The following is a 123686-nucleotide window of genomic DNA, read 5'->3' as shown; positions in this document are numbered from 1 at the left end:
ACCCCAAATAAAAGAACCAAAGGGGGGAAAACCCCAAGGGGGACCCCTCCTGGGGTTCCATAACACCCACCCAATAAAAACCAAAACCTGGGGAGGAGAACCCAGGGGGCCCAGTCGCTCCTTTTGGGTTCCATAACACCCACAGATCAACCGAACCTGAGGGGGAGAACCCGGGAGGCCCCATCGTCCTTTTTGGGGTCCAAAACCCCAGAGATAACCAGAACCTGAGGAAAAAACCCCAGGGGGCCCCAGTCCCCCCTGTTGGGCCCATAACACCCAGCAGATCAACCAGAATAGGAGGAGAACCCCAGGGGGTCCCCAGTCGCCCTGTTGGGTCCAAAAACCCCCCAGCAGATCAAAGAACCGAGGAGGAGAACCCGAGGTCCCGTCGCCCTTTTGGGGGCCATAACACCCAGCAGATCAACCAAAACCTGGGGAGGAGAACCCAGGAGGCCCCCAGTCGCTCCTTTGGTCCATAACACCCAGCAGATCAACCAAACCGAGGAGGAGAACCCGGGAGGTCCCAGTCCCCCTTTTGGGGTCCATAACACCCAGCAGAAACCAGAACCTGAGGAGGAAACCCCGGGAGGCCCCATCCTCCTGTTGGGTCCATAACACCCAGCGATCAACCAAACCCTGAGGGGGAAAACCGGGAAATCCCATCCCCTCCTTTTGGGGCCCATAACCCCCAGAAAATCAACCAAACCTGAGGGGGAAAACCCAGGAGGCCCCCATCGCTCCTTTTGGTTTTCCATAACACCCACAGTCAAAAAACCCTGGGGAGAGAACCCCGGGTCCCATCGCTCCTGTTGGTCCATAAACCCAGCGATAAACCCAAACCTGAGGGGGAAAACCCCAGGAGCCCAGTCGCTCCTGTTGTTCATAACACCCAGCAGATCAAAAACCCTGAGGAGGAGAACCAAGGGGCCCTTCCTTTTGGGGCCCATAAACCCAGCAGATCAACAGACCTGAGAGGAGAACTCAGGGAGGTCCAGCGTTGTTGGGTTCATAACACCAAAACCAACCAGAACCTGAGGAGGAAACCCAGGAGGTCCCAGTCGCCCCTTGTTGGGTCCATAAACACCCAGCAGATCAACCAGAACCTGGGGAGGAGAACCCAGGAGGTCCCAGTCCTCCTGTTGGGTCCATAACACCCAGCAGATAAACCAGAACCTGAGGAGGAGAACCCAAGGGTCCCAGTCGCCCCTTTGTTGGGGTCCATAACACCCAGCAGATCAACCAGAACCTGAGGAGGAAACCCCGGGAGGTCCCAGTCTGCTCCTGTGGGTCCATAACACCCAGCAGATAAACCAGAACCTGAGGAGGAGAACCCAGGAGGTCCCAGTCGCTCCTTTTGGGTCATAACCCAGCAGATCAACCAGAACCGGGAGGGGGAGAACCCAGGAGGTCCCAGTCGCTCCTGTTGGGTCCATAACACCCGCAGATCAACCAGAACCTGAGAGGAGAACCCAGAGGTCCCAGTCGCTTCCTTTTGGGGTTCCAATAACACCCAGCAGATCAAAGAACCTGAGGAGGAGAACCCAGGAGGTCCCAGTCGCCCCTGTTGGTTCCATAACACCCAGCAGATCAACCAGAACCTGAGGGGGAGAACCCAGGAGGTCCCAGTCGCTCCTGTTGGGTCCATAACACCCAGCAGATCAACCAGAACCTGAGGAGGAGAACCCAGGAGGTCCCAGTCGCTCCTTTTGGGGTCCATAACACCCAGCAGATCAACCAGAACCTGAGGAGGAGAACCCAGGAGGTCCCAGTCGCTCCTTTGGGGTCCATAACACCCAAAGCAGATCAACGAACCTGAGGAGGAGAACCCAGGAGGTCCCAGTCGCTCCGTTGGGTCCATAACACCCAGCAGATCAACCAGAACCTGAGGAGGAGAACCCAGGAGGTCCCAGCCCGCTCCTTTTGGGGTTACCATAACACCACAGATTCAACAGAACCTAGGAGGAGAACCCAGAGGTCCCAGTCGCTCCTGTTGGGTTCCATAACACCCGCAGATCAACCAGAACCTGAGGAGGAGAACCAGGAGGTCCCAGTCGCTCCTTTTGGGTCCATAACACCCAGCAGATCAACCAAAACCTGAGGGGGAAAGAACCCAGGAGGTCCCATCGCTCCTGTTGGGTCCATAACACCCAGCAGATCAACCAGAACCTGAGGAGGAGAACCCAGGAGGTCCCAGTCGCTCCTGTTGGTTCCATAACACCCAGCAGATCAACCAGAACCTGAGGAGGAGAACCCAGGAGGTCCCAGTCGCTCCTGTTGGGTCCATAACACCCAGCAGATCAACCAGAACCTGAGGAGGAGAACCCAGGAGGTCCCAGTCGCTCCTGTTGGGTCCATAACACCCAGCAGATCAACCAGAACCTGAGGAGGAGAACCCAGGAGGTCCCAGTCGCTCCTGTTGGGTCCATAACACCCAGCAGATCAACCAGAACCTGAGGAGGAGAACCCAGGAGGTCCCAGTCGCTCCTGTTGGGTCCATAACACCCAGCAGATCAACCAGAACCTGAGGAGGAGAACCCAGGAGGTCCCAGTCGCTCCTGTTGGGTCCATAACACCCAGCAGATCAACCAGAACCTGAGGAGGAGAACCCAGGAGGTCCCAGTCGCTCCTGTTGGGTCCATAACACCCAGCAGATCAACCAGAACCTGAGGAGGAGAACCCAGGAGGTCCCAGTCGCTCCTGTTGGTTCCATAACACCCAGCAGATCAACCAGAACCTGAGGAGGAGAACCCAGGAGGTCCCAGTCGCTCCTGTTGATTCCATAACACCCAGCAGATCAACCAGAACCTGAGGAGGAGAACTCAGGAGGTCCCAGTCGCTCCTGTTGATTCCATAACACCCAGCAGATCAACCAGAACCTGAGGAGGAGAACCCAGGAGGTCCCAGTCGCTCCTGTTGGGTCCATAACACCCAGCAGATCAACCAGAACCTGAGGAGGAGAACCCAGGAGGTCCCAGTCGCTCCTGTTGGGTCCATAACACCCAGCAGATCAACCAGAACCTGAGGAGGAGAACCCAGGAGGTCCCAGTCGCTCCTGTTGGGTCCATAACACCCAGCAGATCAACCAGAACCTGAGGAGGAGAACCCAGGAGGTCCCAGTCGCTCCTGTTGGGTCCATAACACCCAGCAGATCAACCAGAACCTGAGGAGGAGAACCCAGGAGGTCCCAGTCGCTCCTGTTGGGTCCATAACACCCAGCAGATCAACCAGAACCTGAGGAGGAGAACCCAGGAGGTCCCAGTCGCTCCTGTTGGGTCCATAACACCCAGCAGATCAACCAGAACCTGAGGAGGAGAACCCAGGAGGTCCCAGTCGCTCCTGTTGGGTCCATAACACCCAGCAGATCAACCAGAACCTGAGGAGGAGAACCCAGGAGGTCCCAGTCGCTCCTGTTGGGTCCATAACACCCAGCAGATCAACCAGAACCTGAGGAGGAGAACCCAGGAGGTCCCAGTCGCTCCTGTTGGGTCCATAACACCCAGCAGATCAACCAGAACCTGAGGAGGAGAACCCAGGAGGTCCCAGTCGCTCCTGTTGGTTCCATAACACCCAGCAGATCAACCAGAACCTGAGGAGGAGAACCCAGGAGGTCCCAGTCGCTCCTGTTGGTTCCATAACACCCAGCAGATCAACCAGAACCTGAGGAGGAGAACCCAGGAGGTCCCAGTCGCTCCTGTTGGGTCCATAACACCCAGCAGATCAACCAGAACCTGAGGAGGAGAACCCAGGAGGTCCCAGTCGCTCCTGTTGGGTCCATAACACCCAGCAGATCAACCAGAACCTGAGGAGGAGAACCCAGGAGGTCCCAGTCGCTCCTGTTGGGTCCATAACACCCAGCAGATCAACCAGAACCTGAGGAGGAGAACCCAGGAGGTCCCAGTCGCTCCTGTTGGGTCCATAACACCCAGCAGATCAACCAGAACCTGAGGAGGAGAACCCAGGAGGTCCCAGTCGCTCCTGTTGGGTCCATAACACCCAGCAGATCAACCAGAACCTGAGGAGGAGAACCCAGGAGGTCCCAGTCGCTCCTGTTGGGTCCATAACACCCAGCAGATCAACCAGAACCTGAGGAGGAGAACCCAGGAGGTCCCAGTCGCTCCTGTTGGGTCCATAACACCCAGCAGATCAACCAGAACCTGAGGAGGAGAACCCAGGAGGTCCCAGTCGCTCCTGTTGGGTCCATAACACCCAGCAGATCAACCAGAACCTGAGGAGGAGAACCCAGGAGGTCCCAGTCGCTCCTGTTGGTTCCATAACACCCAGCAGATCAACCAGAACCTGAGGAGGAGAACCCAGGAGGTCCCAGTCGCTCCTGTTGGGTCCATAACACCCAGCAGATCAACCAGAACCTGAGGAGGAGAACCCAGGAGGTCCCAGTCGCTCCTGTTGGGTCCATAACACCCAGCAGATCAACCAGAACCTGAGGAGGAGAACCCAGGAGGTCCCAGTCGCTCCTGTTGGGTCCATAACACCCAGCAGATCAACCAGAACCTGAGGAGGAGAACCCAGGAGGTCCCAGTCGCTCCTGTTGGTTCCATAACACCCAGCAGATCAACCAGAACCTGAGGAGGAGAACCCAGGAGGTCCCAGTCGCTCCTGTTGGGTCCATAACACCCAGCAGATCAAGCAGAACCTGAGGAGGAGAACCCAGGAGGTCCCAGTCGCTCCTGTTGGTTCCATAACACCCAGCAGATCAACCAGAACCTGAGGAGGAGAACCCAGGAGGTCCCAGTCGCTCCTGTTGGGTCCATAACACCCAGCAGATCAACCAGAACCTGAGGAGGAGAACCCAGGAGGTCCCAGTCGCTCCTGTTGGGTCCATAACACCAGCAGATCAACCAGAACCTGAGGAGGAGAACCCAGGAGGTCCCAGTCGCTCCTGTTGGTCCATAACACTCAGCAGATCAACCAGAACCTGAGGAGGAGAACCCAGGAGGTCCCAGTCGCTCCTGTTGGGTCCATAACACCCAGCAGATCAACCAGAACCTGAGGAGGAGAACCCAGGAGGTCCCAGTCGCTCCTGTTGGGTCCATAACACCCAGCAGATCAACCAGAACCTGAGGAGGAGAACCCAGGAGGTCCCAGTCGCTCCTGTTGGGTCCATAACACCCAGCAGATCAACCAGAACCTGAGGAGGAGAACCCAGGAGGTCCAGTCCGCTCCTGTTGGGTCCATAACACCCAGCAGATCAAGGAGAACCTGAGGAGGAGAACCCAGGAGGGTCCCAGTCGATCCCTGTTGGGTCCATAACACTCAGCAGATCAACCAGAACCTGAGGAGGAGAACCCAGGAGGTCCCAGTCGCTCCTGTTGGTTCCATAACACCCAGCAGATCAACCAGAACCTGAGGAGGAGAACCCAGGAGGGTCCCAGTCGCTCCTGTTGGGTCCATAACACCCAGCAGATCAAGCAGAACCTGAGGAGGAGAACCCCAGGAGGTCCCAGTCGGCTCCTGTTGGGTCCATAACACCCAGCAGATCAACCAGAACCTGAGGAGGAGAACCCAGGAGGTCCCAGTCGCTCCTGTTGGTTCCAGCAGATCAACCAGAACCTGAGGAGGAGAACCCAGGAGGTCCCAGTTGCTCCTGTTTGGTTCCATAACACCCAGCAGATCAACCAGAACCTGAGGAGGAGAACCCAGGAGGGTCCCAGTCGCTCCTGTTGGGTCCATAACACCCAGCAGATCAAGCCAGAACCTGAGGAGGAGAACCCAGGAGGTCCCAGTCGCTCCTGTTGGGTCCATAACACCCAGCAGATCAACCAGAACCTGAGGAGGAGAACCCAGGAGGTCCCAGTCGCTCCTGTTGGGTCCATAACACCCAGCAGATCAACCAGAACCTGAGGAGGAGAACCCAGGAGGTCCCAGTCGCTCCTGTTGGGTCCATAACACCCAGCAGATCAACCAGAACCTGAGGAGGAGAACCCAGGAGGTCCCAGTCGCTCCTGTTGGGTCCATAACACCCAGCAGATCAACCAGAACCTGAGGAGGAGAACCCAGGAGGTCCCAGTCGCTCCTGTTGGTTCCATAACACCCAGCAGATCAACCAGAACCTGAGGAGGAGAACCCAGGAGGTCCCAGTCGCTCCTGTTGGGTCCATAACACCCAGCAGATCAACCAGAACCTGAGGAGGAGAACCCAGGAGGTCCCAGTCGCTCCTGTTGGGTCCATAACACCCAGCAGATCAACCAGAACCTGAGGAGGAGAACCCAGGAGGTCCCAGTCGCTCCTGTTGGGTCCATAACACCCAGCAGATCAACCAGAACTGAGGAGGAGAACCCAGGAGGTCCCAGTCGCTCCTGTTGGGTCCATAACACCCAGCAGATCAACCAGAACCTGAGGAGGAGAACCCAGGAGGGTCCCAGTCGCTCCTGTTGGGTCCATAACACCCAGCAGATCAACCAGAACCTGAGGAGGAGAACCAGGAGGTCCAGTCGCTCCTGTTGGGTCCATAACACCCAGCAGATCAACCAGAACCTGAGGAGGAGAACCCAGGAGGTCCCAGTCGCTCCTGTTGGTTCCATAACACCCAGCAGATCAACCAGAACCTGAGGAGGAGAACCCAGGAGGTCCCAGTCGCTCCTGTTGGGTCCATAACACCCAGCAGATCAACCAGAACCTGAGGAGGAGAACCCAGGAGGTCCAGTCGCTCCTGTTGGGTCCATAACACCCAGCAGATCAACCAGAACCTGAGGAGGAGAACCCAGGAGGTCCCAGTCGCTCCTGTTGGTCCATAACACCCAGCAGATCAACCAGACCTGAGGAGGAGAACCCAGGAGGTCCCAGTCGCTCCTGTTGATTCCATAACACCCAGCAGATCAACTAGAACCTGAGGAGGAGAACCCAGGAGGTCCCAGTCGCTCCTGTTGATTCCATAACACCCAGCAGATCAACCAGAACCTGAGGAGGAGAACCCAGGAGGTCCCAGTCGCTCCTGTTGGGTCCATAACACCCAGCAGATCAACCAGAACCTGAGGAGGAGAACCCAGGAGGTCCCAGTCGCTCCTGTTGGGTCCATAACACCCAGCAGATCAACCAGAACCTGAGGAGGAGAACCCAGGAGGTCCCAGTCGCTCCTGTTGGGTCCATAACACCCAGCAGATCAACCAGAACCTGAGGAGGAGAACCCAGGAGGTCCCAGTCGCTCCTGTTGGGTCCATAACACCCAGCAGATCAACCAGAACCTGAGGAGAGAACCCAGGAGGTCCCAGTCGCTCCTGTGGTTCCAAACACCCGGGCAGATCAAAGAACCTGAGGAGAGAACCCGGGAGGCCCCATCGCTCCTGTTGGTCATAACACCCACAGATCACAGAACCTGAGGGAGGAAACCCAGGAGGTCCCAAAGTCGTCCTTTTGGGGTTTCCATAACACCCAGCAGATCAACCAGAACCTGAGGAGGAGAACCAGGAGGTCCCAGTCGCTCCTTTGGGTCCATAACCCCCAGCAGATCAACCAGACCTGAGGAGAGAACCCAGGAGGCCCCAGTCGCCCCCTGTGGCCCCATAACACTCAGCAGATCAACCAGAACCTGAGGAAGAAAACCCCAGGAGGTCCGGGTCGCTCCTGTTGTTCCATAACACCCAAGATCAACCAAAAACCGAGGAGGAGAACCCAGGAGGTCCAGGTCCCCTGTGGGTCCATAACCCCCCAGCAGTCAACCAGACCTGGGGAGGAAAGAACCCAGGAGGTCCCAGTCGCTCCTGTTGGGTCCATAACACCCAGCAGATCAACCATTACCTGAGGAGGAGAACCCAGGAGGTCCCAGTCGCTCCTGTTGATTCCATAACACCCAGCAGATCAACCAGAACCTGAGGAGGAGAACCCAGGAGGTCCCAGTCGCTCCTGTTGGGTCCATAACACCCAGCAGATCAACCAGAACCTGAGGAGGAGAACCCAGGAGGTCCCAGTCGCTCCTGTTGGGTCCATAACACCCAGCAGATCAACCAGAACCTGAGGAGGAGAACCCTGGAGGTCCCAGTCGCTCCTGTTGGGTCCATAACACCCAGCAGATCAACCAGAACCTGAGGAGGAGAACCCAGGAGGTCCCAGTCGCTCCTGTTGGGTCTATAACACCCAGCAGATCAAGCAGAACCTGAGGAGGAGAACCCAGGAGGTCCCAGTCGCTCCTGTTGGTTCCATAACACCCAGCAGATCAACCAGAACCTGAGGAGGAGAACCCAGGAGGTCCCAGTCGCTCCTGTTGGGTCCATAACACCCAGCAGATCAACCAGAACCTGAGGAGGAGAACCCAGGAGGTCCCAGTCGCTCCTGTTGGGTCCATAACACCCAGCAGATCAACCAGAACCTGAGGAGGAGAACCCAGGAGGTCCCAGTCGCTCCTGTTGGGTCCATAACACCCAGCAGATCAACCAGAACCTGAGGAGGAGAACCCAGGAGGTCCCAGTCGCTCCTGTTGGGTCCAGCATATCATCCAGTTCTACTTCTAAATGGTTCCTTTTATTCCAGATGTTTCTCTACAGAACCAGGTCAGTTTACTGATCGGCTTCATCTGCACTGAGGGTACAGAGATCAGAACCCGGGAACAGAACCATTGACCCAAAGAACCTCTGACCCACAGAACCTCTGACCCACAAAACCTCCGACCCACAGAACAACAGCACCAAGCCCCAACATGGGGTCCTCTGAAGGAAATGATGGCTGAACTGGAAGGTGATTTGATCAGGGAGCATTTCGTCTCTGTGCTGCTAGATGGCCACACCCAGAGCCCACAGCATCATACCACCACCACCCACAGGAGGCGCCACCATGGAGAGCAGCTGGCTGGGAGCTTGGAGACAGCTAAGCTAGCAGCGTGAAGCTAGGGTAGCAGCAGGAAGCAATGGTAACAGCAGGAAGCAAGGCTAACAGCAGGGAGTTAGGCTAGCAGCAGAGGGCTAGGCTAGTAGTGAGAAGCTAGGCTAGCAGCGGGTAGCTAGGGTAGCAGTGAGAAGCTAGGCTAGCAGCAGGAAGCTAGGCTAGCAGTGAGCAGCTAGGCTAGCAGCGGGAAGCTAGGGTAGCAGCAGGAAGCAATGCTAACAGCAGGAAGCAAGGCTAACAGCAGGGAGTTAGGCTAGCAGCAGAGGGCTAGGCTAGTAGTGAGAAGCTAGGCTAGCAGCGGGAAGCTATGGTAGCAGTGAGAAGCTAGGCTAGCAGCAGGGAGCTAGGCTAGCAGCAGAGGGCTAGGCTAACAGCAGGAAGCTCAAAAGACTAGATTTATGTTTAAATCCAAAGCTGAAAAACTCCCCAAAGTAGCGTAGCGAACAGACTAGTGATAAAACAGAAAGGATTTTAATTTATTTACTTTCTTAGCAAATACATTATTAACCTTTAACATCTTATATTTTAGTACGTTTACTATTTTTAGGAGGGAAAAACATCATTTAGGTCTTTTTTATTAAGTAAAATTGAGGTCGACCGGATGTATATCAGGTTTATGATGAGCTAATGGTGCGGATTGGGTAGTGACATGCAGGATGCTAGGCTAGCAGCATGAAGCCAGGTTAGCATTAGCTAGGCTAACAGCATGATATCTGTTAACGCTTAAAACATAAGCTAGCCTAGCTGCATATAACTAGGCTAACTGCATGTAGCTAGTTTAGCAGCATGCAGCTAGGCTAGCTGCATGTAACTAGGCTAACTGCATGTAGCTAGTTTAGAAGCATGTAGTTGTGCTATCTGCATGTTACAAGGCTAACTGCATGTGGCTAGTTCAGGAGCATATAGCTAGTTTAGCAGCATGTAGCTGGGCTAGCTGCATGTAGCTAGTATAGAAGCATGTAGCTAGATTAGCATTATGTAGTTAGGCTAACTGCATGTAACTAGGCTAACTGCATGTAGCTAGTTTAGCAGCATGTAGCTAGTTTAGCTACATTCATCTAGGCTAGGTGGATGCAGCTAGATTAACAGCATGTAGTCAGGCTAGCTGCGTGTAACTAGGCTAACTGCATGCAGCTAGTTAGGGAACATGTAGATCAGACAGAACCCTTCGTCCTATAGGTTTCCAGGCTGGTTTCAAGGCAGCGCTCCTGACAGTGATCCCACCACAGTGACTGATGATGATGCTCAGACTGACAGGGAACTGATTAATAACCGTGATTAGCATCAGTCTCTCAGGTGTGTCTCAGTCCTACCTGTTCCACTCTCTGTGATTCACATAAACCGACTCAGAGGAAAAAAACAGCCTCCTGCACATAAATGTGCACAAAATGCTACATGCACATGTCTGCGTGTTAAATGCTACATGCACATGTCTGCGTGTTAAATGCTACATGCACATGTCTGCATGTTAAATGCTGCATGCACAAGGCTGCATGTTAAGTGCTGCGTGCACAAGGCTGTGTTAAATGCTGCGTGCACATGGCTGTGTGGTAAATGCGGCGTGCACATGGCTGTGTGGTAAATGCGGCGTGCACATGGCTGTGTGTTAAATGCTGCTTGCACAAGGCTGCATGTTAAATGCTGCTTGCACATGGCTGCGTGTTAAATGCTGCGTGCACAAGGCTGTGTGTTAAATGCTGCTTGCACATGGCTGCGTGTTAAATGCTGCTTGTTAAATGCTGCTTGCACATGGCTGCGTGTTAAATGCTGCTTGCACATGGCTGCGTGTTAAATGCTGCATGCACAAGGCTGCGTGTTAAATGCTGCGTGCACATGGCTGTGTGTTAAATGCTGCTTGCACAAGGCTGCATGTTAAATGCTGCTTGCACATGGCTGTGTGTTAAATGCTGCGTGCACAAGGCTGCGTGTTAAATGCTGCTTGCACATGGCTGTGTGTTAAATGCTGCGTGCACAAGGCTGCGTGTTAAATGCTGCGTGCACATGGCTGTGTGTTAAATGCTGCATGCACAAGGCTGCATTTTAAGTGCTGCGTGCACAAGGCTGTGTGTTAAATGCTGCTTGCACATGGCTGTGTGTTAAATGCTGCGTGCACAAGGCTGCGTGTTAAATGCTGCTTGCACATGGCTGTGTGTTAAATGCTGCGTGCACAAGGCTGCGTGTTAAATGCTGCGTGCACATGGCTGTGTGTTAAATGCTGCATGCACAAGGCTGCATTTTAAGTGCTGCGTGCACAAGGCTGTGTGTTAAATGCTGCTTGCACATGGCTGCGTGTTAAATGCTGCGTGCACAAGGCTGTGTGTCAAATGCTGCTTGCACATGGCTGTGTGTTAAATGCTGCTTGCACATGGCTGCGTGTTAAATGCTGCTTGCACAAGGCTGTGTGTTAAATGATGCTTGCACATGGCTGCGTGTTAAATGCTGCGTGCACAAGGCTGTGTGTTAAATGCTGCTTGCACAAGGCTGCGTGTTAAATGCTGCGTGCACATGGCTGTGTGTTAAATGCTGCATGCACAAGGCTGCATTTTAAGTGCTGCGTGCACAAGGCTGTGTGTCAAATGCTGCTTGCACATGGCTGCGTGTTAAATGCTGCTTGCACATGGCTGCGTGTTAAATGCTGCTTGCACAAGGCTGCGTGTTAAATGCTGCTTGCACATGGCTGCGTGTTAAATGCTGCTTGCACATGGCTGCGTGTTAAATGCTGCTTGCACAAGGCTGCGTGTTAAATGCTGCTTGCACAAGGCTGCGTGTTAAATGCTGCTTGCACAAGGCTGCATGTTAAATGCTGCTTGCACATGGCTGCATGTTAAATGCTGCATGCACAAGGCTGCATTTTAAGTGCTGCATGCACAAGGCTGCATTTTAAGTGCTGCGTGCACATGGCTGCATGTTAAGATCTGCGTGTACAAGGCTGCATGTTAAATGCGACGTGTACAAGGCTGCGTGTTAAAATGCTACGCATTAAATGCTGTGTGTAAAATAAAATGCGGTAGTAGGTACTAGACTAACGTTAGCAGGTTCTAGATTAATGTTAGAATGTTTTAGATTAACGGTAGCAGGTTCTGGATTGACGGTAGCAGGTTCTAGATTAACCTTGGCAGGTTCTATATTAATGTCAGCAGGTTCTACATTAACATTAACAGGTTCTAAATTAACCTTAGCAGGTTCTAGATTAACCTAAGCAGGTTCTAGATTAACCTTGGCAGGTTCTAGATTAACGTTAGCAGGTTCTAGATTAACCTTAGCAGGTTCTAGATTAACCTAAACAGGTTCTAGATTAACATAAGCAGGTTCCAGATTAACCTTGGCAGGTTCTAGATTAACGTTAGCAGGTTCTAGATTAACCTTAGCAGGTTCTATATGAATGTCAGCAGGTTCTAGATTAACATAAGCAGGTTCCAGATTAACCTTGGCAGGTTCTAGATTAACGTTAGCAGGTTCTAGATTAACCTTGGCAGGTTCTGCATTAACATCAGCAGGTTCTAGATTAACGTTAGCAGGTTCCAGATTAACCTTGGCAGGTTCTGCATTAACATCAGCAGGTTCTAGATTAACGTTAGCAGGTTCTAGATTCTAGTCTGGTTCAGACAGGAACCATCATTAGGGAGGAACCATCAACAGTATAGAATATATAACATAGATAGAATGAGATAGAACAGAATAGAGCTGAATAAAACAGAATGGTCTTTTATTTCCTGATGGTTGATCAATCTTCTGGTTTAACAGAAATAAACTATAAATATTTTAACTGTTAATAATCATTAACTACACAGTTATTAACTTTGATTATTGTTCTCATCACTAAAGTTTTATTAATAATCACTAAAAGTTCCCAAACATTAAATATGTTAATAATAATAATGTAATCAGCAGATAACAGAGAATAAATCAGAGATCATGGATCAGAGACTCACCTTCCTCAGCTCTGCAGCCCAGAACCAGAACCAGAACCAGAACCAGCAGCCCGCAGGAGGAGCTGCGGACCCGGCTACCCTCCACCCTATGCCCGCTCCAGCCCCACATCACTCCCCGCTGGAAGCGGCTCTACCCCCGGGCCGGTTCCAGCCGAAGATCCCTGATCAGAGGGCGTCAGCTGGGCTCGCTGTGGACCATCCGGGGGGGCCGCATGGGAGCCAGATAGCAGCGGGGGGAAGGCTGCCTGGAGGCGGGCAGGGAGCGGCCAGGGAGCGGGCAGAGAGCGGCCTCAGCGCGGGCAGAGAGCGGCGAAGTTCAGGAGGAGAAACTTTCCAAGATGGAGGCCTGGTCCTGCTCTGCGGGTCAGAGGCAGGCTGAGCTCCCGCTCCTCATCGCTGCTCCTCCGGGCTGCAGCAGCGGATCGCTCCCAGCCTTTAGATCCAAGGTTCGGATGGACCGGAACCGAGCCGCCGGTGGTTCCGCCGTTAGGAGGAAGATGGAGGGAATAAAGTTCTCCAGGCTGGATTATCTGCCAGATTATCCCAGATTTCCAAAGTTTTTCCAGTTGAAGAATCCAGTGAAAACTTCAGACAAAGCTGGAAGTTTTCAAACCCCACCCCCAAAGGAAACCACGCCCCCATGGTGCCCGATAACAGCCTCTGATTGGCTGAGCTTGCTGGCAGTCTCTGAGGGGGCGGGGCTTATAGGTGGCCATGGGGACCAGAAGGAATGTGGAGCAGTTTCGGTCTGCGCATGACCGTTAGCGGAAGGAAAATAAAACCAGTAATTATAATTTAATTCAATAAAGATCAAGATTATAAATACAGGAGTGAAAAGTTTATAAATCCAGGAGTGAAAAGTTTATAAATCCATGAATGAAAAGTTTATAAATCTATAAGTGAAAAGTTTATAAATCCATAAGTGAAAAGTTTATAAATCCAGGAGTGAAAAGTTTATAAATCCAGGAGTGAAAAGTTTATAAATCCAGGAGTGAAAAGTTTATAAATCCAGGAGTGAAAAGTTTATAAATCCAGGTGTGAAAAGTTTATAAATCCAGGTGTGAAAAGTTTATAAATCCAGGAGTGAAAAGTTTATAAATCCAGGAGTGAAAAGTTTATAAATCCAGGAGTGAAAAGTTTATAAATCCTCCATCTGAACCTGGAGGTGAAGAGCTGCCAATCAGCTTCCAGCTCAGACTGGTTCAGCCAATCAGATGAAGTTCCTCTTAGAACTGAATGAAGATGACTGATTCTGGTAGAACCTCACTGATCATCTGAAGGACTCTGTCCTCATTGGACGTCCTGCTGTTTCACAGAAGGTCCAGAACTGGGATGGAAAACCGAACCTTTCAGAACCAGCCCGACCCAAATAGAACAGAACCAAACAGAATAGGTACTACGGATCTTTGGCGCCTTCTTCTTCTTCTTTGACTAAATGAGTTGATGGAACAAGTACATCTCTCCACTGTGACATCAATGAAGTCAATCAGTCATTCAATAATGTGAGAAAGTAAACTTTCCTGGTTCTGGTGGGTTTAGTTTCTTGGTTCTGACAGGTTTGGTTCTGACAGGTCTGGGTCTGGTGGCTTTAGTTTCTTAGGTCTGACAGGTCTGGTTCTGGCAGGTCTGGTTCTAGTGGGTTTAGTTCTGGTGGGTTTGGTTCTGGTGGGTTTAGTTCTGGCAGGTCTTGTTCTGGTGGCTTTAGTTTCTTAGGTCTGGCAGGTCTGGTTCTGGCAGGTCTGGTTCTGGTGGGTTTAGTTCTGGCAGGTCTTGTTCTGGTGGCTTTAGTTTCTTAGGTCTGGCAGGTCTGGTTCTGGCAGGTCTGGTTCTGGCAGGTCTGGTTCTAGTGGGTTTAGTTCTGGTGGGTTTGGTTCTGGTGGGTTTAGTTCTGGCAGGTCTTGTTCTGGTGGCTTTAGTTTCTTAGGTCTGGCAGGTCTGGTTCTGGCAGGTCTGGTTCTGGTGGGTTTAGTTCTGGCAGGTCTTGTTCTGGTGGCTTTAGTTTCTTAGGTCTGGCAGCTCTGGTTCTGGCAGGTCTGGTTCTGGCAGGTCTGGTTCTAGTGGGTTTAGTTCTGGTGGGTTTGGTTCTGGTGGGTTTAGTTCTGGCAGGTCTTGTTCTGGTGGCTTTAGTTTCTTAGGTCTGGCAGGTCTGGTTCTGGCAGGTCTGGTTCTGGTGGGTTTAGTTCTGGCAGGTCTTGTTCTGGTGGCTTTAGTTTCTTAGGTCTGGCAGGTCTGGTTCTGGCAGGTCTGGTTCTAGTGGGTTTAGTTCTGGTGGGTTTGGTTCTGGTGGGTTTAGTTCTGGCAGGTCTTGTTCTGGTGGCTTTAGTTTCTTAGGTCTGGCAGGTCTGGTTCTGGCAGGTCTGGTTCTGGTGGGTCTGGTTCTGGTGGGTTTAGTTCTGGCAGGTCTTGTTCTGGTGGCTTTAGTTTCTTAGGTCTGGCAGCTCTGGTTCTGGCAGGTCTGGTTCTAGTGGGTGGGTCCAGTGTGGGGGTGAGTCTCTGATGGTCTTCCTCAGAGCCGCTAACAGCTGGAACAAAGGCGTCTCCTCCTCTGAGGACAATAGAGAGGATCAGGTGTCCTCTGCTCCTCAGTCTCCTTTGTTGATGGAGGTGTGAACAAAGAGGAAGAGGAGGAAGGGGGAGCCACAGGCAGGTGAGAGCTCCCTCCTCTTCCTCACAGCAGTCTGAGGATCAGAACAAAGAACCAGACCCACCCATCAGAGGTCCAATCAGCAGGATCCTGTCTGATGGTCCAACATGTCTCCCCCCGGACCTCACCCAGAGACGGGAAGGGGGGGGGGAGTAGTTCCCTCTGCACCAGCTGGAGAATCAGAGCATAGATCCAGATAAACCAGAGAAGATCTTCAGACACAGACTAGATCCTAATGGAGCTACACCAATGATCTCTATTCATTCACTGGACTAGTGACAGCCTGAATAAAGTGAAGCCATCGGCCGCCATCTTGGTACTCCCCACTCCCACATAGACTCTCCATATAACCAGCAGTTTTCTGTCTGCAGGAAGACGTTCCACTGGTCATTTCCCAGTCAGAATAAATCCATCTATAGCCGATGGATCCTATAGTTAGTCTGCAGACTAACATTAGTCTGGCTCTCTCAGACTGACTGGAAGACATTGACTGAGTTAGACACTGACATTGGGTCTAACGTTAGGAAATAGAAAGTAGAGGAAATAGAAAGTCATTCACTGTGAAATGTTAATGTAGGAATTCTTTATTCAGTGGATGATGCTGTCATTCCTGTAGAGTTTGGTTTATTTCTCATTTTAAAAAGTGATGAAATATATTGAGGTTAAAAAGCAACTCAAACATTTGTAAAGGCTGCAGTATAAAGTATAGAATGACATCATTCAGGAAAATACTGCAGCATTAACAGACATGCTGGTAACTCAGTCTGGATGTGAAATCTTATAACTCTATGTAATTACCGTAATAATGTCATCAATCCATGTTTATCACATGTTCTTCATTAATTTATCACTTCTGGCTCATCTCTATTATTCTGCTTCATTAATATATTCATTTAATTGTGATGGATTCTATAATATAATACATGATTTATAGACTTCATAATGACTCTGCAATGGGATGGGCCGATTGTTTTATCATAAGTTAAAGTTAATCTACTGATGCTATGAAGCAGCCAGTCTGTGTCAAAGTGATGATTTTATCTTTATTTTAAAGTATTTTAAAGTCCCTGGAAATGAGAACATCCTGGTTGTTCCATGCTGCAGCGCACTGATTGTTTACACTGAAACCGGTCTGACTAGGGAGTACCAATATGGCGGCCGGTGGCTACCAACGGCCAATCAGCAATCCAGGAAACAAAGACATCAGTGAGCTACACACAAACATCTATGTGTTCTAGATCTGTGGTTGTGTATCAAACTCTCCCTGAAAGGAGGACCAGTGGTTCTGGGTTCCTGGATCACTGCAGAACCAGAACTTTCTGTGTCCACCATCAAACACAGAACCTGGTTCTGGAAGAACCTCAGCTCTGTTTCTATCTGATTTAAGGATAGTATATTGATTTAATTAATGGATGAAGCTAATGTTGTCATTCTATGGTTAATAATGACTGATAAAGATCCTCCCTCTGTGTATCACTGCTGCCCCCTCTGGTTCAGAGTAGAACTGCAGTTCCTGAGGCGCTGCTCAGCTCTATGCTGCCACCTTCAGGCTGCTGTCCTCCATTACAGCAGAGGGTGAATGAAGGTGGTCTGGGTTCTGCCTGTAACAGGAACCACTGATTGGACCTGAACACTGGTTCTGGTTCTGCTGGAGGTTTCAGGCCTCAAACCAGATCTAAACTAAAATAAACCATCTGTGTAATAACTGATAAACTGGACTCTAACTGGGATTAAACTGGTTTCTGGGTTTAAATGCAGAACAAGCAGGTCTAAATGGAACCAGAACCAGTCAGAGTGGAACCTCTGCCCCCTGCAGGTTCCACCTGGGAGGGGATAGGGCAGAGACCGTGGATCCCAGAGTTTCTGAGTTCAAGCCCCACAGACTGCCTGGACCCAAGGCTGGAACTTCGGGGAGGAGAGCTGGTGGGGACTCTCTAAGGGTCCCCTTTCATTCAGCAAATGTGAGACAATTTCAAATATGAGTAACATAATTTAATAAAATAAATTTTTAAAGCTCTCCAAACATGTCTGTCAGCGTGCTGACTGCTTCCCTGTGAACATTCAGAACATTGGAAAAGGCTCCATGTGGATCTGGCAGTCTTTGTAATTCCCCTCCAGTCGAAGGACCCGGATCCTGAACCTCTGGTTCTCCTTCAGGGTGCTGACCATGTGGACTTTCCCAGTCAGTGCTGTAGTCCATGTCAGCCTAAAGGAGATTCATCCAATCCGTTTAAGAACTTTGGAGCCCAAACACAATTAATGCTCAAACCTTATCCAGACCTTTGTCCTTCACTGTCAGGATCCAGGTCCAAACTCCTCTGGTACCGGTTCTGTCTGGGTCAGAGGTCAACCTCCTGAAGGTGATCAGGAAGGTTCTGGATCTCTGCACTAGGAGGAATTAAAGGAACAGCACTAGACTGGTTTAAATCTTATCTATCTGATGGATTTCAGTTTGTTCATGTTAATGACAAATCTTCCACACGCTCAAAGGTTACCTGTGGAGTACCACAGGGATCAGTGCTAGGACCAATTCTCTTTACTTTATACATGCTCCCAATCGGTAGAGTTATTAGACAGCATGGGATTAATTTCCACTGTTATGCTGATGATACCCAGCTATATCTGTCTATAATCCAGATGAAGCTAACCCATTACATAGATTACAGGCATGTCTGAAGACATAAAAACCTGGATGACTCTTAACTTTCTGCTTCTGAATGCAGACAAAACAGAAGTTATAGTCTTTGGACCAGAGTCTCTGAAAAAGAAGCTGATTAGTCAGTCACTTCATTTGGATGGGATTAAACTGATTTCAGATAATAAAGTAAAAAATCTTGGTGTTGTTTTTGATCAGGACCTGTCATTTAAATCCCAGATCAAAGAGGTTTCTAGAATTCCCTTCTTTCATCTGAGGAACAGCTGTTCTTCCTCCTCCAAACCCTCAGGTTATCCTGATCTATCTCTATAGTTCTGCTGCTATAGGCTCAGACTGCTGGAGGACATAGGGACCCCTTTTTCATCATTCTGCTTCATTCTATCTCTATAGTTCTGCTGCTATAGGCTCAGACTGCTGGAGGACATAGGGACCCCTTTTTCATCATTCTATCTCAGAGATCTGGTCTGCGTTCCCTGTCTGAGCTATCAGCATCAGACCAGGTCTACGACCGACGGACCATGGTCCAGGCCATTGGACGGGGTGAGACAGAGAGGCGGAGACAGCAGAGTCATGAACAGAACCTTTATTATCAGCTGTAACGTAAACAGAGCGCGCTCAGTGGGTGGAGAAGCGGGGCAGCTGGTCTCCCAGCAGAACCCGTCTCTCCACGCCGTCCTCGGAGATGCTGGCCAGTCGGATGACGCCGCCGCTGGACCCGTCCCTCTCCATGGCCAGGGCCAGAGCTGGAAGAGAGGCAGAGGTGAGAGGGGGACTCCAGCTCCCAGCATGCCTTGCTGCAGCACCAGCCTACCTGAGGCCGTCAGCTCCAGGCACTGGTTCTTGTCCAGACCCGGTTTGTAGTTGGAGTCCATGTAGCCGTAGATGTAGCTGCTGCCGCTGCCGCCCACCGCCACGGGCTGACGGACCAGCATCCCTCCGATAGGAACGCAGTACACCTGGGAGACAGACGCAGAGTCAGAGCGACCCGCGACCCGTAGAACCGCTAGAACCTCAGGAACCCACCTGGCCCCCCTTCCTGCGGTCCCAGCCAGCTACCAGGATCCCCGCCATCAGCTCCTCCCTGTAGCGGTAGCAGCTCGCTCTGAACAGGTTGGCCGCCGTCTCCACCAGAGGGCGCTCATCCAGCTCTATGCTGCGGGACAGAACCAGAACCAGTCAGAACCTCCCCCCAGACCCAGCAGGACCAGAGGAACACGCAGACCGGTACCTGTGGAAGCCCAGCTGGTAGGAGACCACCTCAGCGATGGCCTGGGTGTCTGCAGCAGAACCGGACCTGGAACAGAACCACAGAACCAGTAAACAGAGTAGACCTGGACCTTCTGGACCGGTTCTGATGGATCCCACTGGGTGCTGTGACCCAAACAGGCTGAGGAATAACCACCGAGCAGCCTGGTTCTGGTCTACACGGACCGACACCAGGGTTCTGATCCAGCTGGAGAGACAGCAGCTGGTTCTGCTGGAAAGATCAGAACTCTGGACCAGAACCGGTACCTTGGTTGTCCTCTGACAGGAGCACCAGGCTTACTCTCTATCAGAATCTTCACCTTCAGCAAGAACCACCGGCACTGACCCACCAGATCCCATTAGAACCCACCAGAACCTACAGATCCACCAAAATCCACCAACCCACCAGAACACACAGATCCAGCAGAGCTAGCGTTAGATAGCCACTGCTGAGCTAAAGCAAGGTAGCGTTAACCAATGCTAACCCTAACCCACTTTTTAAACAGACAAAGAAGAAAAAGAGCGCTCCGCTTTATAAACAAATAAAAAACAAACCCAGTCTGATCTGGATTTCTCAGGAAAGCCTCCTTGCCTGTAATCTAGAGAGCAGCTAACCATCCACCCTAATCAGGCTAATAGGTGGATGTGAGCCTCAGAGGTCTGATGGTTGATCCTTTCTAAGGATAAAGGATGTTCGTCAGGTGAAGTGTTGGCAGCAGGTTCTCCACGTCCAACCCAGTGTCTAAACATGTCAGTACGGGGTTCTACCACTAGGTGGCTCAGGCTATGTTCACTCTGCAGCCTGAAGTGACCCAGATCTGGTTTTTCTGGCCCATATGCGACTAGGGCTGGGTACCGAACATCGGTTCTTTTATGGTACCGACCGAAATGCTTCGGTTCTACAGAGTATCAAACATGCCTCGTCTTTCGGTACCAAGTTTCGGTGATTGGCTGTAACACTGATTGCGTCATCCAGGAAAAATCCACAGGTGGTCCCGCCTACAGCCAGGGTTCATGTGTATCTGTTGTGAACTGGTTGCAGCGCCGTGGAACCCCTTTAAAATGCCCCCCAGGTCAAAAGTGCGGCTTCACTTTATTAACACTGATGCCAATAGTGCGCAATGCAATACATCGAGCACGGAAACAATTTAAGAGCAGAAAGTTGCTCGGTGTTTGACTGCAAGAAGAGCGGACCGCAGCCGGCGCCACCATCCTCCTCTCAGCAGCCCGTGGGCGGAGCAAAGCCAGAGCGGAGTGAATCATGCTGCTTTCAAACCGGACGCAGCAGGAGCAGCAAAATCACGTCTGCTGCTTCATTTTTGCTGCTTGTACCAGTTAGTTCTGACGCACGGCTGAAGCAGCTTTGCTGCTCTGGCTGCGCGGTAGAAAAGTGGCTCTGACGCGCGTTGGGCGGAGCTTCACTATCCTTTCTCTGCCTTGCAGCTATATTTGCTGTGATCAGTGGGAATAAAGTAGTTTTATTATGTTTTTAATTGGGAAAATCCACCTGAAAACTTAATCAGTGCAGTCAGTTCATCCTGCCTTCCAATATTGCTTTCGGAGCTGCTCAGACCCCCCCATACCAGCGGTGCGCTGTCAGTTGGATCCCATTCAACGGGCTGGTTTGTCAGACATGGTCATTTTTCTGAAGGAAAACTGCTGAGTAAAAAGGTCCTCACAATGTAACAGTGAATATTAGACACTGACTTGTTTGCAACTTTTCTTCTTCACTGAAAAATTTATTTTATGTAAGAGGAAAAATGTTAAAGCTTAAAAAAGCTTAAAATAAAACTCAAGATTTGTACTTTTTTATGTTGTGTAATTTTCTTTTTCTTCGAATTGATATTATAAAACTGGTATCGAAAAAAGTATGGTTCAGGAACCGGTATCGAAGTGAAGGTATCAGTATTGGAACCGAACATGTCTGAACAATACCCAGCCCTATATGCGACCTGGATCTGATGTTTTCCTGACAGTGTGAACCACACAGATCTGATTTGTTTCAAAGCGACCCAGGCTACGTGGCTCCGTGGTTCTGAATCTGATCTGAATGCAACCTGTGTCTGAACGGCCAGGTGGCATTCATCCCACCTGAACGCCATTAATACCCAACAAAGGCAACTATTCTGGGTCTGCTGTGAAGAAGCTGCAAGAAAACAACAACCATGGTGGACGATGACGCAGAGAGCAGTATATATGATTAATTGTTGTTTATTCATCAGTGTGTATTTTTAAATGTCAGCCCTGCCTGTCGTATTGTTCTTTCTAGGTGTGACTGTTCTTTAATGGCAGCTTTCATCTGAGCTGTGGTGGACGATATGACACCTCTAATAAAAGCTTCAGCGTCTCCCAGGATGACATCTGGGGTCTAATTAGTGTCCAGAAAGAAGCTGTGATGTGGTCAATAAAAGATGGATCCATCAGTAAAGAGGGGTTCATCCTCCAGGGTAGAGAAGCAGGAGAGGGAACAGACATTTCACACCTGCTAATTCAACTATTTCTAACTGGATCCAACACCATCGATGAAGATAAGAAGAAATTAATCCCACAGATGGTTTGAGAAAAGATAAATGGAATCTCTCTCTGTCTCTAGGGTTAGTAACTCTCAGGGTGTCATCCAGCTCCAACCAGAGCCCACCCATCCATCAGAACCAACCAGAACCCACCTATCCATCAGAACCAACCAGAACCCACCCATCCATCAGAACCAACCAGAACCCACCTATCCATCAGAACCAACCAGAACCCACCCATCCATCAGAACCAACCAGAACCCACCTATCCATCAGAACCAACCAGAACCCACCCATCCATCAGAACCAACCAGAACCCACCCATCCATCAGAACCAACCAGAACCCACCCATCCATCAGAACCAACCAGAACCCACCCATCCATCAGAACCAACCAGAACCCACCTGCAGCAGTAGATCCGGTCGTGGATCCGGGTCAGTTTGTCCGTCACTCTGTTGGCGATGTAAGCCCTGTGGGACAGACAGACAGACAGGTGAGGTCACCTGGAACCAGCTAGCAGCTTGCAGCAGTAGGGCTAACCTCCTCACCCTGTGGTGGTCCGTGAGTCCGCTCCGATCACTACTCCTCCATCATACTCCACCGCCATGATGGTGGTCTGAGACACAGAGACACTGGTGTTAGTCTGTCCGATGATGGAAACACTCTGCTCTGGTCACCGTTAGCTGGATCTGATTGTTAGAGATCAGGAGCATCATGCTTCTATTATCGGACAGCCTCCAGCTAACGGCACCTTCTGATCCTACCAGCATACATGGAGTTAAATTAAATAAAATGGTAACCAACAGGAGCGGAACACCTATCAGTGGGAAAGAAAACACCACAATGATCCAGCAGAGCAGCGGGAGCTAGCATTAGCCACAGCTAGCTGCAGCGGATGTGCTGTCTCATTCTGACACACTTTCTGACTTAAAACCGTTCTAACTAAGAACCGAACCGAGCCCAGCTGGACCCAAACCGGTCCATCTGACTGGTACCTACCCCGGTGCTGACTTCTTCACTGGTCCAGTTCGGAACCAGGTCGTTTTTAGAGGAAATCTGCTGCTGAAAGATCGGCATCATAGATGCTGTGGCCGCCATTTTTCTTTCTATCTGCTCAACACTGAGAGGCGAATCAGGTGTTCGTAAATATCACCGGAAGATAATTTATGAGAAGCAGGTCCTGAATCGGAGAGCTCTAAAAAAACTCAAATAAAACATAAATAAAGCGATAAATGTTACATTAGATAATATTTCACAGTATCTGTTATAAATACCACTATAACTTTAATGATATGTCAATATAAAGGTTTTGGGTCCGGCATATAAGCGAACAGCTGTGCAATGGGGTCCTGACGAAGACAGGAAGAGAAGGTAAACACGGTTCCTGATTTAAATCAGCCTGATTCACATCGTTTCTAAGGTTTATTGTTGAGTTTTATTTTTGGGATTTATTTTTATGACCTTCCTGAATGTATGCGGTGTTAAATCGGTCCTAAATTCTGCTGTTTATTTCATTTTTGATCAGCTGATCGCCGTAACGGACCAGACTCTATTTAAAAACTGTCATATTTTAATACTTGTTATTCTAACTTTAAATAAAACACGGCAATAATAAGGTAAATCATGTATTTTATATTTACTGTATATCTATAGAAGCTGCTCGTTAATTCGGCTCACAGTCAGCATCTCTGTGTCAGAATGTTTCTGATTTATGGATTAACTCTGAGAATTATGCTCCAGATGACGGTTCATAATCTCTACATATTTGACCGGAATGGAAGCTGCTTGTTTTACAATGAGTGGAACCGGAAGAAGCAGGCGGGGATCTCTAAGGAGCAGGTGACGTCACCACCAGAAACACCCAATCAGAGCAGTAAACAAAGAGGCAGTAAACATCATCCTGTGTTTGTTTCTGCAGGAGTTTAAGCTGATGTACGGCATGCTGTTCTCCATCAGATCATTCGCCAGTAAGATGTCTCCTCAGGACATGTATCCTTTGACCTTTGACATGGGGGGGGTTACCTGATGTGTCCCCACCTGTCAGCCGGTTGTCCTTAGCAACGCTCTTCCTCCCAGGAAGGACGGCTTCCTCTCCTTCCAGACCAGCAAGTATCGCCTCCATTACTACGAGACGGCGAGCGGCCTGATGTTTGTGATGAACACGGATCTGTCCGTGAGCAACGCCAGAGACACGCTGCAGCACATCTACAGCAACGTAAGGCCCAGATTATTCCACCAGAACCAGAACCTGTCCCTGTACCCGGTCAGAACCGCTCAGCTGGGTTAGCTGCACCTGATCCAGGATGGTATCATCCATCAGTGATGGAGTCAGGATCTGCTTCTCTACTGAGGAGGATGATGATGATGATGATGATGATGATGATGATGATGATGATGATGATGGAGGCAGAAGATCTGCTGATTAGTTCAGAATCCAGTTTATTGCCAAGGAGGTTTAAAAAGAATTTGACTTGAAGATGCAGACAGATTAGATGTATAAAGTCACTGGTTGTTAGTTCTCCTACCTAGAATAATGAAATAGGTCATTTCCTTCATGGAAACACTTTAACTATGGGAGACAAAATTAGAAAAAAAATCCAGAAAATCACATTTTTAAAGAATTTATTTGCAAATGATGGTGGAAAATAAGTATTTGGTCAATAACTAAAGTTTAACTCAATACTTTGTAACATAACCTTTTCTGGCAAGAGGTCCAACATTTCCTGGAAGTCTTCAGCAGGTTTGAACACACTGTAGCTGGTATTTTGGCCCATTCCTCCATGCAGATCTCCTCTAGTGATGTTTCGGGGCTGTCGCTGGGTAACAGTCCCTCTACAGACCTTCAGATGCTTTCTACGGATCCACTGCTCCGTTGCCGGGGCGATGTGTTTGGCATCATCGTCATGCTGGAAGATCCAGCCATGTTTCACCGATGGAAGGAAGTTTTGGCTTAAAATCTCCAGCTCCACAGCCCCGTTCATTCTTCCCTCAACACGGATCAGTTTTCCTGTCCTTAGAAAAACAGCCCCAAAGCATGATGTTTCCTCCCCCATGCTTCACAGTAGGTATGGCGTTCTTGGGATGCAGCCTGCATTCTTCTCCCTGCAAACACGGCAAGTTTTTACCAAAAAGTTCTATTTTAGTTTCATCTGACCACATCATATTCTCCCCGTCCTCTTCTGGATCATCCAAAGGCTCTCTGGAAAACTTCAGGTGGGGGTGGACATGTACTGTCTCCACCAGGGGGACACGTCTGGCACTGCAGGATCCGAGTCCCTCTCGGTGTAGTGTGTTACCTGTGTGTCTCGGCCATGGTTGGGTTTGGAGTGGGACTGTTTGAGGCTGTGGACAGATAATGGGTTAAAATGGGTGCCACAGGTTGAATTCTTTTCAGCTTCCTGTTTAGGTCCTATAAGGTGATTGTTCCCCAGAGCATTTGTTTTTGGTAGAACATCTAGAGAAGAACCGCTTCTGACCCAAATAACTAAAGCAGAACCAGAACCAGTCAGAGCAGCCACTCAGCAGAAAAGAGTTCTAAGCAGAAAATAAATGGATCAACAGACTGAGCGGTTCTGATTTGTAAATCTGGGCGGTTCCAGAACCTGGGGACCGCCTGAGGAAAGGTTCTGAACCTTCAGTCCATCAGAACTCAGGGGTTGATTAGAGCCTCTATCATAGCCGTGAGGCAGGAGTTCTGGTTCTGACGGTACCGTCTGTGTTCCAGCTGTACGTGGAGCTGATCGTGAAGAACCCGCTGTGTCCGTCCTCCCAGACGCTGGACAGCGAGCTGTTCAGCAGCAGGCTGGACTCCTTCATCAGGTCTCTGCCGTACTACAGCCCCAGAGCCGCCTGAACGCACCACGCCACGCTCTACCGCTCCAGAATCCTGATCCAGCTCCGCCCACATCCTGGATCCCTCAGAGACCAGAGAACGGAACGAGGGCCAGGCGTTCGGACCGGACCTCCTTTATTTATTGTCTGGTTTTGTTTTTTATTAGAATCTGTCTGTTCAATAAAAGTTCTGATTGGGTCCAGTGGTTCTGTGGTCATTAGTCCATGAAGTGTTGCTGCTGCAGGGAAATGTTCTCATTCCAGAACCAAGAAAGAACTGAACCCAACCAGGCACCAGAACCAACCTCAGCAGGAGGCTGGGGACCCGCTGCTTCTGCTGACTGGTCCTAATGGTTCCTGTGGAGGACTGAGCTCAACGTCCATCAGGTTCTGAGTAGCTGGTGTCAGGAGGAACCGACTGGACCAGCCCAGGTGTTCATCAGGACCAGAACCGGGTCAGTGGAGTTCAGGTTCCCTCAACCAACCAGGTTCTCGTTGGGTCTATTGGTTAGAAAGTCTGTTCATGGCTCTCAATGTGTTAGCAGTCAGAACGGTTCTAGGTACCGGCCCGGTCCGGCTGCAGACAGGAGGGTGGTGGTGATGTAACGGGTCAGAGGTCCGTCTCTCATCAGGGCAGATTAACAGCTGGATTAATCCCTAATCCTGAGTCCAGAGGCAGATTCTGCAGAACCTCTGACCCAGATGCTCCTGCTGTGGGTCAAAGCAGAACCAACCTGGAACCACAGGCATGGACAGAGTTCTGCTGCTCATCTCAGATGAACATTCGCTGTTTGGGTCGGCAGAATAATCCAGGCACCGATATAATCTGGTCTAATCTGAGAGGAACAGCTGCTGCTCACAGCTGGCTGAAGAGCACACGCTCAGAGAGGACATGTGGACGTAAACTGGACGCCGGGTCAGGACTGTAGACAGAGAGGACATGTGGACATCAACTAGGAGACACAGGCGATGTGGACACCGGGTCAGGACTGTAGACACTCCTAGAGGACATATTGACACGGGGTCAGGACTGTAGACACTCCTAGGGGACATGTGGACATCAACTAGGAGACACAGGGGATGTGGCCACTGGGTCAGGACTGTAGACACTTATAGAGGACATGTGGACATCAACTAGGAGACACAGGTGATGCGGACACTGGGTCAGGACTGTAGACACTCATAGAGGACATTTGGACACAGGGTCAGGACTGTAGACACTCATAGAGGACATTTGGACACGGGGTCAGGACTGTAGACACTCATAGAGGACATGTGGACACCGGGTCAGGACTGTAGACACTCATAGGACATGTGGACACCGGGTCAGGACTGTAGACACTCATAGGACATGTGGACACCAAGTCAGGACTGTAGACACTCCTAGAGGACATGTGGACATTGGTTCAAGACTTTAGACATTCATGGAGGACATTTGGACACAGGGTCAGGACTGTAGACACTCATAGAGGACATTTGGACACTGGTACAGGACTGTAGACACTCAGAGAAGATACTCAAAGATCGCTGTAGCTGGTCCAGCTAACCTTGAACTAGCTCCCACTGGTCCTGGATCTTCTCCAAACGAATCTTCCTTTCAAGTCAGGTCCAGATGGTCGGGTCAGGTCCAGACCATCAGATCAGGTCCAGTCACTCAGGTCCAGGTCCAGACGTGACCCTTCAGGTGTCAGAACCTGGTCCAGAGTTCTATATGGTTAGGAAAGTATTTCCTGGATGACGTCACATTTAATGTGGTGAATAATCTGATCTCATCAGAACCTAAAGAGTCCAGAACCACCAATGTCCCTAAGCCCAGCTTAATTAGAACCACAAACCCTGGTTTCCAAGAGAGACCAGTTAGACCTGGGTGGACCTGGGTAGACAAATGGGTGGGTCCAGTAGAACTTAGAAGACAAAGCTGTAGATCCTCACAGATCCAGAGATGTTCTCTCAGGGCCTCTGTTTGGATTGACATGTTCAGGTTCTTATCTTAATAAAGCAGAATAAAATGATCCATTTAATGGTTTGTTTGGTTCCGGATGAACAGTTTGGGTCCAAACGGACCAGCTGCTGTCAGACAGCACCTCCCTGATGGGTCACAAATCCTACCATGATATTAAGAACCAATCAGAGGGCAGCTTTAATCTGCTGCTGCTCATCATCCAGGGTCGGTCCGTGGTCCTCAGAGCGGGCAGGAGGCCAGGTCCATACTGTGCTCTCAGAGTTTGGGTTTAAATCGGAGACATCTGGGCCCTGATTGGTGGGATTAGAGCAACAGGATTAACGTTGGATCTGCAGCAAAGACGGCCAGAGGCAGAGGAAGGTGGATGGAAACGAAGAGAACGGCAAGGACGCTGCCAAAGGGACTGGGACCAGGTTATTCTGGACTTCTTCTACAGAGACCACAGCAGGGACACCAGCAGGTACCACCAAGGGAACTGGGACAGGTTCAGAGAGGACAGGGGCTAATGTCCTTCTTTACACCCAGGTTAGACCATGTTTGCTGGTCGAGCATCAGCAGCTGGAGCTGCAGGACCATCGGCTGCCATGACTGGAGGGAAAGCTGGGAAGTTCACCGTGGAGGAGCTGTACGGGTTCACCAAGAAGCCAAAGGTGAACAGAGGAACCTCTGCCAAGCAGGAGAACAGCAACAGGAGGAAGGAGGCAAAGGAGAAGGATCTGAGGGACAAGGAGGCAAAGGAGAAGGAGGAGATGGAGCTGGCCTCTCAGATCCTGGAGGCTGCCAGGAGACTCATGGAGAGACGGAGGCTGGAGATCTACCTGAAGGAGTGTGCCATCACCTTGGAGCAGAGCAGCATGCCCTACAGGTACGCCATGGGAGGGGGGACAGAAGGGGAACTTAGAACCAGATACCAGACAGGTGTGATCCAGTTAGGACCAGGTACCAGACAGGTGTGATCCAGTTAGGACCAGATACCAGACATGTCTGATCCATTTAGGACCAGATACCAAACAGGTGTGATCCAGTTAGGACCAGATACCAGACAGGTGTGATCCAGTTAGGACCAGATACCAGACAGGTGTGATCGAGTTAGGACCAGGTACCAGACAGGTGTGATCCAGGTAGGACCAGAAACCAGACAGGTGTGGTCCAGGTAGGACCAGAAACCAGACAGGTGTGATCCAGTTAGGACCAGATACCAGACAGGTGTGATCCAGTTAGGACCAGATACCAGACAGGTGTGATCCAGGTAGGACCAGGAACCAGACAGGTGTGATCCAGGTAGGACCAGGTACCAGACAGGTGTGATCCAGGTAGGACCAGGAACCAGACAGGTGTGATCCAGGTAGGACCAGGTACCAGACAGGTGTGATCCAGGTAGGACCAGGTACCAGACAGGTGTGATCCAGTTAGGACCAGGTACCAGACAGGTGTGATCCAGTTAGGACCAGGTACCAGACAGGTGTGATCCAGTTAGGACCAGGTACCAGACAGGTGTGATCCAGTTAGGACCAGGTACCAGACAGGTGTGATCCAGTTAGGACCAGGTACCAGACAGGTGTGATCCAGTTAGGACCAGATACCAGACAGGTGTGATCCAGTTAGGACCAGGTACCAGACAGGTGTGATCCAGTTAGGACCAGATACCAGACAGGTGTGATCCAGTTAGGACCAGGTACCAGACAGGTGTGATCCAGGTAGGACCAGATACCAGACAGGTGTGATCCAGGTAGGACCAGGTACCTGACAGGTGTGATCCAGGTAGGACCAGATACCAGACAGGTGTGATCCAGGTAGGACCAGAAACCAGACAGGTGTGATCCAGGTAGGACCAGATACCAGACAGGTGTGATCCAGGTAGGACCAGATACCAGACAGGTGTGATCCAGTTAGGACCAGATACCAGACAGGTGTGATCCAGTTAGGACCAGGTACCTGACAGGTGTGATCCAGGTAGGACCAGATACCAGACAGGTGTGATCCAGGTAGGACCAGAAACCAGACAGGTGTGATCCAGGTAGGACCAGATACCAGACAGGTGTGATCCAGGTAGGACCAGATACCAGACAGGTGTGATCCAGTTAGGACCAGGTACCAGACAGGTGTGATCCAGTTAGGACCAGTTACCAGACAGGTGTGATCCAGTTAGGACCAGTTACCAGACAGGTGTGATCCAGTTAGGACCAGGTACCAGACAGGTGTGATCCAGTTAGGACCAGGTACCAGACAGGTGTGATCCAATTAGGACCAGATACCAGACAGGTGTGATCCAGTTAGGACCAGGTACCAGACAGGTGTGATCCAGTTAGGACCAGATACCAGACAGGTGTGATCCAGTTAGGACCAGGTACCAGACAGGTGTGATCCAGTTAGGACCAGTTACCAGACAGGTGTGATCCAGTTAGGACCAGTTACCAGACAGGTGTGATCCAGTTAGGACCAGGTACCAGACAGGTGTGATCCAGTTAGGACCAGGTACCAGACAGGTGTGATCCAGTTAGGACCAGATACCAGACAGGTGTGATCCAGTTAGGACCAGGTACCAGACAGGTGTGATCCAGTTAGGACCAGGTACCAGACAGGTTTGATCCAGTTAGGACCAGGTACCAGACAGGTGGGATCCAGTTCGGACCAGGTACCAGACAGGTGTGATCCAGTTAGGACCAGGTACCAGACAGGTGTGATCCAGTTAGGACCAGGTACCAGACAGGTGTGATCCAGTTAGGACCAGGTACCAGACAGGTTTGATCCAGTTAGGACCAGTTACCAGACAGGTGGGATCCAGTTCGGACCAGGTACCAGACAGGTGTGATCCAGTTAGGACCAGGTACCAGACAGGTGTGATCCAGTTAGGACCAGGTACCAGACAGGTGTGATCCAGTTAGGACCAGGTACCAGACAGGTGTGATCCAGTTAGGACCAGGTACCAGACAGGTGTGATCCAGTTAGGACCAGATACCAGACAGGTGTGATCCAGTTAGGACCAGGTACCAGACAGGTGTGATCCAGTTAGGACCAGTTACCAGACAGGTGTGATCCAGTTAGGACCAGGTACCAGACAGGTGTGATCCAGTTAGGACCAGATACCAGACAGGTGTGATCCAGTTAGGACCAGATACCAGACAGGTGTGATCCAGTTAGGACCAGGTACCAGACAGGTGTGATCCAGTTAGGACCAGGTACCAGACAGGTGTGATCCAGTTAGGACCAGGTACCAGACAGGTGTGATCCAGTTAGGACCAGGTACCAGACAGGTGTGATCCAGTTAGGACCAGTTACCAGACAGGTGTGATCCAGTTAGGACCAGTTACCAGACAGGTGTGATCCAGTTAGGACCAGGTACCAGACAGGTGTGATCCAGTTAGGACCAGGTACCAGACAGGTGTGATCCAGTTAGGACCAGGTACCAGACAGGTGTGATCCAGTTAGGACCAGGTACCAGACAGGTGTGATCCAGATAGGACCAGATACCAGACAGGTGTGATCCAGATAGGACCAGATACCAGACAGGTGTGATCCAGTTACCCATTGTAATGTTGTGTTCCTTCCAGTCAGATATACTGGGTTATTGTAGTGCCTCAGACTGACCACTAGATGGTTCTAATGGACCCTAAGTATACTGGTTTCACTGGTTGGTTCTGGTTAACTACTGAGTAGCCGTGTTTAGTCAGGTTACTGGTTGATGACCTGGTAGAGGGTCTATTTGAGTATACCTGCTGGGTTCTGTTCTAAAAGGGTTCTGGTCCAAAAGGGTTAAGTTCTGGTTTAGGTGAAGAACAGACGGGTCCTCAGCAGCGGTACCACAGTCTGACTGCTCTCAGCCACCTGAACAGAACCGGTGGTCCAGGTGTTAGTGGTCCTCCAAGGAGCAGAAGAAGAAGCTGCAGGTCCTCCAGGCTAATTAATCACTGCCTGATCAGATGTCTTCATGTTTCCTCAGTCAAGAGACTGGAGTCTGGTTCTGTTGGACTCATGCCCTCTCACTGGGCTTTTATAGAACCGGTCCACCGGGCCTTCAGACGGGTCAGAAGCAGAGCTGCAGCTTCATCACTGTCCTGTCCTCAGGAGGAAGAGGCTTTTCAGGCGCAGCCATGCATCACTGCATCACTGCCTCACTGCACAACGACTGAAGGGAGTGTGCACATCAGCCGTGCACGTGAGCCGTGCCTGTGAGCCGTGCATGTGAGCCGTGCATGTGAGCCGTGCACGTCAGCCGTGCCTGGGCAGCGATTTTTCAGCTTGATGACCGGAGCAGGATTCTCTGCAGGACGACACGTTTTCCCTCAGACACTGACCCTCCCTGACAGCCGACCTTCAGACTGCTGACCCAGCAGGACCTGCCCAGGCCCGCTTTCTATTGACCATGAAGGTTCAGAACCGCCAGACCCTCATGCTAAATTCATGGCGTCTGATCCGCGCCGGTTGGTTCAGCCTCTGGTGTCTCATTAACTTTTCAAAGCTTCATTCATGGAGCCGCGCCGCTCTGCTGGGTCTGCATACCAGCACCAGAAGGTTCTGGAGCTCAGAGAACATCCCGGCCATCTGGTCCAGTGTCACCTAGCAGAACCCAGCAATGCATGCTGGGAGAATAAGGATGGTTTTCACTGATAAAGCACTGTAGCATCGAGGGGGCAGCATCATGCTGAGGGTTCTGGGACCACTACCCAGCCCAGGGTTCTCCCCTGGACCAGTCCAAGAAACGAAAAGCAGATAACCGTATATCTGTCTCACACAGGGTTCTAACCTGGTTCTGGTTCTGTATGTTCTGGTCCAGAAACTGGGTCAGGGCGGCTCCCAGACTGGGTTCTGAAGGTTCCACCAGGATCATCTGAGGACAGCACAGACTCATTCAGAGACTGTGTCTGTAGAGGACAGCTTTGGCTCATGTGTAACAGAACCGGTTCTGTATGGAACCAGTCTGAACGGGTCACAGACAGGAGGGAACATGTCTGCTTTTAGGCCATCTCCTGATCTGCTTGGCCCGCTAGAACCCGCTGCAGATTCAGAGACGTCCTCTGATGGTGGGCCGAGTTATTTTGGTTCTGAAAGAGGCCCGAGTCTTTGGGTTCTTCCTGGCCCAGAATAGACAACAAAGCAGCAGGGATCTAAAATAAGCTCCCATGAATCTGGTCCTGATGGCCGGGCCAGGCTATGAGCCTGACTGGGAGGTCTGGTTCTGTTTTTTCAGGCCCGGTTCAGAGTCTAAAGTCCGGTTCTGACTGTGACACCCAGTTCTGTGTGTGAGGTCTGACTGGCAGGATCAGAGTGGCGCTCCATCAGAGTGGCGCTCCATCAGGGCGGCGCTCCATCAGAGTGGCGCTCCATCAGAGTGGCGCTCCATCAGGGCGGCGCTCCATCAGACTGGCGCTCCATCAGGGCGGCGCTCCATCAGACTGGCGCTCCATCAGAGTGGCGCTCCATCAGGGCGGCGCTCCATCAGAGTGGCGCTCCATCAGAGTGGCGCTCCATCAGGGCGGCGCTCCATCAGACTGGCGCTACATCAGAGTGGCGCTCCATCAGGGCGGCGCTCCATCAGACTGGCGCTCCATCAGACTGGCGCTCCATCAGAGTGGCGCTCCATCAGGGCGGCGCTCCATCAGACTGGCGCTCCATCAGGGCGGCACTCCATCAGCGCGGCGCGCCATCAGAGGGGCGCTCCAGGCGCCTCAGAGTCCCGCCCTCTGACGCTCAAGCCCATTCAGAGGAGGAAGAGTGGGGGAGGGTCTTTATCGTGAGAACAGAACAGAACCGGGTAGTTCTGGTCCATACGGTGTGACCCACTGGACCCTCTGTGTGGTTCTGTAGTTCTTCAGCCCCTCTGTTGGTCCGGTTTTAATCCAGACACATTGGGCCCGGTTCTGGTTCTGGTTCTGGTTCTTCCTGATAAATGGAGCTCTCCTCTCTAATGATCAGATGGTAACTGACCGGATCAGAACACGGGTCGGGTCGTTGGATGCTGCTGGTTTGGACCCAGCAGTGTGGATGGATGTTCTGGTTCCTGCTGCAGTCAGAGAGCATGGTCACCATGGCAACGACCAACGGTCCTCAACGTAAACAGACATGGAGGTCCAGTGGTGGCGCTGCCTGGAGGTTCTACAGAACCTCTGAGAGTGGAGTTCACTGGTTCTGAGGTTCCTTCCTGTTGGAGGGAGGTGTTCCTCTCTGCTGTCGCTTCATGCATGTGAAGAGCTGAGCAGAACCACTCCAGAACCGGGCCATACTGGATCTCCTGAGAGGGGCTGGACTCTGCTAAAAAACCAACATCTAACGGGTTCCTGTTGATGAAATGGACCAGGTCTGTAAAGAGACGTGAAGATCCAACATGGACCGGTTCTTTGGAGGTCCATCGGTTCTGTGTGAGTCCATCGTACTTGGACCTGGTTCTGTGTGATTCCATCAGACCTGGATCCAGTTCTGTTTGAGTCAATCGTACCTGGACCCGGTTCTGTGTGAGTCCATCAGACCCGAGCCCGGTTCTGTTTGAGTCCATCGGACCTGGACCCGGTTCTGTGTGAGTCCATCAGACCCGAGCCCGGTTCTGTTTGAGTCCATCGGAGCTGGACCCGGTTCTGTGTGAGTCCATCAGACCCGAGCCCGGTTCTGTTTGAGTCCATCGGACCTGGACCTGGTTCTGTGTGAGTCCATTGGACCTGGACCCGGTTCTGTGTGAGTCCATCGGACCTGAGCCCAGTTCCGTGTGAGTCCATCGGACCTGGACCCGGTTCTGTGTGAGTCCATTGGACCTGAGCCCGGTTCTGTGTGAGCCCATTGGACCTGGACCCGGTTCTGTGTGATTCCATCAGACCTGAGCCCAGTTCTGTGCGAGTCCATTGGACCTGAGCCCGGTTCTGTGTGAGCCCATTGGACCTGGACCCGGTTCTGTGTGATTCCATCAGACCTGAGCCCAGTTCTGTGCGAGTCCATTGGACCTGAGCCCGGTTCTGTGTGAGTCCATTGGTCCTGGACCCGGTTCCATGTGAGTCCATCGGACCTGGACCTGGTTCTGTGTGATTCCATCAGACCTGAGCCCGGTTCCATGTGAGTCCATCGGACCTGAGCCCGGTTCCGTGTGAGTCCATCGGACCTGGATCTGGTTCTGTTTGAGTCCATCGGACCTGAGCCCGGCTCCGTGTGAGTCCATCGGACCTGAGCCCGGTTCTGTGTGAGTCCATCAGACCTGGACCCGGTTCTGTTTGAGTCAATCGGACCTGGACCCGGTTCTGTGTGAGTCCATCGGACCTGGACCCGGTTCTGTGTGAGTCCATCAGACCTGGACCCGGTTCTGTGTGAGTCCATCGGACCTGGACCCGGTTCTGTGTGAGTCCATCAGACCTGGACCCGGTTCTGCTAGAAGCTGGATGTGTTCTGATCCAGGCTCCTGCAGGACGTGGGTCTTTCTGACCCTGAACTTGCCTTGCAGGCATCAGGCTCTGGCTCTGTGTAAACCTGGAGCTGCTCTCTGATTGGCCAGCTCGGTCATGTGATCAAAGCCAGCATTCTTCCAGTAGTTATTCTGACAGTGATGATCAGCTGCTGTTTACTGCCTCTCTCTCCCTGTCTGTGGGATGCTCGCTCGCTCAGAGTGTCCCAGCTCAGCCAGTGGAGGGGAGGAGGGGGGAGGAGGGGGAGGAGCTGCCTCTGCCTCGTCTCTCAGCTCAGTCCAGAGGACAAACACTCACTCTGAGGATTCACTCCTTCAGTCAGAGCTATACCCCCCTGGGTCCTCCTTCCTCCTCCTGTGGACGGACGCTCTTCATCACCTCGTCCTCATCCTCCGTGCTGGACGTCAGGATGTCTCTACCTCACAGAAACTTGTTGGTCTGACCAACAGATGGACTGAAAGTTGCCGTCCCCTTCATGCCCTCTCACCTTAGAGACTGCCGTCTCCATAGCAACCAGGATGCAGGTGTCTATAGCTTGTAATATGGGAGGGGGCGGGGGCGGCGGCGGAGGGGGGGGTGCCAGCGAGCACCAGCTGAAGGAGCGGCGAGCTGCGGCCAACACCAGCAGCGCCCTCGCCTGTCAGGCAAAGGTCAGGGTGGAGCCGGTGGCCAGGACCACACTGTTAGGCCACGCCCACATGAAGGAGGCCCTCGGTCGTCATAGCAACATGAAGTACAGGTGAGACAGAGGCTGTGTTGGTGCGTTGGACCAATCAGGTTCTTTGATCCGGAATCAATCAAGTCCTAATGAGGCGATAACAGAAAGTGATGGAGCCTCAATCAGAACCAGATCCATTACTGATGCCTAGATCATCCATCCTGATCCCAGGTCCTTCTGAGCAGAACCAGTCCGCTTCTGAGACCAAGACATGGAACCAGGACAGGTAGAAACCAGGACAGGAAGAACTAGGACAGGAAGAACCCAGGACAGGAAGAACCAGGACAGGAAGAACCAGGACAGGAAGAACCCAGGACAGGTAGAACCAGGACAGGAAGAACCAGGCGAGGAAGTACCAGTACTGGTAGAAGCAGGACGGGTAGAACCAGGAAAGGAAGAACCAGGGCGGGTAGAACCAGGACAGGTAGGACCCAGGACAGGAAGAACCAGGGGAGGAAGAACCAGGAGAGGAAGTACCAGGGCGGGTAGAACCAGGACAGGAAGAACCAGGGCAGGTAGAACCAGGACAGGAAGAACTCAGGACAGGAAGAACCAGGACAGGTAGAACCCAGGACAGGAAGAACCAGGAGAGGAAGTACCAGGACGGGTAGAACCAGGACAGGAAGAACCAGGGCGGGTAGAACCAGGACAGGTAGAACCCAGGACAGGAAGAACCCAGGACAGGTAGAAACCCAGGACAGGTAGAACCCAGGACAGGAAGAACCAGGCGAGGAAGTACCAGTACTGGTAGAAGCAGGACGGGTAGAACCAGGAAAGGAAGAACCAGGGCGGGTAGAACCAGGACAGGTAGGACCCAGGACAGGAAGAACCAGGGGAGGAAGAACCAGGAGAGGAAGTACCAGGGCGGGTAGAACCAGGACAGGAAGAACCAGGGCAGGTAGAACCAGGACAGGAAGAACTCAGGACAGGAAGAACCAGGACAGGTAGAACCCAGGACAGGAAGAACCAGGAGAGGAAGTACCAGGACGGGTAGAACCAGGACAGGAAGAACCAGGGCGGGTAGAACCAGGACAGGTAGAACCCAGGACAGGAAGAACCAGGGGAGGAAGAACCAGGACAGGAAGAACCAGGGCGGGTAGAACCAGGACAGATAGAACCCAGAACAGGAAGAACCCAGAACAGGTAGAACCCAGGACAGGTAGAACCCAGGACTGGATGAACCAGGACTGGATGAACCAGGACAGGTAGAACCAGGACAGGAAGGACCAGGACAGGAAGAACCAGGACGGGTAGAACCAGGAAAGGAAGTACCACGACGGGTAGAACCAGGACGGTTAAAACCAAGACGGTTAGAACCAGGACGGTTATAACCAAGACGGTTAGAACCAGGACGGTTAGAACCAGGACAGGAAGTACTTGGACGGGTAGAACCAGGACGGGTAGAACCAGGAGAGGAAGTACCAGGACGGGTAGAACCAGGACGAGTAGAACCAGGACGGTTAAAACCAAGACGGTTAGAACCAGGACGGTTAGAACCAGGACAGGAAGTACTTGGACGGGTAGAACCAGGACGGGTAGAACCAGGAGAGGAAGTACCAGGACGGGTAGAACCCATGACAAGAAGTACCAGGACAGGAAGTACCAGGACGGGTAGAACCCAGGACAGGAAAAACCAGGACAGGTAGAACCAGGACGGGTAGAACCAGGACAAGTAGAACCCAGGGCAGGAAAGTTTTGTTGGGCCAGATGTTCAACAGAACCCAAATCTTCTGTAGCAGAACTCAGCAGAACCTTGGCTTGGACCAGATCTGCTGATTCTGAGTCAGACGCTGCAGAGTTGATGTTTTATTTCTGAATCTGTTTGTTGTGTGAAGGTCCAAAGAAGCTTTAGAACCGCCAGCCGCTGGTATTCTTAGCAGCTCTGGTTCTCTGAAGCCGCTGATTGTCGGGTCGGGTCATGTTGGCAGATGGTCACTATCTGGACCCGGTTAATGATCCGAGGCTGATTAATGACAGGCTAGGATCAGAATCCTGTCTCATCCAATCAGAACCCTCCATCCTGGCTCTGACTGGGTGTTTAACCCTGATGATGGTTCCAATGGGTTTAGAGGTTCTGATGATCCGCTGGCTTTGATGTACGGAACACCATGCAGTACAGAGGGTCCGGTTTTACAGAACCCTCCATCCTGGCTCTGACTGGATGGAGGGTTCTGATGATGGTTCCAATGGGTTTAGAGGTTCTGATGATCCGCTGGCTTTGATGTACGGAACACCATGCAGTACAGAGGGTCCGGTTTTACAGAACCCTCCATCCTGGCTCTGACTGGATGGAGGGTTCTGATGATGGTTCCAATGGGTTTAGAGGTTCTGATGATCCGCTGGCTTTAATGTACGGAACACCATGCAGAACACAGGGTCCGGTTTTACAGAACCCTCCATCCTGGCTCTGACTGGATGTTTAACCCAGATGATGGTTCCAATGGGTTTAGAGGTTCTGATGATCCGCTGGCTTTAATGTACGGAACGCCATGCAGTACAGAGGGTCCGGTTTTACAGAACCTGACTTTCTGCTGCTGTGTCACTGATCCATCGATGGTTCTGGTTTTCTGACAGGAACCTGGGGAAGTCTGGACTCAGAGTGTCCTGCCTGGGTCTGGGTGAGTCCTGCAGAACACCAACACCATGTATGCAGTATGTATATATATGGAACCAGAACCATTCTCTCTGTTTCCACAGGAACCTGGGTGACCTTCGGCTCTCAGATCTCTGAAGAGGTAACTACTGAGTGTGCCTGTCAGACAGAGAGCAGGGCTGCTTTAACCCTCTGACGTTAGAAAACATGGCTGCCATCTTCTGATGGTCTCTGGGAGCTTTAATCAGCAGAATAATGGCTGGGGTTGATGGTTTCCAGAGAGCCGGTGTGTGGAGGAAGGTGAGGCAGAGGCCTCCTCCAGGGAACTTCCCTTTAACCGGCCGTCCATTTTCTCCAACAACCGCAGCGGTAGCTGGTTAGCTGGTTAGTGGTTAGCTGGGTACCTGGTCAGGTGTTTAGAAAGTTAACTGATTAGCCAGTTAACTGGTTAGCTGGTCAGCTGGTTAGGTGGTTACCTAGTTAGCTGGTTAGCTGGTCAACCAGCTAACTGGTTACTTGGTTAGATAGTTAGCTGATTAGCTAGTTAGCTAGTTAGCTGCCCAGATGGTTACCTGGTTAGCTGTTCAGTTGGTTAGCTGGTTATCTGGTCAACTGGTTAGCTGGTTACCCGGTTAGCTAGTTAACTGATTAGCTAGTTAGCTGAATAGCTAGTTAGCTGGGTACATTTCTGGTCCAAAGCTTGGAATCCATTGGAAGAAGTTGGTAGTGGGGATATAAGGCTGTTATGCCAGACGTCTCTCAGGTTGGACCTGAAGACATCTCCGTTCAGTGTTAGCATCAGAGCAATGATGTGTCCTCAGGACGGTGGACAAGGAAAGAACCGTGATGCAGGGTAGGTCAATGAAGACAATAGAAAGACTAAGGTGGACTGAAAGGGTTCTTAAAGAGTTCTAATAGGTCCCTTTAGTGAACTGTCCCTCAATGGGGTAGGAGTATGTAGGAGGCCTTGGCCTTGGCCATGGACATGACATGTCCCTGATAGAACCCAGAGACGGGTCAAGGACATGATGTCCCGGATAGAACCCAGAGAGTACTGGTTTATTGTCTGTCAGGAGGTCTGTGCTGTAAATGTCCTGACAGTCAGTGGATTTACTGGGAATGCTGGAAGCGTCCTGTATGGACACATTACGTAACCATGGTAACTGATGGCTGTGTGTGTAGATGGCAGAGAGTGTGATGACGGTGGCCTATGACAGCGGGGTGAACCTGTTCGACACGGCAGAGGTTTACGCATCAGGAAGGTAAACACTCCCTGTCCCTCTAACCTGTCTCTATCCCAGTCTCTGTCTCTGTCCCAGTCTCTGTCCCTGTAACCAGCCTCAGACCCAGTCCCTGTCTCTGCCCCAGTCTCTGTCCCTGTCCCAGTCTCTGCCTCTGTCCCTGTCTCTGTCCCAGTCCCTGCCTCTGTCTGTGTCCCTGTCCCCAACCCAGTCCCTGCCTCTGTCCCTGTCTCTTTCCCAGTCTCTGTCCCCATCCCAGTCTCTTCCCCTGTCCCTTAACCTGTCCCTGTCTCATCAGCAGCTGTTTTGTAGTTAATTTTTTCACTCTGATCAAAGAACGTTGACTTTCTAGAAGCTTCACATTTCATAAATAAACTTTATAGATGAGAATAAACGGGTTATTTTTATTCTCCTTTGATTCTCAAATAACAATCTATTTCTGGACAGTAGCTATTTTCAGTGTTTTATGCATAAATAAAGTGGTTGATGACATCATCATTATCTTTCAGAGCAGAAAGGACTCTGGGGAACATCCTGAAGAAGAAAGGATGGAGGTAAACTGCTCCTCTCCTCCGACTGTCTGCATTTATTACCTTAGAAACTCTGCTAATGCTAAGAACGGCTAACTTTAGCTCAGGCCCTGATCTCTGAACAGCCAATCAGCTGTCTGGCCCTGGTTGCTATGGCTACTGACAGAGGGAGCTGCAGCACAGCAGAGAGGGCTTCAACCTGAGGGAGTCAGTGTGGGTGGAGTCAGCTTGCCCTAAAACTCTGAGTGACCACCTGCTCGGTGGGGTCTGCCCCCTTCGCAGCTCGGTGGGGGTCTGCCCCCTTCGCAGCTCGGTGGGGGTCTGCCCCCTTCACAGCGTGGTGGGGTCTGCCCCCTTCCCAGCTTCTTTGGGGTCTGCCCCCTTTCCAGCTTCTTTGGGGTCTGCCCCCTTTGCAGCTCGGTGGGGGTCTGCCCCCATTCCCAGCTTATTTGAGGTCTGCCATCTCCCCAGCTCAGTGGGGGTCTGTCCGCTTCCTAGCTCGGTGGCGGGTGCCCCCTTCCCAGCTCGTTGGGGGTCTGCCCCCTTGGCAGCTTCTTTGGGGTCTGCCCCCCTCTTGGTGCTCTAAGCTCCTCCTCTTTCTCAAAGTGACTGATTAGAACTTGCAGGAATCTGACTTGTTTCTCTGACAGGAGGTCCAGTTACGTGGTCACCACCAAGATCTACTGGGGAGGACAGTGAGTATTGAATCTAATTATTCTATCTCCTCATTATTGGCCACTTTATTAGGAACACCTGCCCTAGTATGAGAACGCTGTCAGCCAATCACGTTGCAGGAGCTGCAACCAGAAAACCAGCAGCAAAAAGTTGATCAATGCAGGATTTAGGTGACTGATTGTGGCAAAGCTGTAGGCACCAGACGGTCTGATGATGTTCAGAACCTGTTGATCTAATGGGGGTTCAACCAAAACTACTTATAGGGAGGTGTGACTGTGGTTATTTTTGACTAGAACTGACTGTATGAACACTTTGACCTGTAGGGGGCGCAGGGCTGAGCGTGTCTGTTTGTTTACAGGGCGGAGACAGAGCGGGGGTTGTCACGGAAACATATCATCGAAGGTAAGCAACCCACTCGCCTATTTTATTTCATTTTAGAGCTGCTTTTCCTACATTTCCCACAATGCTTTGAGGTCAGAGACCCTGACAGCATCAGGCCAGTTTACGTCTCAGGTTGATTAGAACAGAAAGAAACAACCTGATTGGAACATCTGGAATGGATATCTCTGTGGAGGTTGGTTAGGTCTATGGAGGGTGGGTGTCCTCAGTTGAAGGTGGGTGTCCTCAGTGGAGGGTGGGTGTCCTCAGTTGAAGGTGGGTGTCCTCAGTGGAGGGTGGGTGTCTTCAGTTGAAGGTGGGTGTCCTCAGTGGAAGGTGTGTGTCCTCAGTGAAAGGTGGGTGTCCTCAGTGTAGGAGGTGGTGGAAGGTTTCAGCAGTTTCACCCTGACTGCATCAAAGGCATCAGAGCTCCATCAATCATGGTCCTGCTGCTGAAAGCTCTGCTGGCTTCAGACTGAAGATCTAAATTTATCTCCCAAACAATCTGTGATGCTGCAGCCCAGCAGCTCTGATCTGTCTGGAACGCTCTGCAGCTCCTGCCCTCAACATGGAGGAGACCACCAGTAGACCTCCAGTAGACCTCCAGTAGACCTGCAGCAGACCACCAGTAGACTTGCAGCAGACCACCAGTAGACCTGCAGAAGAACTGAGGTAGACCTGCACCAGACCTCCAGAAGAGCTGCAGCAGACCTCCAGTAGACCTGCAAAAGAACTGCAGTAGACCTGCAGCAGACCTCCAGTAGACCTGCAGCAGACCCCCAGTAGACCTGCAGCAGACCTGCAGAAGAACTGCAGCAGACCTGCAGTAGACCTCCAGCAGACCTGCAGAAGAACTGCAGCAGACCCCCAGTAGACCTGCAGAAGAACTCCAGTAGAACTGCAAAAGAACTGCAGTAGACCTGCAGAAGAACTGAGGTAGACCTGCAGCAGACCTCCAGTAGAAATGCAACAGACCTCCAGTAGACCTGCAGCAGACCTCCAGTAGAAATGCAACAGACCTCCAGTAGACCTGCAGCAGACCTCCAGTAGACCTGCAGCAGACCCCCAGTAGACCTGCAGCAGACCTCCAGTAGACCTGCAGCAGACCCCCAGTAGACCTGCAGCAGACCTGCAGAAGAACTGCAGCAGACCTGCAGAAGAACTCCAGTAGACCTGCAGCAGACCCCCAGTAGACCTGCAGCAGACCTGCAGAAGAACTGCAGCAGACCCCCAGTAGACCTGCAGAAGAACTCCAGTAGACCTGCAAAAGAACTGCAGTAGACCTGCAGAAGAACTGAGGTAGACCTGCAGCAGACCTCCAGTAGAAATGCAACAGACCTCCAGTAGAACTGCAGCAGACCCCCAGTAGACCTGCAGAAGAACTCCAGTAGACCAGCAGCAGACCCCCAGTAGACCTGCAGAAGAACTGAGGTAGACCTGCAGCAGACCTCTAGTAGAAATGCAACAGACCTCCAGTAGAACTGCAGCAGACCCCCAGTAGACCTGCAGAAGAACTCCAGTAGACCTGCAGCAGACCTGCAGTAGAAATGCAACAGACCTCCAGTAGAACTGCAGCAGACCCCCAGTAGACCTGCAGAAGAACTCCAGTAGACCTGCAGCAGACCCCCAGTAGACCTGCAGAAGAACTGAGGTAGACCTGCAGCAGACCTCTAGTAGAAATGCAACAGACCTCCAGTAGAACTGCAGCAGACCCCCAGTAGACCTGCAGAAGAACTCCAGTAGACCTGCAGCAGACCCCCAGTAGACCTGCAGAAGAACTCCAGTAGACCTGCAGCAGACCCCCAGTAGACCTGCAGCAGACCTGCAGAAGAACTGCAGCAGACCTGCAGTAGACCTCCAGCAGACCTGCAGAAGAACTGCAGCAGACCCCCAGTAGACCTGCAGAAGAACTCCAGTAGAACTGCAAAAGAACTGCAGTAGACCTGCAGAAGAACTGAGGTAGACCTGCAGCAGACCCCCAGTAGACCTGCAGCAGACCTCCAGTAGACCTGCAGCAGACCCCCAGTAGACCTGCAGCAGACCTGCAGAAGAACTGCAGCAGACCTGCAGAAGAACTCCAGTAGACCTGCAGCAGACCCCCAGTAGACCTGCAGCAGACCTGCAGAAGAACTGCAGCAGACCCCCAGTAGACCTGCAGAAGAACTCCAGTAGACCAGCAGCAGACCCCCAGTAGACCTGCAGAAGAACTGAGGTAGACCTGCAGCAGACCTCCAGTAGAAATGCAACAGACCTCCAGTAGAACTGCAGCAGACCCCCAGTAGACCTGCAGAAGAACTCCAGTAGACCTGCAGCAGACCCCCAGTAGACCTGCAGAAGAACTCCAGTAGACCTGCAGCAGACCCCCAGTAGACCTGCAGCAGACCTGCAGAAGAACTGCAGCAGACCTGCAGTAGACCTCCAGCAGACCTGCAGAAGAACTGCAGCAGACCCCCAGTAGACCTGCAGAAGAACTCCAGTAGAACTGCAAAAGAACTGCAGTAGACCTGCAGAAGAACTGAGGTAGACCTGCAGCAGACCCCCAGTAGACCTGCAGCAGACCTCCAGTAGACCTGCAGCAGACCCCCAGTAGACCTGCAGCAGACCTGCAGAAGAACTGCAGCAGACCTGCAGAAGAACTCCAGTAGACCTGCAGCAGACCCCCAGTAGACCTGCAGCAGACCTGCAGAAGAACTGCAGCAGACCCCCAGTAGACCTGCAGAAGAACTCCAGTAGACCAGCAGCAGACCCCCAGTAGACCTGCAGAAGAACTGAGGTAGACCTGCAGCAGACCTCCAGTAGAAATGCAACAGACCTCCAGTAGAACTGCAGCAGACCCCCAGTAGACCTGCAGAAGAACTCCAGTAGACCTGCAGCAGACCTGCAGTAGAAATGCAACAGACCTCCAGTAGAACTGCAGCAGACCCCCAGTAGACCTGCAGAAGAACTGAGGTAGACCTGCAGCAGACCTCCAGTAGAAATGCAACAGACCTCCAGTAGAACTGCAGCAGACCCCCAGTAGACCTGCAGAAGAACTCCAGTAGACCTGCAGCAGACCCCCAGTAGACCTGCAGAAGAACTCCAGTAGACCTGCAGCAGACCCCCAGTAGACCTGCAGAAGAACTCCAGTAGACCTGCAGCAGACCCCCAGTAGACCTGCAGAAGAACTCCAGTAGACCTGCAGCAGACCTCCAGTAGAAATGCAACAGACCTCCAGTAGAACTGCAGCAGACCCCCAGTAGACCTGCAGAAGAACTGAGGTAGACCTGCAGCAGACCTCCAGTAGAAATGCAACAGACCTCCAGTAAAATTGCAGCAGACCCCCAGTAGACCTGCAGCAGACCTCCTGTAGACCTGCAATAGGCCATCGGAGGGCCTCCAGCAGACTTCTAACAGACCTGAAACAACTTCAATTGACCTGCAATAGACCTCCTCCCATCCTAACCAGACGTTTTATTGAACCTCCATCCAACCTTCAGTAGACCTTTTCTGAAAGAACCAAAGAGAGGAAGAGCTAAAGTCTAAGTGACTCCAGTTTGTCCTTGTTGTAGAGTAAACAGATTTCTACCTGAGATCATCTGCGCCGTTAGCCTAGCTGTAGATAAACTGGTTCCTCTGTGTTTGGACCTGGGTAACCACAGCTAGCGTCAGTCATGTCTCTCCTTAGCTGTGTCCCGTCCTCAAAGACTGGTCCACCTAAGCTCAGCACATGTCAGAGTTGATGACAGCTGTTTAGACGCGTCAGTTCTGACCTTGAGGCTGAAAATAACCTGTTTTTGTCTCAGTTTATTAGATTATGTGGCTATGATGGGAATGACAGCGTGTGGCGGTCTGTGTGTGCTGCAGGTCTGCGTGGGTCTCTCTCCAGGTTACAGCTGGACTATGTGGACATCGTGTTCGCCAACAGGAGTGACGTCAATGCGCCTATGGAGGGTCAGACATCACACCCACCCACTGTGACCTCCGCCCCGCTGTGCCTCACCCTCTTCTGGTTGTGTTGCAGAGATCGTGCGTGCGATGACCTTCGTGATCGAGCAGGGTTTGGCCATGTATTGGGGGACGTCCCGCTGGAACGTGGTGGAGATCATGGTAGAACCTGTAGAACGTGTTTCAGTGTCTCCTACAGCTGGCCGAGTCTCACCTGGGGTGTCTTTGGGGTCAGGAGGCGTACTCCATCGCCCGGCAGTTCAACCTGATCCCCCCGGTCTGTGAGCAGGCAGAGTACCACTACTTCCAGAGGGACAAGGTGGAGCTGCAGCTGCCTGAGCTCTACCATAAGATCGGTAGGAACAGCCAGACACCCGCTACATAGAACCTGTCTGACAACATGAAGTAGGCCAGTAGACAGTCATTGTACCACTGAGCCGGGTCGCAGGTTAGGGTCAGTCTGAAGGCTGGTGTTCTGGGTCAGATCCAAGTCAGGACTAAATGTCTTTGTTGAGTCGATTGAAGGGAGAAAACCATTTTGCTGGTCCTAGCTAACAGTACGTACTGCTAACTAGCTTTAGCTGATGCTGGGACAGACTAACTCGGACCTGTTAATCCTGGTGTAATGTGATGTTACGTCCTCTGGTGGACAGTGAGGCTGAGGACTACAGGGACAGCAGATGTCCAAGTTCTGGTTCTGAATAACGTCCAAATGTCCTCAGGAGTGGGAGCCATGACCTGGTCTCCGCTAGCCTGCGGTCTGCTGACGGGGAAGTACAACCAGGGTGTCCCCGAAAGCTCCAGAGCCGCCATGAAGGTAGGACTACGTCCTAAGTTCACCTAGAGACTGTAAGGAGACCTGTCTCTGTCCTCAAATGCCGCCCAGTGATGTCCTCACAGCTGTGTCCCTCTCTGATGTCCTCACAGCTGTGTCCCTCTCTGATGTCCTCACAGCTGTGTTCCTCTATGATGTCCTCCCAGCTTTGTCCCTCTGTGATGTCCTCACAGCTGTGTTCCTCTATGATGTCCTCCCAGCTCTGTCCCTCTGTGATGTCCTCCCAGCTTTGTCCCTCTGTGATGTCCTCCCAGCTCTGTCCCTCTGTGATGTCCTCACAGCTTTGTCCCTCTGTGATGTCCTCCCAGCTCTGTCCCTCTGTGATGTCCTCACAGCTTTGTCCCTCTGTGATGTCCTCACAGCTTTGTCCCTCTGTGATGTCCTCACAGCTCTGTCCCTCTGTGATGTCCTCCCAGCTTTGTCCCTCTATCATGTCCTCACAGCTTTGTCCCTCTATCATGTCCTCACAGCTGTCCCTGTCTCCTCAGGGCTACTCCTGGCTGAAGGAGCGCCTCTACAGCGAGGAGGGAAAGAAGCAGCTCAACAAAATTAAAGAGCTCCACCTGCTGGCCGACCAGCTGAACTGCACTGCTGCTCAGCTGGCTATAGGTAGGCGCTCCTCTTCCTCTTCCTCTTCCTCTTCTGGACGGACAGAAAATGGTTTTATTGAATGTGGACCAGGGAGCCCTTTACCACAGAATTCCTTATAACCAGAGAACCGGGCAGTCTGCATCTGGACCAGAGAACCGGGCGGTCTGCATCTGGACCAGAGAACCGGGCAGTCTGCATGTGGACAGAAATAAACCCCCCAGTGTAATGTTCTGCATGCAAAAAGGCCGTCTATCCAGAGAGTTCAGCTGTACTTTATTCAGCTATTTTAACGATCACCTCGGCCTCCATATAGACTTCCTCCAAACCCCGTCCCAGCATACCTCGCGACACCTGCTAGGCTACGGCAAGTGATAAGGGACAGAAACCTACTTTGCATCCATAATATAACATCTAGTAGACGACTTAATCCAAGCCTCTGATTGAAAGACAAACCTGTGGGTCTGCAGTGGAGGATTTTTCACTCTCTGGCTCCACCTGCTGGTTTCTATCTGTTATTATCAGGGTGTTATAAATCAGTGTCCTTTCTTCTTCTAAATGTTTTTATGGATAAAAGACATTTTTTAGGGTTTTTATCACATATTTTTAGTCTCTTTGACAGTTTTTATTCATTTATTGGAGAAGTTTGCCCAGACTATAGAAACAAACCAAAGGCCAGACGGTTTTAATCAGTGAAGCAAAGATGGCGGATTATTTGTCCCGCAGAGACAGACGGGTGTGTCTCTGTCTTCCAGCCTGGTGTCTGCGCAGTGAAGGCGTCAGCTCGGTCCTGCTGGGAGTGTCCAACACGGAGCAGCTTCTGGAGAACCTGGGCTCTCTCAGGGTAACAGAACCTCAGCGTAGACACGGTCAGAACCAAGTCCGGCTCAGATCCAGAGTCTGTAGACCACAGGAAGTGATGTAACGCTCTCCTGTCTCCCTGAGGACAGGTCGTTAACGGGGAAGAAAGAAGCAACATGTCCTCAGCTCTGATGACCTCACTGAGCGGACCTGGTTCTGACTGTAGCCGTGGTTCTGATGCGTCCACCACCAGTAACTCCATCCTATTCCTCTGACAGGTCCTGACCCAGCTGACTCCGCCCCTCATTGCAGAGATGGACGCGTTGCTCGGCAACAAGCCACGAAACCCCAAGAAGGAGCGACGGAGCTGAGGAGGAGGAGGGACCTTCATCAGGAGACATTGGAGGACAGACAGACAAGGAGTGGACAGCAGAGCCTCACTGTCCAGATGGGACTCTGGTCGCCATGGATACAGAGACTCTAGATGTTCTGACATAGATCCATCATTAATCACCTGAGCATCTGTGAGGATCTACATCTGCTGTCCAATCAGCTTCTTCCCAGCTTAGAAAACCATTCCCCCAGAACCAGAATCCTGAACCAGAACCAGAGCCAGGACCAGAACCCAGACCCCGAACCCTGAACCAGGACCCTGAACCAGAGCCAGGACCAGAACCCAGACCCTGGACCCTTAACCAGGACCCTGAACCAGAACGAGAACCAGGAACGTAGAAACCAGGACCCTGACCCAGGACCCAGAACCTGATCCACAACCAGAACCCTGACCCAGAACAAGAACACTCTGACCCACAACCAGAACTCTGACCCAGAACCCTGATCCAGAACCCTGACCCAGAACCCTGACCCAGAACCCTGACCCAGAACCCTGACCCAGAACCCTGACCTATACCCAGAACCCTGATCCAGAACCCTGACCTATACCCAGAACCCTGACCCAGAACCCTGACCTATACCCAGAACCCTGACCCAGAACCCTGATCCAGAACCCTGAACTATACCCAGAACCCTGACCCAGAACCCTGCCCTATACCCAGAACCCTGACCCAGAACCCTGACCTATACCCAGAACCCTGACCCAGAACCCTGACCCAGAACCCTGACCTGAACCCAGAACCCTGACCCAGAACCCTGACCTATACCCAGAACCCTGACCCAGAACCCTGACCTATACCCAGAACCCTGACCCAGAACCCTGACCTATACCCAGAACCCTTACCCAGAACCCTTACCCAGAACCCTGACCCAGAACCCTGACCTAGAACCAGAACCCTGACCCAGAACCCTGACCTATACCCAGAACCCTGACCCAGAACCCTGACCTAGAACCAGAACCCTGACCCAGAACCCTGACCTAGAACCAGAACCCTGACCCAGAACCCTGACCTAGAACCAGAACCCTGACCTATACCCAGAACCCTGACCCAGAATCCTGACCTAGAACCAGAACCCTGACCCAGAACCCTGACCTAGAACCAGAACCCTGACCTATACCCAGAACCCTGACCCAGAATCCTGACCTAGAACCAGAACCCTGACCCAGAACCCTGACCTAGAACCAGAACCCTGACCCAGAACCCTGACCTAGAACCAGAACCATGACCCAGACCCCTGACCTTGAACCAGAACCCTCACCCAGAAGGTCCAACGTGAACATCTGTCCATCAGTCCACTCCCCACATTAGTCAGAGGAACCTGGTTCTGAAAATCCATCTTTGGACGTTGCCCTTCCAGGGCGGCGATACTTTGGACCAGATCTGTGTGTGCATGTTCTAGGTTCTGTTCTGCTGTTGGACCCATAGAACTAAAACCCTGATATGTGTCTGTGTGGGACAGGGGGTCCAATCTGGACTCACTGAACCGGACCTACAGAACCCAGAGAACCTGTGTAGAGAACTCCTGTTAGAACCTTTCAGAACTTTTCTTCGTTCAGCATGAAGATTAAAACTTCCAGTAAACCTGAGATGAAATACGGATAATAAATAAATATAATAATAAAGATGATAATACCAACAATATTAGTCATCATCATCATCATCATCATCATCACGGACCCCTCCCTCTCCAGGATCCTTTACATCCTAGGCAGTTAATAAGGGTCGGTAACACGCTGTCCTCCTATTGGTCAGTTCTGTTGCCAGGCAGAGTTCCCAGAGAGCATAGATCACCTGATCTTAGATCTGCTCCTCCTGTTGAAGCTGATGTTTGTCATCACAGTGATGAAATAATGATTCATCCTTCAGGATTCAAACAGAAACGAACCTTTATTAACACTTTAAACATTAACAACAGAAACCGGATCCATGAATCAGATTCCAGAATAAAATCAAGCTTCGGTCCCAAATATGAGCCGACTGACGACCATAGATCTACCTGTACTAGAGCGAGCACACATAGAGCTATAACTGGGAGAACATCTAGAGATCTGATGGGGTTCTGGTACCAGTGCCTGCTTTTAGCTCCGACCCGGTGGGACCGATATAGAACGGTGAGCCGGTCCTCTTTGGACTCCGTCAGAACATTGTTCTGTCTCTGTGATTAACGGCCTCTGGTTCTGTCGGACCTCCTGTGGCTGCTGGTTGGGTAACGTGTTTACTGCTGCTGTCGGTTCACCACAGCTCTACCGGTCCGTCCCTCTGGACCCGTCCGTCCCTCTGGACCCGTCCCTGGGGACATTCTGGGCCTGCTCTGCTGGAAGGAAACACAGAGGAGGTTCTGGTGGGCCATCAGAACTCCTCAAGGTTCTGTAGGCAGCGAAACCTGATTCACGGCTGCTTTCATGACCCAGTTACACCTTCCAGAATGTTCTGATCCATTTACATCATCCGGATAAAGGTTCTGATCTGTTTAGATCATCCAGCTGAAGGTTCTGATCCATTTACATCATCCGGTTAAAGGTTCTGATCCATTTACATCATCCGGTTAAAGGTTCTGATCCGTTTAGATCATCCAGCTGAAGGTTCTGATCTGATCAAGTCAGCTGAAGGAAAAGAACTCTTCCAGAACCAGCCCTTCTAGATTAACGGATCTATGATGGCAGCCTGTTCAGCCATCATAATCTGGTAATTCTTATGATTTAAATGAATCTCTTGTTTACCGTATTACATGGTATATTTGACCAGGTTGATTATTGAGATGAACACATTTGCTCGTCTCATTGTGCTGCACTTTTCTTGAATGTTTTATTTTGAACTAATACATTTCTTCTGAGTTGCTGGTTCCAGTGTGGCCAGTGGGTGGTGCCAGTGGGGGGGTCCAATGAGGCCGGTGGGCGATTCCAGTGAGGCCAGTGGGGGGTTCAGGTGAGGCCAGTTCTGGCTCAGAAGAGGCGGTTCTGGAAAGAATAAGTTCTGGCCCAGAGGAGGTGGTTCTGGATGAAGAAGTTCTGGCCCAGAGGAGGTGGTTCTGGATGAAGAAGTTCTGGCCCAGAGGAGGTGGTTCTGGATGAAGAAGTTCTGGCCCAGAGGAGGTGGTTCTGGATGAAGAAGTTCTGGCCCAGAGGAGGTGGTTCTGGATGAAGAAGTTCTGGCCCAGAGGAGGTGGTTCTGGATGAAGAAGTTCTGGCCCAGAGGAGGTGGTTCTGGATGAAGAAGTTCTGGCCCAGAGGAGGTGGTTCTGGATGAAGAAGTTCTGGCCCAGAGGAGGTGGTTCTGGATGAAGAAGTTCTGGCCCAGAGGAGGTGGTTCTGGATGAAGAAGTTCTGGCCCAGAGGAGATGGTTCTGGATGAAGAAGTTCTGGCCCAGAGGAGGTGGTTCTGGATGAAGTTCTGGCCCAGAGGAGGTGGTTCTGGATGAAGAAGTTCTGGCCCAGAGGAGGTGGTTCTGGATGAAGTTCTGGCCCAGAGGAGGTGGTTCTGGATGAAGTTCTGGCCCAGAGGAGGTGGTTCTGGATGAAGTTCTGGCCCAGAGGAGATGGTTCTGGATGAAGAAGTTCTGGCCCAGAGGAGGTGGTTCTGGATGAAGAAGTTCTGGCCCAGAGGAGGTGGTTCTGGATGAAGAAGTTCTGGCCCAGAGGAGATGGTTCTGGATGAAGAAGTTCTGGCCCAGAGGAGGTAGTTCTGGATGAAGAAGTTCTGGCCCAGAGGAGATGGTTCTGGATGAAGAAGTTCTGGCCCAGAGGAGGTGGTTCGGGATGAAGAAGTTCTGGCCCAGAGGAGATGGTTCTGGATGAAGAAGTTCTGGCCCAGAGGAGGTGGTTCTGGATGAAGTTCTGGCCCAGAGGAGGTGGTTCTGGATGAAGAAGTTCTGGCCCAGAGGAGGTGGTTCTGGATGAAGTTCTGGCCCAGAGGAGGTGGTTCTGGATGAAGTTCTGGCCCAGAGGAGGTGGTTCTGGATGAAGTTCTGGCCCAGAGGAGATGGTTCTGGATGAAGAAGTTCTGGCCCAGAGGAGGTGGTTCTGGATGAAGAAGTTCTGGCCCAGAGGAGGTGGTTCTGGATGAAGTTCTGGCCCAGAGGAGACGGTTCTGGATAAAGAAGTTCTGGCCCAGAGGAGGTGGTTCTGGATGAAGTTCTGGCCCAGAGGAGATGGTTCTGGATGAAGAAGTTCTGGCCCAGAGGAGGTGGTTCTGGATGAAGTTCTGGCCCAGAGGAGATGGTTCTGGATGAAGAAGTTCTGGCCCAGAGGAGATGGTTCTGGATGAAGAAGTTCTGGCCCAGAAGAGACGGTTCTGGATGAAGAAGTTCTGGCCCAGAGGAGATGGTTCTGGATGAAGAAGTTCTGGCCCAGAGGAGATGGTTCTGGATGAAGTTCTGGCCCAGAGGAGGTGGTTCTGGATGAAGAAGTTCTGGCCCAGAGGAGATGGTTCTGGATGAAGAAGTTCTGGCCCAGAAGAGACGGTTCTGGATGAAGAAGTTCTGGCCCAGAGGAGATGGTTCTGGATGAAGAAGTTCTGGCCCAGAGGAGGTGGTTCTGGATGAAGTTCTGGCCCAGAGGAGATGGTTCTGGATGAAGAAGTTCTGGCCCAGAGGAGATGGTTCTGGATGAAGACGTTCTGGCCCAGAAGAGACGGTTCTGGATGAAGAAGTTCTGGCCCAGAGGAGATGGTTCTGGATGAAGACGTTCTGGCCCAGAGGAGATGGTTCTGGATGAAGAAGTTCTGGCCCAGAGGAGACGGTTCTGAATGAAGAAGTTCTGGCCCAGAGGAGATGGTTCTGGATGAAGAAGTTCTGGCCCAGAGGAGACGGTTCTGAATGAAGAAGTTCTGGCCCAGAGGAGATGGTTCTGGATGAAGAAGTTCTGGCCCAGAAGAGACGGTTCTGGATGAAGAAGTTCTGGCCCAGAGGAGATGGTTCTGGATGAAGAAGTTCTGGCCCAGAGGAGATGGTTCTGGATGAAGAAGTTCTGGCCCAGAGGAGACGGTTCTGAATGAAGAAGTTCTGGCCCAGAGGAGATGGTTCTGGATGAAGAAGTTCTGGCCCAGAAGAGACGGTTCTGGATGAAGAAGTTCTGGCCCAGAGGAGATGGTTCCGGATGAAGAAGTTCTGGCCCAGAGGAGATGGTTCTGGATGAAGAAGTTCTGGCCCAGAGGAGGTGGTTCTGGATGAAGTTCTGGCCCAGAGGAGATGGTTCTGGATGAAGTTCTGGCCCAGAGGAGGTAGTTCTGGATGAAGTTCTGGCCCAGAGGAGATGGTTCTGGATGAAGTTCTGGCCCAGAGGAGGTGGTTCTGGATGAAGAAGTTCTGGCCCAGAGGAGGTGGTTCTGGATGAAGTTCTGGCCCAGAGGAGGTAGTTCTGGATGAAGTTCTGGCCCAGAGGAGGTAGTTCTGGATGAAGTTCTGGCCCAGAGGAGATGGTTCTGGATGAAGAAGTTCTGGCCCAGAGGAGACGGTTCTGGATGAAGAAGTTCTGGCCCAGAAGAGACGGTTCTGGATGAAGAAGTTCTGGCCCAGAGGAGATGGTTCTGGATGAAGAAGTTCTGGCCCAGAGGAGATGGTTCTGGATGAAGAAGTTCTGGCCCAGAGGAGGTAGTTCTGGATGAAGAAGTTCTGGCCCAGAGGAGATGGTTCTGGATGAAGTTCTGGCCCAGAGGAGGTAGTTCTGGATGAAGTTCTGGCCCAGAGGAGATGGTTCTGGATGAAGAAGTTCTGGCCCAGAGGAGGTGGTTCTGGATGAAGAAGTTCTGGCCCAGAGGAGGTGGTTCTGGATGAAGAAGTTCTGGCCCAGAGGAGATGGTTCTGGATGAAGAAGTTCTGGCCCAGAGGAGGTGGTTCTGGATGAAGAAGTTCTGGCCCAGAGGAGATGGTTCTGGATGAAGAAGTTCTGGCCCAGAGGAGGTGGTTCTGGATGAAGTTCTGGCCCAGAGGAGGTGGTTCTGGATGAAGAAGTTCTGGCCCAGAGGAGGTGGTTCTGGATGAAGTTCTGGCCCAGAGGAGGTGGTTCTGGATGAAGTTCTGGCCCAGAGGAGGTGGTTCTGGATGAAGTTCTGGCCCAGAGGAGATGGTTCTGGATGAAGAAGTTCTGGCCCAGAGGAGGTGGTTCTGGATGAAGAAGTTCTGGCCCAGAGGAGGTGGTTCTGGATGAAGAAGTTCTGGCCCAGAGGAGATGGTTCTGGATGAAGAAGTTCTGGCCCAGAGGAGGTAGTTCTGGATGAAGAAGTTCTGGCCCAGAGGAGATGGTTCTGGATGAAGAAGTTCTGGCCCAGAGGAGGTGGTTCGGGATGAAGAAGTTCTGGCCCAGAGGAGATGGTTCTGGATGAAGAAGTTCTGGCCCAGAGGAGGTGGTTCTGGATGAAGTTCTGGCCCAGAGGAGGTGGTTCTGGATGAAGAAGTTCTGGCCCAGAGGAGGTGGTTCTGGATGAAGTTCTGGCCCAGAGGAGGTGGTTCTGGATGAAGTTCTGGCCCAGAGGAGGTGGTTCTGGATGAAGTTCTGGCCCAGAGGAGATGGTTCTGGATGAAGAAGTTCTGGCCCAGAGGAGGTGGTTCTGGATGAAGAAGTTCTGGCCCAGAGGAGGTGGTTCTGGATGAAGTTCTGGCCCAGAGGAGACGGTTCTGGATAAAGAAGTTCTGGCCCAGAGGAGGTGGTTCTGGATGAAGTTCTGGCCCAGAGGAGATGGTTCTGGATGAAGAAGTTCTGGCCCAGAGGAGGTGGTTCTGGATGAAGTTCTGGCCCAGAGGAGATGGTTCTGGATGAAGAAGTTCTGGCCCAGAGGAGATGGTTCTGGATGAAGAAGTTCTGGCCCAGAAGAGACGGTTCTGGATGAAGAAGTTCTGGCCCAGAGGAGATGGTTCTGGATGAAGAAGTTCTGGCCCAGAGGAGATGGTTCTGGATGAAGTTCTGGCCCAGAGGAGGTGGTTCTGGATGAAGAAGTTCTGGCCCAGAGGAGATGGTTCTGGATGAAGAAGTTCTGGCCCAGAAGAGACGGTTCTGGATGAAGAAGTTCTGGCCCAGAGGAGATGGTTCTGGATGAAGAAGTTCTGGCCCAGAGGAGGTGGTTCTGGATGAAGTTCTGGCCCAGAGGAGATGGTTCTGGATGAAGAAGTTCTGGCCCAGAGGAGATGGTTCTGGATGAAGACGTTCTGGCCCAGAAGAGACGGTTCTGGATGAAGAAGTTCTGGCCCAGAGGAGATGGTTCTGGATGAAGAAGTTCTGGCCCAGAGGAGATGGTTCTGGATGAAGAAGTTCTGGCCCAGAGGAGACGGTTCTGAATGAAGAAGTTCTGGCCCAGAGGAGATGGTTCTGGATGAAGAAGTTCTGGCCCAGAGGAGACGGTTCTGAATGAAGAAGTTCTGGCCCAGAGGAGATGGTTCTGGATGAAGAAGTTCTGGCCCAGAAGAGACGGTTCTGGATGAAGAAGTTCTGGCCCAGAGGAGATGGTTCTGGATGAAGAAGTTCTGGCCCAGAGGAGATGGTTCTGGATGAAGAAGTTCTGGCCCAGAGGAGACGGTTCTGAATGAAGAAGTTCTGGCCCAGAGGAGATGGTTCTGGATGAAGAAGTTCTGGCCCAGAAGAGACGGTTCTGGATGAAGAAGTTCTGGCCCAGAGGAGATGGTTCCGGATGAAGAAGTTCTGGCCCAGAGGAGATGGTTCTGGATGAAGAAGTTCTGGCCCAGAGGAGGTGGTTCTGGTTGAAGTTCTGGCCCAGAGGAGATGGTTCTGGATGAAGTTCTGGCCCAGAGGAGGTAGTTCTGGATGAAGTTCTGGCCCAGAGGAGATGGTTCTGGATGAAGTTCTGGCCCAGAGGAGGTGGTTCTGGATGAAGAAGTTCTGGCCCAGAGGAGGTGGTTCTGGATGAAGTTCTGGCCCAGAGGAGGTAGTTCTGGATGAAGTTCTGGCCCAGAGGAGGTAGTTCTGGATGAAGTTCTGGCCCAGAGGAGATGGTTCTGGATGAAGAAGTTCTGGCCCAGAGGAGACGGTTCTGGATGAAGAAGTTCTGGCCCAGAAGAGACGGTTCTGGATGAAGAAGTTCTGGCCCAGAGGAGATGGTTCTGGATGAAGAAGTTCTGGCCCAGAGGAGATGGTTCTGGATGAAGAAGTTCTGGCCCAGAGGAGGTAGTTCTGGATGAAGAAGTTCTGGCCCAGAGGAGGTGGTTCTGGATGAAGTTCTGGCCCAGAGGAGGTAGTTCTGGATGAAGTTCTGGCCCAGAGGAGGTAGTTCTGGATGAAGTTCTGGCCCAGAGGAGATGGTTCTGGATGAAGAAGTTCTGGCCCAGAGGAGACGGTTCTGGATGAAGAAGTTCTGGCCCAGAAGAGACGGTTCTGGATGAAGAAGTTCTGGCCCAGAGGAGATGGTTCTGGATGAAGAAGTTCTGGCCCAGAGGAGATGGTTCTGGATGAAGAAGTTCTGGCCCAGAGGAGGTAGTTCTGGATGAAGTTCTGGCCCAGAGGAGATGGTTCTGGATGAAGAAGTTCTGGCCCAGAGGAGATGGTTCTGGATGAAGAAGTTCTGGCCCAGAAGAGACGGTTCTGGATGAAGAAGTTCTGGCCCAGAAGAGACGGTTCTGGATGAAGAAGTTCAGGCCCAGAGGAGATGGTTCTGGATGAAGAAGTTCTGGCCCAGAGGAGATGGTTCTGGATGAAGAAGTTCTGGCCCAGAGGAGGTGGTTCTGGATGAAGAAGTTCTGGCCCAGAGGAGATGGTTCTGGATGAAGTTCTGGCCCAGAGGAGACGGTTCTGGATGAAGAAGTTCTGGCCCAGAGGAGATGGTTCTGGATGAAGTTCTGGCCCAGAGGAGATGGTTCTGGATGAAGAAGTTCTGGCCCAGAGGAGATGGTTCTGGATGAAGAAGTTCTGGCCCAGAAGAGACGGTTCTGGATGAAGAAGTTCTGGCCCAGAGGAGATGGTTCTGGATGAAGAAGTTCTGGCCCAGAGGAGATGGTTCTGGATGAAGAAGTTCTGGCCCAGAGGAGGTAGTTCTGGATGAAGAAGTTCTGGCCCAGAGGAGGTGGTTCTGGATGAAGTTCTGGCCCAGAGGAGATGGTTCTGGATGAAGAAGTTCTGGCCCAGAGGAGGTGGTTCTGGATGAAGAAGTTCTGGCCCAGAGGAGATGGTTCTGGATGAAGAAGTTCTGGCCCAGAGGAGGTAGTTCTGGATGAAGAAGTTCTGGCCCAGAGGAGGCGGTTCTGGATGAAGAAGTTCTGGCCCAGAGGAGACGGTGCTGGATGAAGAAGTTCTGGCCCAGAGGAGGCGGTTCTGGATGAAGAAGTTCTGGCCCAGAGGAGACGGTGCTGGATGAAGAAGTTCTGGCCCAGAAGAGACGGTTCTGGATGAAGAAGTTCTGGCCCAGATGAGATGGTTCTGGATGAAGAAGTTCTGGCCCAGAAGAGACGGTTCTGGATGAAGAAGTTCTGGCCCAGAGGAGGCGGTTCTGGATGAAGAAGTTCTGGCCCAGAGGAGACGGTGCTGGATGAAGAAGTTCTGGCCCAGAGGAGGCGGTTCTGGATGAAGAAGTTCTGGCCCAGAGGAGACGGTGCTGGATGAAGAAGTTCTGGCCCAGAGGAGACGGTTCTGGATGAAGAAGTTCTGGCCCAGAGGAGGCGGTTCTGGATGAAGAAGTTCTGGCCCAGAGGAGGCGGTTCTGGATGAAGAAGTTCTGGCCCAGAGGAGACGGTGCTGGATGAAGAAGTTCTGGCCCAGAAGAGACGGTTCTGGTCCAGAGGAGACGGTTCTGGATGAAGAAGTTCTGGCCCAGAGGAGACGGTTCTGGATAAAGAAGTTCTGGCCCAGAGGAGATGGTTCTGGATGAAGAAGTTCTGGCCCAGAGGAGACGGTTCTGGAGTTATTTCAGGAATGTGGAGTTCTAATGATAGGCGGGCTGTGGTTTCCTCCACAGAGATGGAGTAACAGCAGAACCAGAACCAGAACTCGGACCCAGACTGTAAATCAGCCTGTTGTTATTGTTGCTGCTGGGCGGGTCGCTGTAGGAGGGGGGCAGAACCGGTGGGTCACATGACCACAGCCCACTTCCTGCCAAACACACAATAAGACACCAGGACCTGCAGACCCACTCAGAAACCTCCAGAACCACCATCCATCTGAAGCTTCAGGACCGACCCGTTTGGACCAGCATGTGGATGTTTGTGATCTTCATCAGCCTGCTGGATCAGAACCAGGCAGCTCCTGTAAGAATGGATCTCATTATGGGTTCATCAGAACCGAGTCGGATCAGTGACCCGTGTTTGTGTTTGAACAGCTACCAGAACACCATGGAGCATTCCAGAAGGTTCTGCAGGATCAGCTGGCCCAAACCGCAGTAAGTCTGTAAACCCAGGAGGTGGTCTGAACCAGAACCCTGTCTGGTTCTGAACCAGAACCATGTCTGGTTCTTATAACTAGAGAAAGGTCACACCGGGCTGAAGGCCTTTGGACATGTCAGGTACTGGACCTCAGAACATCAGAACTAACCGTTCAGATATGAACTGAGTTCAGATGTTCTCTTTTGTTCTTTGGACCTTGGTTCTGTTCCTGTTGTTGATCAGAACTTTACCGGAACCATCTGAGGTCAGAGAGCTGCTGTGGTTCTGGTTGGAGTCCGATTGGGTCTGAGTGGGGTTAGGTTTGGTCTCATTGGGGAGTCACTGGGTCCATGCTGGGTGTGAGTGGGTCTTAGTGGGTCTTAGTGGGTTCATAGTGGGTCTGGGTGAGTTTATAGTGAGTATTAGTGGGACTGAGTGGGTTATGGTGGGTCTTAGTGGGTTTATAGTGAGTTTTATTGCCACTGCAGCACGGGAGTCATTTTTAAATAAAGTTCTTACTGACTTATTATTTCTGGAATAACTAGATAAACAGATCTTTCCTGCAGGCGTATTAATGGGAGACAGATAGATGAGTTATGAGCATCAATCCTCTGTTGATGTTTAAAAAGCAACTGCTCCAGAGGGAATTGCCCCGAACACTTTGCTGAACTCCATGGCTGTTACAGCAATATCCCACTCTGCCAGAAATTCCCCATAGGATAGAAGAAGGACCTCGTTATTAAAAAGATGATCTATAAGTACGATAGTTTTCTGAAACCAGTTTCCCATAAAGACTGATGTGTGTTCATATTAAATATATTTGTTATTCCAGATGTGATATTTATGTGGTGAAAAATTGTGCTTATAGATGAGCGACGGTGAAAAGAAGGCTTGGCCATAAAATGCAGAGTTTCAGAGCGATTTTACAAACATCATAATTACACATTAGGAAAGAATAAACGCCACTGATCTGATAATATGTGGAGAGGTTGGTGTTCCATTTGGAGCCAATTGATTTTAAATCTATTATTTAAAGTATAAAATCAAGAAAACTGAGACCATAATTTTTATATCAATCCATATAAAGTCATTTATGGTCTAAATGCTAAAGCTGCATATTTCAAGCCAGAGATGCTTTAGTGAGCAAAGATTCTTCCTCTCAGTGATAAATCCCTTTAGAGCCACTGAGTTAATTTTCTTTGTGTTTTTTCTGTTATTGGATTAAAGTTAGAGGCAAGTCTTCTATGTTGAACTTTCAACAGTAAAAAGCCTGAATATCTCACCTCCATTTTAATAGGAATGTTATAGAGAGCAGAACTGGTTCATTCTTTCATTGCCATTCAGCAACAGGCCGGACGCCCTTAAAAACTCAGCAATTCCCTCTAAAGCAACAGAAATTTGTTTCTCATCTTTTTAAAAAGGTGTAGCATCATCTGCTAGCTGAAAAACAAGTAACGTTTTGTTAAGGAGGGAGACACGTTTGACTAAACTAGCGTTTAAGTGATCAGATAGAAGCTGAGCTACTAAAAGAAAAAGATAAGAGGAGGCAGGACATCGTAGCCCAATGCCTCATGATAAGCCGAGTCTAAGGGACGTACCACCTACTAGTTTAATTGAACTGTAGCTGAGTAAAAGTAGCTGCCAAAGCCAAACTTTTTCAAAGATTGTAAAATGAATCGATGCTCCACTGAATCAAAAGCCTTATAAAAGTCTAAAAATAACATAAAACCATTTTCACAGACGATTCCTGGGTAGTGAAAGATGTCTGATATTAGCCTGATATTGTTGGTTATGTGTCTGACTGTCAGACTGAGTCTCACTCATTATTGAATCCAGTTCCATTTTTAATCTTTTGGCTGAGATGGTAGCAAACATCTTATAATCATTGTTTAGTTTACAAGTTGGGCGCCAATTATCTAAAAATGGTTCTTCTTTACCAGATTTTAGAGTCAATGTCACATAGTTCCATTTACCTTTTAGAAATCTTTTCAACCGTTAAGGCTTTCATAAAGTTATCAGCTGTTCTCTGACAGAATTTGGAGCTGTTCAACTTTTGGTAAAATCACTCCAATCAGAAGCTAGAGATCGATAATCATCAACCATAATTAACACTGTTTATGCTGTTCATTTTGAATGATGTCTCTCAAGATTAAAACAATAATGTGAATTTTGTTCAGCCTTTTCCAGCCAGCTTGTTCTCGATCTAACAAAGGCCTCCGTGGCTTTTTGTTTAACAGATCATCTAATTCAGCTTCTAGGTTCCAAAGCTCCTGGTTCTCCTCTGCTGATAATGAATTAGGGAGGTTTGGGCATAAGTGAGAGATCCTGGTGATCACACTGACCTTTGGGCTCCTTTGTTTTTAGCAATATCACCACTAACTTTCCTAAAATACTGACCAATCTAATTTAAAACGTTTAACAATATTGTTTTTCTCTTTTGGCCTCAGACCAATAATAGGTAGTCCATAATTTGACCTGTTCCTTAACTGTGTTGATTAATAATAACAAACTATTGAGTTTCCAGAAGGCTGAATGAGAGATTTAGAGGTAGATAGGTTCCTCCTGGTTATACTCTTACAGCAGTGTGTCGCAGTGAGCTTGATGCAGACATTTTTGATTTATGCTCAATATTGAAGCGTGGTCTGCGCTACACGCTGTGGGTCTAGATACGGCCGAGGCGGCGAGGAAGTGGGGGCGAGTTTAGTCCGACGGCGGAGGGACATGAGGGCCAAAAAGAGCGGAGATCCAGCTGGAAAAAGGGTCCCAGTGTTCTCACGCACCTCGCTCTTCTAGCGGGTCAAACTTCACAAGTTGTTTTCCGCAATTTCAGTTATAAAACCAAACCAGCCGGCCTCCTGTCTGCGGTCAGCTACAATTAGGGAGAGGAGCAGCGGAGCGTCTGTGGGGGGGGGCGGGACGTCTGGAGCCGAGTCTGTCCCCTCAGCAGGTCCATCCGGGTGCAGAGTCTGTCCCCTCAGCGGGTCCATCCGGGTGCAGAGTCTGTCCACTCAGCGGGTCCATCTGGGTGCAGAGTCTGTCCCCTCAGTGGGTCCATCTGGGTGCAGAGTCTGTCCCCTCAGCGGGTCCATCTGGGTGCAGAGTCTGTCCCCTCAGCGGGTCCATCCGGGTGCAGAGTCTGTCCCCTCAGTGGGTCCATCTGGGTGCAGAGTCTGTCCCCTCAGCGGGTCCATCTGGGTGCAGAGTCTGTCCCCTCAGCGGGTCCATCTAATGTCCACAGAGTCACGAACAGAACCAAAGATCCATCCAGAACCAGAACACTCCTCACATCCACTCTGCTGCTGTAGCAGAACTAATCACTGTGTCTGCAGGTCACTGGCACGCCTCCTGTCCCCCAGCAGAAGACATCGTCCTCATCTTCCTCCTCCTCCTCTTCCTCTTCATCTTCCTCTTCAGACTCCTCAGAGTCCAGTCAGCAGCCCATGGTAAGAACCAAACCAGAACCAGAACAGTCCAGTTCTAGTTCAGGTGAATATCCACGCCCTGCAGCAGTCCAGGAAGTAATCACTACATTACCCAGAATGCTCAGCAGCAGCAGCAGTCAGAGGTTCTGATTAGGAGGTCAGAACCAGAACCACAGCTTAGTTAAACCGTGGTTCTGAAATTTAGAACAGCTGCAGGATTTCCTGTTTGCTCTGATCCCAGAAAATAAACCGATAAAAACTTTATTTACTTAAAGTCCAGGTGACATGCTAAAAAAACTAAACTTTATTAATAATAACGACAAACAAACAAAAGAAAAAAAACAAACAAAGAAAATATAAAAAAAAAAAAAAACAAAATGAGACAATTTACTGTGTTTAATGAAATATAAGCATCAAATATTACAGAGAAGCAAAGGTTCTCCCACTTTAACGAAGGAATCCATCACTTCCTGCTTCCCTGGAGAATAAAACCGGACCAGAACCTGGTTCTGTTCTCCACAGGAGGAGGAGAGAAACAGATGATGTTATAAGGCAGCCATGTTGGATGTGGGGCCTGTAGAGGAGCGACTCCGCGGGGCGTTCATGTTCTGTCAGTGAGAAACAGACGGATCAGAACCTTTTACCTGCAGGAAGAAGCGGGTCGGACAGAACCACCAAACATCATGATGGATCCAAAGATTGAAGTGAAACAGAAGCTCCTGATCGGATCTCTGATTGGTCCGATCCAGCTGCCAATCAAACTTCATTTAGTGAGCAAATAATAAAAACAGGAAGAAGAAAATCAAACAGAGAGAACTGATACCAGCAGCAGAGATCCCTACAAGTTTTTATTTATTTTCTAAATAAAAACAGGAAGAGCCGACAGCATCAAAGATCTACGATCACTGAGATGTTTCACTACTAGCAGTAAATGTGACTGTTTCCACAGATGTTCCAACCGCTGAAGGACCGACAGCAGCTGGAGAACACGGTAACACCCTCACACCCTGAGCCGCGCTCTGTCCGACCCCCAGGGCCCGATTCAGAAAGTGGGATTATCCTAATCTGAGTGGGGAGCAGTAATCCTGGTTATGATCAGGAGGTTCTCTCTAGAACAGGTGATATCAGCCCGTTCACTGATACCTGAGTTTAGTCACCTGACTGTCATCCAGAGAAATGACCGTGATGCTCAGAAACCAGCAACCAGAGCTGCTTAATCTGGGAATAAACTGGAATAAATCAGGATAAACTGGAATATCCTGGTTTATAGCCTGGTCCAGCTTTCTGAAACGGGCCCAGGTGTCCTCAGAGGACAACCATCACCTGTCTGACATCACTGTAATAATGATGATGTCATTTCCTGTAGGCAGTGGAGCAGGTGGACTCACTGGAGGTGAGATGTCAAAGTTTATCTAAGTTCACTTTCAGGCAGAAGGTCACATGACCCTCCCTGTGTCTGTGTTTCAGAGCTCAGAGCTCCTGCTGCCTCCCAGTAACACCAGCAGCACCAGTCTGAGAGACGGAGGACCTGCTGAGGGCCCAGAAGGTCAACATGAGGTGACTGTCTCCTCCTCCTCCCCCGACCAACATGACACTCACCCCCCTAAGTGGACTCCACCCCTCTAACATGTCTCCTCCCCCATAAGTGGACCACCCCTTCCAACTTGGCTCCTCGCCTCCAACATTGCTCCTCCCGCCTAATTGGAATCCTTTGTTCTAACATGCGACCCCCCCACCCCTGCTCAAACATGACCCTTCCCACTTAATTGGTCTCCTCCCCTCCAATACGGCCCCTCCCCTAATTTGAATCCTCCTCTCTAACATGACTCCTTCCCTCTAACATGACTCCTTCCCTCTAACATGACTCCTCTAACATGACTCCTTCCCTCTAACATGACTCCTTCCCGCTAACATGACTCCTTCTCTCTAACATGACTCCTCAAACATGACTCCTACCTTCTAACAAGACTCCTCTCCTCTAACATGACTCCTTCCCTCTAACATGACTCCTTCCCTCTAACATGACTCCTTCCCTCTAACATGACTCCTTCCCTCTAACATGACTCCTCTAACATGACTCCTTCCCTCTAACATGACTCCTTCCCTCTAACATGACTCCTTCCCTCTAACATGACTCCTCTAACATGACTCCTCCCCTCTAACATGACTCCTTTCCTCTAACATGAGTCCTTCGCCCTAACATGACTCCCCCTGTCTTGTGTCTCTGCCCCTCAGGTCATGCTGCAGACTTTGCACCACCTCCTGAGTCCAAACACAGAAACTCCTCAAATCAACAAAGTGGGCGGAGACTTAACTGAAGGGGGTGTATCTGATGAGGAGGTGGGCGGGGCCACTCAGAGATTAACAGCAGGAGATGACAGCGGGGCCCAGGAGGAGAGGAAGAACCAGCTTCAACATCTGTCAGACGACAGCATGGAGAGAGAAGATGGCATGACCTTTCACCTTCCAGGTTTCCATGGTAACGAAGCAGAGTTGGAGCTGGCCCTATAACAGAGACCACGCCCCCGGCTGTGACCCGTCATATTTTCTATTTAACATGTTATTAACTGAGCTAACATCCCTACTGTATTGCTAACATGTGTCAATAATCTGGTTTAATAAAAACATTTCAGCTTAATAACAGGAAATAAAGCTCTCAGTTATTGTCTGCCTTAATATAACACAATACTTTCTATAGCATCAATTCATATCACGTCATCTCAGGTCACTTTCCAGTTCACCAGATCATCCAGTCAGATTGATTCAAAGTTTTCTATCTAAGGAAAACCAGCTGATTGCATCGACTCATTGACTCTTCAGCAATCCCTCACACTAAGCATGCTTGTAGCGACAGTGGAGAGGAAAAACTCCCTTTGAACAGGAAGAAACCTCCAGCAGAACCAGGCTCAGTGTGAGCAGCCATCTGCTGAGGCCCACTGGGGTTCAAGGAGACAGAAGCAGACATAGAAAAAGAAGCATAGATACAAAAGGCAACCGTCAACCAGCTCCACAGGCGGCCCCGTCCAGGAAACACACAGCCAGGCAGACGAGCTCCGAGCCAGCTCCCATGTCAGAGGATGAAGAGAGCACATCCAGTTAGTCACAGTCAGAGAAACAGGACTACACTGGAAAACAGGCCAAGCTCCAACATCTAGAAACAAAGGTGTTGATGGCAGCAGCACAGCTGATATTTCTCTCCAGGATGGAGTCACAGCCAAACAGGAACAGACCAGATGAAGCTACTATGAGAAAAAGCAGAGAGAGCAGAACGTTAGAGATTGAACTAACAGATTCTGCAGAGTGGGAGAATAGAGATAGAATGAAGCAGAATGATGAAAAAGGGGTCCCTATGTCCTCCAGCAGTCTAAGCCTATAGCAGCAGAACTATAGAGATAGATCAGGATAACCTGAGCCACTCTAACTAGAAGCTTTATCAAAAAGGAAAGTTTTAAGCCTAGCCTTAAAAGTAGACAGGGTGTCTGCCTCACGGACTAAAACTGGTAGTTGGTTCCACAGGAGAGGAGCCTGATAACTAAAAGATCTGCCTCCCATTCTACTTTTAGAAATTCTAGGAACCACTAGTAAACCTGCAGATTGAGAGCGAAGTGCTCTGTTAGGAACATAAGGAACAATCAGATCTCTGATATCAGATGGAGCTTTGGTCTCTAAACTGTCCTCAGGTGTCTCTCTGTGATGGACTGATGAACTGTCCAGGGTAATTTATTGATTTATGATTTAAAAACTAACTTTGAAAGACTGATTCATCTGACTGACTTATATGTTTTATAACTTCCCCTTCCTGTTGAACTTTTTTTTAAATTTCTATTTAACCAAATTGTAAAGGAAATCTCTGTTTCCTCCTCAGGCTTTTGTCTGTTGTTTATTTTCCTGAGCAGAGATTCCTGGGAATAAACTCTTTAAATAACAGTTCAAACTGTTTATAATGTTAGTAATTCTCAGTCATCTAGGTCACAGTCATTCCAAACACCTAAAAAGTTAAAAACAACTTTGTTTCCAAACTTTGTTTCCAAACAAAGTCAACTGGATTTTGGATTACCAAAACAAGGCGATCTTTATAGCAGCAGACTTTAGCTAAACTAGCTGTGGTGCTTGTTTTAGTTTCCTTTTGTTCATTTGACTGTCTGTTTATGTTTATATTGTATTTTTGAACCGTTATGGAGAAATATGTTCAATAGAACTTTTGCTGTTTTGGAATTCTATCTTGAATTTGTTCATTAAAAAGATAAAAAATAAACCAGATCTGCTGCTTTCTCCTCTATCTGTCAGACAAACATCATTAGAGGTAACCTTTAGATGAACCTGTATTTCATATTACCCAGAATGCACTTGATCATTGCAGAAACAATAGAGCTATAGCTACATCCATGTCTGTTCTAATCACCTAAATCTATATTTACATGCATGTTATGTCTGTTCTAACTACCTATATTTACCATCTATATCAGAATCGCATTCTCTCATCTCTTCCTGGTATCTTTGCAACAAGTCTAGTCAGGAAATATTCAGCATGAACGAAGTGGAAGGAAGCTACGCTGATGCAGCAGCAGATGCTGGCGGTCATGGCGAGCAGAGCTAACCTTTAGATGCATCAGAGCTCCGCCCCCTCCTCCAACATTTGACCTCAGCAATAACAGCAGGAAGGTCAGCAGCATGAAGTCCACTGCAGCATTAATACTTTTCCTCCTGTGCTTCCAGGCAGAGCTGAAGCTGCTGAGAGGAGGAAGGTTAGGACGGGACTTTCCGCTGTCAGCATCATCATCACTGAGATGAAAGGGAATGTCTTTCATCTCCAACATTTCATTATAAACATGAAATCGTTTTCACTGTTATTATGATTCCAGTCACTGTTTTGATTCAGGACGTTATGCAGGAATGTAACAAACAATTCCTCATCTGATCAAACCGGATCGGTTGCTGCTCTGAGGAAACAGAACGCTCAACCTTTTCCTTAGAACTGGTCTGGACCGGGTCCAACAGAACCAGTCTAACAGCAGCTGCAGCTGCAAGGCAGCAGAGACTCAGTCATTGCTCTCTGTCCTCACAGTCCAAGGCTCAGAGTCCAAGGTTCAGGGTCCAAGGCTCAGAGTCCAAGGTTCAGAGTCCAAGGCTCAGAGTCCAAGGCTCAGGGTCCAAGGCTCAGAGTCCAAGGCTCAGGGTCCAATGCTCAGGGTCCAAGGCTCAGGGTCCAATGCTCAGAGTCCAAGGCTCAGAGTCCAAGGCTCAGATTCCAAGGCTCAGGGTCCAAGGCTCAGAGTCCAAGGCTCAGAGTCCAAGGCTCAGAGTCCAAGGCTCAGGGTCCAAGGCTCAGAGTCCAAGGCTCACAGTCCAAGGCTCACAGTCCAAGGCTCAGAGTCCAAGGCTCAGGGTCCAAGGCTCAGGGTCCAAGGCTCAGAGTCCAAGGCTCAGGGTCCAAGGCTCAGAGTCCAAGGCTCAGAGTCCAAGGCTCAGGGTCCAAGGCTCAGAGTCCAAGGCTCAGAGTCCAAGGCTCAGAGTCCAAGGCTCAGGGTCCAAGGCTCAGAGTCCAAGGCTCAGGGTCCAAGGCTCAGGGTCCAAGGCTCAGAGTCCAAGGCTCAGAGTCCAAGGCTCAGGGTCCAAGGCTCAGGGTCCAAGGCTCAGGGTCCAAGGCTCAGAGTCCAAGGCTCAGGGTCCAAGGCTCAGAGTCCAAGGCTCAGGGTCCAAGGCTCAGAGTCCAAGGCTCAGGGTCCAAGGCTCAGGGTCCAAGGCTCAGGGTCCAAGGCTCACAGTCCAAGACTCAGGGTCCAAGGCTCAGAGTCCAAGGCTCACAGTCCAAGGCTCAGAGTCCAAGGCTCAGGGTCCAAGGCTCAGGGTCCAAGGCTCAGAGTCCAAGGCTCAGGGTCCAAGGCTCAGAGTCCAAGGCTCAGGGTCCAAGGCTCAGAGTCCAAGGCTCACAGTCCAAGGCTCAGAGTCCAAGGCTCAGAGTCCAAGGCTCCGAGTCCAAGGCTCAGGGTCCAAGGCTCACAGTCCAAGGCTCACAGACCAAGGCTCAGAGTCCAAGGCTCAGGGTCCAAGGCTCAGGGTCCAAAGCTCACGGTCCAAGGCTCAGAGTCCAAGGCTCACAGTCCAAGGCTCAGAGTCCAAGGCTCACAGTCCAAGGCTCAGAGTCCAAGGCTCAGGGTCCAAGGCTCAGAGTCCAAGGCTCACAGTCCAAGGCTCAGGGTCCAAGGCTCACAGTCCAAGGCTCAGGGTCCAAGGCTCAGAGTCCAAGGCTCAGAGTCCAAGGCTCAGAGTCCAAGGCTCACAGTCCAAGGCTCAGGGTCCAAGGCTCAGGGTCCAAGGCTCACAGTCCAAGGCTCAGGGTCCAAGGCTCAGGGTCCAAGGCTCAGAGTCCAAGGCTCAGGGTTCAAGGCTCAGGGTCCAAGGCTCAGAGTCCAAGGCTCAGAGTCCAAGGCTCAGGGTCCAAGGCTCAGGGTCCAAGGCTCAGAGTCCAAGGCTCAGTGTCCAAGGCTCACAGTCCAAGGCTCAGGGTTCAAGGCTCAGGGTCCAAGGCTCAGAGTCCAAGGCTCACAGTCCAAGGCTCAGGGTCCAAGACTCAGAGTCCAAGGCTCAGGGTCCAAGGCTCAGGGTCCAAGGCTCAGAGTCCAAGACTCAGGGTCCAAGGCTCACAGTCCAAGGCTCAGGGTCCAAGGCTCAGGGTCCAAGGCTCAGAGTCCAAGGCTCACAGTCCAAGGCTCAGAGTCCAAGGCTCAGGGTCCAAGGCTCAGGGTCCAAGGCTCAGGGTCCAAGGCTCAGAGTCCAAGGCTCAGAGTCCAAGGCTCAGAGTCCAAGGCTCACAGTCCAAGGCTCAGGGTCCAAGGCTCAGAGTCCAAGGCTCAGAGTCCAAGGCTCAGAGTCCAAGTCTCAGGGTCCAAGGCTCAGAGTCCAAGGCTCACAGTCCAAGGCTCAGAGTCCAAGGCTCAGGGTCCAAGGCTCAGAGTCCAAGGCTCAGAGTCCAAGGCTCAGGGTCCAAGGCTCAGTGTCCAAGGCTCAGGGTCCAACGCTCAGAGTCCAAGGCTCAGGGTCCAAGGCTCAGAGTCCAAGGCTCACAGTCCAAGGCTCAGAGTCCAAGGCTCAGAGTCCAAGGCTCCGAGTCCAAGGCTCAGGGTCCAAGGCTCACAGTCCAAGGCTCACAGACCAAGGCTCAGAGTCCAAGGCTCAGGGTCCAAGGCTCAGGGTCCAAAGCTCACGGTCCAAGGCTCAGAGTCCAAGGCTCACAGTCCAAGGCTCAGAGTCCAAGGCTCACAGTCCAAGGCTCAGAGTCCAAGGCTCAGGGTCCAAGGCTCAGAGTCCAAGGCTCACAGTCCAAGGCTCAGGGTCCAAGGCTCACAGTCCAAGGCTCAGGGTCCAAGGCTCAGAGTCCAAGGCTCAGAGTCCAAGGCTCAGAGTCCAAGGCTCACAGTCCAAGGCTCAGGGTCCAAGGCTCAGGGTCCAAGGCTCACAGTCCAAGGCTCAGGGTCCAAGGCTCAGGGTCCAAGGCTCAGAGTCCAAGGCTCAGGGTTCAAGGCTCAGGGTCCAAGGCTCAGAGTCCAAGGCTCAGAGTCCAAGGCTCAGGGTCCAAGGCTCAGGGTCCAAGGCTCAGAGTCCAAGGCTCAGTGTCCAAGGCTCACAGTCCAAGGCTCAGGGTTCAAGGCTCAGGGTCCAAGGCTCAGAGTCCAAGGCTCACAGTCCAAGGCTCAGGGTCCAAGACTCAGAGTCCAAGGCTCAGGGTCCAAGGCTCAGGGTCCAAGGCTCAGAGTCCAAGCCTCAGGGTCCAAGGCTCACAGTCCAAGGCTCAGGGTCCAAGGCTCAGGGTCCAAGGCTCAGAGTCCAAGGCTCACAGTCCAAGGCTCAGAGTCCAAGGCTCAGGGTCCAAGGCTCAGGGTCCAAGGCTCAGGGTCCAAGGCTCAGAGTCCAAGGCTCAGAGTCCAAGGCTCAGAGTCCAAGGCTCACAGTCCAAGGCTCAGGGTCCAAGGCTCAGAGTCCAAGGCTCAGAGTCCAAGGCTCACAGTCCAAGACTCAGGGTCCAAGGCTCAGAGTCCAAGGCTCACAGTCCAAGGCTCAGAGTCCAAGGCTCAGGGTCCAAGGCTCAGAGTCCAAGGCTCAGAGTCCAAGGCTCAGGGTCCAAGGCTCAGTGTCCAAGGCTCAGGGTCCAACGCTCAGAGTCCAAGGCTCAGGGTCCAAGGCTCAGAGTCCAAGGCTCAGAGTCCAAGGCTCACAGTCCAAGGCTCAGGGTCCAAGGCTCAGAGTCCAAGGCTCAGGGTCCAAGGCTCAGAGTCCAAGGCTCAGGGTCCAAGGCTCAGAGTCCAAGGCTCAGAGTCCAAGGCTCACAGTCCAAGGCTCACAGTCCAAGGCTCAGAGTCCAAGGCTCACAGTCCAAGGCTCAGAGTCCAAGGCTCAGGGTCCAAGGCTCAGAGTCCAAGGCTCAGAGTCCAAGGCTCAGGGTCCAAGGCTCAGGGTCCAAGGCTCAGAGTCCAAGGCTCAGTGTCCAAGGCTCACAGTCCAAGGCTCAGAGTCCAAGGCTCCGAGTCCAAGGCTCAGGGTCCAAGGCTCAGAGTCCAAGGCTCAGGGTCCAAGGCTCAGAGTCCAAGGCTCAGGGTCCAAGGCTCAGAGTCCAAGGCTCAGTGTCCAAGGCTCACAGTCCAAGGCTCAGGGTCCAAGGCTCACAGTCCAAGGCTCAGAGTCCAAGGCTCAGAGTCCAAGGTTCAGGGTCCAAGGCTCAGAGTCCAAGGTTCAGGGTCCAAGGCTCAGAGTCCAAGGCTCAGGGTCCAAGGCTCAGAGTCCAAGGCTCAGAGTCCAAGGCTCAGGGTCCAAGGCTCAGAGTCCAAGGCTCAGGGTCCAAGGCTCAGAGTCCAAGGCTCAGGGTCCAAGGCTCAGAGTCCAAGGCTCAGTGTCCAAGGCTCACAGTCCAAGGCTCAGGGTCCAAGGCTCAGAGTCCAAGGCTCAGGGTCCAAGGCTCAGGGTCCAAGGCTCAGGGTCCAAGGCTCACAGTCCAAGACTCAGGGTCCAAGGCTCAGAGTCCAAGGCTCACAGTCCAAGGCTCAGGGTCCAAGGCTCACAGTCCAAGGCTCAGGGTCCAAGGCTCAGAGTCCAAGGCTCAGAGTCCAAGGCTCAGGGTCCAAGGCTCAGGGTCCAAAGGTTCTGGAGCAGCAGAGCCGGGTCCAATCATCCCCTGAAAGGGTCTGCTAACTCCTCACTACCATCACAGCAAAGGGCGGCCATTGCTCTGTTCTCCTTCCATCCATCCATCATCCATCATCCATCCACCCATCATCCATCCATCCATCCATCATCCATCCATCATCCATCCATCCATCATCCATCCATCATCCATCCATCCATCATCCATCCATCATCCATCCATCCATCCATCATCCATCCATCCATCATCCATCCATCCATCCATCCATCCATCATCCATCCATCATCCATCCATCCATCATCCATCCATCATCCATCCATCCATCATCCATCCATCATCCATCCATCCATCCATCATCCATCCATCATCCATCCATCCATCCATCCATCCATCCATCCATCATCCATCCATCCATCCATCCATCCATCCATCATCCATCCATCATCCATCCATCCATCCATCATCCATCCATCATCCATCCATCATCCATCCATCCATCCATCATCCATCCATCCATCCATCCATCCATCATCCATCCATCCATCATCCATCCATCATCCATCCATCATCCATCCATCCATCCATCATCCATCCATCCATCATCCATCATCCATCCATCCATCCATCATCCATCCATCCATCCATCCATCCATCATCCATCCATCCATCATCCATCCATCCATCCATCATCCATCCATCATCCATCCATCCATCCATCATCCATCCATCCATCCATCCATCCATCATCCATCCATCCATCCATCCATCCATCATCCATCCATCCATCATCCATCCATCATCCATCCATCCATCATCATCCATCCATCCATCCATCCATCCATCATCCATCCATCCATCATCCATCATCCATCCATCATCCATCCATCCATCCATCATCCTTCCATCCATCATCCATCCATCCATCCATCCATCATCCATCCATCCATCCATCCATCCATCCATCATCCATCCATCCATCATCCATCCATCATCCATCCATCATCCATCCATCCATCCATCCATCATCCATCCATCCATCATCCATCATCCATCCATCCATCCATCATCCATCCATCCATCCATCATCCATCCATCCATCCATCCATCCATCCATCCATCCATCCATCATCCATCCATCCATCCATCCATCCATCCATCATCCATCCATCCATCCATCCATCCATCCATCCATCCATCATCCATCCATCCATCCATCCATCCATCATCCATCCATCCATCCATCCATCCATCCATCATCCATCCATCCATCATCCATCCATCCATCCATCCATCCATCCATCCATCCATCCATCCATCATCCATCCATCCATCCATCATCCATCCATCCATCCATCCATCCATCCATCATCCATCCATCCATCCATCCATCCATCCATCCATCCATTCATCCATCCATCATCCATCCATCCATCCATCCATCATCCATCCATCCATCCATCCATCCATCATCCATCCATCCATCCATCCATCCATCCATCCATCCATCCATCCATCCATCCATCATCCATCCATCCATCATCCATCATCCATCCATCCATCCATCCATCCATCCATCATCCATCATCCATCCATCCATCCATCCATCCATCCATCCATCATCCATCCATCCATCCATCCATCCATCCATCCATCCATCCATCCATCCATCATCCATCCATCCATCATCCATCATCCATCCATCCATCCATCCATCCATCCATCATCCATCCATCCATCCATCCATCCATCCATCCATCATCCATCCTTCCATCCATCCATCCATCCATCCATCCTCAGGTTCATGGAGGTCAAAGCAGCAGGACTCTTTGTTCACATGATAACATCAGGTTTAAAGTTTTGTGCCTGAAGATAAGGAAACTCAGAGGAAAATATCCTGCAGGTCCGTAAAAGAGAAATTAAAATACAAACCTAAACTAATGATTTCATTAACAGAGGAAATAGAAAACTAGCAGGATGTTCCCTAAACCCGGAGTCCCACAGGGATCAGAACTAGAGCCCTTTCTTTTCTCTCTATATATAAACATCATGGGATTAAAATCTGATGGTATGCTGATGATACTGAGGTTTATAGTTCTATAGATCCTGAAGAATCTAACCCAATAGAGAGACCACAGCCCTGCTGAGTCAGTCAGCTGGTGTTCCTTAGAACCAACCTGACTGGGTGATCTGGTTCAATTGTCTCTGTATGTAAATTGGTTCTATAGAAATAAACTGAATCTATTTACATAGCTCTGCAGAGATCAGTTCCTCCCTCCTCCCTCCCTCCCTCCTCATGTGGGTGAGAGCTGCTGCTTCCTGGAGGTGTAGAGACGGTGAAGTGTTGTCAGAGAGTCAGGAGGTGATCAGCTGCTGGGAGCTGATGTCCTCCAGGGCTCTGAAAGGTTCTCCTAGTTGCTCCTGGAAGATGATGAAGATGTTGGTGGTGTTTGGGATCCTGCTGCACGGTAAGATCAGCTTCCTCTCTCTGCTTCCTCTGGGATCCAGTCTGACCTGCAGCTCAGACTCTCTGCTGATGCTGAACTAAAGATGGTTTATTTCCTTTGATGGTTTCTGTTTTTATCGAATCTCACCGTTAAATCCGGATCAATTCCGTTCAGTTTTCCTTCCAGCTTCCTGCTGCTCTGCAGGTTTGGAGTCTAGAGTCATTACTTGGCTTTATAACAGCTTCCCTGTCTGACATCTGTCTCCTCAGGGACCAGGTCCAAACGTCCTGGTTCAATTCTATTCTATTCAGTTTATTTCTATAGCTCCAATTCACATCATGTCATCTCAGGTCACTTTCCAGTTCACCAGATCATCCAGTCAGATTGATTCAAAGTTTTCTATCTAAGGAAAACCAGCTGATTGCATCGACTCATTGACTCTTCAGCAATCCCTCACACTAAGCATGCTTGTAGCGACAGTGGAGAGGAAAAACTCCCTTTGAACAGGAAGAAACCTCCAGCAGAACCAGGCTCAGTGTGAGCGGCCATCTGCTGAGGCCCACTGGGGTTCAAGGAGACAGAAGCAGACATAGAAAAAGAAGCATAGATACAATCGATCAATCGACAATTGATGAGACGGACCGCTGTACACCTCCTGGAGACTGAGATCAGGTATCTGTCCTCGTCTCCATGGAAACCAACAGGCAATGTTAAAACAGTCACTGACCCGGTCACCAATTTGGTCCAAGATCCAATCATCAACTGGGCCAGAACCCGGTCAAGAACCGGACCTCAGACCCTCAGAAACGGAACCAATGGGTCCAGAGTCTGAGCATCCTGGTACCGTTGACTAGAATGAGGTTCTGATGGATCGTTGGGGTCCGTTCTACCAGAACCGATACATCTGGACCTGCCACTGTCTGCTCCTTCATTCATTTTCTTCTTTCACTGAAACCCAGCCTCAGGTTCCGTTACCATGGCGACAAACTATAACAATACCCAATGTTCGTGGTTCTGTTAGCCAAGCAGAACAATAACAGACCCTCTGAGGTTCTGTTTCTCCTAGAACTATTTTCTAATCAGGTCCAGTTGATCCACCTGATTAAAGTTCTAATCTTTGGTTCTGCCTGCTGGTTCTGGAACGGACCGGTCTCTGGGGTTCAGAACCAGGACTTTAAAACCGGTTCAGTTAGAAGGAAAGCTTTAAATTCTGGTTGGGTTCTTTGCTCCAGAACACTTCAGACATTTGGACCCAAACCAGTTTGGTGGTTCTGTTCTAAAGAACCGAGAGATTCGGGTCAGTTAACGGGTCCAGATTTAGCAGACTGGGCCGTGTCCATAGAACCAGAACCAGTACGTTAGCTCCCCGTTGGGAGGGACAGCAGAGCAGCTGGACCTGCTGAGGTCTCTGAACGTCTAGGAGGGTCTGATCTGGACCCAAATGGTCCTGGGTCCTGGACCGGTTCGCTCATATCAGAGTCCTGTTTGTCTCCCAGGTTCCCAGAATGCTTTGGTCCTGGAGGTGTCTGAGGGGGCGGAGTCAGTCCTGCTGCCCTGCAGGGCCTCCTCTCCATATAAGGGCGAGACGGTGACATGGAGAAACTCCGCCCTCAGTCCTGCGACGGTCTACATCTGGACCAACGGCTCGTCTGCAGACCTCCTCAAAGACCAGAACCGCCGGTACCAGAACCGGACCTCCCTGAACCCGGACGCTGTGCTGACAGAAGACTACAGCCTGACCCTGAGGAGACCTGAGGTCTGTGACAGCGGGACCTACACCTGCTCCACCTCGGACCCGGGATCCACGCCGCAGGCCGTGGAGCTGCAGGTCAAAGGTGGGTATCCCACAACCAGAACCCGGGTCAAATGAGACCTCTGAACCAGTTCTGATGCAAACAATAGGTGGACCACTGGAGAACCTAGAAACCATGATCAGGGCAGTGCCTTGCTCAGGGGCAGGCTGCCATGTGGCAGGAGGATCCAGAATCTAACCTAAAACTTCTCATTTAAAAAGAAACAGATTTTAGAGGAAAGTGATTCAGCTGCTTTGATCATTTGGTTCATTTAGACCAAATTAAATTCATTTTTTATTTATATTAACTTTATTTCTCTGCAGGTTTTATTTATTCCTAAATCCTGTTTTAGTCATTTTCTAAATACTTGTACCGGTAATAAAATCAATTTTCTGTTTGTTTAGAGAAAATCTCCTTCAGTCATCTTCATCAGATTTGGTTGTTTCTAATAATAATCAAACTTCTACCCAGATGTTTCTCTAATCTGTTTTTTATTGTTATTTGATTCATTTTGCTTAAATACTTTGTTCCTTGTTATGATTGAGACTAAAAAACTATAATCCTTTAAGGTTTGGAGCCCCCTAGTGGTCAAACTCAGTTAATCTGTCTCCAGTCAGTAGATGAATTTTTCTCTCTGTCCAAACACATTTCTTCATCATCTGGTGATGATGATGATGTCTCACTCTCCTCTGGTTCTCGTGTCCCTCGCCATGATGCAGACCGCCCCTGTTCTTTCATCATACTCTCTCTCTTGGATGGTTGGAGTCCTGGTTCTGTTGTATCTCCAGACCCTGATGGGTTCCTCTGCTTCATGTCTCCTCACAGGTTCAAACCCGTTTCCAGCCGTGGCCCAGGTTCTGCTGGCTGTCCTGGTTCTGGGCCTGGTTCTGGTTGTTGGACTGCTGCTGTGGAGGAGATGCACCAAAGGTAGAACCGTCACCTCTGCTGCTGATCTGTCTCTGCGCACAGGAGACAGTCCAACATGGTGGACATTTATCCACTCAGAGTCCGTCCTGTCGTCCTCTCAGTCCCACAGGTGGAGGTGGAGTCAGGGGCGGAGTCTGTCCTGCTGCCCTGCAGAACCAAACTCCACCTGCCTGCAGACGCCACAGTGGAGTGGAGGGACCTGTCCGGCAGGAACGTCCACGTGAAGGAAGGCGGTTGTCACCAGCATCAGGACCAATGCCAGTTCTACAGAAACAGAACCAGCATGAAGGACGGCGGCCTGAAGGGCAGAGACCTGAGTCTGACTCTGACGCGTCCCACGGAGAGGGACAGAGACGTCTACAGCTGTAGCGTCTACAGCAGGAACGGACGCGTCCTCATGAGGAGACGGGTGGAGCTCAGGGTCAGAGGTCAGTGCTGAAGATCCCAACCGTCAGATTACAGCGATTTACTGCAGAATAGAACAGAATAGAATACAACAGAATAGAATACAACAGAATAGAATACAACAGAATAGTGTAGAATAGAATAGAATAGAATAGAATGGAATAGAATAGAATAGAATGGAGTAGAATAGAATAAAACAGAATAGAATAAAACAGAATAGAATAAAACTGAATAGTGTAAAATAGAATAGAATAGAATAGAATGGAGTAGAACTGAATAAAACAGAATAGAATGTTGCCTCTTTAAAGCTGCCAGAGATAAAAAAAAAACAAACTTCTAACTCAAACCCAGATCAAAGGAGAAAAAGAAGAATTAACTGATCAACCAATCTATCAATCAGGGGCGGATCTAGAAAAATATTTATGGGGTGGCAAGAGGGGGGCAGGAATTTTTTAGGGGTGGCAACATATGGCATTTGTTTACACTGAATTTAATCACAGTTATCGCAGTTTGGGAATAGTTGTACAGTACTAGTGTTTCATGTGAAACAGTTCATATTAATAATACATCGTACAATGAGATCTCACCTAATAGGAGATAGAAGAATGATAACACTACTTCTAGAGGGGCCTTATGACATGAAAGGTATTAAGGTGAGACACAGGTGCTGAGTCGCAGATGTGTGAGATTGACTGTCAGAGAGGCAGCTTTGCAGCATTTGACCAAGAAGAAACTATAGAAAGAAAAACATTAGAGATCTATGGACTGAGCTGGACTAAAGTGAGCAGAACTACACAGTAGAAATAAATGGGTCAAGGCACCCGAACAAGGTACCGGACATCTATGTAATGTTTACTCTGAACACACATTTACCCCATTTGTTCCTCAGTAACTTGACATACAGCAGTTAAGGCAACATGAAAGGGACATTTCATGCATGTAGATCTGCTGTAGATAGAGCTGCATATGGAGGACCAACTCTGCCATATTTAAAAATAAAAACAGAAATAAATAAATGCTCAATAAATAAATAAGCATACAATTAATTGCCACCAAAAATACAATCAATAAATAAATGTAATTAGAAATTATATGATAATGGCAGGCAGAAATGTTAAAAGGGCAGGCAGAAAGAAATAGCGGCGAAGAAATAACTAGGGTAAAAAAATACAAAGGAAGAATAAAACAGACAAAAATATGATAACATGCACATAAATAAATACTTAAAAATATAAGTAATGAAAAAATGAAGTTGAAGATAATAAATGACAAAAAAAATAAATAAGGTAAATATTAAAAAGGCAAAGAAATAAAAAGAGTTATATACCTTTATGACTGGCTGTATAATTTAATTTCTACTTACATTTATTTGTTGTTTGTATTTTTGGTGGCAATTAATTGTATGCTTATTTATTTATTTCTGTATTTATTTTTAAATATGGCAGAGTTGGTCCTCCATACTGCTGTATCAACAAATCAACAAAAAGGCGGGTTCTGTATGTTACATCAAAATCTCCACAAATCTGAAAAGAAGCAACATAAAAATACATTTTGCTTGTGAGTAGGTTCATACAGGTCATTTCTGGATAGTTTCATATTATATATACAAAAAAAGAAACAACAACACTGCTTCATATTAAGCAGGATTTACACCAGTATCACATTTTTAACTTTTAACACTTTTGGTTTTGTTAAAGGAAATATCAGATTTTCTCAGGTGCCAAAACAAAATGTAGCAGCTCTGTAAAGGCTCACCAGAGAGCAGAACATAAAGTTAACATGACTATAACAGCTGAATGCAGTGATTTCCATGTTGCTCAGCAAAACGCTTCACAACTTTATTTAGATCCAATGCCTTTGTGCGTTTTGATTTGAGTTCAACCAAACTTGATCGTCTCTTTTCTGTCATAGTTAACCGTTAATATTTCTTTATGAGCCTGAGACGTCAGGCCTAACTAACATCATAGTTAGAGAAATAACGTTCTGCAACCTGATTTTTATCAACTGTAAATCAGCATTGCAGCTATGCTAGCAACATTGTGCTTTCATTATGATTTCATTTCTCTATAGATAGTTAATCAGTTTTTACCTGTTTCATCCCGTGTCTCCTCTCCCCATCACCCCTGGCTCCCTCGCTTTGCCTCATTCGGTTTTCAAAACAATCAGTCTCAGTCACTCTCTGTCATCTCGTGCTGCATTCACTGCAGTCCGACATTGGATATTAGCGGCCGTAATTCTCAAATGATCCATAATTTATAAGCCTCGCCACCCCTACCGCCAACTGGGGTGGCAGCTGGGGTGGCAAGGCTGTCATTTAGGGTGGCCTATGCTATCAATTAATAGATCCTGTAATTGATCTGCTGATTGATCTGCTGATTGATCTGCTGATTGATCTGCTGATTGATCTGCTGACTGATCTGCTAATTGATCTGCTGATTGATCTGCTGATTGATTTGCTGATTGATCTGCTGATTGATCTGCTGATTGATTTGCTGATTGATCTGCTGATTGATCTGCTGATTGATCTGCTAATTGATCTGCTGATTGATCTGCTGATTGATCTGCTGACTGATCTGCTAATTGATCTGCTGATTGATCTGCTAATTGATCTGCTGATTGATCTGCTGATTGATCTGCTGATTGATTTGCTGATTGATCTGCTGATTGATCTGCTGATTGATCTGCTAATTGATCTGCTAATTGATCTGCTGATTGATCTGCTGACTGATCTGCTGATTGATCTGCTGATTGATCTGCTAATTGATCTGCTAATTGATCTGCTGATTGATCTGCTGACTGATCTGCTAATTGATCTGCTGATTGATCTGCTGATTGATCTGCTGATTGATCTGCTAATTGATCTGCTGATTGATCTGCTGATTGATCTGCTGACTGATCTGCTAATTGATCTGCTGATTGATCTGCTGATTGATCTGCTGATTGATCTGCTGATTGATCTGCTGATTGATCTGCTGATTGATCTGCTGATTGATCTGCTAATTGATCTGCTAATTGATCTGCTGATTGATCTGCTGACTGATCTGCTGATTGATCTGCTGATTGATCTGCTGATTGATTTGCTGATTGATCTGCTGATTGATCTGCTGATTGATCTGCTAATTGATCTGCTGATTGATCTGCTGATTGATCTGCTGATTGATCTGCTAATTGATCTGCTGATTGATCTGCTGACTGATCTGCTGATTGATCTGCTGACTGATCTGCTAATTGATCTGCTGATTGATCTGCTGATTGATCTGCTGACTGATCTGCTAATTGATCTGCTGATTGATCTGCTGATTGATTTGCTGATTGATCTGCTGATTGATCTGCTGATTGATCTGCTAATTGATCTGCTGATTGATCTGCTGATTGATCTGCTGACTGATCTGCTGATTGATCTACTGATTGATCTGCTGATTGATCTGCTGATTGATCTGCTGACTGATCTGCTGATTGATTTGCTGATTGATCTGCTGATTGATCTGCTGATTGATCTGCTGATTGATCTGCTGATTGATCTGCTGATTGATCTGCTGACTGATCTGCTAATTGATCTGCTGATTGATCTGCTGATTGATTTGCTGATTGATCTGCTGATTGATCTGCTGATTGATCTGCTGATTGATCTGCTAATTGATCTGCTGATTGATCTGCTGATTGATCTGCTGATTGATCTGCTAATTGATCTGCTGATTGATCTGCTGACTGATCTGCTGACTGATCTGCTAATTGATCTGCTGATTGATCTGCTGATTGATCTGCTGACTGATCTGCTAATTGATCTGCTGATTGATCTGCTGATTGATTTGCTGATTGATCTGCTGATTGATCTGCTGATTGATCTGCTAATTGATCTGCTGATTGATCTGCTGATTGATCTGCTGACTGATCTGCTGATTGATCTACTGATTGATCTGCTGATTGATCTGCTGATTGATCTGCTGATTGATCTGCTGACTGATCTGCTGATTGATTTGCTGATTGATCTGCTGATTGATCTACTGATTGATCTGCTGATTGATCTGCTGATTGATCTGCTGACTGATCTGCTGATTGATCTGCTGATTGATCTGCTGATTGATCTGCTGATTGATCTGCTGATTGATCTGCTGATTGATCTGCTAATTGATCTGCTGATTGATCTGCTGACTGATCTGCTGATTGATCTGCTGACTGATCTGCTAATTGATCTGCTGATTGATCTGCTGATTGATCTGCTGACTGATCTGCTAATTGATCTGCTGATTGATCTGCTGATTGATCTGCTGATTGATCTGCTAATTGATCTGCTGATTGATCTGCTGATTGATCTGCTGATTGATCTGCTGATTGATCTGCTGATTGATCTGCTGATTGATCTGCTGACTGATCTGCTAATTGATCTGCTGATTGATCTGCTGATTGATCTGCTGATTGATCTGCTAATTGATCTGCTGATTGATCTGCTGATTGATCTGCTGACTGATCTGCTAATTGATCTGCTGATTGATCTGCTGATTGATCTGCTGATTGATCTGCTAATTGATCTGCTGATTGATCTGCTGATTGATCTGCTGATTGATCTGCTGATTGATCCGCTAATTGATCTACTGATTGATCTGCTGATTGATCTACTGATTGATCTGCTGATTGATCTGCTAATTGATCTGCTGATTGATCCGCTAATTGATCTGCTGATTGATCTGCTGATTGATCTGCTGATTGATCTGCTGATTGATCTGCTGATTGATCTGCTGACTGATCTGCTAATTGATCTGCTGATTGATCTGCTGATTGATCTGCTGATTGATCTGCTGATTGATCTGCTGATTGATCTGCTGACTGATCTGCTAATTGATCTGCTGATTGATCTGCTGATTGATCTGCTGATTGATCTGCTAATTGATCTGCTGATTGATCTGCTGATTGATCTGCTGATTGATCTGCTAATTGATCTGCTGATTGATCTGCTAATTGATCTGCTGATTGATCTGCTGATTGATCTGCTGATTGATCTGCTAATTGATCTGCTGATTGATCTGCTGATTGATCTGCTGACTGATCTGCTAATTGATCTGCTGATTGATCTGCTGATTGATCTGCTGATTGATCTGCTGATTGATCTGCTGATTGATCTGCTGACTGATCTGCTGATTGATCTGCTGATTGATCTGCTAATTGATCTGCTGATTGATCTGCTGATTGATCTGCTGATTGATCTGCTGATTGATCTGCTAATTGATCTGCTGATTGATCTGCTGATTGATCTGCTGATTGATCTGCTGATTGATCTGCTAATTGATCTGCTGATTGATCTGCTGATTGATCTGCTGATTGATCTGCTGATTGATCTGCTAATTGATCTGCTGATTGATCTGCTGATTGATCTGCTGATTGATCTGCTGATTGATCTGCTGACTGATCTGCTAATTGATCTGCTGATTGATCTGCTGATTGATCTGCTGATTGATCTGCTGATTGATCTGCTGATTGATCTGCTGATTGATCTGCTGATTGATCTGCTGATTGATCTGCTGATTGATCTGCTGATTGATCTGCTAATTGATCTGCTGATTGATCTGCTGAATGATCTGCTGATTGATCTGCTGATTGATCTGCTGATTGATCTGCTGATTGATCTGCTGAATTGATCTGCTGATTGATCTGCTGACTTGATCTGCTAATTGATCTGCTGATTGATCTGCTGATTGATCTGCTGATTGATCTGCTGATTGATCTGCTGACTGATCTGCTAATTGATCTGCTGATTGATCTGCTGATTGATCTGCTGATTGATCTGCTAATTGATCTGCTGATTGATCTGCTGATTGATCTGCTGATTGATCTGCTCATTGATCTGCTGATTGATCTGCTGATTGATCTGCTAATTGATCTGCTGATTGATCTGCTGATTGATCTGCTGACTGATCTGCTGATTGATCTGCTGACTGATCTGCTAATTGATCTGCTGATTGATCTGCTGATTGATCTGCTGATTGATCTGCTGATTGATCTGCTAATTGATCTGCTGATTGATCTGCTGATTGATCTGCTGATTGATCTGCTGACTGATCTGCTAATTGATCTGCTGATTGATCTGCTGATTGATCTGCTGATTGATCTGCTGATTGATCTGCTAATTGATCTGCTGATTGATCTGCTGATTGATCTACTGACTGATCTGCTAATTGATCTGCTGATTGATCTGCTGACTGATCTGCTGATTGATCTGCTGATTGATCTGCTGATTGATCTGCTAATTGATCTGCTGATTGATCTGCTGATTGATCTGCTGATTGATCTGCTGATTGATCTGCTGACTGATCTGCTAATTGATCTGCTGATTGATCTGCTGACTGATCTGCTGATTGATCTGCTAATTGATCTGCTGATTGATCTGCTGACTGATCTGCTAATTGATCTGCTGATTGATCTGCTGATTGATCTGCTGATTGATCTGCTGACTGATCTGCTAATTGATCTGCTGATTGATCTGCTGATTGATCTGCTGATTGATCTGCTGATTGATCTGCTGACTGATCTGCTAATTGATCTGCTGATTGATCTGCTGATTGATCTGCTAATTGATCTGCTAATTGATCTGCTGATTGATCTGCTGATTGATCTGCTGACTGATCTGCTGATTGATCTGCTGATTGATCTGCTGATTGATCTGCTAATTGATCTGCTGATTGATCTGCTAATTGATCTGCTAATTGATCTGCTGATTGATCTGCTAATTGATCTGCTGATTGATCTGCTAATTGATCTGCTAATTGATCTACTGATTGATCTGCTGATTGATCTGCTGACTGATCTGCTGATTGATCTGCTGATTGATCTGCTGATTGATCTGCTAATTGATCTGCTGACTGATCTGCTAATTGATCTGCTGATTGATCTGCTGACTGATCTGCTGATTGATCTGCTAATTGATCTGCTGATTGATCTGCTGACTGATCTGCTAATTGATCTGCTAATTGATCTGCTGATTGATCTGCTAATTGATCTGCTGATTGATCTGCTAATTGATCTGCTGATTGATCTGCTGATTGATCTGCTGATTGATCTACTGATTGATCTGCTAATTGATCTGCTGATTGATCTGCTGATTGATCTGCTGATTGATCTGCTGATTGATCTGCTAATTGATCTGCTGATTGATCTGCTGATTGATCTGCTGATTGATCTGCTGATTGATCTGCTGATTGATCTGCTGACTGATCTGCTGATTGATCTGCTGATTGATCTGCTAATTGATCTGCTAATTGATCTGCTGATTGATCTGCTGATTGATCTGCTGATTGATCTGCTAATTGATCTGCTAATTGATCTGCTGATTGATCTGCTAATTGATCTGCTAATTGATCTGCTGATTGATCTGCTGATTGACCTGCTAATTGATCTGCTAATTGATCTGCTAATTGATCTGCTGATTGATCTGCTGATTGATCTGCTAATTGATCTGCTGATTGATCTGCTGACTGATCTGCTGATTGATCCGCTGATTGATCTGCTGATTGATCTGCTGACTGATCTGCTAATTGATCTGCTGATTGATCTGCTGACTGATCTGCTAATTGATCTGCTGATTGATCTGCTGACTGATCTGCTAATTGATCTGCTGATTGATCTGCTGATTGATCTGCTGATTGATCTGCTGATTGATCTACTGATTGATCTGCTGATTGATCTGCTAATTGATCTGCTAATTGATCTGCTGATTGATCTGCTAATTGATCTGCTGATTGATCTGCTGATTGATCTGCTAATTGATCTGCTGATTGATCTGCTGATTGATCTGCTAATTGATCTGCTGATTGATCTGCTGACTGATCTGCTAATTGATCTGCTGACTGATCTGCTGATTGATCTGCTGATTGATCTGCTAATTGATCTGCTGATTGATCTGCTGATTGATCTGCTAATTGATCTGCTGATTGATCTGCTGACTGATCTGCTAATTGATCTGCTGACTGATCTGCTAATTGATCTGCTGACTGATCTGCTAATTGATCTGCTGATTGATCTGCTGATTGATCTGCTAATTGATCTGCTGATTGATCTGCTGACTGATCTGCTAATTGATCTGCTGATTGATCTGCTGACTGATCTGCTAATTGATCTGCTGATTGATCTGCTGATTGATCTGCTGATTGATCTGCTGATTGATCTGCTGATTGATCTGCTAATTGATCTGCTGATTGATCTGCTGATTGATCTGCTGATTGATCTGCTGATTGATCTGCTGATTGATCTGCTAATTGATCTGCTGATTGATCTGCTAATTGATCTGCTGATTGATCTGCAGTGAACCCATGTGGCCGCTCTAAACTAAAGAACAAACAAAGCGTAGAACTCAGAGGATCCATGAACGGATCAACCAGGTCAGAACCAGGAGGCTGAGGAACTGAAACCATCTGGAGGACGGTGCTCCTCACTGACCAGATGTTGTCCTCTCAGTCCCACAGGTGGAGGTGGATTCAGGGGTGGAGTCCGTCCTGCTGCCCTGCAGAACCACCGCCCGCCTCCATAGAGACGCTACAGTGGAGTGGAGGGACAGAGGAGACAAAAAGGTCCACGTGTTCAGGAACGGTTCTGATCAGCCCAGTGAACAGGACCAGAAGTACCGGGACAGAACCAAGATGAAGACCAACGCGCTGAGGACCAGAGACCTCAGTCTGACCCTGGAACACCCCACAGACAGAGACAGCAAGACCTTCATCTGCTGCGTCTACAGCAGGTGGGGGAGGGTCCAGAAGACCCAGGTGACGCTGCGGGTCAAAGGTCAGTGCTGCAGAGCTCTCTGGGTCTGATGAACGTCACTGGTTCACACTGGCTGATCTAGCAGGTTTAGCTCTACAGTGGGCGGAGCAGCGCCCCGACATGCAGGGACGTTCTGATGCCGGACAGGACGTGACACAAACAGGAAGTAACACAAACAGGAAGTGACACACAACAGGAAATGATACAAACAGGAAATGATACAAAAAGGAAGTGACACAAACAGGAAATGATACAAAAAGGAAGTGACACACAGGAAGTGACACGGTGCTCATTAGCTCCCACATGTTCGCACCGTTTTCTCTATTTCCATCAAACTCAGCAGTACGCTTCAATATAACACTGGTTAAACCTTTAGCAATATAAACATGTTAGACATCGTTAGAAAGCTCAGATTCTCCATGATTCCTCCACCAGGATCATTTTAAAGGCACAGCGAGCACCAAAGCACAACTAACACAGATATAGCAGCATCCGATCTTTTTAAATGAAGCTTTGTCTTCCTACCTTTGAAGCGAACCTGAGGCCGTATAATAAATCTAATCTTAGATTGTTTATAATCTATTAGTCTTTAAGGGTCCAGAAATAAAAAGTTATCCAGCATATTTGTGATAATAAAAACTTCCATGATGATAAAATTTCCACATCAAATCTGTTTCTTACCATCAGAAAAGTTTGATCCTCATAGCTAACGTTAACCGTCATGCTAATTACCCTAGCTTCCGCTAACATTTCGGGTGAATATTGGGTATGTTTGTTTTCTTCACCTTCCAGCCCGACAATCACAGGATTTTCGGCGCCCTCGACAAGCGCTCCTCCCAGCCGCCATCTTTACGCATCACTCCCCTCACAACATGGCGGATATTGGTTTTATCTACCTGTAATGTTCGGATCTCTAACCAATGAAATGACCGTTGGTCGCTGGTAGATAATTAGATTAGAAAAATATATATTTTAATTGTTTTGTGTCCATCAAAATGCTCCAGTGTGATTTTTTGGGGTAAAATTATTGTGTAGAGAAATAAGCACAATTAGGAATAATTTGTCCGATTTGTCAGGTTTGGAGACGCTGGTGACTCCAGAAGTCCCATTTCTCTAGAACTGTTATACCTAGAAGTCTGAAAATGCAGAATAAATGGTAAACAGTTATTAACTTTTCCATTAGGGTTTGCGAAAAGGTGAGGATGTCATCATCGATTAATAAAACATCCCTGATCCACCTATGGACCAATAAAGCACCGTCTGTCCCCAGAGACAGAGGGTCTCCTGCTCCTGTCCTTCTTTCCCCTAAAGGACGGTTTAGTCTCTACATGGACCGACTCTTCCTCTCATCCTGTAGACGGTCTACAGCCATCGCTCCCTGTCCAACTCATCCTGTCCTCTGTTGTCCTCAGAGCTGCTGCTGTCTGTCCAACTCATCCTGTCCTCTGTTGTCCTCAGAGCTGCGGCCGTCTGTCCAACTCATCCTGTCCTCTGTTGTCCTCAGAGCTGCTGTCGTCTGTCCAACTCATCCTGTCCTCTGTTGTCCTCAGAGCTCCTGTCGTCTGTCCAACTCATCCTGTCCTCTGTTGTCCTCAGAGCTGCTGTCGTCTGTCCAACTAATCCTGTCCTCTGTTGTCCTCAGAGCTGCTGCCGTCTGTCCAACTCATCCTGTCCTCTGTTGTCCTCAGAGCTGCTGTCGTCTGTCCAACTCATCCTGTCCTCTGTTGTCCTCAGAGCTGCTGTCGTCTGTCCAACTCATCCTGTCCTCTGTTGTCCTCAGAGCTGCTGCTGTCTGTCCAACTCATCCTGTCCTCTGTTGTCCTCAGAGCTGCTGTCGTCTGTCCAACTCATCCTGTCCTCTGTTGTCCTCAGAGCTGCTGTCGTCTGTCCAACTCATCCTGTCCTCTGTTGTCCTCAGAGCTGCTGTCGTCTGTCCAACTCATCCTGTCCTCTGTTGTCCTCAGAGCTGCTGCTGTCTGTCCAACTCATCCTGTCCTCTGTTGTCCTCAGAGCTGCTGCCGTCTGTCCAACTCATCCTGTCCTCTGTTGTCCTCAGAGCTGCTGCCGTCCGTCCAACTCATCCTGTCCTCTGTTGTCCTCTCAGTCCAACAGGTGGAGGTGGACTCAGGGGTGGAGTGTGTCCTGCTGCCGTGCTACAGTACTGTCCCCCTTCCAGAGGACGCTACGGTGCAGTGGGTGGACAGAGGACAGAGGAAGGTCCATGTGAATGAGGACGGCTTTGATCATCCGGAGGAACAGGACCCTTTTTACGAGAACAGAACCCAGATGAAGGAAGACCTGCTGCGAAGCGGAGACCTCAGTCTGACCCTGAGACACCCCACAGATGGAGACAGCAACGTCTACACCTGCAGCGTCTACAGCAGGGAGGGGAAGATCCTGATGAAGAAACAGGTCCAGCTGAAGGTCAAAGGTCAGTCATCCAGGAAGTGGATAGGAGCAAACTAACCGGACTTCCTTCCTAAAGGAATCCAAATCCTCTCTACGTGTTTACGGATCTCACACGGCAGAAATGCAGCAAAAATCCACCTGGACTTGTAACCAATGATTTGTCTGCATTTCTGGGTCTTGAAGCGAAAATACTTCAGACATAAATGTCTCTGTGTTTGTGTACAGATTGATCGACACATTTCTAAATCTTACTAAACATTTGTTAATCTGAATACAGGTTTGTGAATTTTTTACAAATTTCCAAACCAAATTACACTCAGTAGTTTTAAACATTTGCAGATTGTTTTACAGACACACATCTCCTCACACATTTAGTTTCATTGAACTATACAGCAGCTGGATTAAATTATTAATCTGGATATTTTAGGATCAGATTAAATTAACCTTGTTTTTAATCTACATCTAGAGCTTTTTTTAACTGAGCTTTACTCCTAGTTTATCCTCCTGATTTAGTCCCAGTTTTAGTCCATGTTTTGCTCAAAAGTCAAATAATTATTGTTCAGTCTAGTTGAATAATCTCCTGTTGGATTTTAGGACTAATTAAACCAACACAAATGTCTAAAGCTTCCATGTTTGCCTCACAAACCCATAGAATCCCAATTTTCTCCTCTTAGTTTCAGTTAAATGCTCTAAAAACCTCCAACCCAGAGCTGCAGCTGTCCTCATAGCATCTCTATCTAAGCCTGAGGTTTATGAAGGACCAACTCTGCCATATTTAAAAATAAATACAGAAATAACAAAAAAGTGAGACATAAATGTATATAACTCTTAATTAGCTTCTTTATTTATTTGCCTTTGTAATATTTACCTTATTTATTTTTCTGTCCTTTATAATCTTCAACTTTATTTTTTAATTACTTATATTTTTAAGTATTTATTTATGTGCATGTTATAATATTTTTGTCTGTTTTATTCTTCCTCTGTATTTTTTTACCTTAGTTATTTCTTCACCGCTGTTTATTTCTCTCTGCCCTTTTTACATTTCTCTATGCCCTTTTTACATTTCTCTATGCATTTCTATCTCATTATGCAAATGAGGAGGGGGCGTGTCCTAGAGAGTCAACTTCTGCTCATTGGTTGGCTTGGCGGTCCATCTTCTTAACTCACAGAGCTCTGAGTACTAAGTTAAATGTTCTCTTTTCTGTTGCTGTTATTCAATAAAAGTACGTTTTAAGATCATTTGAGGCGAGAATATTATACTTTTAAGCATCACCATATGGCCCATTCACAGATTTAATGCGTAATTTAAAAGAAAATGTGACGAACTTGAGAGGACCGTGGCAACCAGCGGAGCTCCGAAGCTGACGGCAGCCGGGTCTATAGCCAGGCTATGATGGCGATTTTTTGTTGTATTTGGCAAAGTTTGGCAAAGTCCCTACTCAAGTTCTAATGACTTCAGACTCGACATCAGACTCTCCTCCTGTAGATTCGACCGATGTAGTAAAATGCTAACCAACACGCTTCACATACGGCTATGCCGAGAGAGGGCCGCTGCAGATGGGCTGCCGTCAGCTTCGGAGCTCCGCTGGTTGCCACGGTCCTCTCAAGTTCGTCACATTTTCTTTTAAATTACGCATTAAATCTGTGAATGGGCCATATGGTGATGCTTAAAAGTATAAGGTTCTCGCCTCAAATGATCTTAAAACGCACTTTTATTGAACAACAGCAACAGAAAAGAGAACATTTAACTTATTACTCTGAGCTCTGTGAGTTAAGAAGATGGACCGCCAAGCCAACCAATGAGCAGAAGTTGACTCTCTAGGACACACCCCCTCCTCATTTGCATAATGAGGTAGAAATGTAAAAAGGGCAGAGAGAAATGTAAAAAGGGCATAGAGAAATGTAAAAAGGGCAGAGAGAAATGTAAAAAGGGCAGAGAGAAATGTAAAAAGGGCAGAGAGAAATGTAAAAAGGGCAGACAGAAATGTAAAAAGGGCATAGAGAAATGTAAAAAGGGCAGAGAGAAATGTAAAAAGGGCAGAGAGAAATGTAAAAAGGGCAGAGAGAAATGTAAAAAGGGCAGAGAGAAATGTAAAAAGGCATAGAGAAATGTAAAAAGGGCAGAGAGAAATGTAAAAAGGGCAGAGAGAAATGTAAAAAGGGCATAGAGAAATGTAAAAAGGGCATAGAGAAATGTAAAAAGGGCAGAGAGAAATGTAAAAAGGGCATAGAGAAATGTAAAAAGGGCAGAGAGAAATGTAAAAAGGGCAGAGAGAAATGTAAAAAGGGCAGAGAGAAATGTAAAAAGGGCAGACAGAAATGTAAAAAGGGCAGAGAGAAATGTAAAAAGGGCAGAGAGAAATGTAAAAAGGCATAGAGAAATGTAAAAAGGGCAGAGAGAAATGTAAAAAGGCATAGAGAAATGTAAAAAGGGAAGAGAGAAATGTAAAAAGGGCATAGAGAAATGTAAAAAGGGCAGAGAGAAATGTAAAAAGGGCAGAGAGAAATGTAAAAAGGGCAGACAGAAATGTAAAAAGGGCAGAGAGAAATGTAAAAAGGGCAGAGAGAAATGTAAAAAGGGCAGAGAGAAATGTAAAAAGGGCAGACAGAAATGTAAAAAGGGCAGAGAAAAATGTAAAAAGGCCAGAGAGAAATGTAAAAAGGGCAGACAGAAATGTATAAAGGCCAGAGAGAAATGTAAAAAGGCCAGAGAGAAATGTAAAAAGGGCAGAGAGAAATGTAAAAAGGCATAGAGAAATGTAAAAAGGGCAGAGAGAAATGTAAAAAGGGCAGACAGAAATGTAAAAAGGGCAGAGAGAAATGTAAAAAGGGCAGAGATAAATGTAAAAAGGGCAGACAGAAATGTAAAAAGGGCAGAGAGAAATGTAAAAAGGGCAGAGAGAAATGTAAAAAGGGCAGAGAGAAATGTAAAAAGGCCAGAGAGAAATGTAAAAAGGGCAGAGAGAAATGTAAAAAGGGCAGACAGAAATGTAAAAAGGGCAGAGAGAAATGTAAAAAGGGCAGACAGAAATGTAAAAAGGCCAGAGATAAATGTAAAAAGGGCAGAGAGAAATGTAAAAAGGGCAGAGAGAAATGTAAAAGGCCAGAGAGGGTCATCATAGTGGGAGATTTTAACATCCATGCTGACATTGAAGGCGATAGCTTAAGAGCAGCCTTTAATGCTATCTTAGACACTATTGGCTTTGTTCAAAATGTGAATAGTCCCACACATTCTCATCTTCATACTTTGGATCTTGTGCTGACATACGGCATAGAATGTGAAGAAATAACAGTATTTCCTCACAACCCTGTCCTCTCTGACCACTTTCTAATAACCTTCAGGATTACTTTAACAGAGTTCTCCTCCCCCAAAAGAAGGTTCAATTTTAGTAGATCATTATCAGATAGTGCAGTTATACATTTTAAAGAATCTGCTTCACTTTCTCTCTCCTCTGTGTCGCTGAGCAGTGCTGCAGAGTGCAAAAGCTTAGCTTATTCCCCTTCACAGGTTGATGATTTTGTTGATGGGGTTGCTAGTTCTCTGCGTATTGCCTTAGACAAGGCAGCTCCTTTGAAAATGAAAACCGTTAAAAATAGAAAGCTTGCTCCTTGGTTTAATGCAGAGCTGCGTACTTTGAAGAAAAATGCTAGGAAACTGGAGAGAAAATATCGCTCCACAGGCCTGCGGGAGTCCTTCCTAGTCTGGAAAAATGGTTTACTGCTGTATAAGAGGACCCTTTGTAAAGCAAGAGCAGCATACTTCTCCTCATTAATAGAGGAGAATAAGAATAATCCTAGATTTCTTTTTAATACAGTTGCCAAACTCACCCAGAGCCATAGCTCTGTTGAACCGTCCATTCCACCTGCTCTTAGCAGCAATGATTTTATGGGATTCTTTATAAATAAGATTGATCTTATTAAAAATAAGATCATAAGCACTCCTCTATCCGCGATTGTACCTGAGGTAGTCATGGAATCTGAACCGGGTTTAGACTGCTTTGATCCAGTTGAACTCTCTGAATTAGCAAAATTATTGTCTTCATCTAAGCCTTCAACTTGTATGTTAGATCCAGTTCCAACCAGGTTATTTAAGGAGGTATTCCCTTTGATCTCCTCCTCCATTTTAGATGTGATTAATTTATCTCTGTTACAGGGATATGTACCTAAAGCTTTTAAGGTTGCTGTAATTAAACCTCTGCTTAAGAAACCGTCTCTTGACCCAGATGACTTGGTCAATTATAGACCTATATCCAATTCAATCTGAAAAACTCACAAAGAGAGAAAGATGCAATTAGAAGAGTTTATTGATACAATAGTTTGAACTTTGGCGCTCAGGCCTCGGCAGGAAACATAAACGCTGGTTTATACTTTAATGCAGATAAACTGATGTATGAGAATAAGGATATTCCCCCCGGGCCTGAAACTGGTGGTGGAGTTTCGATAGGTGAAGTTTGGTTAATCCATAGAGGCTGGTATACAGGGTGATGCTTGAATTAGATGTCACTGAATGAACAAAGTTTGCATAAACTGTCCATGAAGAGCAAGCATGAAGCGACTGTGGAGAGAAAAAACTCCCCTTTGGGAAGAAATCTCTGGCAGAACCAGGCTCAACGTGGCGGTCTTCTGCCGGACCGTTTAAAGTGACAGGGAACTCCATGAAAGTCTGTAGGGAGTACACACTGGAGGTGAGGTTGAAGGAGCATCGAGGAGGAGTCGGATGAGCTCACTACAATGGTGGAGAAGGGGATGGAGGAGGGTTGTCTGAATCAAAGTCCGACATAGGAGCGATGGATCTTGCGCTTGTTGAAGAGCAGGCCTAGAGATGATTTGGAGTGGCTTTAAGTAGAGTGCTGGAAGATGATTGGGCATCAAGGAAAGTGGCTTGAAGCGGGTTGGCTGCGTCGGAGGCGGATCAGCCTCAGGTTGAATGGAAGTAATCAGAGTTTCTTCAGTTGAATTTCCGCCTTAGCTTCATTTCAATCTGAAAAACTCACAAAGAGAGAAAGATGCAATTAGAAGAGTTTATTGATACAATAGTTTGAACTTTGGCGCTCAGGCCTCGGCAGGAAACATAAACGCTGGTTTATACTTTAATGCAGATAAACTGATGTATGAGAATAAGGATATTCCCCCCAAAAATTGCCGAGGTACAGGCCTGAGCGCCAGCATATGCAGAAAGCGGAGGGAGAAGGATGAGTACAGGAGGACTTCATTATGCACAGGCTGATACACGTGATAAATGAATAATCATGGCAGGGATCATAGCAGTGAGCATGGCAGAGAGAAAATAAAGGAGTTTTGAAGAATGCTTAGCAGGGTGCATTGCAGGAAGCATAGAAACATTGCAGGGAGCATAGCAGAAAGCAAGGCAGGAAACGACAGGGGATGTGGCGAGGAAGCAGGTTGGAAACACACAGGGAGCAGGCAGGGAGCAAGGCCAGGGACCACAGGGAGCATGGCAGGGAACAAGGCTGGGGACCACAGGGAGCATGGCAGGGAACAAGGCAGGGGACCACAGGGAGCATGGCAGGGAACACACAGGGAGCATGGCAGGGAACACACAGGGAGCATGGCAGGGAACAAGGCCGGGGACCACAGGGAGCATGGCAGGGAACAAGGCAGGGGACCACAGGGAGCATGGCAGGGAACAAGGCCAGGGAGCACACAGGGAGCATGGCAGGGAGCACACAGGGAGCATGGCAGGGAACAAGGCCAGGGAGCACACAGGGAGCATGGCAGGGAGCACACAGGGAGCATGACAGGGAGCATGGCAGGGAACAAGGCCAGGGACCACAGGGAGCATGGCAGGGAGCACACAGGGAGCATGGCAGGGAGCACACAGGGAGCATGGCAGGGAGCACACAGGGAGCATGGCAGGGAGCACACAGGGAGCATGGCAGGGAGCACACAGGGAGCATGGCAGGGAACACACAGGGAGCATGGCAGGGAACACACAGGGAGCATGGCAGGCAGGTAAAGTGGCAGGGATCACACGGGGAGCGTGGCAGGGCGCATGGCAGGGAACATGACTCACGGGGAGCATAGCGGGAAGCATAGCAGGAAACACCCAGGGAGGATGGCAGAATGCAAGGCAGGGAATGAGGCAGGGAACACACAGGGAACATAGCAGGGTGCGTGGCAGGGAGCAATGATTTAGCAAAGATGAGAATATATTTTAAACCACCACCAGTATTCGAAGTTAGCTTACCTTACAGACAGAGAGAGCGTTGAGCTGCTAAGATTGAAGAGTGTTCAGGGCGGATATAGGATTTATAGGCTGAAAAAGTCTATCGGCCCAACTGCTGGAGAGAAGCCACAGAGACACCACGAGCAGCTGTTTTGTGGCTGCCCTTATCCTAAATGAGTGGCTGGAATAATGACTGGATGAAAAGCCACAGGATTCTAATAGTATTCTGAGATGGTCTGGAACCGGCATGGTGACGCGGGAGAACCCTTGCGCGTGACGAAGTGGCTTGAAATGAGGGAAAAACTTTTGGCGCTTTGAACAGATTAAACATGGTGATAAACGGGCAAAGGGGCCATCTGTACATAAGATAGAAATAAAACAAGGCCTTTCCTTTAGAATGATTCAAGATATTTGTAAGATCGATGTGGAAATGAAGATCCGAAAGAGACAAATGGATCGAAACGACTATTAGTTGAAGTGAAGCTTAACCTGATTTATGTAGAAACTGGAGGAAGTAAGTACGAACGAAGAGAGTGGGTTAGTTAAGGATGAGTTCTTCTAGCGGAGGAACGGGGTTCGGAAGAGATCGGCAGAAGGACGAAGATGTGGAAGGTCTGAAATTTAAAACGGAACGTGTCGAGCAGAGATGATGGAGTTGTAAGAGACTGCTTGCCAAGTTATGCCTCTAATGAATGGCATGAGAGATTGAGAGGAGGAGCGACCTTAGAGATGGCGTCAACGACTGCCATGTTGTCGCAGAAGCGGATATGCGCATTCTCCTCCAAAGCGGGCCCCACAGACGGCAAGCTACGGCTAAAGGTAAACCTCGCATAGCGCAAATGACTGAGAACTAGTAAAAGAGGGAGGCCATAAACCAGCAAACACCTGTCCTGAAAGAAACCCCCCAAAACCTACGGATGGAGCAGCATCCGTGAAAAATTGGAGCGTGTCAGCGTTTAAATGATGCCATCGAAAATAATTTGCCCTTCCATTTACAAGAAGTCTAGCCCAGAAGGAAGGATCGGAATGGCAACCTTCGTCCAGAGAAACCTAATCTAAGAGAGAGGGAACAGAGTTAGCTAGGTCAAGCAGTCGGGAAATGAAGGAATGACCATGATGCGCACAGCAAAATAAGGTGACCAAGCAAAGAAGCAACTGACGTTTGGAAATAATTGATGCAGAGCTATAAGACTGAGAAATCTCACAAATCTGAGACAGCTTGTCTGCGGGCAGGGATGCCATCATGGCCACTGAAACGAGAGCTATGCCTAGAAACACAATTTGTAACAGGGCCGATGGTTTTTCTTCGGACAGGGGAACACCAAGTGGTTAAGAGCTTTAGATTAAGGAGTGACGAACTGGGCTAATGGAGGGAGGATCTATGCGTAGGAAACCATCCTGAGATGAAGAACGCATGGCAAATGAGTAGCATTAAGGAGAATCCAACACAGAGCTTCTGAGATTGTCAAACAGACAATGACTGCTCCTGCAGCAAAAGGTGAGACGGACAGCAAAGTAGAACAGGGACTTCCATTTAGCTCCGAACAGGAGCCATTGAGAAGGGTGAATGAAAATAATTTTGTCTGCTTTGGCCAGCCAGGCCCCTTGGCCGGTGGTCTTAATGAGAGAAAATAGCGTGGTCTACAGAAGCGTAGTGAAGAAAAAAGGAGGAAAGAGGCTATTTATGGAGGAGTGACGGCCAGAATGAGGGGCAGATAAGTCCAATATGAGCCTCATTTTCCCGGAATATAGCGGTTAGCTACCACTAGGGGGCTCACACGAAAGGGAGCAGACAGAGAATGTTTTGAAAGGACCAATCGTGAAACTCTTGGACACAACTTGTGAAGCAGCTGATCTACGACGTCTGGTTCTTTAAAACAGATTGGAGATTAGGGGAGACGTGGGTGAGGGGGGGGTGGGGGTGAGGGGGGTGGTGCAGACTCCGAAATGAAAACCTTTAGACAGACCGGTAAGAATGAAGTTGACGAAAGTGCGGTCGGATGATGGGTAAGATAAATTGCCAATTCAGAAATAATGATGGGCGTAGAAGATGACGGGCTATTAATGTTTGAAGGTATGATTTCTCTTGAACAGAACACGAAGGGGACAGACGGACTTGGGATGCGCATCCTAGCAAAGCTGCAAATGTGGAGAAACTGCAATTAGGAAAGGTGCATGTACTTTCATTAAACTTATTACAGATGGGTCTGGAATTGAATATCTGGACGTTTCTACCAGAGTCTATGGGCTGGGCAAGTGTAGAAGAGAACGGAGGAGGAATAGATTGAATGCTAGACTTAAAGGGTATAGATGGGCAAAACGCGCTCGGATGATTTGAAACAGCTGTAATGTCACCTGCTGAGGCGACTTGATGTTCAACTTCACAGGAGGGGAGGGTGAGTGAAACTAAATAAATATATTTCCCTTAAATAATATTGCAACAGGCAAGGAGAAACGTTAGAATACATAGAAATATATAAACTGCCTGGATGGAAAGGGCGGGGGAAGCATAATGAGCAGAATGAAAAAAAAAAGAAAAAGAAAATTATAATAGAAACATGGTTAGATACGTCTTACCTAGAGCTGGCTCAGGGCGGGCGGCGAGTGTGAATGTAGGAGGAGGAGGGAGGGGATCCCGCTGCGAAGCTGAAGGCAGTGATGATGTGGCAGTGTGGGGATTTCCCAAGGCTTGAACACGTGCAGACAGAGTCTGAACGGAGCGATTTAGAGAGTCCAGGGTGGAGCATAGAGAAGCCGAAAACTGGTCAACTGCGGGAGGATTGTGGAAGGGTGGAGCCGCTATGGATTGAGAAACTGACATGGTGGGAACATCTGAAGAAGGACCTGGGTTTGCGTCGGAACGGAGAGAGGGACCGGCGCTATGGCGGCTGGAGCTGGGACGTTCTCTGCTGCGTTTGCATGACCGCTTACGAACCCTGGAGCGGAGTGCGGAGGACGGAGATGAGAGAGCGGCTAGACGGGAACTCCTTCGAGCCGGAGGATTGGAGGTAAGTTGATTTGTCTGAATCAAAGTCCGACATAGGAGCGATGGATCTTGCGCTTGTTGAAGAGCAGGCCTAGAGATGATTTGGAGTGGCTTTAAGTAGAGTGCTGGAAGATGATTGGGCATCAAGGAAAGTGGCTTGAAGCGGGTTGGCTGCGTCGGAGGCGGATCAGCCTCAGGTTGAATGGAAGTAATCAGAGTTTCTTCAGTTGAATTTCCGCCTTAGCTTCATTCTTCCTTTCTTATCCAAAATTCTTGAGAAAGTAGTTGCCAAACAAGTTTGCGATCACTTCCACCATAATGAACTTTTTGAAGAGTTTCAGTCTGGCTTTAGAGCTCATCATAGCACTGAAACAGCTCTGGTGAAAGTCACTAATGATATTCTCATGGCCTCAGATAATGGACTTGTATCTGTGCTCGTCCTGTTGGATCTTAGTGCTGCATTTGATACAGTTGACCATAATATTCTTTTAGAAAGACTTGAATATTTTGTTGGAATTAAAGGAACAGCACTAGACTGGTTTAAATCTTATCTATCTGATCGAATTCAGTTTGTTCATGTTAATGATAGATCTTCAACACGCTCAAAGGTTACCTGTGGAGTACCACAGGGATCAGTGCTAGGACCAATTCTCTTTACTTTATACATGCTCCCAATTGGTAGAGTTATTAGACAGCATGGGATTAATTTCCACTGTTATGCTGATGATACCCAGCTATATCTGTCTATAAATCCAGATGAAGCTAACCCATTACATAGATTACAGGCATGTCTGAAGACAGAAAAACCTGGATGACTCTTAACTTTCTGCTTCTGAATGCAGACAAAACAGAAGTTATAGTCTTTGGACCAGAGTCTCTGAAAAAGAAGCTGATTAGCCAGTCACTTCATTTGGATGGGATTAAACTGATTTCAGATAATAAAGTAAAAAATCTTGGTGTTATTTTTGATCAGGACCTGTCATTTAAATCCCATATCAAAGAGGTTTCTAGAATTTCCTTCTTTCATCTGAGGAACATTGCAAAAATTAGAAATCTCCTGTCCAGGGGTGATGCTGAGAAACTAGTCCATGCATTTGTTACTTCAAGGCTGGACTATTGTAATTCTTTACTATCAGGAAGTCCACAAACTGTAGTTAAAAGCCTTCAGCTGATCCAAAATGCTGCAGCCAGAGTTCTGATGAAAATGAAAAAGAGAGATCATATCTCTCCTATCCTGGCTTCTCTTCATTGGCTTCCTGTTAAATCGAGAATAGAATTTAAAATCCTCCTTCTCACATATAAAGCCTTAAATGGCCAAGCTCCATCTTATATCAGAGATCTGATTGTTCCTTATGTTCCTAACAGAGCACTTCGCTCTCAATCTGCAGGTTTACTAGTGGTTCCTAGAATTTCTAAAAGTAGAATGGGAGGCAGATCTTTTAGTTCTCAGGCTCCTCTCCTGTGGAACCAACTACCAGTTTTAGTCCGTGAGGCAGACACCCTGTCTACTTTTAAGGCTAGGCTTAAAACTTTCCTTTTTGATAAAGCTTCTAGTTAGAGTGGCTCAGGTTATCCTGAGCTATCTCTATAGTTATGCTGCTATAGGCTTAGACTTTTGGAGGACATAGGGACCCCCATTTCATCATTCTGCTTCATTCTCTCTCTGTTCTCCTATTCTGCAGAATCTGTTAGTTCAATCTCTAACCTTCTGCTCTCTCTGCTTTTCCTCAGAGTAGCTTTGCCTCGTCTGTTCCTGTTTGGCTGTGACGTCATCCTGGAAAGAAACATCAGCTGTGCTGCTGCCATCAACACCCTTGTTTATAGATGTTGGAGATCGGCCTGTTTTCCAGTGTGGTCCTGTTTCTCTGACCGTGACTGAGTGGATGTGCTCTCTTCGTCCTCTGGCATGGGAGCTGCCTTGGAGCTCGTCTGCCTGGCTGTGTGTTTCCTGGAAGGGGCCGCCTTTTACAGCTGCTTTTTGTATCTCTGCTTCTGTCTCCTTGAACCCCAGTCGGCCTCGGCAGATGGCCGCTCACACTGAGCCTGGTTCTGCTGGAGGTTTCTTCCTGTTAAAAGGGAGTTTTTCCTCTCCACTGTCGCTACAAGCATGCTTAGTGTGGGGGATTGTATTTGAGTCAATGAGTCAATGCAATCAACTGGTTTTCCTTAGATAGAAAACTTTGTATCAATTTGACTGTATGATCTGGTTGATCTGTAAAGTGCCTTGAGATGACATGTGTTGTGAATTTGGCGCTATATAAATAAACTGAATTGAATTGAATTGAATTGAATTGAATTAAAAAGGGCAGAGAGAAATGTAAAAAGGGCAGAGAGAAATGTAAAAAGGGCAGACAGAAATGTAAAAAGGGCAGAGAGAAATGTAAAAAGGGCAGAGAGAAATGTAAAAAGGGCAGAGAGAAATGTAAAAAGGCATAGAGAAATGTAAAAAGGGCAGAGAGAAATGTAAAAAGGGCAGAGAGAAATGTAAAAAGGGCAGAGAGAAATGTAAAAGGCCAGAGAGAAATGTAAAAAGGGCAGAGAGAAATGTAAAAAGGGCAGAGAGAAATGTAAAAGGGCAGAGAGAAATGTAAAAAGGGCAGAGAGAAATGTAACAAGGGCAGAGAGAAATGTAAAAAGGGCAGAGAGAAATGTAAAAAGGGCATAGAGAAATGTAAAAAGGGCAGAGAGAAATGTAAAAAGGGCAGAGAGAAATGTAAAAAGGCCAGAGAGAAATGTAAAAAGGGCAGAGAGAAATGTAAAAAGGGCAGAGAGAAATGTAAAAGGCCAGAGAGAAATGTAAAAAGGGCAGAGAGAAATGTAAAAAGGCCAGAGAGAAATGTAAAAAGGGCAGAGAGAAATGTAAAAAGGGCAGAGAGAAATGTAAAAAGGGCAGAGAGAAATGTAAAAAGGGCAGAGAGAAATGTAAAAAGGCCAGAGAGAAATGTAAAAAGGGCAGAGAGAAATGTAAAAAGGGCAGACAGAAATGTAAAAAGGGCAGAGAGAAATGTAAAAAGGGCAGACAGAAATGTAAAAAGGCCAGAGAGAAATGTAAAAAGGGCAGAGAGAAATGTAAAAAGGGCAGACAGAAATGTAAAAAGGGCAGAGAGAAATGTAAAAAGGGCAGAGAGAAATGTAAAAAGGGCAGAGTGAAATGTAAAAAGGCATAGAGAAATGTAAAAAGGGCAGAGAGAAATGTAAAAAGGGCAGAGAGAAATGTAAAAAGGGCAGAGAGAAATGTAAAAAGGGCAGAGAGAAATGTAAAAAGGGCAGAGAGAAATGTAAAAAGGGCAGAGAGAAATGTAAAAAGGCCAGAGAGAAATGTAAAAAGGGCAGACAGAAATGTAAAAAGGCCAGAGAGAAATGTAAAAAGGCCAGAGAGAAATGTAAAAAGGGCAGAGAGAAATGTAAAAAGGCATAGAGAAATGTAAAAAGGGCAGAGAGAAATGTAAAAAGGGCAGACAGAAATGTAAAAAGGGCAGAGAGAAATGTAAAAAGGGCAGAGAGAAATGTAAAAAGGCATAGAGAAATGTAAAAAGGGCAGAGAGAAATGTAAAAAGGGCAGAGAGAAATGTAAAAAGGCCAGAGAGAAATGTAAAAAGGGCAGAGAGAAATGTAAAAGGCCAGAGAGAAATGTAAAAAGGGCAGAGAGAAATGTAAAAAGGGCAGACAGAAATGTAAAAAGGGCAGACAGAAATGTAAAAAGGGCAGAGAGAAATGTAAAAAGGGCAGAGAGAAATGTAAAAAGGGCAGAGAGAAATGTAAAAAGGCATAGAGAAATGTAAAAAGGGCAGAGAGAAATGTAAAAAGGGCAGAGAGAAATGTAAAAAGGGCAGAGAGAAATGTAAAAAGGGCAGAGAGAAATGTAAAAGGGCAGAGAGAAATGTAAAAAGGGCAGAGAGAAATGTAAAAAGGGCAGAGAGAAATGTAAAAAGGGCAGAGAGAAATGTAAAAAGGGCATAGAGAAATGTAAAAAGGGCAGAGAGAAATGTAAAAAGGGCAGAGAGAAATGTAAAAAGGCCAGAGAGAAATGTAAAAAGGGCAGAGAGAAATGTAAAAAGGGCAGACAGAAATGTAAAAAGGGCAGAGAGAAATGTAAAAAGGCCAGAGAGAAATGTAAAAAGGCCAGAGAGAAATGTAAAAAGGGCAGAGAGAAATGTAAAAGGCCAGAGAGAAATGTAAAAAGGGCAGAGAGAAATGTAAAAAGGGCAGAGAGAAATGTAAAAAGGGCAGACAGAAATGTAAAAAGGGCAGAGAGAAATGTAAAAAGGCATAGAGAAATGTAAAAAGGGCAGAGAGAAATGTAAAAAGGGCAGAGAGAAATGTAAAAAGGGCAGAGAGAAATGTAAAAAGGGCAGAGAGAAATGTAAAAGGGCAGAGAGAAATGTAAAAAGGGCAGAGAGAAATGTAAAAAGGGCAGAGAGAAATGTAAAAAGGGCAGAGAGAAATGTAAAAAGGGCAGAGAGAAATGTAAAAAGGGCAGAGAGAAATGTAAAAAGGGCAGACAGAAATGTAAAAAGGCCAGAGAGAAATGTAAAAAGGGCAGAGAGAAATGTAAAAAGGGCAGAGAGAAATGTAAAAAGGGCAGAGAGAAATGTAAAAAGGGCAGACAGAAATGTAAAAAGGCCAGAGAGAAATGTAAAAAGGGCAGACAGAAATGTAAAAAGGGCAGAGAGAAATGTAAAAAGGGCAGAGAGAAATGTAAAAAGGGCAGAGAGAAATGTAAAAAGGGCAGACAGAAATGTAAAAAGGGCAGAGAGAAATGTAAAAAGGGCAGAGAGAAATGTAAAAAGGGCAGAGAGAAATGTAAAAAGGCATAGAGAAATGTAAAAAGGGCAGAGAGAAATGTAAAAAGGGCAGACAGAAATGTAAAAAGGCCAGAGAGAAATGTAAAAAGGGCAGAGAGAAATGTAAAAAGGGCAGACAGAAATGTAAAAAGGGCAGAGAGAAATGTAAAAAGGGCAGAGAGAAATGTAAAAAGGGCAGACAGAAATGTAAAAAGGGCAGAGAGAAATGTAAAAAGGGCAGAGAGAAATGTAAAAAGGGCAGAGAGAAATGTAAAAAGGGCAGAGAGAAATGTAAAAAGGGCAGAGAGAAATGTAAAAAGGGCAGAGAGAAATGTAAAAAGGCATAGAGAAATGTAAAAAGGGCAGAGAGAAATAAACAGTGGCGAAGAAATAACTAAGGTAAAAAAATACAGAGGAAGAATAAAACAGACAAAAATATGATAACATGCACAAAAATAAATACTTAAAAATATAAGTAATTAAAAAATTAAGTTGAAGATTATAAAGGACAGAAAAATAAATAAGGTAGATATTACAAAGGCAAATAAATAAAGAAGCTAATTAAGAGTTATATACATTTATGTCTCACTTTTTTTTATTTCTGTATTTATTTTTAAATATGGCAGAGTTGGTCCTTCATAGAGGTTAGGCTCGCCTGTCCAAACTATTTCAGTTTAACTCTAAGGTTTGGTTAAAGTTGGCCGCCCTGCTTTCATGAACTCAGAGGAGCTCTGCTGACTGGGAAACTGCAGCAGCAGGTGGATTCCTGCCAGCAGAGGGCAGCACCACAGAACCAGCTGTGGGATTTCCACTGAGCAGATAGAGCAGGTGTGCCTGATGTGGGTCGGAGGGCCGCTGACCTGCAGGTTCTAGAGGTTCCTCAGCTTTAGCACAGCTGATTGTGATGATTGCAGATTTTCATTAATAGCCTGTTAATCGGCTATCAGTGTAAATCAGCTCTGCTGGAGCAGAAAACCTCTAAAACCTGCAGGACAGCGCCCCCCCAGGACCGACCTAGACATAGATATAGAACAGGACAGAACCAGACCTTCTATGGCCGGTCTAATCTGACTGAACCCTCATAGAGAGAAGGTTTAAATGAATGAGGCGTTCATCTGATCCACCTGCAGAGAGAATCAGGCTTTAAATCATGAGAAAATGTGCTGCAGGTCCAAAAGAACCGTGGGAACTTTAGAACACCTGCAAAGCTTCATCTCATCTTCTGGTGTCCTCAGAATACACGGTGGAGGTGGATTCAGAGGCAGAGTCCGTCCTGCTGCCCTGCAGAACCACGCCCCACCTGCCAGAAGACGCTAGGGTGGAGTGGACGGACAGAGACGGCGGGAAGGTCCACGTCTACCAGACCGGTTCTGATCGTCCTGAGGAGCAGGATGAGCTCTACAGATACAGAACCAGGATGAATGTGGACCCCCTGAGAACAGGAGACCTCAGTCTGACCCTGAAACCCCCCACAGATGGAGACTCCACCACCTACACCTGCAGCGTCTACAGCAGGGACAGAGACATCCTGATGAAGAAACAGGTCCACCTCCAGATCAAAGGTGTGAGGGTTAAACCTGAGGACCAATCAGGTGGTCCGCTGTCCCCTCATTGGTTCTGATAAACAGGATGTTAGCTGGATGTTAGGAGGCAGCCAATCAGATGGCACAGATTGATCTAACCTGGAGCTGTTTAATTTCCTTTCTATGGTTTCCTCAGGCCAGCAGGTGGAGGTGGAGGAGGGGGCGGAGTCTGTTCTACTGCCGTTCAGAACAACACCTGATCTACCTGGAGATGCCAGAGTAGCCTGGGGTCACAACAAACCCAAACTAGTGATGTTGGTCCATGTGTACGAGAACGGCTCGGATCAGCTGACCAAACAGGACCAGCTTTACAGAAACAGAACCGAGATGGACGAAGACCTGCTGAAAACCGGGGACCTGAGCCTGACCCTGAGGTGGCCCTCAGAGACGGACAGTGGAGTCTACCGCTGTGGGGTCTGGAGGGAGGAAACACTGCTGAGAGAGAAAACTTTCCTGCTGAAAGTCAAAGGTTGGTTGGTTGGTTGGGTGGTTGGCTGTGTGGCTGGTTGGTCGTCTGGTCGGTCGGTCGGTCGGGTGGTCGATTGGGTGGTTGGTTGGTTGGTTGGCTGGCGGGCTTACTGGTTGGTTGATTATATGGCTTACTGGTTGGTTGGTTGGTTGGTTGGTTGGTTGGCTGGCGGGCTTACTGGTTGGTTGATTATATGGCTTACTGGTTGGTTGGTTGGTTGGTTGGTTGGTTGGCTGTGTGGCTGGTTGGGTGGTTGGTTGGTTGGTTGGTTGGCTGGCGGGCTTACTGGTTGGTTGATATGTTGATTATCTGGCTTACTGTTTGGTTGGCTTTATTAATCTGTCTGTCTGACGGCCATCTGTATCATCTACAGGGAGAGCTTCAGTCCAGAATCAAAGCCTATCAGGAACTGATGTTGCTCCCCTCCTCTGACTCCTCATCAGGCTGCCTGACCTGTTTGCTGAAAGATCGTCCATTAGCAACACAACAGGACTTTGGATTGGAGGGAAAGCTGGGGAACTAATAAGCTCTGGGTTCTGACCCAGTTTCAGACTCTAGTCTGATCAGTTTGGATCAGAAATGAATTAGTTTCATGAAGTATATCTAAGCTGAAACTGAAGGGAAGAAGTTATCAGACGGAGGTAAGTGAAGGTAAACAAACCAATATCCATAAACCAAATAATCTCAGACACAAGATTACAGACTGGGATTAACTGGTCCTAAATCTAAACCTCATCTCTATGTGACCTGATGAGGCTGATTATTAATAAAGCTGTTAGATGGTCGACCGCGCCTGCATCTCTGATGGAATGAGCGCCTCATTAAGGTCACGTTATGAATCAGAGATGCTACCAACATCTGGATTCCTTCAGCTGACACTGTGCTCTAGAATCAGGCTCTAGAAGCTGATCTAATGATCTCATTTCTATAAATCCTTTAAAGAGCGACTCATGGAAGGAGCCTGTTTTCCTTGCATGTCTTCATGCAGCTGAAGAAACTAAATGTTTTTAGAAACTGATGTGAGCTTCGTTCTCAGGGCTGATTCATGTTCTGTCTTCTTGTTTTAATCATCTCAGTTTTATTATTTTAAATGATTTATTTTAATGAATCTGAAAACTAATAATGTAACTCAAATAATCTGTGGTTTATTGGTTCATTAATAAGAGACATTTAAAAATAAAGACTATGGAGGAACCTTTGATGTTTGAGTTTTATTTTAATGTGTGAACATTTAACCTTTGACCCCTGCTGGTAGTTCGCTTTAGATGAAGAGAGCTGAGGTGTTTTCCTCCCCAGTCGCTCCTGGCAGAAGGTCCAGTTCTCCATCGCTGCTGCTGCTGCTGGTTCTCCGTCCAGCAGACGTTCCACCGATGCCGTTACCATGGTGATGTCATTTTTCTGGGTAGTAGTGGCGTGTCAGCGCCCGCAGGACGTGGTTCTCTCTCTCCAGCTGCTGGTTCTTCTCCTGAAGGTCTCTGATGTGCTCCTTCAGAAGCTCCACCTCCTCTCGCACCGCCACCATCAGGTGACTCTTGGTCAGGTCCTGCAGAAGCAAAGGGGACAGCTGGAGACGGGCCAAGACATAGAGGGACTGAGTCTGTCCAAAGGTCCAGTAGTTAGATGGGGGTCCCAGCCAGTCTTCAGGGTCCGACTGACCCGCAGAACCAGTAGAACTTCAGCTAGAGTAGAAAACCTAGACCTGAACCAGAACCAGACTCACCATGGCTTGCTGGATCTTACTGTCGATGGCTGGACTGGCAGGTCTGAGGACACACAGGAGACACTGATTAATGTCTGGCAGTTCCTCCATCTCCTCACTAATAGTCTCAGGAGTTCTGAAGGTCTGAGGCGCTTTAGGGGGAACCTTCATCTACTGATGGAGATCAGAACCTCATGGTCCAGCTTTGATGCTCACAGAATCTGCTGCAGTACCTAACCTGTTGGATTGGACCTCAAATGTCACCTTACGCTGCCCTCTGAACCCACACAGGTTCATCACTAGGGGTGGACACAACAGCCCTGAGGACGTCCACAGCCGCCGTGATGAGGAGCTGATCAGCTCTCTACCAGTGGTCATAATGTTCTGCCTGGTTGGTGTCCATGAGGTGACGGACAGGAACCGTTTCATAGACCCTGTTAGGGACGTCCACTACTTCTGGTTCTGATAAAACCCAACAGAACACACCCAGGTTGACTAGCAGCGTCTCACCTGCTGTCCTCCTGCTGGATGAAGACGGTTTGGTCCAGACTGGAGGCTGAAGGGGGGTGTAGGGACATCAGGGAGGGACGGCAGCGTCCAGTGGGGGGAGAGCCAGGTAAAGACTGGGACATCCTGAAGGAAGGCTGGGACACAGAGAAACAGACAGGTGAGACAGATGAGACACAGAGAGAGACAGGTTAGACACAAGGAGAGAGACAGGCAGTGTGGACGTGGTTATGTCCAATTAATGTTTTCCTCCAACAGTGAGACCCACCATTGTCCCCGGGATCCTGAGGGACACCCAGTTCTGACCATAGACCATGAAAAGAACCTGGGTTTCATTTCTGAAATAACAGAAATCTCTTGACCGGACCGGTGACTGAAACACGTCCTAGACCCGGAACCCGGTTCTTCTCTGACAGAGACCAGACCTCCTGGTTTCACTAACAGTCAGTCGTCCAGGTTCTGTAGCAGGTCCAGACCATAACTCTACCACCTCCATGTTTGGTTCTGGTCTTCCATTAAAGTCCAGTCTCTCTGTCTAACTAATGAATCCTGACCTCTGACCTTAACAGGCTTTAAAGCTCTAGATGTTTTCCTCGGTTCATCTCAGATCACCTGGATGAGTGGCTGATGACCTCTTAGAGCAATTCTGGTGGAACTGCCTCTTCCTGGACAGGTCTCCACTGATCCATGGAGGAGGTTGTAAAGCCTTGCCTGGTCTGGTCTGACCTTTCTACCTCTACTGAACCCAGAAAGCCACTACTGCCCCCTGCTGGAGCTGCTGAGCAGACTCTACCTGGGTGGTTTAAACTTTGCAGAAAGAGATGAAGCAGATTTAAGATGGCCTGTTCTCTGAGCAGAACCTGGAGGACAGATGTTCAGGTTTGGACATGTCTAACATGGCCTCCTTGATGGAACTAGGAACCCACCGTTCTGTTCTGTTTGATATCTGAGCTCTGATTGGCCTGTGTGTTTTGTACCTACCTGTCCAGGTGTGCCAGCGTACGGTCGTAATGGAAGCGGGAAATTCTGTGGGCGAGGTGGGGCCGTTGTAGGGGCGGGCTCTAAACTGGGTCCTCTGATTGGCTCTTTGTCCTTAACAAGGTGGTTTGTCTCCGGCTGTGTCGGAGATGGTGGTCCACTTGGTGAAACAAGCCCCACCCCTTTGATTCCTCTTGATGGCAGAGCCAAAGGGCAGGAAGTGTACTGAGGAGTGACTCCACCCTTTTCCAGATCCATGATATCCAAGGAATCCAAAGAATGGGCGTTTCTTAGGCTGTCCATCATCCATCTCATCCCCGCCCCCTCAAACTGCTCCTTAAACTCTTTGCATGTCCATCTCCCACGCCTATAAGAGCCCCGCCCACTGCTGCTGGCCCCGCCCTCAGTCAGCCTCACCAACCTAAACCTGGAGGGGGAACTGGCGCGCTGTCCTAGAGCATCATGGGAAATGTATTTCTTCTTTGAAGATGGAGTGGTGGGCTGAGAGGAGCTTCCCTGGGGGCTGATTGAGGAGGAATGACCTGATTGGTTGGGCAAAGTTTCTCTTGGAGATGATTGGTTGATTGGAGAGGTTAGGTGGACGGAATCAGAGGTGACACTAGTGATCTGAAAGCCACTCTTCCTTTTGGTGCCACTCATCTTCACTGAAGACAGCCTGCAGACTCCCTTAGAGACAGACAGCAGAACCACCGGTTAGTCAGACAAACAGCAAACACATCGGTCAGACAAACAGAGAGAATAACCATCGGTTAGTGGGACAGACATTAGAACCACGGTCAGTGAGACAGACATTAGAACCACGGTCAGTGGGACAGACATTACAACGACGGTCAGTGAGACAGACATTAGAACCACGGTCAGTGAGACAGACATTAGAACCACGGTCAGTGAGACAGACATTAGAACCACGGTCAGTGGGACAGACATTACAACGACGGTCAGTGAGACAGACATTAGAACCACGGTCAGTGGGACAGACATTAGAACCATGGTCAGTGGGACAGACATTAGAACCACGGTCAGTGGGACAGACATTACAACGACGGTCAGTGAGACAGACATTAGAACCACGGTCAGTGAGACAGACATTAGAACCACGGTCAGTGAGACAGACATTAGAACCACGGTCAGTGAGACAGACATTAGAACCATTGGTCAGTGGGACAGACATTAGAACCACGGTCAGTGAGACAGACATTAGAACCATGGTCAGTGAGACAGACATTAGAACCACGGTCAGTGAGACAGACATTAGAACCGTTGGTCAGTGGGACAGACATTAGAACCATTGGTCAGTGGGACAGACATTAGAACCACGGTCAGTGAGACAGACATTAGAACCACGGTCAGTGGGACAGACATTAGAACCATTGGTCAGTGGAACAGACATTAGAACCACGGTCAGTGGGACAGACATTAGAACCACGGTCAGTGAGACAGACATTAGAACCGTTGGTCAGTGGGACAGACATTAGAACCACGGTCAGTGGGACAGACATTAGAACCATTGGTCAGTGGGACAGACATTACAACGACGGTCAGTGAGACAGACATTAGAACCGTTGGTCAGTGAGACAGACATTAGAACCACGGTCAGTGGGACAGACATTAGAACCATTGGTCAGTGGGACAGACATTAGAACCACGGTCAGTGGGACAGACATTAGAACCATTGGTCAGTGGGACAGACATTAGAACCACGGTCAGTGAGACAGACATTAGAACCGTTGGTCAGTGGGACAGACATTAGAACCGTTGGTCAGTGGGACAGACATTAGAACCACGGTCAGTGGGACAGACATTAGAACTATCTGTTAATGAGACAGACAGTAGACCCATCAGTTAGTGGGACAGATTGGACCGTCGGTTAGTGTGACAGACATTAGAACCACGGTCAGTGAGACAGACATTAGAACCACGGTCAGTGAGACAGACATTAGAACCACGGTCAGTGAGACAGACATTAGAACCGTCGGTCAGTGAGACAGACATTAGAACCACGGTCAGTGAGACAGACATTAGAACCGTCGGTCAGTGAGACAGACATTAGAACCACGGTTAGTGAGACAGACATTAGAACCACGGTCAGTGAGACAGACATTAGAACCACGGTCAGTGAGACAGACATTAGAACCGTCGGTCAGTGAGACAGACATTAGAACCACGGTTAGTGTGACAGACATTAGAACCACGGTCAGTGAGACAGACATTAGAACCACGGTCAGTGAGACAGACATTAGAACCACGGTCAGTGAGACAGACATTAGAACCGTCGGTCAGTGAGACAGACATTAGAACCACGGTCAGTGAGACAGACATTAGAACCACGGTCAGTGAGACAGACATTAGAACCACGGTCAGTGAGACAGACATTAGAACCACGGTCAGTGAGACAGACATTAGAACCGTTGGTCAGTGGGACAGACATTAGAACCACGGTCAGTGGGACAGACATTAGAACCGTCGGTCAGTGAGACAGACATTAGAACCGTCGGTCAGTGAGACAGACATTAGAACCACGGTCAGTGAGACAGACATTAGAACCACCGGTTAGTGAGACAGACATTAGAACCACGGTCAGTGGGACAGACATTAGAACCACGGTCAGTGAGACAGACATTAGAACCACGGTCAGTGAGACAGACATTAGAACCACGGTCAGTGAGACAGACATTAGAACCACGGTCAGTGAGACAGACATTAGAACCACGGTCAGTGAGACAGACATTAGAACCGTCGGTCAGTGAGACAGACATTAGAACCACGGTCAGTGAGACAGACATTAGAACCATTGGTCAGTGAGACAGACATTAGAACCACGGTCAGTGAGACAGTCATTAGAACCATTGGTCAGTGGGACAGACATTAGAACCACGGTCAGTGAGACAGACATTAGAACCACGGTCAGTGAGACAGACATTAGAACCGTCGGTCAGTGAGACAGACATTAGAACCACGGTCAGTGAGACAGACATTAGAACCGTCGGTCAGTGAGACAGACATTAGAACCATGGTTCTAAGACGGTCTTGAGGTCTGAGAACATTCCTGCTGTCACACCTCATCTTACCTGTGAACATGTGAGATTGACATTTCCAGCTTCAGTTGCTGTTTGTCCACAAACACACCTTTGTCCGTGTGAGGCAGGACGAAAGTCTCACAGCATGATGTCCTGCCGTTGCCCTCTGGCCGTCCTGTGCAGCTCTGGGTCCTGTCCCCAGCAGACACCGTCTCCAGTCGTCCTTCACCTGTCAAACATAAACACAGGCAGCGCTCAGCGTGAGTCTGCTGGAGTTCAGGGCCGGTTCTGCAGGGTTCAGGACTCTACATGCATGTCTCAGTCAGGTGTGTCTCCCTGGTCTGCAGGTGCTGAGCTCTGATTGGCTGCTTTCAGGTTCAGTGATAAGGGACTGTGGATGCGGTAGAGACATGTGTCTCCACCTGTCTAGACCTCCTTAGTCACTACGTAGCAAAGAGCCTGAGGTACTACAGGTAGAACTGCAGTACTATGATTCAATATGAAGTATTAAAGGTACTGGTGCAGTACTACAGATAAAACTTAAGAAGTTTTACTGCAGTATTGTGACTGATCCAGTACTACAGGTACTCTGATGATTGAAACAGTACTTTTTGAATATAACAGGTATTTTTGCAGTACTATGACTGACAGAATATTACAGGTATTGCTATAGTACCAAGACTGCCACTTTATTACAGGTATTACAGCAGTACTCCAATGCAAGAAAGCAGCTTTTGCTGAAGTACTATAACCAATGCAGGGTTATGATTGAAAAGTACTATAGTAGTATCGTAGTAGTACACTCAACAGGTGTTTCCTGTTTCTGTAAACAAACGGAATAAACAACATAAATCTGTGACATCATGGAGGTAAACACTCACCCTGTTCCTGCGGGCCGAGTGGCTCTGGTTCCGCCTGACCCGTGACGTCTCTGCAGAACACAAAGGGTCCATTGTGGGACCGCTGGAGGGAGGAGGACGGTGGAGATCAGGAACGTCTAAAGAACGTTCTTCCTCAGAGGAGCTGCAGCTGGAAGGCCCTCCCCATCCTCCATCCAGCAGTCACCTTCATGTCACCCTCTGATAACCAGCCACCTGTTCACCTCAGTGGGTCTGGCTCATGGTTCCATCTCCAACACATCAGAAACATGCTGATAAACTGGATGTGATTCCAGCTGCTTCTCTGTTTGGACTTTTCTTCATCTCAAACTACATTTACTTTAAATCCTGATGGTTCTGCTGCTGGTGGATCTGATGGGATGTTCTGTGGGTCCAACAGGAGATGGCTGCTAAACCCAACCCTGTAGGAACAGGGTGAGCTGAGTCTAAAACTACAAACTGGGACACTTCCTGGCTGTAGTACTACAAAGCAGGACAGTTCCTGGTTTTAGGACTCCAAAGGACACTTCCTGATTTTAGGACTACAAAGAAGGACACTTCCTGATTTTAGGACTACAAAGAAGGACACTTCCTGATTTTAGGACTACAAAACGGGACACTTCCTGGTTTTAGGACTACAAAGCAGGACACATTCTGGTTTTAGGACTACACAGCAGGACACTTCCCGGTTTTAGGACTACAAAACAGGACACTTCGTGGTTTTAGGACTACAAAACAGGACACTTCCTGGTTTTAGGACTACAAAGCAGGACACTTCCTGGCTGCAGTACTACAAAGCAGGACATGTCCTTATTTTAGAACTACAAAGCAGGACATGTCCTTATTTTAGAACTACAAAGCAGGACACGTCCTGGTTTTAGGACTACAAAGCAGGACACTTCCTGGTTTTAGGACTACAAAGCGGGACACGTCCTGGTTTTAGGACTACAAAGCAGGACACTTCCTGGCTTTTGAGCAGCCTCATCCATCTACAGTAGAAACTAGAGTCCTTCCTGTGTACAAATGTTCCTGATTCCACTTAAAAACTTTAAATCTCAGTTTTTCCAAAAACTAATCAGGATCCTAACTGCTGGATTTAAAGGATCCTAAAGTTCATCTTTCCCTTAAACCCCTGAATGTTTGGGGACATGTTGACCCTGCTGATTGGTTCTCTTTTGGACTCTGCTTTTGAATCATCCTCAGTAGATAGAAGTTCTGATACTCAGCAGGGAGCCCTCTGCTGGCCACTGCACTCTATAACAACCCTAGAGCTTAACAATGCTGCCACCTTCTGGCCACAGAGGGGCACTGCAGACAGGAAACCCTGACTGGATGGTTCCTGCAGGAACCAAAAACACTAAAGATAAAAAGATAGAGCTGTTATTGAAACGATTTTTATTCTTTAAATGAAGAGAAACAAGCGGAACAGTTAGAGGATTTATTTGGACCGGGCTCTGGAACCAAACCGACCCATCCAGAGTCCATCCCACAGGGGGCTGGGTTCTAGGAGAACCTCCTGTTGGGATCATTAGTTACCAGAAGATCAGAACCTCCAGCAGCTCCCCTCCTCATCCTTTAGTTTGACCCGCTGGCTGCCGTCCTCCCCAGGGACATGGGTGGACAGCACTGTGGACCAGCAGGGGGCTCAGACTCCCTGGTTTATCCTCTGATAGTTCTTCTCAGATGGTTTCCTTCCAGTTGCTGCTCTCTGAGCGTCTCATGGAGACCAAATGTTCTCCAGCTGCTGAACATCTGCTTCATGGATCCAGAACCTGATCCTGGTTCTGTAACCCCTTAGAACCTCCATCCCGTCCAAACTAACGGACCAGAACCAGACCAATCAGAGCAGCGTTCAGTTCACTTTATTATAAAAAAATAACAAACCAGATAAGCTTTTATTTTGAAATGATCAGTCACTTCCTGTCCGATCAGACCGGGTCACAGAACCGGTTCTGATGTTCTCCATGAGTTCAGTCCCACTGGGCGCGCCGTATTCAGTCTGACATCACTTCCTGTTCAGTCTGCGGCCCAGGCTCTGCTCTCCAATCAGGTCCATGATGTCACTTCCTGTGGGTGGAGCCTTTGTGGAACAGGTAGATGGGTCTGTGGTCACCTGGAATGGACCAGAGGGAGTTCTGTTACAATCCAGGTTCTGGTCTAAGATACGGACCCTGGATCGCTCCGTCAGGTGTAGATGGTTCTGATGGAGCGGTCCAGGTTCTGGTCTAAGATACGGACCCTGGACCGCTCCGTCAGGTTAGATGGTTCTGATGGAGCGGTCCAGGTTCTGGTCTAAGATACGGACCCTGGACCGCTCCGTCAGGTTAGATGGTTCTGATGGAGCGGTCCAGGTTCTGGTCTAAGATACGGACCCTGGACCGCTCCGTCAGGTTAGATGGTTCTGATGGAGCGGTCCAGGTTCTGGTCTAAGATACGGACCCTGGACCGCTCCGTCAGGTGTAGATGGTTCTGATGGAGCGGTCCAGGTTCTGGTCTAAGATACGGACCCTGGACCGCTCCGTCAGGTTAGATGGTTCTGATGGAGCGGTCCAGGTTCTGGTCTAAGATACGGACCCTGGACCGCTCCGTCAGGTTAGATGGTTCTGATGGAGCGGTCCAGGTTCTGGTCTAAGATACGGACCCTGGACCGCTCCGTCAGGTTAGATGGTTCTGATGGAGCGGTCCAGGTTCTGGTCTAAGATACGGACCCTGGACCGCTCCGTCAGGTGTAGATGGTTCTGATGGAGCGGTCCAGGTTCTGGTCTAAGATACGGACCCTGGACCGCTCCGTCAGGTTAGATGGTTCTGATGGAGCGGTCCAGGTTCTGGTCTAAGATACGGACCCTGGACCGCTCCGTCAGGTGTAGATGGTTCTGATGGAGCGGTCCAGGTTCTGGTCTAAGATACGGACCCTGGACCGCTCCGTCAGGTGTAGATGGTTCTGATGGAGCGGTCCAGGTTCTGGTCTAAGATACGGACCCTGGACCGCTCCGTCAGGTTAGATGGTTCTGATGGAGCGGTCCAGGTTCTGGTCTAAGATACGGACCCTGGACCGCTCCGTCAGGTGTAGATGGTTCTGATGGAGCGGTCTAGGTTCTGGTCTAAGATACGGACCCTGGACCGCTCCGTCAGGTGTAGATGGTTCTGATGGAGCGGTCCAGGTTCTGGTCTAAGATACGGACCCTGGACCGCTCCGTCAGGTTAGATGGTTCTGATGGAGCGGTCCAGGTTCTGGTCTAAGATACGGACCCTGGACCGCTCCGTCAGGTTAGATGGTTCTGATGGAGCGGTCCAGGTTCTGGTCTAAGATACGGACCCTGGACCGCTCCGTCAGGTGTAGATGGTTCTGATGGAGCGGTCCAGGTTCTGGTCTAAGATACGGACCCTGGACCGCTCCGTCAGGTGTAGATGGTTCTGATGGAGCGGTCCAGGTTCTGGTCTAAGATACGGACCCTGGACCGCTCCGTCAGGTGTAGATGGTTCTGATGGAGCGGTCCAGGTTCTGGTCTAAGATACGGACCCTGGACCGCTCCGTCAGGTGTAGATGGTTCTGATGGAGCGGTCCAGGTTCTGGTCTAAGATACGGACCCTGGACCGCTCCGTCAGGTGTAGATGGTTCTGATGGAGCGGTCCAGGTTCTGGTCTAAGATACGGACCCTGGACCGCTCCGTCAGGTGTAGATGGTTCTGATGGAGCGGTCCAGGTTCTGGTCTAAGATACGGACCCTGGACCGCTCTGTCAGGTTAGATGGTTCTGATGGAGCGGTCCAGGTTCTGATGGAGTCCAGGTGAGCGGTACCTGTGTGCGTCAGCAGTCTGTAGGAGCTGAAGCCCACGCTGTCGGTGAGGAAGGAGGTGAAATGTTCTGGTCGGATCCGCAGGGTTCTGAAGTTACGCAGCGTCGTTTCCTGGAACAAAAACAGGCGGTCAGAACATCTGGACCAGGCCTGCAGTGACCATTACAGGCTGCTGGTTACAGCTGAACACAGCCAGAACCAGAGAACAGAACCAGAACCATGTGGTCTCAGTAGGCTCCTCCCTCCGCCCTCTGATTGGTGGAGGAGTTCTAGAATCTATATCTACCAGGAGCGTGATGACCACGGTCTATAGCTCAGGTTGGCGTAGATCCTACTCACTGCTGGATGCGTAAACAAGCGTTGCTGGAGCGCAGCGGGAAGGAAGCGCCTGGTTCATCTAACTTCCTGCTCCAGGGGCTAAATGGCGTGCCATCTGGCCCCGTCTCCTCGCCATGCTCAGCACCATTTATCTATTAGTTCTCTCCATAATCCACAAACTTTCATTCATTTATTTTTAACTGGTCTCTCTGTTGAATGGAGCCGTAAACGGCGCTTTCCCTTCAGCACCGGACCACAATCTATCCAATGAGAGGAGGAGCTACACGCTTTCCTAAGACCCGCCCCCTCCTTCTTCTGATTGGCTAATGCTGTTGGTTTCAGAGCGCTCCTTTGCTTCCATTGGCTGAGGGATTTAGATTGTCTTTTTAAAATGTATTTACCGTCACTTTATGATGGAGTGATTTATTTCCCCTATAGCCAGTCGCTACCAGCTGGAACTCCTTCAATCCCTGAGATCCACATGGAGGCCAGCAGCTCCACGCTGGTTCCTTCAGATCACTGTGAAAGCCAGAGGAGATCCCCTGCTGGAGAGGAGGAGGAGCTGCTGTGCCTCCTGCCTCCACTGCTCCTTCTCTCAGGGATGGAGGAACGTCTCTCCATCCAGCAGGAGATCAGAGGCTGCTCCTCCTGGTTCCATCCCAGGTTTACCCATCGGTTAACAGGAGACCCAGCTAAGTCTGGTTCTGGTTCTGGGTGTGGTTCTGGTCCTGTGTGTGGTTCTGGTTCTGTGCGGTTCTGGTTCTGGGTGCGGTTCTGGTTCTGGGTGCGGTTCTGGTCCTGGGTGCGGTTCTGGTTCTGTGTGGTTCTGGTTCTGTGTGTGGTTCTGGTTCTGGGTGTGGTTCTGGTTCTGTGTGCGGTTCTGGTCCTGTGTGCGGTTCTGGTCCTGTGTGTGGTTCTGGTTCTCTGTGGTTCTGGTCCTGTGTGTGGTTCTGGTCCTGTGTGTGGTTCTGGTCCTGTGTGGTTCTGGTTCTGTTAGTTACCGAGGCTCTCTTGCTGCGGATGTAGCTGCTCCAGGGCTGCGGCTCCAGGATCAGTAATCCGCCCGGCGACAGGCTCTGATAGGCCCGTCTGAACAGCCTGGCAACGCCCCTGTCCCCCCACTGCAGCTGCACCCACTTGGTGACGCCCAGGCACATGATGACGTCATACTTGCCCCGCCCAGGCCACGCCTCCTTCTCTGCCACGTAGTCGCCCTGTGGGAGGAGCCACACTGATGCGGTAACCATGGAGACCAGACCAACATCTAAGACAGAGCTTTTGGACTCACCTGGATGAAGGTGACGTTGCCAGGGAAACCAGAGGATGATGATGATGAAGCCAGGAGGGGCGGGGCCGACAGAGGGCCCCGACTCACCCTGAAGGACAGAGGGAGGGGGGGAGGGGCCTCCATCGGCTGCTCCCCCCTCCCCTCCACCACCAGGTCATGTGACAGGAAGTGCCTGATGTTCTGCCTGGCGGCGTGGACCAGCCGCCCGTCTAGCTCCACCCCCAGGATGTGGGCGGGTCCAAACTTCCTGCTGATGGCCAGGGTCATGTGACCGACGCCGCAGCCGACATCCAGCACCATCTTTTCTCTGAACCAATCAGCTTCTAGGAGGCGGAGCCGGGGGTCCTCCTCTGCCCCGACCCGCCCATCATGCCTGTCGCCGTAGGAAGCCTGGTATCCATAGTAACGACAGTGGTTCCCATACTGGTAGCGCAGCTTGTCCTTCTTCTTCTGTGGTGTGGGGGCGGAGCCAGGCAGAGGTCCTCCACTCCTGCAGGGAGGGGTAAGACGTCACGTTACCTGTCAGCCTATCAGAGGCCAGAGATCTACCAACTCTGCAGCACCTACCTGCCAGCTTTAGCTCCTCCCACCAGCGGCGTCTGGAACTCTGTGGGCGGAGCACTGGTTTCCATGGCTACGGCCCCTTCAGCTGAGCGGATGGAGGTGGTGCGCCGCCTCCTGCCGTGGTTCCCGGGCTTGTGGGCGGGGCCTGACGGGGGGTGGGTGTGTCTGCGCGGCAGGATGGGGGGCGGGGCCACATCGTCCCTGCAGGTGATGGCGGTGTTCAGCTCGCAGGACAGAGGAGACGCAGGAACTGGAGGACAGACAGGACAGTGAGAGGACGGCGCCCCCGCTGGACAGCCCAGGAACTGGTCTGCTGGTCACCTGAGGGTACAGCCGAAGGAGGGAACAGGCGGGCCGCCACCGCCTCCTTCTCCCCTCCCCCGCCGTGCTGCCTGTAGCGGTGTCTCCTCCTGGACTTCAGGGGGGACACCAGGACGCCGTCCCCCTCTCCGGCGTTCAGGTTCAGAGGGTCCGTGATGTCCCTGGGAACCAGGATCTGGACGGCGTCTCTGCTGCGCGACGGCAGGGGGGAGGACCGCGGCGTCTCCTGATTGGTCGCCCTGAGGGGGAGGGACATCAGTGAGGGGTGGAGCATGTCAGAGCTTCTGCCCGGACAGTTCTGGACCTGGATGAGTCCCACTCACCTGTTGACCTCCTCGTCCAGCAGAGAGTTCAGGTTCAGGGGGTCAAAGATGTTCCCCCCCAGCAGGAAGTGACTGGGCAGAACCGGCTCCGCCTGGCTGTCGCTGTTGAAACGGCGACGCCGTTTGGCCACGCCTTTGAAACCAAGGCCCACTGAGAAACGCCTCTTCCCTCCTCTCTGATTGGCTGGAGGAGGAGGGGGGGGAGGGGGCAGGTGGGGCTGGTGGCCATTCTTAGGATGGATGGGAGGGCGGGGCTTTGCCAGCTGGGGGTGATCTGATAGGCTGGCAGGGGGAGGGAAGGTGGGGCTTAGCTTGACGGGCAGCTCAGGAGGAAGGACAGAGTCCGCTTCCACAGACATCTTAGGGAGGAATCAACCAATCACAGAGCTCTGTGGAGAGAGAGAGGGAGGAGTTAGAGGCAGAGCCAATCAGAGACAACCAGCATCCAGGTTCTGGTGGAACCATTTTGGTTAAAACACCAATTCTATTCCGTTTATTTCTATAGCTCCAATTCACATCATGTCATCTCAGGTCACTTTCCAGTTCACCAGATCATCCAGTCAGATTGATTCAAAGTTTTCTATCTAAGGAAAACCAGCTGATTGCATCGACTCATTGACTCTTCAGCAATCCCTCACACTAAGCATGCTTGTAGCGACAGTGGAGAGGAAAAACTCCCTTTGAACAGGAAGAAACCTCCAGCAGAACCAGGCTCAGTGTGAGCGGCCATCTGCTGAGGCCCACTGGGGTTCAAGGAGACAGAAGCAGACATAGAAAAAGAAGCATAGATACAAAAGGCAACTGTCAACCAGCTCCACAGGCGGCCCCGTCCAGGAAACACACAGCCAGGCAGACGAGCTCCGAGCCAGCTCCCATGTCAGAGGATGAAGAGAGCACATCCAGTTAGTCACAGTCAGAGAAACAGGACTACACTGGAAAACAGGCCAAGCTCCAACATCTAGAAACAAAGGTGTTGATGGCAGCAGCACAGCTGATATTTCTCTCTAGGTTCTGATGGAACCATTTTGGTTAAAACACCAGCATTCAAGTTCTGATGGAACCATTTTGGTTAAAACACTAGCATTCAAGTTCTGATGGAACCATTTTGGTTAAAACACCAGCATTCAAGTTCTGATGGAACCATTTTGGTTAAAACACCAGCATCCAGGTTCTGATGGAACCATTTTGATTAAAACACCAGCAGGTTCTGATGGAATCATTTTTGTTAAAACACCAGCATTCAAGTTCTGATGGAACCGTTTTGGTTAAAACACCAGCAGGTTCTGGTGGAACCATTTTGATTAAAACACCAGCATTCAAGTTCTGATGGAACCATTTTGGTTAAAACACCAGCATCCAGGTTCTGATGGAACCATTTTGATTAAAACACCAGCAGGTTCTGATGGAACCATTTTGATCAAAACACCAGCAGGTTCTAATGGAACCATTTTGTTTAAAACACCAGCATTCAAGTTCCGATGGAACCATTTTGATTAAAACACCAGCAGGTTTTGATGGAACCATTTTGATTAAAACACCAGCAGGTTCTAATGGAACTATTTTGTTTAAAACACCAGCATTCAAGTTCCGATGGAACCATTTTGATTAAAACACCAGCAGGTTCTAATGGAACTATTTTGTTTAAAACACCAGCATTCAAGTTCTGATGGAACCATTTTGATTAAAACACCAGCATCCAGGTTCGGATGGAACAATTTTGGTTAAAACACCAGCAGGTTCTGATGGAACCCTTTTGTTTAAAACACCAGCATTCAAGTTCTGGTGGAACCATTTTGTTTAAAACACCAGCATTCAAGTTCTGATGGAACCATTTTGGTTAAAACACCAGCATTCAAGTTCTGATGGAACCGTTTTGGTTAAAACACCAGCAGGTTCTGGTGGAACCATTTTGATTAAAACACCAGCATTCAAGTTCTGATGGAACCGTTTTGGTTAAAACACCAGCAGGTTCTGATGGAACCGTTTTGGTTAAAACACCAGCAGGTTCTGGTGGAACCATTTTTTGTTAAAACACCAGCAGGTTCTGGTGGAACCTTCCAGAATTAGACCCTGAGCTGTTCTACCAGTTGATGCTGAAGCAGCTCCATGTTTTAAACACTCACCGTGTCTCTTCTTCCTCTGGTTTGTTTATGTGCTTGAGAGGAAACGGAATTTGCCACTAAAACAAGCCCCGCCCCCGCCGCTCCTTCCACCAATAGCAGCGCTCCATCATGAATTATTAATGAGCCCAGTGGAAACAAACGCTTAGCAGCAACAGCTAGCTTCTCTAGCTAACACACACGCCCCTTCGTTGAAAAACACCCCAAACTCTTCGGAGGTGACCGGAAACTGAACGCATCACAGCTCTGTGCGTGTCTGAGCGCGTGCCTGTGTCCGTGCATTCAATGAACTGCGCACTAACTTTATAAACACTAAAGGAATTCAGCTTTAATCTGCGCTAACAGTTAGCTGCTCTAGCTGAGGGTAGACGAAGCATGCAGGTTTATGGGCTAGCATCTAAGCCCCGCCTTTACTGAGCTCTGACCAATCATTTCATCAGCAGCCACTGAGGGCGGGAGATTGGGGCCGTAAAACAAGGTGCCCTGATTGGTGCCTGTTCAAAAATCAACTACTCCATCTAACGGTGAAAGATTATAATTTAACAAGGAAATATAAATCAGCTAAAGATAAACAGACCAAAACTTAGAGAAATGGCGAAAATTCTTATGCAGCCAATTTTGATTGATCTGTGAACTTCCAACGTGTTTGAAAATACCTCTTACAGTTTTTAACCATAATTCTGGATCGATAGCTTCCACAAACACAAACTTTATGCTTCAACGATAAGATTCAGAACAGTTTCCCTGCAATAACAAAATAAACGAGGTGAGATAAAGTGGGAATAAAAATAAGACACAGAGGACAAGAGAACGGAAGCATGTATGGTAGATCAGAGTGCATGCTGGGAGATGTAGTTGATACATCAGCAGGGATTCTGAGTGTAGGGAGGAATGTTGACCCCAGTTTGATTTCATTAACATTTTAATCATGTTTTCCTACCGATAATATTTCAGGGTTTAAAACATCTTACATTAAAGATGTCAACAGTTAAATACGCCTCATAGAGATGTTTGTTTTGTTATGATCATCTTTGCTGTAGTTTTGTTCTGTTAAGTGACTGCTGTTTTACTATTTTCTCATTTTTTACTTAAATCTTTTGGTTTTAACTGCACTGTTTGTTGTATAGTTCATTTCTGATTAAATGTGTCATTTTCTTTCTATTCTATTCTACTGTACTCTATGTACCCTGTCTTTAGTTTTCTGTAATGTCTTTAAGCTGATACGAGGGGGTTTGTCCTTCCAAAGAAATTTAGAGATTGAAGAATCTAGAGATTTAAACCATTCGGGTCATGGTTTATTGGGGATAAATGATCACTGTATCACTGATACGGTGGCTGGGATCTCAGTGGGATCCATTAAAGGTGACCAGTGTAGATCTTTACTGACCACCATGGAGTGGTGAACACCTTCTGGAGATCCCAGACTCACTGTATCACTGATACGGTGGCTGGGATCTCAGTGGGATGTCAGGAGGTCTTCTGTCTGCTGACCAAGCTGAATGGAGAAGAGAATCCAGACGATGAAGCTGCCATCATGGCGGCTGATCCAGAAAGGTCACTACCTGCTCCAGGAGAACTGGGCCACCAAGACCAGAGGCCTCCTCCAGTCCTTGGCTGGACATCTGTAAAGTCTTTGATGGGTCTTAGTTAAACTTCTTCATCCAGGCCCAGAAGGTTGTGGATTTCCTCACCTTCCTACAGAACTTCTGCTCCTGGATCAGTTTCATCAAACCAACCCAGATTTAAATCACTGAAACATGTTTGTTTAAATCCTGCATCATCTGGATCATGAAGACCAGAAAAACAGCCTGAAACTGGAGGCCACTGGACTTTTGCTCAGTCTGCAGACTACTGGAGAGGAAACGTCTTCAGAGAAGGTCCTGTTGCCTCTGACTGAAACCTGTTTGTGGTTAAATCTCAGAGGTTCTCCTCACCAAACATCTGGACCTGAAGGAACCACACAGAACCACAGAACCAAAGGTCTGAGCTGAGTCTGGGTTGGCAGATAGTACTTTGGAGCTTGGTTAGAAGGAAGATGGAGCTCTATGAGGTCTAAACAGACCAACAGGACCATCTGGAGGACTTCTTCTTAGACCTCTCAGCAGGAGACGGGTCCAGGTCTTCACATGGATCCTCTGGTCTCAGCAGGAGACGGGTCCAGGTCTTCACATGGACCCTCTGGTCTCAGAAGGAGACGGGTTCAGGTCTTCACATGGACCCTCTGGTCTCAGAAGGAGATGGGTCCAGGTCTTCAAATGGACCCTCTGGTCTCAGAAGGAGACGGGTCCAGGTCTTCACATGGACCCTCTGGTCTCAGAAGGAGACGGGTCCAGGTCTTCACATGGACCCTCTGGTCTCAGAAGGAGACGGGTCCAGGTCTTTACATGGACCCTCTGGTCTCAGAAGGAGACGGGTCCAGGTCTTCACATGGACCCTCTGGTCTCAGAAGGAGACGGGTCCAGGTCTTCACATGGACCCTCTGGTCTCAGCGGGAGACGGGTTCAGGTCTTCACATGGACCCTCTGGTCTCAGCGAGAGACGGGTCCAGGTCTTCACATGGACCCTCTGGTCTCAGCAGGAGACGGGTCCAGGTCTTCACATGGACCCTCTGGTCTCAGAAGGAGATGGGTCCAGGTCTTCACATGGACCCTCTGGTCTCAGCGGGAGACGGGTTCAGGTCTTCACATGGACCCTCTGGTCTCAGCAGGAGACGGGTCCAGGTCTTCACATGGACCCTCTGGTCTCAGCGAGAGACGGGTCCAGGTCTTCACATGGACCCTCTGGTCTCAGCGAGAGACGGGTCCAGGTCTTCACATGGACCCTCTGGTCTCAGAAGGAGATGGGTCCAGGTCTTTACATGGACCCTCTGGTCTCAGCAGGAGACGGGTCCAGGTCTTCACATGGACCCTCTGGTCTCAGAAGGAGATGGGTCCAGGTCTTCACATGGACCCTCTGGTCTCAGCGGGAGACGGGTTCAGGTCTTCACATGGACCCTCTGGTCTCAGCAGGAGACGGGTCCAGGTCTTCACATGGACCCTCTGGTCTCAGCGAGAGACGGGTCCAGGTCTTCACATGGACCCTCTGGTCTCAGCGAGAGACGGGTCCAGGTCTTCACATGGACCCTCTGGTCTCAGAAGGAGATGGGTCCAGGTCTTTACATGGACCCTCTGGTCTCAGCGGGAGACGGGTTCAGGTCTTCACATGGACCCTCTGGTCTCAGCGGGAGACGGGTTCAGGTCTTCACATGGACCCTCTGGTCTCAGCAGGAGACGGGTCCAGGTCTTCACATGGACCCTCTGGTCTCAGCGAGAGACGGGTCCAGGTCTTCACATGGACCCTCTGGTCTCAGCGAGAGACGGGTCCAGGTCTTCACATGGACCCTCTGGTCTCAGAAGGAGATGGGTCCAGGTCTTTACATGGACCCTCTGGTCTCAGCAGGAGACGGGTCCAGGTCTTTACATGGACCCTCTGGTCTCAGAAGGAGATGGGTCCAGGTCTTTACATGGACCCTCTGGTCTCAGAAGGAGATGGGTCCAGGTCTTTACATGGACCCTCTGGTCTCAGAAGGAGATGGGTCCAGGTCTTTACATGGACCCTCTGGTCTCAGAAGGAGATGGGTCCAGGTCTTTACATGGACCCTCTGGTCTCAGAAGGAGATAGGTCCAGGTCTTTACATGGACCCTCTGGTCTCAGCGGGAGTTGGGTCCAGGTCTTTACATGGACCCTCTGGTCTCAGCGGGAGATGGGTCCAGGTCTTTACATGGACCCTCTGGTCTCAGCAGGGGATGGGTCCAGGTCTTTACATGGACCCTCTGGTCTCAGAAGGAGATAGGTCCAGGTCTTTACATGGACCCTCTGGTCTCAGTGGGAGTTGGGTCCAGGTCTTTACATGGACCCTCTGGTCTCAGCGGGAGATGGGTTCAGGTCTTCACATGGACCCTCTGGTCTCAGCAGGAGACGGGTCCAGGTCTTTACATGGACCCTCTGGTCTCAGCAGGAGACGGGTTCAGGTCTTCACATGGACCCTCTGGTCTCAGCAGGAGACGGGTCCAGGTCTTTACATGGACCCTCTGGTCTCAGAAGGAGATGGGTCCAGGTCTTTACATGGACCCTCTGGTCTCAGAAGGAGATAGGTCCAGGTCTTTACATGGACCCTCTGGTCTCAGAAGGAGATGGGTCCAGGTCTTTACATGGACCCTCTGGTCTCAGCGGGAGTTGGGTCCAGGTCTTTACATGGACCCTCTGGTCTCAGAAGGAGATGGGTCCAGGTCTTCACATGGACCCTCTGGTCTCAGCGGGAGACGGGTCCAGGTCTTTACATGGACCCTCTGGTCTCAGAAGGAGATAGGTCCAGGTCTTTACATGGACCCTCTGGTCTCAGCGGGAGTTGGGTCCAGGTCTTTACATGGACCCTCTGGTCTCAGAAGGAGTTGGGTCCAGGTCTTCACATGGACCCTCTGGTCTCAGCGGGAGACGGGTCCAGGTCTTTACATGGACCCTCTGGTCTCAGAAGGAGATGGGTCCAGGTCTTTACATGGACCCTCTGGTCTCAGAAGGAGACGGGTCCAGGTCTTTACATGGACCCTCTGGTC

At 49.1% G+C, this 123686-nt stretch overlaps 7 protein-coding genes across 12 annotated transcripts; 4 read left to right on the top strand and 3 right to left on the bottom strand.

Moving 5' to 3' along the window:
• Positions 1-18632: 18632 nt before the first annotated feature.
• Positions 18633-22978, bottom strand: psmb6 (proteasome 20S subunit beta 6). The gene is made up of 7 exons (XM_038273835.1): positions 22823-22978; positions 22372-22439; positions 22228-22293; positions 19293-19358; positions 19088-19217; positions 18876-19020; positions 18633-18807 (listed from the first exon to the last, which is right to left on the bottom strand). The coding sequence occupies exons 1-7, from the start codon at positions 22919-22921 to the stop codon at positions 18680-18682; spliced, it is 702 nt and encodes a 233-aa protein (XP_038129763.1). The 5' UTR covers positions 22922-22978; the 3' UTR covers positions 18633-18679.
• A 104-nt stretch (positions 22979-23082) lies between these two features.
• On the top strand, positions 23083-25853 carry trappc1 (trafficking protein particle complex 1). Of its 3 annotated transcripts, none has more exons than XM_038273837.1 (5): positions 23083-23194; positions 23564-23662; positions 23742-23812; positions 23900-24038; positions 25548-25853. In XM_038273837.1, the coding sequence occupies exons 2-5, from the start codon at positions 23564-23566 to the stop codon at positions 25674-25676; spliced, it is 438 nt and encodes a 145-aa protein (XP_038129765.1). In that variant the 5' UTR covers positions 23083-23194; the 3' UTR covers positions 25677-25853. The 3 variants fall into 3 exon arrangements, with proteins under 3 accessions (XP_038129765.1, XP_038129766.1, XP_038129764.1); XM_038273838.1 differs by lacking the exon at positions 23083-23194 and adding an exon at positions 23240-23439; XM_038273836.1 differs by lacking the exon at positions 23083-23194 and having other exon boundaries at positions 23555-23662.
• A 1337-nt stretch (positions 25854-27190) lies between these two features.
• LOC119775762 (voltage-gated potassium channel subunit beta-3-like) lies at positions 27191-49316 on the top strand. 2 transcript variants are annotated; one of them, XM_038273833.1, is made up of 15 exons: positions 27191-28077; positions 28143-28482; positions 38292-38335; positions 38415-38452; positions 39493-39572; positions 40061-40105; positions 40732-40776; positions 41115-41158; positions 44978-45064; positions 45135-45220; positions 45294-45414; positions 45781-45875; positions 46382-46502; positions 47237-47325; positions 47561-49316. In XM_038273833.1, exons 2-15 carry the CDS (start codon positions 28151-28153, stop codon positions 47651-47653), a joined length of 1320 nt encoding a protein of 439 aa, XP_038129761.1. In that variant the 5' UTR covers positions 27191-28077; positions 28143-28150; the 3' UTR covers positions 47654-49316. The 2 variants fall into 2 exon arrangements, with proteins under 2 accessions (XP_038129761.1, XP_038129762.1); XM_038273834.1 differs by lacking the exons at positions 27191-28077; positions 28143-28482 and adding an exon at positions 35211-35738.
• Positions 49317-57471: 8155 nt separating this feature from the next.
• LOC119775765 lies at positions 57472-64041 on the top strand. The gene is made up of 7 exons (XM_038273839.1): positions 57472-57857; positions 57929-57988; positions 61301-61414; positions 62343-62384; positions 62760-62786; positions 62861-62950; positions 63629-64041. The coding sequence occupies exons 1-7, from the start codon at positions 57804-57806 to the stop codon at positions 63902-63904; spliced, it is 663 nt and encodes a 220-aa protein (XP_038129767.1). The 5' UTR covers positions 57472-57803; the 3' UTR covers positions 63905-64041.
• Positions 64042-72796: 8755 nt separating this feature from the next.
• On the top strand, positions 72797-104453 carry LOC119775756. Its single transcript, XM_038273824.1, has 9 exons — positions 72797-72994; positions 74470-74808; positions 75592-75693; positions 75795-76121; positions 84544-84867; positions 86951-87277; positions 102448-102774; positions 102932-103264; positions 103638-104453. The coding sequence occupies exons 1-9, from the start codon at positions 72823-72825 to the stop codon at positions 103694-103696; spliced, it is 2310 nt and encodes a 769-aa protein (XP_038129752.1). The 5' UTR covers positions 72797-72822; the 3' UTR covers positions 103697-104453.
• Positions 104454-104456: 3 nt separating this feature from the next.
• Positions 104457-110690, bottom strand: zgc:153012 (uncharacterized protein LOC777626 homolog). Of its 3 annotated transcripts, none has more exons than XM_038273828.1 (6): positions 110368-110690; positions 109596-109715; positions 106452-107135; positions 105474-105607; positions 104985-105027; positions 104457-104807 (listed from the first exon to the last, which is right to left on the bottom strand). In XM_038273828.1, the coding sequence occupies exons 1-6, from the start codon at positions 110437-110439 to the stop codon at positions 104655-104657; spliced, it is 1206 nt and encodes a 401-aa protein (XP_038129756.1). In that variant the 5' UTR covers positions 110440-110690; the 3' UTR covers positions 104457-104654. The 3 variants fall into 3 exon arrangements, with proteins under 3 accessions (XP_038129756.1, XP_038129758.1, XP_038129757.1); XM_038273830.1 differs by having other exon boundaries at positions 109538-109715; positions 110368-110382; XM_038273829.1 differs by lacking the exon at positions 110368-110690 and having other exon boundaries at positions 109538-109785.
• Positions 110691-112204: 1514 nt separating this feature from the next.
• On the bottom strand, positions 112205-119495 carry si:ch1073-157b13.1 (7SK snRNA methylphosphate capping enzyme). Its single transcript, XM_038273827.1, has 8 exons — positions 119098-119495; positions 116975-117363; positions 116652-116890; positions 116334-116580; positions 115767-116256; positions 115480-115692; positions 114163-114271; positions 112205-112477 (listed from the first exon to the last, which is right to left on the bottom strand). The coding sequence occupies exons 2-8, from the start codon at positions 117331-117333 to the stop codon at positions 112425-112427; spliced, it is 1710 nt and encodes a 569-aa protein (XP_038129755.1). The 5' UTR covers positions 117334-117363; positions 119098-119495; the 3' UTR covers positions 112205-112424.
• Positions 119496-123686: the final 4191 nt, after the last annotated feature.

This window comes from Cyprinodon tularosa, unplaced genomic scaffold, assembly GCF_016077235.1.
Source record: "Cyprinodon tularosa strain WSP-4 unplaced genomic scaffold, ASM1607723v1 ctg891, whole genome shotgun sequence".
In the NCBI taxonomy this organism is placed as follows: Eukaryota; Metazoa; Chordata; class Actinopteri; order Cyprinodontiformes; family Cyprinodontidae; genus Cyprinodon; species Cyprinodon tularosa.
This window is presented reverse-complemented; position numbering and strand designations above follow the sequence as displayed.

Coding starts and splice junctions, on each gene's coding strand:
- LOC119775762 (XM_038273833.1), top strand. CDS start 28,151: ATGTTTGCTGGTCGAGCATCAGCAGCTGGAGCTGCAGGACCATCGGCT. Junction 40,106..40,731: donor CTGAAGAAGAAAGGATGGAG/GTAAACTGCTCC, acceptor TTTCTCTGACAG/GAGGTCCAGTTACGTGGTCA. Junction 41,159..44,977: donor ACGGAAACATATCATCGAAG/GTAAGCAACCCA, acceptor TGTGTGCTGCAG/GTCTGCGTGGGTCTCTCTCC.
- trappc1 (XM_038273836.1), top strand. CDS start 23,555: ATGCTCCAGATGACGGTTCATAATCTCTACATATTTGACCGGAATGGA. Junction 23,663..23,741: donor CGGGGATCTCTAAGGAGCAG/GTGACGTCACCA, acceptor TTGTTTCTGCAG/GAGTTTAAGCTGATGTACGG. Junction 23,813..23,899: donor AAGATGTCTCCTCAGGACAT/GTATCCTTTGAC, acceptor TCTTCCTCCCAG/GAAGGACGGCTTCCTCTCCT.
- LOC119775765 (XM_038273839.1), top strand. CDS start 57,804: ATGTGGATGTTTGTGATCTTCATCAGCCTGCTGGATCAGAACCAGGCA. Junction 62,787..62,860: donor AGCAGGTGGACTCACTGGAG/GTGAGATGTCAA, acceptor TCTGTGTTTCAG/AGCTCAGAGCTCCTGCTGCC. Junction 62,951..63,628: donor GCCCAGAAGGTCAACATGAG/GTGACTGTCTCC, acceptor TCTGCCCCTCAG/GTCATGCTGCAGACTTTGCA.
- si:ch1073-157b13.1 (XM_038273827.1), bottom strand. CDS start 117,333: ATGTCTGTGGAAGCGGACTCTGTCCTTCCTCCTGAGCTGCCCGTCAAG. Junction 116,891..116,974: donor CTGGACGAGGAGGTCAACAG/GTGAGTGGGACT, acceptor CCTCCCCCTCAG/GGCGACCAATCAGGAGACGC. Junction 115,693..115,766: donor GCAACGTCACCTTCATCCAG/GTGAGTCCAAAA, acceptor CTCCTCCCACAG/GGCGACTACGTGGCAGAGAA.
- psmb6 (XM_038273835.1), bottom strand. CDS start 22,921: ATGGCGGCCACAGCATCTATGATGCCGATCTTTCAGCAGCAGATTTCC. Junction 22,440..22,822: donor GTGAAGAAGTCAGCACCGGG/GTAGGTACCAGT, acceptor TCTGTGTCTCAG/ACCACCATCATGGCGGTGGA. Junction 22,294..22,371: donor GACTCACGGACCACCACAGG/GTGAGGAGGTTA, acceptor TCTGTCCCACAG/GGCTTACATCGCCAACAGAG.
- zgc:153012 (XM_038273828.1), bottom strand. CDS start 110,439: ATGGACCCTTTGTGTTCTGCAGAGACGTCACGGGTCAGGCGGAACCAG. Junction 109,716..110,367: donor ACTCGGCCCGCAGGAACAGG/GTGAGTGTTTAC, acceptor TATGTTTGACAG/GTGAAGGACGACTGGAGACG. Junction 105,028..105,473: donor ATCCAGCAGGAGGACAGCAG/GTGAGACGCTGC, acceptor GTGTGTCCTCAG/ACCTGCCAGTCCAGCCATCG.
- LOC119775756 (XM_038273824.1), top strand. CDS start 72,823: ATGTGGGTGAGAGCTGCTGCTTCCTGGAGGTGTAGAGACGGTGAAGTG. Junction 76,122..84,543: donor GGTGGAGCTCAGGGTCAGAG/GTCAGTGCTGAA, acceptor TTGTCCTCTCAG/TCCCACAGGTGGAGGTGGAT. Junction 103,265..103,637: donor TTTCCTGCTGAAAGTCAAAG/GTTGGTTGGTTG, acceptor TATCATCTACAG/GGAGAGCTTCAGTCCAGAAT.